General features: G+C 51.9%; 5 protein-coding genes and 1 long non-coding RNA gene across 13 annotated transcripts; 5 read left to right on the forward strand and 1 right to left on the reverse strand.

Moving 5' to 3' along the window:
• Positions 1-851: 851 nt before the first annotated feature.
• On the forward strand, positions 852-21014 carry RGS8 (regulator of G protein signaling 8). Its single transcript, XM_056497494.1, has 5 exons — positions 852-1371; positions 3105-3206; positions 4107-4171; positions 12460-12626; positions 14938-21014. The coding sequence occupies exons 1-5, from the start codon at positions 1346-1348 to the stop codon at positions 15118-15120; spliced, it is 543 nt and encodes a 180-aa protein (XP_056353469.1). The 5' UTR covers positions 852-1345; the 3' UTR covers positions 15121-21014.
• A 6113-nt stretch (positions 21015-27127) lies between these two features.
• On the forward strand, positions 27128-33430 carry LOC130256127 (regulator of G-protein signaling 16-like). 3 transcript variants are annotated; one of them, XM_056497469.1, is made up of 5 exons: positions 27128-27365; positions 28529-28630; positions 29318-29379; positions 30641-30807; positions 31088-32896. In XM_056497469.1, exons 1-5 carry the CDS (start codon positions 27286-27288, stop codon positions 31286-31288), a joined length of 612 nt encoding a protein of 203 aa, XP_056353444.1. In that variant the 5' UTR covers positions 27128-27285; the 3' UTR covers positions 31289-32896. The 3 variants fall into 3 exon arrangements, with proteins under 3 accessions (XP_056353444.1, XP_056353445.1, XP_056353446.1); XM_056497470.1 differs by lacking the exon at positions 27128-27365 and adding an exon at positions 28014-28218; XM_056497471.1 differs by lacking the exons at positions 27128-27365; positions 28529-28630 and adding an exon at positions 28813-29185 and having other exon boundaries at positions 31088-33430.
• A 6421-nt stretch (positions 33431-39851) lies between these two features.
• RNASEL (ribonuclease L) lies at positions 39852-43685 on the forward strand. Of its 4 annotated transcripts, none has more exons than XM_056498228.1 (6): positions 39852-41267; positions 41602-41690; positions 41991-42172; positions 42263-42398; positions 42713-42834; positions 43198-43685. In XM_056498228.1, the coding sequence occupies exons 1-6, from the start codon at positions 39881-39883 to the stop codon at positions 43331-43333; spliced, it is 2052 nt and encodes a 683-aa protein (XP_056354203.1). In that variant the 5' UTR covers positions 39852-39880; the 3' UTR covers positions 43334-43685. The 4 variants fall into 4 exon arrangements, with proteins under 4 accessions (XP_056354203.1, XP_056354204.1, XP_056354205.1 ...); XM_056498229.1 differs by having other exon boundaries at positions 42278-42398; XM_056498230.1 differs by having other exon boundaries at positions 42281-42398.
• RGSL1 (regulator of G protein signaling like 1) lies at positions 43387-61687 on the reverse strand. Its single transcript, XM_056496976.1, has 20 exons — positions 61653-61687; positions 60908-60990; positions 60566-60640; positions 59766-59895; positions 58878-58982; positions 58457-58618; positions 57540-58297; positions 56931-56993; positions 55095-55326; positions 54371-54457; positions 53936-54008; positions 52721-53083; positions 52428-52690; positions 51548-51710; positions 50735-50873; positions 50050-50174; positions 49644-49897; positions 46960-47055; positions 46472-46848; positions 43387-45096 (listed from the first exon to the last, which is right to left on the reverse strand). Exons 1-20 carry the CDS (start codon positions 61660-61662, stop codon positions 45067-45069), a joined length of 3588 nt encoding a protein of 1195 aa, XP_056352951.1. The 5' UTR covers positions 61663-61687; the 3' UTR covers positions 43387-45066.
• Positions 59687-75470, forward strand: GLUL (glutamate-ammonia ligase). 3 transcript variants are annotated; one of them, XM_056498232.1, is made up of 10 exons: positions 59687-59957; positions 62366-62485; positions 64793-64873; positions 65164-65389; positions 70140-70330; positions 71491-71652; positions 71915-72061; positions 72450-72577; positions 72742-72941; positions 73791-75470. In XM_056498232.1, the coding sequence occupies exons 4-10, from the start codon at positions 65256-65258 to the stop codon at positions 74107-74109; spliced, it is 1281 nt and encodes a 426-aa protein (XP_056354207.1). In that variant the 5' UTR covers positions 59687-59957; positions 62366-62485; positions 64793-64873; positions 65164-65255; the 3' UTR covers positions 74110-75470. The 3 variants fall into 3 exon arrangements, with proteins under 3 accessions (XP_056354207.1, XP_056354208.1, XP_056354209.1); XM_056498233.1 differs by lacking the exon at positions 59687-59957 and adding an exon at positions 61674-61926; XM_056498234.1 differs by lacking the exons at positions 59687-59957; positions 62366-62485; positions 64793-64873; positions 65164-65389 and adding an exon at positions 68959-69076.
• A 9148-nt stretch (positions 75471-84618) lies between these two features.
• On the forward strand, positions 84619-103738 carry LOC130256443 (uncharacterized). Its single transcript, XR_008841115.1, has 2 exons — positions 84619-84731; positions 103100-103738. It is a non-coding gene; the product is annotated as an uncharacterized LOC130256443 (long non-coding RNA).
• Positions 103739-138099: the final 34361 nt, after the last annotated feature.

Here is a 138099-nt window from a genome sequence, read left to right on the forward strand (position 1 = left end):
GAAGGCTCTTTCATAACAGCACCCCAAAATTCAGGCTGCTGGAGGAGGCTGCAGGGGAGAGGGCAGATGGCTCCACTTCCAGCTCGGAGCAGCAGTGGGAAAGAGAAGCAGGAGCTGCTGGACTCTAGGAAGTCATGTGCTGCAGCCCCACATGCGAGTGAGGCTGTTAATGAGGAAATTTAAAGGGGCTTAAGGCATTACAAGGATTGATTTCAGTCAGGAGCAGCCGGTCGGGGTGAGGATTAAGGAAATGCACTCACTGGCAATGCAGAGCAATCCCAGTTCCATTAATTTAGTGGGGAAGAGGCTTTGTGCGTTTTTGATGTAATCAGCTTTGAAGAGGGAGGTGGCACTGGGCAGCCCAAGATCTGGGGTCTCCCCCAGCCCCAGCAGAGCAGGTCCTGACTCCTGGACACCCTCTCAGCTCTCACCAGCTCCTTGGGCTCCTCCCTGGTTGTTCCCAGCGACAGCACGACATGGAGGGTACCTGAAAACCAGAAACCTTTGCCTTTGCTCCTTGTAGAGTCCTGTTCTCTGTCCCCTGGCTCTCCTGCCTGGTGATCTCACCTTCACTCTCTGCTGATGTGAGAGTTGTCAACCAGTTGCTCCCCAGTGTGCCAAGGCTCACGAGGACCCCTCCACCTCCAATCTCCCTCTTTTCCTCCTTCTCTCCTTCCCTCCTTCCCCCCTTTTTGCAGGCTGTTCCTCTCCTTGGTGGCTCCCTGCAGGCTCCCACCAGCCCAGCCAGGCCCTGCTTGCTGTGAGTTATTTTTGTGTGAGTGCTGGAGCCTGTGGTGGTGGAGGAGCAGCACCTGCAGATGTGTGAAGTCCTCCTGTTGTTCTGTTTGCAGCGCCAGCCTTGCCATGATGCCTGGCCAGTAACACCAGCCATGACCTGCAGGGACAGGCACAAGAGGTAGTTTGGTCTTAGCGAGGTCAGCCCCGAGCTCTGCCCGTTGAGGAGAGACCTTCTGGAGGGATAATGCCAACTCCTGCTGCTCCCTGCTGAGCTGGGACACCAAACTCAGACTGCCTTAGGCCTGAAGCTGGACTTTACCTGCAGTCCTGGTCTTAGAAGGAAATGCTGTCTCTCCTCTGTGACCATCCCTCAGCTCTCCACGTCTTCCATTGAACAATTGACTGTCCACGCTAGGAGGCAAGGATCAAATGGGTTGAGGACAACTGGCCTTTCTTGGCTTTGGCAAAGAGGATCCTTTGGTGTGATTTTTAAGTGCCAGGACATGAAACAGTAAATCCTTTCTTCCTGCACTCCTGCCTCCTGCAAGCAGCCCCGACTGCGGTCCAAGCCAGCCAGTTAAAGGGTTAACCATAGCTGGATGCCTGAATGGCTGCCTTACTGATCCCACGGAGGTAACTGGAAAGACACAGTGCATCCCTCACCCCTGCCCATCCTGTCACTGCCCACCTTGTCCAGCAAGCCCTTCAGCTCCCTGCAGTGTCCCCTCTTCCCTCCCGCCCTTCCCTTGCCTCCTCACCTCCTCCAGACCCAATTTCTTTCCCTCTCTCTCTCTCCCTCTCTCTCCTGTGTCCTGTCTTGGAAGTCCTCACCAAGAGAAGTGTGTTCCATGAGGAACCAGCTCCCTGCTCTGCCCCACCCTCTCTGATTCCCTGCTGCAGCCCCTTGATCTCAGGGAATCTGAGCAGTAGTGACGCCTGTCACACCTCTGGCTGGGAAATTCAGGAGCAAACAGAGGCACAGGGCACAGAAAGGTGGGAGAGGCACCAGAAGGATCCTGCAGCAGGCTCTGTGTCCAGCTGGGAGCTCCCATCTGGAGTTTGTGGAGTGCAGCATCCCGGGCCCACTGCCCTGAGGCCGTGCAACAATTCCTGGGACTGAGGAGTTCCCGGGTTTTGTGCCTGTTAAACGCTGCGAGCTGCCTGTGCTGCACCAGGGAGACACTTGGTGCATTTAATTAACATTTAATTTGCTTCAGGATTACATTAAAATGTGCAATAATAGAAGCTCTCCGAGGGGCGGGGGGAGAAGGGGGAAACGGGAGCGCTACAGATTGGCTCAGGCACTGGTGCTGAAGTGCTCTGCAAGAATTACAGATGGAAGGGGGAAAATGCTTGTGCAGCCACAGAAAGTATTCAGCATCTGTTTGGCAGCAGGGCTTGGAGAAGGGCTTTCAGCAGCTCCAAGAAGGTCCAGCAGCTGAGAAGTGGAGATGGGGTCCCTAAATGCTCCTCCTGTGGTCTGGAGGAGAGGGTGGCCGGGTTTGATATCCAGGGAATCCCAGAGGAGATGCTCTAGGGCTGGAGAGGCAGCTCACAGATCCACAGAGCAGCCTCTAGGTGTTTTTGGGGAGAGGGTGATGCCAGTCCCGTGCAGTGCATGTGTGTGTCCCTTTCCTGTCCCTCTGTCCCTGTCCATCCCGGGTTATGTAATGAAGGATGCTGCGGCTGCTGTCCCGGGAAGGGGCTGGGCAAGGACACCAGGGGCTGGCACGGGGTTGAAGGCTCTGGGGCTGGGCTGAAATTTAGAGGAAAAAAGCAATAAAGCCATTTTCTGCCTGGGTAAGCGTGTCAGGAAGCAGGCAGTTTGATCCTGCTTATGTAATCCTGAGCCTAAAGAAGCCGCTTGGGATCGATCCTGGCTGGGATCTCACGGTGCTGCAGCACAGGCTCACCTTGCAGGTGCCTCACCACCCCTCTCCTTCCTCCTGCCCTCTCCTGCCCTCCACCTCTGGTATTTGTGCTGTTGCTGGTGCTGCTGGAGTGGTGACTGATTTATTGTGCTGCTGCCCACTGCTCTCCTCCCACACCTGACCAGAGCAGGACTTTCCAAGAAACCATCCCAAAGCGCAGCCTTTCAAAGCCTTTTTGCCAGCCAAGGCAGCTGAATGCCTGGTGTGAGTGAGCCTCCAGCTGCTCTGGGGCTGTGCTCACCCTTAGCATCTGCCTGGAGATGTCTCAGGGTCCCTCTCACACACGAGGGAACTGAGGACACAGATCTGGCACGGAGCCGCTGAGGGTTTTTTTGGGTTTGTTCTTTTTTCTTTCGCCAAGCTGGCTAGACTTATAATCATCCTCTTCTTTGGTTTTCCCCTGCTAACACCCCTGCTTCCCCACCTCGACCACAGGAGCAGAGGGATGAGGACTCGCCTGGGCTGCCTGTCTCACAAATCAGACTCATATAATGATTTCACAGCTATTCTTCCGGACAAGCCCAACCGGGCTTTGAAGTGAGTATAGCTGCAGCATCCCACCCCAGCCCCACTCCTGCCCTTCCCCTCCCCAGCCGCCACCCTCCCCTCCAGTACTGTCTTCCTTTTGTTGTGCTTTGTGTGAGCTGTGACTGCTTCCACCAGGAAAACAAACCAGCACTGATCCAGCAGGAGCAGCCTCAGGAAATACCTGGATCTTTGACACGAGGCAGGACGTGCTCACAGTGCCCACTGCTGAGTGTGGGACGTGTCTGCACCTATTTGGGGACGTAATCTGCACCTCTGTCATCACAAATCAAAGCCTGAGCAGTTGGCTTGGTGTAAGAGGTGACCAGAAATTTCAGGTCATCTTCAGCTCAGCCTTGTGTTTAACACTGCTGAAATTCGGGTGGTGGTTTGCACAATGCTTGAGGGAGATGCTCCAAACCCTCCAGAAGTCCTGATTTGAGACATGTGGGATGGGACCCATCTCATCACAGGTCCCTGCTTCCACCTGAGCTAAGATCTGTCCTTCCCCTGAAAGGCAAGCCAGAGGAACAAACACTTCTGCAGGGCTGAGTTTCATTTTGCCTGACTTTTGGCTTTTCCAATGTAAATGTCTGCATCTGAGCTGGTTCCCTGGGCCTCTGCTTAGAGTCAATGAGGAAAAATGGGTCCCTTTGTGGGGATGATTCATCTGGCCTATCTTACCTGTCTGCCTGGGGATGTGAGGTGAGCAGAGATGAGTCCCTGCAGCTCCCTTGCTATCTCCTCACTGGTTCTAAAGGAAGCCCAGGGCTGCTTGGCTCAGTTCTGCACTCTAGAGCTCCAAAATCAGGTGAGAAGAATTCCAGCCTCCCTCGGTGTCCTCCTCACACAGCTCCAGAGGGGATGAGCAGCTGAGGGCTGTCCCTAACTTGCCCCTTCCTTTCCTTACAGAAGACTGTCTACAGAAGAAGCAACAAGATGGGCAGACTCTTTTGATGTCCTTCTGTCCCATAAATGTGAGTAGAGATCAAATTCCACCTTTTTTTCCCCCTCCTCTGCCCTTAACCCCTGTCCAGGGTCATGGTCCCTCAGAGCTGCTCGCTCCCCAGCAGTCACCATCCTTCACAGGCAGGAAAAAAAAAAAAACAGTTTTGGGTGTTCCCTTCACCTCTTTGTTCCTGACCACGAGGAAAACCACAACTGCTAAAGCCACCAGCCCAAGGTGCTGCCTTTTCCAGCTCAGTACCCTTGACCAGCTTGCCCTGCTGCAGAGGAATCATCTGAGCAGTTATCATCTGCAGTTATCACAGCAAACCCGAAAATTTCACATCCACAGACCTTATGCCAACCTGTAATCAGCACTCCCTGCTCTGCTCAATCCTATGAGCTCTGTTCAGCAAATATTGCTCTGCTCCACCAGCATTTTCACACTGAGAAATTATAACCAAAGCAAAGTTCCCAGCAGGGGCTCATTCTATTGGAGAATAAAACCCAAATGAGTCGAGGTTGGTGAGAAGTCAACGTGGGTGCTGAACTGTTTTATGGCAATAAGGAGCTGTCTGGCTTGCTCAGGGACTCAGGTTTTCCTCACATTTTAAAAGGCAAGTGTAGAATTATATTATTAAGTGAGGGGTAATTTTGCTAGGTTTCTACTGAGATGACAACAGTTTTGGCAGGGAATTAAGTGACAACTTTAAACAGGCTGGCTGACCAAGGCAGGAAAAGCAGGATGTAATTTTAGCAGCAGTATCTAGTTGAGATCATTGCTCTTGCAGCCAATAGGGGAAAAAATATATGGTGTAGCTGGGTATGGCTAAAAAGGAATATTTCTTTTGTGAGAATTCAGAACAAGAAGGGGAAAATGTATCAAGGAGATTACAGGGTAATCACCTGGGGGGTGGAGAGAGGCGAGGGCAGGGTATTCACATCCCTGTTATCATCCAGAGCTCAAACCCACTTCTTCTTCACCAGTGTAAAAGTAGAAATTTTCTTTATTAAGCTGCAGAAGTGCTTGGATTACAAACCCCAGTGAATTTACCCACCTGTGTCCTGGTGTTATACAGATTCTTCCTTCTTCAGCTAACTACTGCAAAAACCTATGCTAAATCAAACCTTAGTTCAATTATTTTGTCCAGCAGCCTCCACAAGGGTGTCTGGTTTTATTAATAAATTAGCCCTATAGACTGATAAATGAATTATCAAGATCACTCCCATCTCTTAGAATGGAAAGTAATTCTGATAACTCTCTGGCACTAATGAAAAATATTCAGTTTCTAATGAAAAATATTCAGTTCCTAATAGCAACAGAAGGTGATCTTTAAAATTTAAATTAATCTTTTTTTATCAGCAGTCACGGTGACATTGCCTGGTGATTGGTGGCAAAAAAAAAATTGTTGTTTAATAAACTACATTCTAAAGGATTATTTTATAACTGCTCTGCACCTGAAGTTTCTGGAATTGTCAGCCTGGCAGTCAAGGGGTATAATGATGCAAATACAAAAAGTTCTGTTGAAACAGAAGTGTTATTTTAGTTACACTGGTTTAAAGGAGAGAAGAGCATGTACTCACAGAATTAATTATATTGTACAAGTTGCATTTTTGCTATTAGGATGTGCTGATGTTAGACAGCTAAGGGAGCCTTATGCCTTAACTGGCCAAAATCTGGGAGTAAATAAAGCTGTGCCTGGCCTGCTGGCATCTGTCTGTAGGGAAGCTGCCAGCAAAAATTCTGCTTTTAGTGCCAAGAGGAGGACAGAACTGTCCCAGTCTTATTTCCCTGTGTCTGCTCAGGTGAACAGCATTATCCAGGGAAAATGGGAATTCATGCTTGGGGCCATGGGCTAAGCACCAGCTGGGCTGGAGGAGAATTCCCCCCAGGGCTCACAGCATCAGCAGGTGGAGCATTTCTGCCTGACACATCTGTCAGACACTGTCTTCACTGGATGGACAGTTCATTTATTTTGGAAAGGGGGGTGTGATTTCAGGGGTTGTGTGGTGCTTTCTGCTGTGCCCCTTCCAGCCCAACTGTTCTCCAGGGAAAATAAACCCCAAAGTGCTCAAGAGGGACTCAGGAACTGGATGGAGCAGCTGAAAACGGGGCAGACCTTGTGGGCAATATTGCAAGGGGTTGGACAAGTGGCAAAATTTCTGCAAGGAGCAGGAGTGTGGATCAGAGCAGCCTAAGAGCTCCCAGCTGAGCAGGCTGTGATCATACATGGAGGAGGCTCCCAGGGCTGCGGGGAGATGGGGAAAAACACTTCTTCCCTTTCCTATTTTCCTGAATTTCCAAGAGGTTTCTAGCTGGAAGTGACCTGAGGAGATGCCATGCATCACACAGATTTTATGGAGAGTCTCATCATGCCAGGCTGGCAGGGATTTGAGCTGCCTGGTCTATAGGAGGTGTCTCTGCCCATGGCAGGGGGGCTGGAACGAGATGGTTTTTAAGGTCACTTCCAGCCCAAAGCACTCTGTGATTCCGTGATGACCTTTGCCAGACATCCCTTGAAGTGTGATAGCCCTGGGGAGCTGCCCCTGATCCCCCCTCACCCTCCTAGGGAATGAATGACTCTGCAGGTAATGTTTGATCCGTGCGAGGAGGATTGAAATCCCTCGGGGTTTGAAGCAATTGTTTTGTCTTGGGAGACTCCCAGGCTGGGTAATGCCCCTCTGCACTGAGTGGTCTGATTTGGATTAATTCCCCGAGCCACTCAAAGGATAATTTGAGTTGACGTTAACAGGAGATTGTGAGCAGGAAATGCGGGAGGGCTCTCCCCACCTCTTTTTGTGCTGGCCCTGGGACTCAGTTCCCTCATCCCTCCTGGAGTGAGCAGTGCTGAGCAGCAGGATGCAGACAGATAGGGCAGTGCAACGATATCCTAATTGTTTTTGCTAATGGGTGAAGCAAATCAACTCAGAAAGGCCGGGGTCAGGCAGACAATCCCTGTTTTCCATCAGGAGCCTGTCCGAGCTCACTGCCGCGCTCCCTGGGGTCAGCAGCAGGAGAGGGGAGCCTGATGCTGCTCTAGTCGGGGAATTAAGAAAGAGGCAGACCGTGTGCAGCCTTTCCTTGGGTGCCCAGGGAGAAGAGCAGTGTTTGTAGCACTCTGGATTTCGGCTCTTTTCCCATTTTGTGGGGAAGCGAGCTCGGAGTGGTGCCCAGAGAGTGAGTGCCTGCGTGTGAGTAACTGAGGAGTAATCCCCTGGCTGTGCCCGTGCCCGGGAGGCACAGGCTGGCCAGCCAGATGAGGATTTCTTTTGACAGGCTGCTGGAGGGAAATACAAGCAATAGCATGTCTCATTCTGCATCCCTCACGGGGCTGGACACATGGTTTATCCTTGGTCCAGCATCCATCCAGCAGGACACTCTGTCCTCAGCCCTTGGTCACTTCTCAGCAAAGCACCTGACACCAAAAACCTGCATGCTGAATTCCCACTTTTATCTCAAGGGTGATTTTCCCCCAGGTTTTTTGAAAACTGGAGGAAAGAGTGATTTTTCTCCAGATTTTTTGTGATCTCCGTGCTCTTCCGCCCAAACTTTATTGTTGTTCTCCTCCTTCTGTTGTCTACACATTCCTTCACTTCCTACACAGCACAGGAATATCCCAACCTACTCCCAGCTCTTTCTAAGCCAGAACAGCATTAGCATTGTGCTGGTGACAGGCAGCTGAGATCAAGGGAAGCACTGCTCAGCAGCACTGAGAGCACGTTCGTGTGCTGTGCAGGGCACTTGTGACCTTGCCCCTCCAGCCCTGGACCCAACACATTCCACAGAGCAAATCCATCCATCCATCCATCCATCCATCCTGGGGATTCTACCCTTACTCCCTGCATAAAGTCTGGTTGCTGAGGGGGTGAAACACATGCATTAAATAAATTATTTTTGATTGCTGTCTTGCTCTGACAGTGGCAGGTGCTTGGTTATTAGACTGCCTGAATGATTTAGGCCACTCAGCTGGGCTCTTCCTTATGCTGATGAAGTTTAGTTAAGACCTGTCTTGTGCTTTCTGTTCCCCATTTCAGTCCCTTCTTGCTGGAAAGGATTCACTCTCCATCTGAACAGGATTTCAGGAGTCCCTATCCTCACATGGCCATTGAACTGCCTGGCACTGCTCATTCACAAAACACAAATTCCTGTCATTGCCTAGCTCACACGTGACCTGCAGGATCCTGAGCAACACCTGAGCACTTGCACAGTCCCTGCACATTTCTCAGCCAGTCTGAACAGAGAGCAGGGCATTTTGAAGTTTATATTTATATTTACACTGCAGAAATAAAATAGAAAATGTGTGCTGCTTCTCCCTCAGACTCTGAGCATCCAGTAAAGAGCTCTGCTTCTTTGCCTTCAGCTTATCTGCTCCATCAGGATCGATTTTTCTCCTTTGGCTTCAAACAAAGGACTCCTGAGTCAAATTCCTGAATAATTGTCCAATAGTTGTCTTGAAGGGCTGTGCACCTACACCAGCCCACCCTGTCCTCCTGAGTGCCTTTGGGCCTCAGGTTAGGGATTATTTTGTCTGCCTCTGCAGACTTCTAATCCTGCTTTTAATTTCTCTGTAAAGCATCCCAGTGGAATTGCACACTGGGATATTTCAGGAGGTGAAATCTCTCTCCTGCTCGTATCACACTGCACTCCAGTGTCCTGGGAAAAGAGATGTCCAGTTGGGTGGGGTGAGCTCTGAAATGCTGGTCGTTCCTGAGTGATCATTCCTTGAAAGCCTTCATGTGCTAGGAAGGAGAGGAGGAGATTGAGTCGATATCCAGTCAAATTCCAGCTCAGGTGACGGCAGTTCCCATTGCCTGATTGTCCTCCTGCCTTTTTGATCACACTTGTCATTGCTCCATGACAAACTTCTGGCAGTGATTCCCCACACCTGGCTGTGAGACACAGCTGGGAAGCCTGGCAAGCAGTCAAGGGCTAAAGATGAAATCTATGGAAAGCCTGGCAGTCAGGGATGACCTCTTCTGCATCCAAAGGTGCAGCCTCACCCCTTGCAGCTCCTCGAAGCTGTGAGGACTGCCTGACAGGAGTGTATATAAAAAGCAGAGAACAGCCAGACACTATTATTTATCCATTCACTGTCTAAACTTATTTCAGCATAAAAAGGAGCTGATTGACATTAGAGCAGGAGGCAGAGCTCATGGAAACCTCCTGGTCCCAGGGGAACCTGCTGCAGCTGCTCTCTGGGGCAGGGATGTAGCAAATGTCTTTCTCTCCTTGTCACTCACAGCATTCCCTTCTTTTAGCAGATATTACATTTTTCAGATACTATATCTTTCAGGTATTGTATTTCTCAGGTATTTTTTTTCTCAGGCATTATATTTTTCAGGTATTATATTTTCCAGATATTATATATTTCAGGTATTTGATTTCTCAGGTATTTGATTTCTCAGGTATCATATTTTTCAGATATGATATTCTGCATCAATGACCTTTGGCAGAGGTGGTATTTTCATGCAATGCTGCTGCTCCTGCAAGTGATCATCTGTCAATGCTGCAGCTCTGGGGCTGTTGTAGAGGAAATGGGGGGAAAAAGAAGGGACCAGGGCAGAGACAGGGGAGCAAGACCTCAGCACAGACACACAGAGACTGCAGAGACACAGCAGTGTGCTTGGGTGCTGGAATATTTAATGCCAAGCATCCTAGGAGCTGATGATTTATAAAGTGACATAGATCTTGAGGAACTGGAATTTTCTGCCTGTTTTATTTCCTTCTTTCTGAAAGCTGTCAGCCTGCAAAGACTCCTTGCCCTGTTCTCCAGTCCTTCCCTTGCTCTCACACAAGCCCTGTGAATTTTAGAGGCACTAAGGGGGACACAGGTTCTGGAAAATGTTTGTGTCCCAGGTTTCAGGAAGGGGAGCAGCTCTACAACACCCCTCACCTTCACCACATTTATCTACCCACGGAGATGCTCAGAGCAGCCACGGGCAGGGTGATCTGCTCCTTTGGCATTCTGCTCTGCAAGCTTCTCTGGGGCTGATGTCACAGTATTGCCCCAGGCTTGGACCCACAATTTGCAGCGCTGCTTGGACAAGAGGTTTTGTCTCCCCTAGCAGTGCAAAGCCCTGATCTCCTCCTAAAATTGCTTGAGTGAAGAAGTGTCAGGACAAGCTGGAATAATGCAGCTATTTCAGAGGCTGACAGCAGGAGGGAGCACGGCTGAGATGGGATGGATCCGTTTTTATTGCTGATAGCAGACTGCTGATGGAGCAGCCAGTGCAAAAAAAAAAAAAAACCCTAATGAAGGAGCTTTGAGGAATGCAGATCAGAGAGGTTTAGCCTCTAATTTGGGCTTGTCTGGCCTAATATCTCTTCTGCCTTTCCCTCTGAGGATCTGGGCAGACAGACATCTCCTCTGACTGACACTCAGACAGAAATAGGATTGTTTGCTGCTGTTCAATACCCAGGGCCACTGCTTAGGGCTTGAGGCTTCAGCAGGAGCTGGAAAATATCTCCATGTCCTAAGTTATTACCAGAACCAAGGGAAGGAGGAAGAAGTTGAGGTCATGCAAAGGAGATGCAGAGAATTGTCACATTGCTATAGAACTGCAGCACACAGAGCATATAGATATCTACAACATATACATGGCATTTAAATAGCAATATATGTATTATATATAGTATATAGATAGCATATAGAAGGAACTGTCTGACTAGTCTGTCTGAGAAAATGTCAGGATTATCCACAGGGATCTGGACAAGCTTGAGGAATAATCCTATGGAAATCTCATGAGGTTTAATAAGACCAAGTGCAAGGTGCTGCACCTGGATTCCCCCCAGTATCAATCCAGGCTGGGGGAAGAACAGATCAAGAGCAGCTCTGCCCAGAAGGACTTGAGGATGCTGGTGGATGAGAGGCTGGACATGCCCTGTCCTTGCTCCCTTCATCCTTTCAAGGAGTCTGACCTCACCTCCCCAATCCCATCATTATTTTTAGACACTTGATTGGAACTAGCCAGCGCTGACTCAAGAGCTTTCCAGTCATGAACTACAAAAACCTGGACCCAGTTGCAAAAGACCAGGAAGAGTTAGAAACATGTTACTGGGAGGGGAAATAAATAAAAAAAAGAGAAGCTAAATTTATCCTGAGGAGAAAGGGTATGTGTGAAGCCTTCAGCTACTTCAAGTGCGCTGGTGCCGTTCAGGGAAAGGAAATAAAAAACAATGGCTGTGTCCATAAATAGGCCAGGCAGGGGTTTAAGAGGACACAGATTGCCTAATAAATCTTTCCATATTTCTAATCTGCCCTGGCTGACTCAGATTGCATTGCTGAAATGTCACAATTGCTGAGCATTAGCAAGTGATAAGCACACTTTTACCACCGACTAGACAAGCCGTAATTAGGCCGAGTCCTTTCCCTCTCCCCTTTATTGGAGCTGTAACAGACTCTCAGAGAGCTTTCCTCTGTTTAAATAAGGACTAAAAATGGCACAAGGCAATAAAGCAAAATGACAGAAAACATAGGAGACAAATCCACAGCAGCCATGTTTTATTAAAGGTTTTTCTTAGTGACGGACAGGGCGTTACAAAGTGTTGCACTAACACGAGTTGAAGCTGGATAATTCTGTGAGTAACTTTCCAAAGGGTGGTGTCCCAGTCCTGAGGAAAGCCACATTAGCTGGGAAAGGCTTTTCCAGAGTTACACTGGGTGATGTTTGGATTTGGCAGCTCATGGGCACCCAGCTGATCAGTGGTGTAGGTTATGGATGCACCCTGAGGCTGTGGAACTTGGGATAAAAAACTGATGGTCTTTGTTAGGAGTGGATGGAAGGATTTCTGTGGGATGCCTAGAGGAGCTGGAACAGAGGCCAGACAGAGTGAAGAGGAATAAAATGGATATTCAAAGGCCACACCCTGGCAGTACCAGTGCCACAGGCCCTGCCTGGATGGCTCCAAGATGGAAGCAAGAGGGCTTGGTCATGAGATCTCACATTTTTATACATTTTAGTCCATTTGCATACAGAAGTCAGCTGTCCAATTAACAGCCTCAAATCATGAAGTTTCATCCTCCTTGCTTGCCCACCCTCCTCTTTTCACATTGTTTACACTAAGGGCCTGAAGTTTAAAGAGATTGTCCTTGAGTCCCCAGCTGGAATAGGACTTGTGAAAAGATCCTTGTAACCCTTAATATAAAGCTAAAAGCTGCACACCCGAGCAGAACAGAAAAACTTAAAACTTAAGGAATAATTTTCTTCTCTTCAGAGGCTCGATGAAGCCTCTACCTTGTCGAGCCTCCATTCTAAACATAAATATTTAGAGCCTGCCTGCTCCCTCCTCCCTGTGTAACTCCCTGTGTGTCTCTGGCAGATGGGCTGGCAGCTTTCCGTGCTTTCCTGAAGACGGAGTTCAGCGAGGAGAACCTGGAATTCTGGCTGGCCTGCGAGGACTTCAAGAAGACGCGCTCAGCGGCCAAGCTGGCATCCAAAGCCCAGCGCATCTTCGACGAGTTCATCGACGTGCAGGCTCCTCGGGAGGTGGGTGAGGAGCAGCCAGGGTGGCACAGCATCCCCAGGGGGCACAGCATCCCCAGGGCACCCAGCAGGGCCATCAGCCCCGGGCTGGCTCAGTGTCCTGGTTTGGAGGACAGGTGTCTGCCAATAAAGGCAGGAGCTTCTCTCTGAAATGGAGAATGTAAACCCCCTCCCTCCTAGGAAAATTCAAATAGAAATGCAGTATTACAAAGAACAATCCCAAAGCACTGCCAGAGTCAGAATCCAAGCTGACACCCGTCAGTCAGTCAGGGTGTTGGCACAGTCCCATTCAATGGTGGCTGCATCCTCCTGCAGGGGCAGATGTGGTTCAGCTGGAGCAGTGCTCCTGGAGAAGGTGCAGTTTCCTCTGAAGGTGCAGGGATGATGTGGAAAGGTCTGGCTTTCCTCTGGAATCCAGTGGAAAGAAGGTCCCTTGGTGTCCAAAATGTCAGTTTTTATCTGGGTAGGAGAGGCTTGGCTGCTCCCCTGGCTGGAGCATCTCCCAGTGGGATGATGGAATTTTATCAGCCATGCAGTGGGACTGAATGGGCCAGCAGCAGATGATATCTTCCTGGAGGGAGGATGGGCTGTGGGAAAGATAAAGATGATTGCCCAGCTGGTTTAAAGCTGGCCCATGAGCAGATAATATGTGCCAGGAGATCAGGGTCACTGCCCCACCCGGCTCAACAGATGGGACAGAATGCACATTTCTGGCCACATCAACCCAACACACACATAATCCCCAGGGTGGCACAGCATTCCCAGCAGGGCTGTCTCCCTCTCTCCCTTCTCTCAGAGTGGCTGAGGGTGGCAATGCCCTCCTGCCTGCTCCAGCTGCCTTTGCTCACTGTGACTCATCCCTGATGAGGGCAACTGCTTTGATGAGACCAAATTAGTCACAGCCAGGGAGTTCAGTGGCAGCCTCAACCTACATTCCCTGACCTCCCCAGGAGCATTTCACCGTGCTCCTCTCATTTACTGTCAGCCCTGGAGCAGGCTGCTGGGCTCCTTCCTCACAGGCTTTTGGCACAGGACCATCCCACCCATGAGTAATTCCCAGTGGAGGAGAGTTTCTCCTCTAACTCTCCTCTCACTCAGACCTCCCAAGAGATGCAAACAATAAATCTGAGCTGAACAAGAAATGCAGCCTGGGGTTGTTAAATCCTCTTTCAAGCCCTGGACAGGCTGATGGCACTGTCAGACCCGTGCTGGATTGTGTCACTGCAGCCACAGCCCAGCCAGGGGGCCCTTACTGCACCCATCCACACATGGCTGCCTGTCAGGCACCCCAGAAAAACCTCATTTTACCCCCTCTCCCAGCTAGGAAGGCCACTGGGAAGGACCCAGGTTCACACTGAAGAGTGTGGGTGTCTCAATGCCCACTGCTCTCCTTGAGCATTTTCCCACTGTTATTCAGAAAGCTGGATGAGATTTTAAGGACTGAAAGGCTGATTTTTGATTACAAAAGGGAATGCAGGTAGGATGGGGTCTTTCCTACAGTTTGGTCCTGTGGTGGAGTTTCCTTAGCACTGTTACATAGTTTTGGCATGCTTAGAATATGAAATTATTAAGCAAATGCAGAGAGCCAATCCATACTGCTGACATCCACACTGAGGCAGACAGCTTTAATTTCCAGGCTCCTTCAAGTTTGGACACTGAGTTAATAACAACAAATAACATTTTTTCTGTCATTCTTTCTTCCAGATAATAACCCCAAAAAATGCTGGTTACCCTGCTAGGGAAAGAAAGCAGGAAAACTCCATTGGCTTGCTTTGCAAACAAATGGCAGTCATAACATTATAGGCTGGTTTATTTTTTCAAGCCTCTCCTCCAGATATTGTAAAGTGAAGCTGCTATGGGAAAAATCAAACTATTTATTTTAGATCAACAGAGTTTAGAAACATTTAATAAGGATGTACTGATGGTTTAAACCCAGTTAAAAGTTCATTCACCCACCTCTTGGGTGTGTGGTGAAGAATAGAGGGGGCAGGAGAGAGGTTAGGCTGAGTCAGCAGTTTTAGGTGATGTGCAGCCTAAGAGTCTGAATAAAAGTAATTTGATTTCAGAAGTGCTCAGATCCGTATAAAATATATGGATAAAATCCATATATATATATATGGATCTATAAATCCAGCTCTTCCAGGCTTGGGGCAGGATTCACAGCCTGGATCCCTGCACCCCCCAGAGCTGTGGGGGCTGCTCAGGCAGGGACAAGGGCAGCACCTTGGTCCTGCTGCTGTTCCACAGCCAAGGCTGAGAGGGGCTGTGCCAGCTGGACACTCAGTGCCAAACTCTCTTCTGCTGCTTTCCCCAGGTGAACATAGACTTCCAGACACGGGAGCTGACGAGAAGAAATGTGCAGGAGCCCTCCCTGTCTTGCTTTGACCAGGCTCAGGGGAAGGTGCACAGCCTGATGGAGAAAGACTCGTACCCCAGGTTCCTGAGATCCAAAATTTACACAGACCTGCTGTCTCAGACCCAGAGGAGGCTCAGCTAGAGCAGCGATGGGGCCCTCAGAAACCTCGTGCTTCCCACAGCAGCCACAACCCATGTTAAATGTGAAACTTGCTTGGTGTTAAAAGCACTGGGAATGGGAAAACGGGGAGAAGGGGCAGAGGAAACTTCCAGAGGGTGATCCAGGTGTTGTATTAAGACTCTTTGACTTTCTGTGCTTTTATTTTTGTTTTTTTGGTTAGCAGTAGCACCTTGCAGTCGTTGCCTCTCTCTAGAACAAACCCAAAACCCTCCCGAGTCACGGGCTGGTGTGTGGGGCAGGGCAGGTTTCCTGTAAAGTCACTGGGCTGTTTTGTGTGTAAATAACACCTTTCCATCCTCCCACACATCTCCCTGTCTCTCACCTCTCCCTAGTGCCCGGAAGGGCCCCGAGGGCAGCTCTGACACTTGTGAAGCCACATCCAGCCCACGTCTCACACTTTGGCTGCTCTGGACCCAGAGAGCAAGAGGAGGGAGAGAGGGGACAAAGGCACAGGATTCATTAATTCCCTTTCCTGGAGTGCAAACCATCAGCAAACTCAGCTCACCTCCCCTTTTGTTTGCACACCTCATGCCATGGCTGCTACCCTGCCACTGCCCCTTTCCCTTCAGACTCAGAGTATTCTCCCCAGCACTGTGGAGGAGCTGAGCTTTCCCTGTGAGGAAGGTAATCCCAGAAGCTCTCCCTGAGCCTGGGCAGGCCATGGGGAGGATTGTTTTTCATGGCTGTTATTTATTTGTGGGTAGCTCAGCCTCAGGGCCCCAGCCGTCATCCAGGCTCTGTTGTGCTGGGCACTGGACCAAAACCTTGCACAAAGGGGCTGCCACAGGCTTGGTGGCTCCTCAGGAGCCTGTTAGGAGAGAGTGGAGAGCAGGAATGTCCCCTCTGCCCCTTGCTGAGGTGTAGCAAAAGCACAAGACCTGCCGCAGCGTTTTCCATGTGGTACCTGGCCAGCACGCGGCAAGGTGAAAAAATCACATTTCTGTTTTTGTTCTTTCCTGATTACTGACTGCTCCTTCTTCCCAGCTGTCCACTGTGGGTTCAGTGCCCTGCAAAGGGCTCCCCAAGACACAGACCTGCTGCAGGGTGCTGCCTGGGAGCATGGGGTGAGCAGAGGGTGTCTGGTGTGCAGTGCTGCTCTCTGCCCTATTCCCATAGCCTGGGTGGCCACTGCAGGAGGAGATTCTGCACAGACATCAGGGGTGTAGCACCTCCCCTGCACTGGGCAATAATTCCTGCCATCTGATGGCCCCATGTCCATGGCATTGCTGTTCCAGCTTGGCAGATTCCTGCAATATTTTTGAGGGAGAAGCAGACAGCCTGTCTGTGGGTTTGAGCTGACAGACCAGAGGTCTGTTTTCTTAATTTCATGAAGGCCTGGAAAGCGACCCCATGGATCTTTTCCTCCTCTCAGTCATCCCCAGAGCAAACCTCTGCTCCAGCCAAGGGTGGTGGGTGGGTTTGATCACATCAGAAAGCTGCTGATAAAGACTTTGTGCAATGTGGTGCAAATGAGGTAGAATGTATTCTAAAGCCAAGCATAACGTGCTTGGAACAAGATTAAAAAAAGTCTGGCTGGATATTAAAAATTACTGTCCATCAATTAAGTAGGGAACAGCTTTTTCAGGCTTTTTGCAAGGATGATGTGCAGGACAGTAGGACAAATATGTTCAGGATCAAGACAGAGATGGTAACTATGCTGGGTTTATTCTGGAGGTGTATTCCTGTGGTCTCCAAGACACTGAAGTTCAAATACAGTGCAAGTGCAAACTTTATGTTCAGTAAAAATTCTGCTCAGGAAACCCTCAGTAGGGTGCCTGCTTGGTCAGATCCTTGGAAGGCAAATCCCAGCTCCAGTTAAATTTCCATGAGGAATGGTGAGAAAGATCTGGAAAATGCTCCAGATCTGCCATGACTTCTCCAAGGGCACCAGGAGCTCAGTGTCCCAGAGATTTATGGCAAGCAAGGCACAGTGAGACAGGTCTGGGGAACCTGTGCAATGCATGGAAGATTTTCAGACAATGATAAGTTTGGTCCATTTACATATCAGGGGTTAATCCTCCAATTACAGCTTCAGGTAAGGAAGTCATTTACCCCCAGTTTGCTCCCCCATAATTCACTTTTCTTGATACTTTTTGGGGCCTGAGGCTGAAGGGTGTCCTTTGTCTGACCAAAATGTGAAGACAGTACTTAACACTCTATATGGAGTTTAGAGTTATGCACTAAAGCAGTACAAGATTTGAAAAATATCAAGGCTAAAATAAAAGCATCAGCCTGTGGTCCCAGTTTTACCCAGTGATCCCTCAGCTTCCCAGCACTGTGGCACCAAACAAGTGCTGCAGGTGGTGAAGGGAGGCCCCCTTGTCTGGCCCTGCCTTCCTCCTTTCCACCTTCCTCTTGTGCAAAAAGCAGCCCAGAGGGTGTGAGAGCCAGCAGCAGGGGGATTAGGCAGCCAGGGCTTTTAAAGAGAAGGCAGAAGGTCACTGCAGCAGGCCTGGCTGGTGCTGACCTCTAGTGCCAGCTGAGCACCCCAGACCAGGCTGGGGGCACCCTGGGCAGGGTCACAGCCAGCCAGGCCAGGGGACACAGCAGGAGGGAGAGCTCGTGGCAGGAATGTGAGTGGGGACAACCCCCAGGCTGCAGAGCCTGGTGCTGCTCAGAGTGTGGCTGCATCTCTCCACGAGATCCTCCAGCAGCCTTGGTGCTGCTGGCCTTTCATTCCACGTCAGAACTCATGGGAAAACTTCAAAGGGGCCAACACCCTGTAAATCCAAGCTCCCTTCTCTGCCCCATCCCCCTGGGGAATTGCTTGGAGCAGGGCACACCTGGAGATGCCATTGCTGTGACAGGAGCTGGAAGCAGGCTGGATGATGCAGAAGTGTTTTCCCCATTAAATTGGTGCCAGATATCCACTGGGAACAGCACCCTAGAGCACAGAGTGGAGCAAAAGTGTTGTCTGAGGCATGTGAGTCTACTACAGTTATTTTTGTTGCTGCTCTTGCAGTTTGTCTCTCTGGAAGGAAAGTAGACTAGTTATTTAAAGTAAAATTCTGTTTTTTCTTAAACAAGAAAATGGCACCAGCTGCTTCTTTTATGGCAAATGCTGTTCTGAAGTGAATCAAAATAAGCAGCTTGTAGCTCTACCCCTAAAACCAGGGGCTGATCAAGGAAATAATGACTGAGCCAAAGCTTTGGAAAGAGCTGAGTGGTGACTAATCCCCACTGAGGACAAATATCCTACCCTTGATTCATCTCTTCCTGGTGTGAAAGGGATATTCACAACCTACAAACCCACTTCCCCTCTCCACAAGCACACACCTCCAAAATTTCCCTCCTGTTTGGAGCAGTGTTAAAGTGTGCCATCACATGAAGAGAAGGGAAAAAAAATTGGTTCACTCAGTTCTTTTTATTCAGTTTGCTGGCACATACCTAGTCAGCTCCCAGGCAGTTTGATGGCAGAAGGGAAAAAAAGAGTTCACAGATTTCCTTTCCCTTTTCTACAAGCTTCAGGTGGTGCTGACTCCAGGATCAGAGGCAGAACTCTAATCCACCTAAAGCTTCTCCTGCTTTGGTGCATCAGCCAGGCTTGGGGTGATTTCCATCACTTTTAGTGGACTCAGAAATGCACCAAGGTGTCCCTGTTGTCCATGCTGGGGAGGTGGGAAGGGCAAAGTCACCCCAGTCTAAGCAGGGGAGGGGGAAATTGCTGTGTGTGTCTGGGGGCCTGGGTGATGAGAGTGCATGTGACTTCATCTGTAATCTTATTTAGTGTCCTCTACTAGAGAAGCTTTTCTGAGACATAGATGTGCATGTTAAAATAGAAGAACTAGGCATAAATGACATAAACTGAGATCTTTAGCCAGTGTTGTGTTTGCCTCGTGTATAAGTCCGAGTAGTAGTAAGAGACATAAAACTCTGCTAGGCTTCCAGTTACCCCTAAGAGCACATGTATCAAACTGAACTGAATGTTCACTGATAGACACAAAACCAAAATGTTTACAGCATTCAGAGCAATAGCAAAGCATACCTCATGCCAGTCCTGGAGTGCCTCTCACCCATCAGTGCAAGCTCTCCCCTCCCTGGGGCCTCTGGCTTCTCCCTCCAAAGTCCTCTCTCTGTCCTGTCCTGGTTGTCTTCCCTCCTTGAAGCACTCCAAACCTTCCTGTCCACCAGCACTATTTGTCCTCATCTATCTGAGCCTGGGACTCCCCTAACCTGCCCCTGTTTGCCTCTCCTCCATCCCCATGCATCCCTCCTCTCTTCTTTGCCTTTCCCTTCCCCAGACACTCATCTCTGGCCATGCCATCTCCCTCCTACATGCCTCCTACTGCCACTAAAGTAAAGCTCCTAGGAGCTTTTCCTTGCCTGTTATATAAGAACAAATGTTTCACATCACTTCTGCATTGTCTTTCATCCCTGGGGCAGCTGCAGCTGTCTCCTTCCTTGGTGCTGTGCTCTCTCTGGCATCGTAGCATTATATCCCAGAACTGGAATTAAAGTTCATTTTGCTGCTAGACCAGAATGCTTCTCTCTACCACGCACCCCTTGGGCTTTGCAGAGGCTCATCTTGTCCCCAGGTCTTTTGTCTTCCTCCTTTTTCCCCTTCCTCCATGCACGCTGCACACACAGTGCTTGTGGCAGGGGCTGGCTGGGGCAGAGGGCAGCCCTGCTGGGGTCACTCACAGCTGGGCACCCCCGTGGCTCTCTGGTTTATAAAAATAGTCTCAATAAAGGTGTGTGGGTTGTATTTGCTCGGCAAAGTCAGTCATTGTGCTCTGTGCCTCCTCTTGGCTTCCCAGGAGAACGTGCCTCTAATCTGGGACTGTGTGAACTCAGCTGAGTTCAGGGAGTGAGGCCGTGGGAGGGAGGTGGCAGAGGGGGATGAGCTTGTTACCAAAAACATCCAACATTCCTGGCAAAAAGGCACGGGAGAAAAGGCAGTGCCTGCTCCTGGGGGGACCAGGGAGCTCTGGGGACCAGCTGTGCTGTGAATTGTTTGTCTCCAGTAGCCCCACACCTCCCAGTTTGCCCAGTGTGCTGCATGCCCCAGGCTGGCTCTAAAACGTGATGGATGAGGAGCTGCTCAGCCCTGCATTTCAGCATAGATAACAGCGTTATCCTGGGAGAAATGTCTTCATGGTGCTCTGTCAGTGCCTGCAGCTGAAAAGCAGAGAGGGGAAGGAGGCACCTGCTGCTGTGTTTGCTCCTCAGACCTCTGTGGGACTCCTGGCAGCCAAGAGAGCAGGGGACAGCACACCCTGGGATAGATCCCCCTTCCTTAAGAACCATGACTGAAGATCTCATCTTCTTATAACCTCTCTTCCCAGCTCCTCTATGAGTTACCCAAACCACATTTGTCCTTAAGCTCCTTGGCACCTCCACCCTGGTGGGATGGCAGTGTCCCCTTGAGGACCTGATACAAGCACAAGTGCTCACTAAGGCTGCTTGGAATAACAAAGGTGTCTCATTCCACTGGAAATGAACCCGTGGGTGGCTCAGAAGAGACTGGTGATGGCTCAGCTGCATGCAGTGAACTCAGGAGTGAGCCACCAGGTAGAAAGAACAGCCCAAAAGTGCTTCCCCCTGCCAGGTTTTTATTTCTGTGAGATCCTGCTGCTGCAGCTGCCACCTCTGCAGTGTCCAGGTGCTGCTGGTGTGGGGAGGTATCAGCAGGAGCAGCTCGGGCAGGCCACACAGGCTGTTCAGTCTGATCCCTTCCTGCTGGGAAAGGCATGGGCTTGGCTCCCTGGGCTCCCCCTGCTTGTTTGCCAGGCTCCCCTTCCCTGCAGAAGCTCCTCAGCCACTCCACAAACCCCACTGGTGACAATTCGTGTCACCACGCTGTGCAGTGTTGCACCCCTTCTGTATAGACACCCTGAGTGTGTAATAAACAGCCTGAGACTACTTGTTCTCTGCCTGAGTGTCTGAAAACTGCAATCCCGGGGATGGAGGGGGTCTCCCAGCCAAATTGCAGAGGAGGAAATGGGAGAAGCTGATTCTTGATCCTCCTCAGCCCCTGGTTTCAGTGGTGCAGACGTGCTGGATGGGGCAGCAGAGTGGGGATGTGTTGGCTCCATGGCTCAGTTGGAGCAATTTGGAACCAAGCTCCCCAGAGGTTCAGTTTGGGGAGATGAGTCAGAAATGTGGCAGTAGGACCTGCAAGGAAGGAAAATCCCAAAAGCCTCCAGCAGCACACTGCTGTCCTTCTCTGAGGACACCCCACTGCTGCCCACAAGGGATCCCCTGCCCCAAATCCCAAACCCATCATGGCCAGAGGTGGAAACAAGTGCTGAGCCTGCTCCCTGCACCAGGAGCAGCAGTGGGGGATGCACAAGCTCCTGGGAAAGGGAGCAGTGTGGATGGTCAGCATGATCAGGTCACAAAGAGCAAACAACAAATGAAGAGCTTTCTCCAGACTCTGAAAAGCTCCAGCAGGCAGCTCACACCTGGGTCTCAGCTTGCTTCATCCTAATGGGATAAACCAGGGAGGGATGAGCAGGGTGAGAGCCACCAGCCAGTCCTGGGCCAGTTTGGGGGTCTGGAGGAGCCTGGGGTTGCTGGGGAAGGGGCAGGCAGCAGCTGAGGGCAGTCCTGGCTAGCAAGGGGGCAGAGGAGGCATCAGCACTTGAGTCAAGGTTAGATTTTAGTGGGAAATTACATGGTGAGAGATTTACTGCAGAAAGCATGTGGGGCTTCAATGAGGGGGGGATGAGCATCTCCTGAGCAGGTCTGGCCAGCAGGAGAAGCAGTGACCTGGATCTCATCTGGCCCTGGGCACACTGAGGGCTCTCTCCCTGCCTGCTGCACAGCCCCCTCTCCCTGCAAAGGTGAGTGCTTGCTCTGCCTGGGGTTGCACTTAAAAGCAAAAATTAAATGGGCTTGTTTTCCTCTGGAAATGGGTGTAGTGGAATTTACCAGTCCCTCTGGCTTCCCTCTATCCCCCTTGTTTTTTCCCCTAAATCCCTTCTTCTACTGTTTTTCCTTTTCATTTGCTGCTTCTTCCCTCAGCCTGTCTCCGAGCCAAACCAATTTGAATGCATCCAAGGAAGGATCTGCCATTAGTGCTGCTCTGTCTCTCCTCTTAGTTAGGATATATTTAGCCATCATCTTTTAGCTTTTTTTCTTTTTTTTTTTTTTTCCCTGGCTGTTCAGTGGCTTTAAAAAGCAGGTGCCGGGAACGGAAAGGGAAGATTAAAAGTACCTGCTGTCAGCTACCTCTCCCTGTGCAGCTGTGCAAAGCCAGCACGTGAGCAGAGTGGATAACAGCTGCCCCTTGAAAACCTCATTTGTAATTCTAATTATTACTTCTCTTTTTTTTTTTTAATATTATTTCAATAATCTCTTTCCGCACTGCTACAAATTTCCAGAGCAGCTATTTCCTCCCGTGCTGCATGTGAGTGTGGCAGATTGGGAACCCATCAAATGTCCTGGAGTGGGCTGGGCAGGCACAGATGGAGCCAGCCTGCCCCTGTCCCATAAGCTGTGCCCAAGGCTTAGACCCAGCTGCAGTGTGGCTACTCAGGGACCACTTGCAAATGTGCTGTCTCAGCCTTGGCAGCTTCCCTGCCCCTCCCTGGCACCATCATAGAATTTCTCAGGTTGGAAAAGACCTCTAAGAGGTCTAACCACTAACACAGCACTGCCACCACTAAACCCTGTCCCCATCTCTGCACTCCTGCCTGCACAGCACCAGCCTCCATCCCATTCCCTCCCTGAAGACATCCAGGGCTTATCCACAGCTTGCAGGTGGAGGAAGGGGCTATGCAACCTGAGCAGGGCCTTTAAACCTCCCTTGCATTCAGCACTTCCCTGATTTCTTGGCAGGCTCTGCTGGAGTGCCTTCAGGTTTGACCATTCCTGATTGCCACCTCTGTGGTGCCCCACTGGTTTAGGAGAAATCAGGGACAGACTGCCACAACAGAGACCCCAACACAGCACAGCTCACCCTGTGCTTCCCCTTCCTTCTCCCTGCCTCCCTTTCCCAATCTGTTTCATGTATCTTCTCCTTATTCCAGTCAAACAGTGTAAAAATACAAAAATACTGCTGCCAGAAACTCAGAGCTTGACTGTGCATTGGGGCACTTTGCACCCTGTCACCAAACCCTTGTTTTCTTATAGTTTTCTTGTAGTTTGGGGCTGAAACCTTCGTTTTTGTGTTTTCCAAAGCTGCTGGCATTTTGCACTCACTCACCCAGAACCACCAGCAGCAATCCCTGGGGTGTGTTTTGCTGTGGTGAAGCCAGCCAGTGGCTGTACCCCCCAAATTCTGGCTCAGGGTGGCTGTGGGTGCCTTCACCTGCCTGGGCTGCCAGGACCTCGCTGCTGGGAATGGGATGCAGTGGATGGGAGCTGGATTGGTGCTGGCAAGGCTGTGGCACACTTCTGGGAAGGCAGCCTGGCCCCAGGCGTTGCGACACTGATGAGATTTTTGTATTCCAAAACAAGGGCTGATAATGGAGGCAACGGAGCCGGAGCCACGGGAGGCTGCTGAGCTGAAAGAGACAGGAAGCACCTAATTAAATTAGATACAGAGCAGCATGAAGACATCTGAGTACATGTAGGGGCTGGGCTGAGAGGCTCTTGCATAACCCTGGGCAGAGCTCTGCAGTATGAAATGTCTCACCTAGTGCAGCCCGTGCTGGCCAGACCTCCAACAGCCCCGTTGTTGGAGCGAGCAGAGGGCTCAGGGGGTGGCACAGTGGGCAGAGGGTCTGTCCCAGCCTTGCTGAGGAGGACTTTGCTGGAACAGCCCCATCCCACTCCTGTGCAGAGGTTCACATGGATCTGGCACTGCCCTGTGCCCCAGAGCCAGGCTCTGGTTTAAACCCTACTGTGAGAGTGGCATTCCCTGTGGCTTTGTGCCTCTTCTGGCTGAGCTGCTGTGCTGCCCAGGAAGACACAGCCTGTGGCTGACTCCTTCCCTTCCCTGGGGTTGTACAGGGCTCTCTCTCCTCACCTCTGCCTGGCTGCCAGCTTGGCCTCCCCTGAGCCCAGAGCTTCCAACCTGCCACAGGGGACAAGGAAAAAACCACACACACACTTGTCCAATGCACTTTCTTTCTCTGGGTAAAACAACCTGAAGCAAAAGGAGGGGGTCAGCAGGCTGTAACCTCAGAGATGTGCAGAGTTTCTCTGCTCTGGCTCTCATCCCCCGTGCTCCTCACCAGTTGCTGCTGCTGCCATCCCAGCTGTGTTTTTGCCATAGTTACATTTGCCTGGCTGCTTCAAGCAGCACGTGGTTCCCAGCACAGTGGCTGTGCCAGGCACCATGGAGTTGCAGCCAGAAATCATCTGTCCCGTGTGCCTGCAACACGTGTCCAGGCTCCTGGAGGTTTTCCTCCTGGCATGACCTGCTCAGAGCATGCCTCAAACACCAGGGAGAGCCACCAGAGCATCCTGTGACTTTGCAGATCCGTGGGTGGGAGGATTGGCTGCAGTTCTAGAGGGGAAAGGGATGGAGGTGAACATTTCCACAGCATTTGTGTGGAAAACCAGGGAGCAGATGGAGATGTAGGTGGTGAGGAGAAGGGGCATTGCCACCCTAAACCCTCTGGTCACCTGCTGCCAACCTACTTTAACATCTCCTTGCCAACCCTGACCATTCAGTGACTCTGGCACAGCTGAGTGTGGCCTCCCCTGTGGGTACCAGGAGCCTGTGCCCACATCCACGTGGCTCTGCTGCTGTGACACCAGTGCTCCCAGGCTGGTGTGGCCAAGCACCTCCAAAACTGCTACCACGTGTCCTGGTTTGGAGGACAGGTGCCTGCCAATAGAGGCAGGAGCTTCTCTTTGAAATGGAGAATGTAAACCCCTCCCTCCAAATTATTATAGTTTTGAAATTAAGGGGTTCTCAGGCAAAGATATGGGAATTAGGAATAACAGTTCTTTACTAGGAAAACTAAAATAGAAATGCAGTATTACAAAGAACAATCCCCAAACACTGCCAGAGTCAGAATCCAAGCTGACACCCGTCAGTCAGTCAGGGTGTTGGCACAGTCCCATTCAATGGTGGCTGCATCCTCCTGCAGTGGCAGATGTGGTTCAGCTGGAGCAGTGCTCCTGGAGAAGGTGCAGTTTTCCTCTGAAGGTGCAGGGATAATGTGGAAAGGTCTGGCTTTCCTCTGGAATGCAGTGGAAAGAAGGTCCCTTGGTGTCCAAAATCTCAGTTTTTATCTGGGTAGGAAAGGCTTGGCTGCTCCCCTGGCTGGAGCATCTCCCAGTGGGATGATGGAATTTTATCAGTCATGCAGTGGGACTGACTGGGCCAGCAGCAGATGATATCTTCCTGGAGGGAGGATGGGCTGTGGGAAAGATAAAGATGATTGCCCAGCTGGTTTAAAGCTGGCCCATGAGCAGATAATATGTGCCAGGAGATCAGGGTCACTGCCCCACCTGGCTCAACAGATGGGGACAGAGTACACATTTCTGGCCACATCCTGTATTGCAATCCAACACCCCACACTGTGGGTGTGCACAGACCTCAGCAGCTGTACAGGCAAAGGCAACCTTACAGCTCTCTCTCTTTATTCTTCTATTTCTTCCCTTGAATCCACAGCTCTAATCATGGTTTTAAGGCACAGAGAAGACATGAATAAGAGCTTTGTGTAGCTCCAGCCATTTATCTGTAGCAGAGTATCTGCTAACCAAAAAGGCTTAAACTGGATTATTTGAGTGAAAAACCCCAGAGCCATCAGGAAAGAGGCTGCTCTTACATTAGAGCTGAGACAGGAGCTAAAAGTGTATGTTCAATCATTAGTCCTGATGCATCTTTCCTGTCAGTCCATGAGCAAGACCATTCTGTGGTGTTTTCTAAGTGATGAGAGAAAGACAGGACTCTACTGCTCAGTGGGGCTGAGGTGCCTCATGCTCCTCCCAAAGCCTCCCATCCAGATGTGCTCCTGCTCCCAAAGGCAGCTTGAGAGGAGCCTTTCTCCCTGGCCCAGGGCCGAGATGGCTTCGTGCTGCCACTCTCCTGGCACAGTTATCTCTCCTGGGAAAGATGCTCTGGCAGAGGGAAAGATGCTCTGGCAGTATGCTGTGTGTGATGAATGCAGGCAGCAAGGGTAGGAGACAACTGGAGCTCTGGAAAAATGTCTGAGCTGGGAATAGCAGGGAGGAAGGGAGAGGATGAGGAGTGGAAGTGGCAGCTGTGGCCTTGTGCTTGGCTGGCCATGAGCAGGGGGTTTAAGGTCACTCCCTTCTGGAACCACTGAGCTGGGAATTGCAGGGAGGGCAGCTCAGGGATCCTGTGTGAGCCTGACCTCAGCACAGAGCACCTGTTGGTTCTCATGGGCCTCTGGCTTTTGTAGCACCAGATCCTGGGGTTTGCTGGTGTGCACTGGTTTAACCTCTTCTCTTCATCCTTCTCCTTTGCTGCCTCAGTCCTTCCCCTCCAGTTTCCAGCCTCTCCCTGGCTTTTAATCTCCTTTCAGTTTTCAGGTCTCAGCAGGATCCTCTGTTATCAGATACTTTCCCAGGTTTTGGCTCTCTTTGATGTGCATCCCTTCCCTTCAGTTCTCCCACCACACACCTAGCAGGGAATTTTTGATGAAGAAGTGCAACTCCAGCCAGCACACAGAGCTAGATATTGTCCCTTATATATTCCAGCTGTGAGCTGGCAGTGCCATTAGGAGGGAAGTGCAAACATCACACCCTTCTGCTCCATCTGGATGGCACCACCCCAGGAAGCACAGACCCTCCTGGCCCTTCTGGGCTGCTCAAACAGCTCGGGCAGAGCCTGCTGGAGGAACGGGGAGGTTTGGGAGCCCTGGGGCAGCGGGATGGAGCTGCAGCGTCTGTCCTGTCCCTTCTCTCCCACCCGCCGCTGGTTACTCAGCAGGCTCCACACGTCGATGGAAACGAGCCTGTTTTTTCCTGTTCTCGAGGAAGCGCCGATGACTGTGATGCTCAAGGACGAGCCTGGGCCTCCCACTCCCCCTCCCTCAGCAGCACACACAAACTTACCTAAGCTCTTATCTTCACGGGCGCTGCCTGAGCAGCTTTTGGTTGGCTGGAGGCTGGAGCGATGCTGGTCCCCCTCCCGCTCTCCCGCCTCCCGCCCGATATAAAGCGCGGCTCCGCTCGGCTGCTGCAGCCGCCAGCCCATCACCGCGGGGCAGGAGGTGCCGCAGCCGCCTGTTGCACCCCGTGCCGCCCCCGGAGGAGCCGATGAGTTGCTGGATGCCCGGGTGCCCAGCTCTCAGCATGTGCCGGGGCTTAGCCGCGCTCCCCATCGCTTGCCTGGAAAGGTAAGGCGCTCCTGGGAGGCAGAGGGTTCTCTGGAAAAGATGCGCCTGGACCAGCCCCCGCTGCTGCGGATGTGATGTTAGGGTAGAAACTGGGGTGCACACCTCGAGGCAAACCCGCAGAGAAGTGAATTGGTGCGGCTGCATCCCTTCTGCTCCCCACGAGGGGAGCACGGGGGTGAAACGAGCGGAGGGAGAGGAGGCTGGACAGGGCTGTACAAACACACTAGGGCTTCTCCGGCTCTGCCTCCGAGCCGACAGCAGCAGGAGCATTTTTACCAACACGGCTGAACTGTTAAGTGACATGTTGCTCCTCCTGCAACGCCCCACGCTGCCGGCTTGACATTTAAACCCTCGTTTTTGTACGGGCGCCTTGGGACGCGCACACAGCGGCCGGGCCACACGCCGCCTGTCCCCTCGGGGGCACCCCGGGGACAGACAGACAGACAGACAGACAGACAGGAGCCGCTTCTCCTCCCCGCTAGGGAGGTGCCCTTTCCGTGCCCTCGCCGCTGGGACAGGCAGGAGCATCCCAGCCTATGATACAGCAGCATCCCAGCCTGTAGCACAGGAGCATCCCAGCCTCTGGCACAGGAGCATCCCAGCCTCTGGCACAGCAGCATCGGTGCCGCCGCTGCCTCCTAAAGGCATGGGGTAGGTGGATGGCGCTGCTGAGGAGCGCTGCCCTCCCCACGGCCTGGTGACAAGCTCCTGGGGACCCAGGGGCACCCCAAAAAAGAGAGCAGGGGAACAGCAGCCTGGCAGCAGGAGGATGCTCCCGCCTTGCCGAGCGAGAACAAATCGCTGTTTTTCCAGCGGAGCGCTGCCGGGAGAGTGGGATGGGAAGAGGAAGCAGGTTAGCTCCGAGGAGCTGGGGGGGCTCCAGCTGGGCGCTCAGCAGCTGCTCTGTTACCTGCCCCAGAGGAAAGAGCTCGTCGTGCTGTATATTCCATGTGTCTCTGCCTTGGAGGCGAGCAGGAGACAAGAGTCCCCCAGGCTTAACGCGCTGCCGAGCGCGGTTGCCAGGGAGCAGGAAAAGCAAGTGGGGAGCGCTTATTTCACACACCAGAGAGCAAAGAAGTGGCTGAAGCTGGGGAGCAGCGCAGGGGATGTTGGCAGCACTTTGGTGGTCGAGCGATCCCACCTGTCCCCTTCCTCTCTTCCAGAGCCAAGGATTTGAAGACCCGCTTGAGCATCCTGCTTCACAAACCCGAGCTGGGACACAAGACTGGGAGCTCCAGCAAGCTGCAGCTGGGCTCTAGGCGCAGGTAAGCCAAGCACTGCTCTGCCCCAGGTTCAGCCCGGGCCAGGTCCCCATGGAGCAGCTTTCTTTCCCGAGGGATGCTGCTGCCCATCTGCGCAGCACAGAGCACAGCTCCCCCTCCCGTAGTCCCACCCAGGCGGGCCGGGAAGGCGGATCACTTCCCAGCTCCAGCGGTTATAAAATCCGACGGGGGAACGGATGCTCTGGCATTAGGCACAGCGAGCAGGGCCCTGGCAAGAGGCAAGGAACCCGCAGGGCTCCTGCACTTCTCCCTGGTGGCTGGGATCCCTGGGGAATGCAGGCAGCATTAAACACAGAACACTAAATACTGCTGCTCAGGGCAGGGGGTCTTCCTGCAGAGGAGGCTCTGCTGGACCAGCACCAGCAGAAAAGGGCTCAGATTCTGAGCATTCCCTAGAGAACCTGCTGGACTTGTATCGGCAGAAAAGTGTTTTTCTGAGCATCCCCTAGAGAACCTGACCAGCAGCATGGAGCTGAGGTCGGGTGAGGCATCAGGGAAGGTAAAAGAAAAGGAGGAGAGAGGAAAGAGAGCCCACAGGTAATGGACATTGGCCTCTGGCTTTGGTTTCCTGCTGAATGCCACTGTCTCCCATCGATGGAGCTGCACAACTGAAGTGCTCCCATCCCTCACTGCCGGACAGCGAGCCTCACATCCTTTTGTCTTTTCCAGAGACTCCTCCCGAGACGTGCTGGAGTGGAGGGAGTCCTTTGACCAGCTCCTCAAGAGCAAAAGTGAGTAGCATCTTGTTTTCTTCTCTTGGTGAGAGCAGGTAGGACAAATGTACTCAGCTGTATGACTGAGGTCAGTGTATGATGAAATCTTGCCTCCTCCTCAAATTAGGTGTTTTAGGTGTTTTTCCTACCCAGATCTGAGGTACAGGGCTCATTGCCTGCCCTGTGAAGCTGTCCCCTTTCCTCCTGGCTGGGTGTTTTTGAGGGGCAGAAGTGTTGTCTCACTGCTGCCTTGGGACAGGAGTGTTGTCACGGGCATCCCATGAGGACCAGCCCGCCAGGGGAATGTCATGGTATTCCCAAACCACCCCTTTCTCCACTCTGGAGAGAAGGCAGTGTCTGCTCTCCGTGTCTGGTGGAAACAGCAATGCAGTCAGCTCCCCTCAGGCTTGTCCAGACAACTGCATTGCTGCCCTCTGTCTGTCTGTCCTGTGCCTCTGGGGATGGCTCCTCCACAGGGAGAAGGAATTCAGCTGTTTCACTGAATAACCGTGGCCTTTCTCCCCTCTGATATCACCTGTGTGTCTGTGATGCACAGGGCTCCTGTGAGATGCTGTCTGCCTCTCCCCTATGCAGGCAGCTCCTCCAGACCCAGAGGTGGGACCTTTTTTCCAGTCCCATGCATCATCCCCTCCCTACACTGGGCTCTGCACAATGCAGAAGTGACAAATTTTAATCCAAAACTAGTTGTCTAACATAAAAGCTCTTCCCCAGCCAGACAAAGTCCTTCCACAGTGTTAGACTGGGGCCAAGTGGGTTTTTCCCCCAGCCTTCCTCACATGCTGTGGTGGCTAATGAGCATCTCCAGCTTTGTAACTTAATCCACCCTCCCAGTGCAGCTTTGAAATCCTTGCTGCAATTACTCTCCCGTCCTCAGCACCTCGTTCCCCCCAGATCTCAGCTGAGAAATCAAAATCAAGGCACTGCTGCTCGGCTCCTGCAGCGTTCCGATGCGTCAGCGCGCTCCTCCTTAGGTAGAACTGGCTCTTTCCTGAAGCTGTAAAGAAAATACTCTGAAGCCCCATTACAGAAAGGTCAGATAAATAAAACCAGAGGATTACTTGTCTGTGGGAAAGGATTTTATTGGAGTCTAGAGGCCAATTAGCAGAGTCTCAGAGGGTGGAATTTGCCCGGAGGGAAAGGAAATCTGCAGATGTCACGGTCTGAGCTCCCAGGGCTGAGCTCGCCAGGCAGTGTCTGCTGCTGGTCCTCTTCATCCTTGCCTTCTGTCCCATTAACTGCTCTTCTCTCCCCTCCCCAGGTGGGGTAAATGCCTTCCACACCTTCCTGAAGACTGAATTCAGCGAGGAGAACCTCGACTTCTGGCTGGCATGCGAGGACTTCAAAAAGACCCGGTCGAAAACCAAGCTGGCCTCCAAAGCCAACAGGATCTTTGAGGAGTTTGTCCAAAGTGAGGCGCCCAGGGAGGTGAGACCATTTCCTGTGGCATCAAATAGGGTGGGAAAGGAATAAAATATCCTGCTGGGTTTTATTAAAGTGGGAAGATGTGCTCTTGCTCATGAGAGCTTTAATTTCTAACATCGCGTGGCCCATCACAATTGGCTCGTTAACGTTGGAACACAAATTGAGCCTGACCGTGAAGGGAGAGAAAGGTGCGTCTTCACCTTCATCTGAAGATGGATTAAAAGCAGCTTTTTGTCCTGACATAGGAGAGGAGTTAACGTTTGTGGGCGCTGCTGCCTTGCAGGTGAACATCGACCACGAAACCAGGGAGATCACCCGCAAGAACCTCTCGGGGGCCACCTCGGCCTGCTTCAACGAGGCGCAGGCCAAGACGCGCACGCTGATGGAGAAGGACTCCTACCCCCGCTTCCTGAAATCCGCCTCCTACCAGGACATGAGCCGGCAGGCCGCCAGCCGCGGCTCCAGCAAGCGCTCGCACACCTGACCCGGCCCGCGGCCAGGCGCGGGCGGGATGCGCTGCGTGCGCCCGAGCGCCGGGCTGCTGGCTGAACTGCTGGGATCTGAGCGGGATCCCCGGCGCCTCCCGCTAGCGTGGAGCCGGCACTGCGGAGCACGGAGCCTCCCCTCGCACACGCGCTCGGGAAGAGCTCGGGTTTGAGCTGCAGGTCCGGGGAAGGACATGGCATTCGTTCCCCCGAGCATCCACAAGCCACGAGCATCCTGCTCACGGGAGCCTGCCACTCCCACTCGCTGGGAATGGCCAGGATGAAAACCCCGAGGCTTGGTGGCGTTTTCAGCTGCACCTGCCTTCTCCTGATCCCAAGATCCTCCAGCTGTGTCCTGTGCATGCTCTGCATCGAAGCTTTCCACCTCCTTCCAGTGCAGTGACGTTCCTATCCCTCGCTTGAGCTCCACGACCTTCAGATTAGGCACGTGCCTGATGTTTTATTCCTATTATTGTTATTTATTTCATCATTGTTGCTGTTATTATATCTATATTTATCAGAGGAGCACTGCTGAAAGCACACACGCATGTCCCTTGCTCCGAGGAGCTTGTAAATTAAATTATTTTAGCTGTTGTAGCACTTAGCATGGCTCCCACCTTTCCTGTGTAATAATTTGAGAGGACCAGGCAGATTTGTAGCACAACTGTGGAGTGAGGTATGCCAGTAGCAGCAGGGAGAGCTGCTAGAAGCTTTGGAGGACCATGGATGGCAGTGCAAGGATGCTTTGCAGCCCATGTTGTTCCCTCTCTCCCTTTAAAGTTGTGGAAGGCATCTCAGCACACAGCAGCTTATCCTAGGCTGGGAACAGAGAGGTCAAACAGGCAACTCTATGGAAACCTTGATTTTCACACATGGGAGAGAAAACCCGGGGCTTTGCCTGCGTTTATAATTGGGCTTGGTGCTCCCTGGGATGGTGAAACCATTCTGCAGCCACAGCACTTTTCCAGAAACCCGTGGAGTGAGCCAAACTGGTGCTGTGAATCCAGTGACTGGGAGGGGTGGCAGGACACATCATCAGCCCAGAGCTGGAGGCAGCTCTTCACAAAGTCCCTCTCAGCAGGAATTCTGGACTCCTGGAGAGGTGTGGAGCCCACCTGGCAGCAGCTGCCTGGGTGGGAGATGTGGAGCCTGTGCTGGGCCCTGGGGAATGTGCCAGCAGCACTGCTCCCTGCTGCTTTCCAGGGCTCTGCTTATCCCTGAAGACCAAACCTGGAGATCCTTGTCCCACTGGTACTCACTCCTTGCCACAGGAACTCTCTTTTGCCCCCCTGTCCCAGCCACAGCCAGAGCACAGCATCCTTGGGGCTTTTCACAGCTGCTTGAGCAGAGCAAGGGACCAAGGACCAGTCTGGGGATGTTACTCTGAGTGCTCCTCCACCATCCCCATCCTGGTCCCACCTCTGAGCCTCTGGCTGTTGTCCTGGCTGTGTTTACAGGGAGATATCAGCTGCTTCCTTATTTATTATTTATTTTTACAACTGGAACCACCTTTGCTGTGTTACTGAAGCGGGTGATGCACAATGGTCTGTTCTCATTACTGACGTCAAGTTGTCCTTACAAAATAAAATATATAGCGAAAAATAGCCTGACAGCATGGGCTGGGTCTGCTTTTTTTTTTTTTTTCTAGTTGTGAACTTTCAGTTAAATTTTACATTCTAATTCTGGATGCTTTGCAAAGCTGCTTGGGTTGGCTGACTCAGGGAGCATTTCCAGTCACTTTAAAAGTGACAGTGTCAAGAGCAGGAAAGAAAGAGGGAAGAATTTTGAAGCATAAATCTTTGTGGTATTTGGTTTATCGAAGAAAACCAACCAGATGATACAAAGAATAAAAGTAGAAGGGAAGTTTTCAATGTATGAGCTGCCAAGGTATTCAGTACTGCTTGTGTTGCTCATAATTTCTGAGCCCATTACAGCACTGCAGTTCCCAATATCTGCTCAGTATTAGTAAAACACAAATGTCTTACAATTGAGAGGGTGCAATTTTTTATGCAGAAGAAACCCTGCTTTTGGGTCACTGACATAAATAATACCTGATTTTTGTCAGCAACAAAATCATCAGTGGGACCTGATGATTGAATTCATTGACAATGGGGAAACTCTCTGGTATCAGAGGGGTTATTAAAAAAAAAAAAAAATCAAATTTATTCCTGTGCAGAGTGTGTTGAGGCCTGAGCAGTTCCCTGGAATGCTCTGGGAGGGAAGGGGAGGGCTGCATGGAAAGAGCTTTCCATGGAAGCACCCTGGGCTGCTCAAAGAAGTGCTTGGAATAAAAACTCAATCAAAAAGTATTTTTATTTCAGTTGCCTTCCTTCTATTTATTGTGTGTTCTGGAAGCCAAAATTAACTGGCCTGCGTCAGCGTAGGAGAGCGTGAGGGGAGTGCCGAGGAGGAGCTGGAATCCTGGGGGAATAACTCAGGAATATGCATGTTCCAAGGTGCTACTATGAGCACAAGCCACCCCCTGCCATTCAAATGCATTTTACAAGCACCTGCAGCTGCAGCAGGACCTCCAGTCCCCTCTGGCACAGCCAGGCAGGGTCCAAGGATCACCAGGCACTGTAAAGCACATCAGCTCTGCTCCATCCCCACCTATCCAGAGGAAAGCAGGTCGAGCTTCCCCTCACCTTTCATTTCCTTTTAAATCAAGTATGGCCTTGTCTTACAAGCCAGGTTATTTAGGATCACCTTGTCAGAGGGAAGAAGTGAGCTGAAAAGTATCCAGGAAATATTTAAATTACTTTTCAGGAAAGAAAGCAGTAAAGAAGATTAGAAGCAGCCAGAATCAAAAATAATGTCGTTGTTGTTCCCTTTTTTTTTTTCTTTTCTGCAGCTTCTGAATGAAAAATTATGAATTTTCTTTGTCTTGCACACCTTGAAATTAATTTAAAACTCATTCTCCATTAAAAAAAAAAAAAAAAGCAAGCCAACAACACCAAAATAAAGAAGTAAAAAAATATAGAAGTAAAACCTTTTTGAGCTTTCTTTAGAAGACAATGTGAGGCTGTTTCCATCCTTGCTGCATCATGCATGGCCCAAGCTGAGCCTCAGCCTTGGTGGCAGCTCTCAGACCCCACAGCTGATCCTGGACAATCCCAATTGCAGCCCAGTTTCCTCTGAGATGCTTCCCAAAGAGAGAACCCAGTCACTAAAAGCCAGCCTTGCATCCAGCTGTGGCTGCTGCCAAAACCCAGTGGTAATACAACAAAACCTTCAAGCCTCAGGGGGGATAAAAATAACCCCAACCCACAAAACCACGTTTGAGAAAGAGGAGCCAAAGCTTCCCTCGGCTGGTTATGGTCACTCCCAATAAACCCTGGCTGAAGTTTCCCAGGGTTTGCAAATTTGGAAGGTTTGAGCTCCGGGGAGCCACTGTGCGGGCTGGCACTGCTCTGCCCCCCCAGGCTGTGAACACAAACTTGCTCCAGGGCCAGGTTTCCATGAGCCAGGAGGAGGGGGTGGTGGATTTATTTGGTGGAAAAAAAAGCCATTTCCCTGTGCCCTGGGAGCCAGAAGGTCCCTGCTCCAGTGGGACCAAGCAGCTTTGGGGTGGCCTTAGGACACGGCCATGGATGCAGGAGTGCACTAAGACAAGGATTTGGGCAGGTGGATGTGCAGATATTTAAGTGCAGGAATTCTGAGCTTTCATTTTCCATGGGTACACACGAGTGACAACAAGCTGCATGCACGTACATCCATGATTTATTTCTCTCTTTAAAGAATTCCATGAAGGAACGCTGTAAAACACTATCTGGATATGTTTTTGGAGGAAGCTCAGCAGCAGAGAGGTTGCACTGAGCCATTTCCAGCACTCCAAACCTCTTGCCCTGAGCTCTGCATGCCCTGCCAGCCCCCAGGCCAGGCAGCAGGGAGGGAGCAGCTGGATGGCATTGCTCTGCAGCTTCCACTCCAAGCCTTTGCCTGAACCACATGCCAGAACCCACAGCTGATGTGCTCCCACTCTGAGTGCCAAAGCTGTCAATACAAGGATTGGTACCCCTGGGCTGCCTCAGGAGCTGGGAAAGGATGAGAGAGAATTTTCCTGCTTTCTGCTGCTGCTGGGGCACTGAGGGCAGTGCTGGGGGCTGCAGCCTCCCCAGGGCTGGGCTGTCTGTGCTGGAGGGGAGCTCAGGAATGGTGCAGCCACAGCCTGGGCCAAGGATGGGTGTCTTGGGCTGTAATACAGGGTATGACCAAAAATGTGTATTCTGGGGCAGTGACCCTGATCTCCTGGCACATATTATCTGCTCATGGGCCAGCTTTAAACCAGCTGGGGCAATCATCTTTATCTTTCCCACAGCCCATCCTCCCTCCAGGAAGATATCATCTGCTGCTGGCCCATTCAGTCCCACTGCATGGCTGATAAAATTCCATCATCCCACTGGGAGATGCTCCAGCCAGGGGAGCAGCCAAGCCTTTCCTACCCAGATAAAAACTGACATTTTGGACACCACGGGACCTTCTTTCCACTGCATTCCAGAGGAAAGCCAGACCTTTCCACATCATCCCTGCACCTTCAGAGGAAAACTGCACCTTCTCCAGGAGCACTGCTCCAGCTGAACCACATCTGCCCCTGCAGGAGGATGCAGCCACCATTGAATGGGACTGTGCCAACACCCTGACTGACTGACGGGTGTCAGCTTGGATTCTGACTCTGGCAGTGTTTGGGGATTGTTCTTTGTAATACTGTATTTCTATTTTAATATTCCTAGTGAAGAACTGTTATTCCTAATTCCCATATCTTTGCCTGAGATCCCCTCAATTTCAAAACTATAATAATCTGGAGGGAGGGGGTTTCCATTCTCCATTTCAAAGAGAAGCTCCTGCCTTTATTGGCAGACACCTGTCCTTCAAACCAGGACAAAGGGGATGGGATGAGAAACAGATCATGAGATGAGAAATCCTGCTGGAGATCCACCTGCTCTCCTTGGGAAAGGCATCCAAGCTCAGATGCTCATCCTGACTCCTTGTCTGACTTGTTTTGGCTGTTTTACATGGATCTGCCCTGCTCTGCTTGCCCAGGCACTGGGATGTGCTGCCCTGCTTGGTGAGTGAGCTGCCTGCCTCGCTGTTGCCCTCACTTCTCCTTGCCTGTAGGCAAAAACTTCCTTTTTGGTGGTGATGATGATTGAGCAGCAGTCTAAAAAAATAGAAAACGAAGTTTAAAAAATGTGAAAATACTCCATAAAAGGCACAGATATGGGGGAATATAGTTCAGTGGTGGACTTGGAGGTGATGGATGATGGTTGGACTCGATGGTCTTGGAAGTTGGGCTCGATGATTTTGGAGGTCCTTTCAAACATAAATGGTTCTGTGAGAAGTGGTTGATGCTCTTTCATGGGCAGCATCACCTGCCATCCTTCTGTGGACTATTTTCCAGGGTTGTGTTCCAGCACTGAAAGTCACATCAGCACGGCCAAGCACATAAACCCTGGGATATTCCCACTTGGAAATATAATAAGAAAGCACGTGAACTGAACATGAAGAAAAAAACCTCATCCTACTATTCATTGCTCCTTTAAAAATTATTTTGCCCTTGGCAGGCAGTTTTTGTTGCCACATTTTGCCTCGTGTTTATTTGTGGCTGCTGGGAGGACAAGGATTCTCGGGAGATGTCATCTCAGGAGAGGGGAGGCAAAAATGGGTGTAACTCCATCAGAAACCAGGAAAAGGCAGATTTTCTTAGCTGTGCCCTTGATTTCCCTGCTGTCTGTGTTTCAGCAGCTCATCTCCTGAGTCCCTGGGTGCGTGGGGGGCAAATAATGATTCTGCAGATGTACAAATACAGCAGGAACTCCATAACCCAGAGGCAACAGAATGCTGGTGGAGAGGAGCTCTGTTACTCCCACACTTTAGAAAACCTTTGAAACCCTTTCATTCCCTGGAAACTGTCTACTGCAGGGACTCACAGATTAAACTTATGGCTCTGTAAAAAACAATTTGGATCAGGAAAGCACCACCAGCAAACCCTTTTTTGCTGGGATGCAGGCACAGGACACCCCTGCCACAGTCCTGCTGGTTGCAAACACCTCGTTCCCACCTCCATGGGGTTTGGGTTCCTATCATCCTAGGGATTTTCATCTTTCCACCATAAGATAATAAATTACTTTAATTAAAGCAGCAAGCCAAAGAAGGCTCTTGTACTGGGGTGGGTGGGTGATGTGATGCTGTTATCTTGGCTTTTTTTTTTTTTTAATGTCTTTTGGCTTTTTTTGTTTTTATGTCTTTACTGGTTTTGAAGCTGAGCTGTGCCCTTGCTCTGGTTGTTTGTCTGTTTTGCAGCCTGCAAACGAGTACTTGAACACCAGCAGCTGCAGCACACAGCCCTGGTCAAACCAGGAGAGATTCTTCCTGTGAGTTAAAATGAGAACCTGACAGCTGTGAGGCAGATTGGAGATTGCTCCCTGAGTTTTCACAGTCTCTGTCTCCTTAGGGCTGTGTCAAGCTCTCCTGTGGCAGCACAAACCCTGCAGAATTCCATGCAGAGACCGTGGGATGTTCCCAGCCCCTGTGGATGCTGTGGGAAGCAGGATGCCCAGCACCACAAGGAGGTACAGGGATGTGACTGCTGCACAGGCAGAGTTTAGTGAAAGCTTTCGTGGAGATGTGAGCCAGCAGTGCAGCATCCATGAGGACTGGGATATCCATGGAAAACACCTGCAGGGCTGCATCCACCCAGCCTTGTGCCTGTATCCACCCAGCCTTGTGCCTGTATCAGGCCGTGTCTCTGTGTCCACATGCAGATTCCCAGTCTGTGCAGGTGCCAGGGCACCATGGAAAGCCAGGAATTATTTGAGTGACGCAATTCCAGCCCTGTGAGCTGAATCTGCTGCTGGCACAGTCCAGTGGAGGTGGCTGGGGGAACTGCACAGGCTCTGCTGAGCTCATCCCACGTCACAGTGCAGCGAAGGAAACTGGGTGGGACTTCCAGCCTGGGCTCCTTTGTGTATTTCCTGCACAGGCTTTTCAGGCAGATAAGGAGGAGCAGGCTGGGTGTTTACACAAGGAGCAGGGTGCCAGGGTGATGCCAGGACCTGCCTGCCCAAGCCGTGAGGAACCCACAGATCTGCAGCTCAGCCATTCCCTGGGTGAAATCCAGCAGTATTTAGTCCCCTCACATGGATGGACTTACCAAAAGGTGAGGAAAAGATTGAAATTAAACCCCAAATGCCCCCCAGTCCACAGCCCTGGTGTATTTAATGCCTCCATTGCTGAGCAGATGTTTCTGAACAGGCTCTGGGTGTATTTTGCTCATGACTTCTCTGCTGCCTGCTAAAAAAAGGCTGAAACACCTCCCCCAGAACCCCAGCATCCTCCTGCAAGCAGATAAAACTTTCCTTCCTGGCAGGAGCCAGCGCATGTTTGGGGACCCTTGCCAGCTGTGTCATTGTGGATGGCAGTAGGCAGGGCTGGGTGACACATCGGGATACAGTGGTCAAAAGTCAGCGGGGCGGGGATAGAAATACTTAAACACTTCCTGGAGTGCAGATCTCTCGGCTCTGCTGCTCCGAGGAGGAGCAGGGAAGTGCTCAGCCTCTCTCTTCCCCCTCCCAGGGTTCTGCTGTCCTGACAGGGGTGAGGAACCTGAGCCCCACCGTGCCTAGAGGATTCTGTGCTGCTTTTCTGGCCAGGAAAGTAACTTTTTTTTTTTTTTTTTTTTTTTTTTTCTGAGTGGCAAAAGATATAGAAATTAATACAAGGGGATGAAATGCATCTAAATCAATGAAATACTGTGTTTATTTCCTGCTGGGCAGGGAAATAAACCATCCAAAACCCCAATCTTTGGCTTTTCTGAGGTAATTTCATGTAAATTTATACTTTGCTTTTATACCTTAAGACTTCTCTATCCCTTTCCTGATTTGTTTAGGTAACTTATTTCCAGTTCAGCTTGTCAGGCAGTAACTCCTGAAAGTGCTGATCGCTTGAAAATGGGTATTGGAGCCCCACTTCTTCAAGATACCAGATAGATAAAGGTAAATTAAGTCCTACATGATAGTGGTGAAAAGCTTAGGAGAGGCTTCCTGCCAGGTAGGGTCTCCTCCTGGCCTGTAGAAGCAGGAAAGGTTAAGGTTGGCTTTCTGTCTCACTCCAGGAGTTGGATCAGGGCCAGTCAGTACTGTGTGTGGGTGCCATCCCAGGCTGAAGGGGAATGCCCATCTCTACCTGGGGAATGGCTTATCAGGTAGCCTGTGAGGAGTCTGAGATGGCATTCACAGCAAAAGCAGCAGGGACACGTCCCTGGGCTGTGGGAGGGGCTGGGGCCAGGCAAGGGGACAAGGAGTCCATGAGTGCTGAAGCTGTGCTTCTCTCCAGGCTTGGCTCTCCCGGCTGGCACTGGCACTGCTGTCCTCAGCTGTCCCTCACACAGCACATGGTGAGGTTTCACAGGCTAATAAAACACTATTTTCTGTTCATTATTCAGGTGAAGACCACAGAGCCCTTAAAACTGCACCTAATGGGTTTCATTGGCCACGCCTGGAGCATCCCCCACAACGAAGGCACTGAGCACTCTCCCATCCTCCTGTGCATCCCTGGGCTCTGGTGGTGAACCCAGAGCCCTCCCTGTGACCACCATGGAGCTTAACACCCTCAGCTCCAAGTTAAATGCTGCCTTGAGGAACGGGGATAAAGAAGCTGTGCTGGAGCTGCTGGAGCAAGGGGCAGATGTGAATTCCAAGGCAGGCAGTGGCTGGACACCCCTGCAGACTGCAGTGCAAAACGAGCAGAAGGACCTGGTCCAGCTTCTGCTGGACAGGGGAGCTTCTCTGCACGCCAGGAAGGACAATGGTGGCACTGCATTTATTCAGGCAGGGATAGCAGGAAACGTGGAGATCCTGGAGCTCCTCCTGGAGCGTGGCTCGGACATTAACGACCAGGACATCAATGGCTTCACAGCTTTCATGGAGGCTGCGTGGCACGGGAGGGAGGAAGCCTTGAGGTTCCTGTACAGCAGAGGAGCAGAGGTGAATTTGAGGAGGAAGACCAGCGAGGACAAAGCCAAGCTGCTCAAGGGAGGCGGCACGGCGCTGATGGATGCCTGCAGGGAGCGCCACCTCTCGCTTGTGAAAATCCTGGTGCAGGAGATGGGGGCTGATGTGAACATCCGTGACAACAAAGACAGGAATGCCTTGATCCACGCCCTGAAGAAGGGCTCGAGCAAAAAGAGGTACAACTCAGCTGTGTCCATAGTTCACTTCCTGCTGGAGCAGGGCGTGGATATGAAGAGCAAAGATGAATGTGGGAAAACTGCCCTCATCCTGGCTGTTGAAATGGAGAGCCCAGAGCTGGTGACAGCTTTGCTGGAGAAGGGTGAGATAGACATTGATGATGCAGATGAGGAGGGCAACACAGCCCTGATGGTGGCTGTGAAGAACGATGATTGCAACATAGCAGAGTTGCTGTGTGAAAAGGGAGCGAGGACTGATATTGGGAACCTGATTGAAGTTGCAATGAGACATTATTATCACAGCATGGAAAAACTCCTTCGTGAGCACAATGCCAGGTTTGTTCCAGAAACCCCCAGAGAGTGGGAGCCAAACAGCAAACGCTGGAGGGCCCAGCTGAAAAATCTCCATCAAATATATCGCCCCATGATTGGCAAACTGAAGACATTTCCATACATCCAGCAGAAAATTCAGGATGACATCTACCTCGGGCTCCACGGAGGGACAGAGGTAGCAGTGAGAATAACCCGCAGTGCAGAAGGTAACAAAGAGAAAGAGTTCTTTGAGAAGTGCTCTCACTGCAATCATCTGCTGAAGCTCTTCCAGTCTGAGAAGGAAAAAGGCTACATGTACTTCTGCTTCCCACTCTGGGAGAAAAACCTCCAGGAACACCTGCAGGACCCTGAAGGCCAAAAGGATTACAAAGCTGCTCTGAAGATGATCTTCCAGGCACTGAGAGAGCTGCACTCCCTCGGATTTGTTCACCAGGATCTACAGCCTGAGAACTTTGTAATAGGTTGTGTTTTGCTTCCTTAATGTTTTCATTTTGCTTCCCCTGGAGTTTAGAGAAGAAGGTGCCAAACAGCTGTCTGTAAAAGTAGAGCTGTCTTTGTGCTGAATGGGGTGGCTTTAGATCTCCTCTTTAAATAAGTGCAGATACATTCACAAAAAGAACAACCTTGCACATCTCATCAGCTCTGCCCCACCCTCCAGGGCCCTGCAGGCAGATGAACCCATCCCAGATGCCTTCAGAGAACTGTTTTTTAAAGAAGGGGCCATCCAGAAGTCAGTGATGGACCATATGAGGGTTTGCCATCTTTATTTGTTAACAATTTCTCTTATTTCCTCAGATTTAGGTGGCAAAATTTACTTGGCGGACTTTGGCAATAAAAGAAAGTCGATTGAAGGCCAAGAAGAACTTGTGAAGTCAGATTTAGAGGCAAGTACTCTGCAAAACAGCCTCTGGTTTCAAATTTTGGATGCTCTGTAGCTGTGGGTCCTAGGGAAAGGCTTTTGCCTCCCCAACTAGAAAATGCCTTGATTTGTGGGAAAAAAAATCAGTGTAGTGACAGATGTTGCACAAGATTTGGATGCCCATCTCCTCTGTCCTTGTGCACAGAACTCTGGGGTTTGTGTTGGGTGTGTATTTCACACCTCTGGGCACCTGCAGGGTTTGGGGATACGAGCCCTCTTCCACTGGGTTGGAAGCTGGCACAGGAGCACTGATGTCTCTTTGCAGGCCCTGGGCAGGCTCGTGCTCTGTGTTTTAACAGGGGGTAGAAAACAAGTTGGAATGGAGGATTTGGCTCCCAATTCCCCAGATCGCTCAGAAGCTCTGGACCTTGTACAAAGCCTGTGCTCTCATGATGAACGAGGCTTGGAAGGGTTGAGCAAACATCCCTATTTCTGGAGCAATCAGAGGTGAGTCCTGGGAGTACAAAGGAGGTGGAATTTTGGCGTGGGAATTGCCTGTAGTGCTGGAACAGTGACATCTCATTGCAGCTAATGAAGCTTCTCATCCCACAGCAGATTCAACTTCCTGAAGACTATATGGAATAATATCAAAGACCTCCCAAATAAAAAAAGTATTTTTCAACATCCTAATGTCACTAAGAAAACTTTTCCTTATCCAGAGTGGACCAAAATGGTAAGTAATCCTTTTCAATTTGGATTGGTATCAATCAGGTTTGGGCTAGACATTCAGGCAGAAGATTTTCCAAGTGTTTCATGGGCTCTGTTTAAAAATGGAACTGGAAAAAGTAGCCCCACACAAAATACAGACAACTGGGAAGAACAATTCAATCAAAGGCACGTGTCAGAAGATGTTGATGCTAAAGGGAGCTCTGCTAACTGGGGTGATAAAAGGGGTTGACCATTCTTGAATTGGCTGGCAAACCTTCAAAGTCTGTTGGTTTTTGTGGGGTGTGAAAAGCAGGGAATAATCTGTGTGCTTTCTTTCAGATTGACAAAGATATTTTACATGTCATGGAAAACCCTAGGAATGCAAAACGTACCAAATACAGCAATGATGTCATCCAGCTCCTGAGGCTCATGAGAAACATGGATGAACACAAAGATGCAGGGTACGTGTTCTCATCCTTGCCCCTGCCATGGGTGCATAGAAGCAGAGAATATCCTGAGCTGGAGAGGACCCACAAGGACCACCAAGTCCTGTCTTTGTCCAGGACAAGCCCAGGAATCCCCACCATGTACCTGAGAGAGCTGTCCAAGATGAAAGGCAGATGGAGGTGCTGTAAAAATAGCCCAAAAAAAACAAAAAAAAAAAAGGATTGAGGAGTAGAAAAGTTGCAGCTCTGGGGTTTCTAGGATACCTCTCCATGTTACCAGAAAGCCTCTGGAATGGCTTTTACTATGCAAGGGCATCCTAGAATATTGACTCCCTTGGACAAGATTTAAAAATCCTGTTTGCTTTTGTTCTCTTTCAGGATCAGCAACAAAATAGGAGACTATGCTGAGTATTTCCTGAAGGTTTTTCCAAAACTGACCATCTATGTGTACAACAGTCTACGCCAGAACCCCACCTGCAGTCACCTTGCAGACTTCCAGGACCCTCCTCTCTAGGATGTCACTGCCTCCTGTCCCATGTCTGATCCCACCATCACTCCTTTTATTTCTTATTTATTCACCTGCAAAAGAGCTGAAGATGTGGGTAAGGAGATGGGATAAAGCACATGCAGGGACAGATTATGGAGGACTTAAATTAGGAAAGATTCCAAAGAGTTTGGTGTAACAACCACGAGCTTTGGATGCTCTGATTTGCACTGTGATTATATGTTGCTTATGGAAATGTTTTTCAGCTGTGAAAAGGTTGGTTTGTGTGTTGTTTTTTTAATTTTTCCCCAAACTGGGATTGTAATTCTTTCAATGACCCCATGGAGAAACAAACTTGAAATAAACTTGACTGGAAAACTGACTCTGCACTCCTTTAGGAATGAGGTTTCCCCATTCCCTCTGCACAGGAAGAGAGGTTCTGCAGCACTGTCAAACCACCACCTGCATCAGTGGTCCTGCCTCGAAGCAAAGATCCTTCTGAGGGACCTGGGAACCTTTTAAATACATTATGAAAGTTTGACTACACAACTGTTGATGAGAAAACGCAACCAGGAGAACACTGGCTCCTCTTGCACCAACATTTTTGGTTTTTTTTACCTTTCCTCCTTGCTCTTTTTGTTTTTTTTTTTCTTGCTCACTGTGCCTTTCTCATGCCCAGAAGGCAGGAGGACACCCAGAGATGCAGTGGGGGCAGCAGGGGGCTGTGGGGTGCCCTGTGCCACATTTCTGCTCTTGCATGAAGAGAAGTGAGGCCATGGGCTGGGCTCCTCCAGCCTCCTGTAAAATGCCACATTTCCACCTTTCTCTGACCTTTGCCACTTCTTCCATCACTCTGCTTCAACTTCCAGCACAGGAGCAGTGCTGAGAGTTGGTCACATTTCATGTTGTAGGAATGGTATCAGCTTCCCAAGCCCTTCAGTTAAATAAATGTTCTTGGGTTTGGGTATTTTTGATCCTCCAGAGGCAAAGTGTTGATAATCATAACTGATAAATATGAAACATGTTGTCATCTGCCTCAAAATGTACCTGGTGTTATTCCCAGGATGCATTCTTCTAGGATCTGGGATTAAAAAGTTGTTAAAAAAAGCTCAAAATGACAAAGCTGAGAGCTTGCCTCTGACAAACTGATAAAGATTATGGTCTTTTCTTCACAGGGTCCAAGGAATATTTGTGATTTCTGCAGCTTCCTGGTGACTTGGCACTTTGACTCAGTTCCACCTGGGGAAAATTAAAGCCCTTGCTAAGATTTGGTTAGTGCTTTGTAAACACCACTGACTCAAAAAAATACAATAAAAATCCCAAACCTCACCAAAAAAAAAGCATGCTGAAGCCCCAGTCAGGTATGAGCTGATTTCTGCTGGAAAATCAGAAGGGCTTTGGCAAAACAGGCACCACCTCAGCACCCAGCTGAGTAAGTGAAGCCACCAGGCTCTCTCAGCCTTGCTACCCCCAGCAAGTATCTAATTTGTGTGGAAAGGTGAGGAGCTGAGGTGCATTTGACAGATCCATGTGAGGAAGGAGCTTTGTATGGTGTTCCAGCTGGAAACATGTGTCACAGCACATCCCTGCCAGCTGGGAGCTGGGAGCTGCTGGGCTGTCACCAGGTAAGCTGCAGGATGCTGTGAGGTGCTTTATTTTTAGGTCTCATTGCTGAGTGCAAATGATTCCCTGTGTCCAGGCTGCTCAGCTTCACTTGGATCACTTCCTTGGATTCCTGTGTCAGTGGTGTTTTGGGAGAGCTGCTAAGGGGAGGGTTGAGCTTCCTTTAGTTCCTGCAGGGAAGGGAGAGATGCTTCATCAGTGGCTGCTGCTGCTGCTGAAGGCAGGGTGAGGGTGATCAGGGACCTGCACAGGGCTGTGTGCTCCCAGGGAGGAGTTCTGGACGTGGAAAGGGATCAGGGGTGCTCCCAGGGAGGAGTTTTGGGTGTGGAGAGGATCAGGGATGCTCCCAGGGAGGAGTTGTGGGTGTGGAAAGCGATCAGGGATGCTCCCAGGGAGGAGTTCTGGACATGGAGAGGGATCAGGAATGCTCCCAAGGAGGAGTTCTGGGCATGAAGAGGGATCAGGGATGCTCCATGGAGGAATTCTGGACAGGGAGAGGAATCAGGGATGCTCCCAGAGAGGAGTTGTGGGCATGGAAAGGGATCAGGGATGCTCCGAGGGAGGAGTTCTGGGTGTGGAAAGGGATCAGGGATGCTCCGAGGGAGGAGTTCTGGGTGTGGAAAGGGATCAGGGATGCTCCCAGGGAGGAATTCTGGATGTGGAAAGGGTGAGCACATGGCTGTATTCACCCAAGGAGGAGTTCTGGATATGGAGAAGCATCAGGGATGGTCCAGGGAGGAATTCTGGGCATATAGAGGAATCAGGGATGCTCCCAGGGAGGAATTCTGGGCATGGAAAGGGTGAGCAGGGGTGAGGACATGGCTGTATTCAGTCAGGGAGGAATTCTGGACATGGAGAAGGATCAGGGATGCTCCCAGACAGGAGTCGTGGGCATGGAGAGGGATCAGGGATGCTCCCAGGGAGAATTTCTGGGCATGGAGAGGGATCAGGGATGCTCCCAGAGAGGAGTTGTGGGCATGGAAAGCGATCAGGGATGCTCTGAGGGAGGAGTTCTGGGCATGGAGAGGGATCAGGGATGCTCCAGGGAGGAGTTCCAGGCATATAGAAGGATCTGAGATTCTCCCAGGGAGGAGTTGTGGGCATGAAGAAGAATCAGGGATGCTCCCAAGGGAGGAGTTCTGGGCATGGAGAGGGATCAGGAATGCTCTCAGGGAGGTTTTCTGGGCATTGAGAGGGATCAGGGATACTCCCAGCCAGGAATTCTGGGCATGGAAAGGGTGAGCAGGGGTGAGGACATGGCTGTATTCAGCCAGGGAGGATTGCTGGGCATGGAGAGGCATCAGGGAAGCTCCAGGGAGTAGCTCTGGGCATGGAGAGGCATCAGGGAAGCTCCAGGGAGGAGTTCTGGGCATGGAGAAGGATGAGGGATCCTCCCAGGGAGGATTTCTGGGTGTGGAGATGTGCACCAGCACAGTTTTCAGCGACTGTGCCTGGAGTTGGCAGGGCTGAGCAGCCTCCTGCAGAAACCCCTGGGATTTTAGGGAAGCCCCAGGCTGTGCTGTGGGGTTTGGAGGGGGTGATCACCTGTGGGACCCTCTCCCCATCCTGAGGAGCAGGCTTGCTGAGTGAGGGTCTCTTCTCTCTGGGATCCCCATCCTGAGGGGCAGGCTTGCTGAGTGAGGGTCTCTTCTCTCTGGGATCCCCATCCTGAGGAGCAGGCTCGCTGAGTGAGGGTCTCTTCTCTCTGGGATCCCCATCCTGAGGGGCAGGCTCGCTGAGTGAGGGTCTCTTCTCTCTGGGATCTCCATGAGGGGCAGGCTTGCTGAGTGAGGGTCTCTTCTCTCTGGGATCCCCATCCTGAGGGGCAGGCTCGCTGAGTGAGGGTCTCTTCTCTCTGGGATCCCCATCCTGAGGGGCAGGCTCACTGACTGAGGGCCTCTTCTCCTCACTGGGATCCAGATCTGAGGGAAACAAAGCACAAAGCCCTCAGCATGGGCGCTGCAGGGAGGCCTGGGCCCAGCTCCTGTCCCAGCTCCCCTCAGGGCAGCAGGGCCCTGCCAGCCCTGCCTCACCCTTCAGCTCCTCTGAAGGCTTGGATTTCCTCCGGGACCATGGCTCCAGCAGCTCCACGCCCTCTGACAGCTTGAAGGTGAGGACAGGCCTTTTACCTGGGGAGGGAAACCATGGAGTGCTCTGCAAACGAGGGAGAACAGCAGCAGTGTCCCCCTCAAACCATCTGTGAGCATGAGGAAGGATTTGAGGTGTCCCTGATGGCAAACAGGGCTGCAGGGTGGGGGTGATGTGTCCCAAAGCCGGGTGGCAGAAATGGGAGATGGGGAGGTGTGCCAGCCTTTGGGCCTCCTATCCCACTCCATGCTGGTGGCCATTGATGCCTTAAGTTTTAGCTTTACATCTTCCAGACTCTGTACTGCATTAGTGTGTAACTCTGAACTTCATATAAAATGTTAGCAAGTTCTCCTCACAGCTCAGTCACACAAAACAATCCTTTTCCAGCCCAAGGACACAACTTCAGGCCCAAAAAGTGCAAACAGCAGTGAACTGAGGAGAGAATCTGGGAGGATGGGACTGCAGAACCTGGAGCTGGAATTGCACAATTAACCTCAATATGGAAATGGACCAAAACTTATAAAAGTGTAAAAATTTGTGACCAGGATCCATCTTGGGTGGAGCCATGGCCAGGCTCTTGTACTGCCCAAGGTGTTCCCTTTTAATAAATCCCTGCTTTACTCTAACATTGCCCAGACTGTTCCAGCCTCCCCAGGCATCACCCTGGGGCTGGGCAGTGCAGTGACAGTGCCACGGTGACACCTGGTGATGGCAGAGGGGTCCCTGTCCCTGCCACCCCCCAGCACCTGCACATCCTCAAAACAAGGGCAGAGCACAGCGTAGGCAAGAGCAGGTTTTCTCTGCAATTACAGGAATTTCCCCCAGCAATTTCTGTGCTTTTTAAAAGACAACAAACCAATTTTCCTTTTTCCCCCCCACCCCCCAGCTCAAAAGCAAGTTTTTATCTAAAGGTTAGAAAAGCAAGACCCTTAGAGGAAGGTCATTGGTGAGAGCATAAGGTGCAGAAAAGTGTCTCAGGAGCTGGTGTGGGCATCAGCACAGTCACAAACAGCAGCTATTTTGGGTCACACATCTTGTCCCCTACGTGCCAGGCAAGCTGAAGGATCTTTTTCTGCCTGGCTCCTGTTACTCATCCCTGTGAGACACAGCAAGGAGTGGTCAAGGCTTGGGGACAGTTGTCCCAGGGACAGTCCCTGTGGGATTAATGCCCATGATGGAGAGATCACAGCGTTTTCTACATGTCCAGAGCAGCTCCCAGTGCAGTCACTCTCTGTGGCTGTGCTGCTTGGGATGGTCCCAACCCTTGCAGCAGTTTGCACTGATCTAAACACACAATAATTCGTGTTGGAAGGGACCTTTCAAGGCCATCTAGTGCAGCCTCCAACACTTTCCACTAGACCAGGTTGCTCACAGCCCCATCCAACCTGATCCTGAATATTTCCAGCCACAGGGCTGCCACAGCTTCTCTGGGCAGCCTGTGCTGGTGTTTTACCACCCTCTAGTGTAAAAAACAACTTCCTATCTCTAATCTGAATTGGTTTAAATGTCACTCTCCCTGCTATCTGAAGATCCTAGCAAACACTGTCCTTGTCCTGGATAACACAGCCAGGTGTAACACAAGGCTTCTGGCTCATCAGTAGCTTGGAATACATGAGTTTTTTCTGGGGTTTTTCTGGGGTTTTTTTGTGACTTTTGCATTAAAACAACTACGTTTGAGAAGGTCTTGGAAGAGCAGTGAGACTCTGGGAAACCCAAGAGTGGAAGAGTGGAAACCCAAGCTGAAGACTGGATGCTGTCCATGGGAATAGCCAAGGAGTGAGGTGGTTTGAGCTATGGTATTGGTATTCCTGGAGCACAGGGCTCTGTCACCTCAGCCCTGCTGTGGAGCAGGAGCTCAAGCACCTGCCTGGAGGCATCCAAATCCTTGAACTCTGCTGCTTTTTAGCCGGAACTTGACAGTGATAAATGACAGGGAGCAGAACAGCAGCTTGCTGACGCCCACTCATCCGTCAAAGCAAGATTAGTATGTGCCTATTTTGGTTTCCCCTTTAATCAAAAATCAATTAGACAATTTCCAAATGAATATTCAGCCAAGGAGCGGGCTGTCAGGCAGACTGACAGCGCTCAGCATCACTTTGTGTTTTTCAGTTTAGAGTTTTATTCAGTGTATCTAAACTAAACAAGGGGATGAGGAAGAGAAAACATCTCATTCCCTGCAGCTGTCACCTCAAATCCTGATGGAGCTTATTCTCGATTCCAGATATTCAAAGCACCCTCCATGGAATGCAAGGGTGCCTGGTGTTTGGCTGCACAGTTGTTCTCCTTTTCCTGCTGCCATTTGACTTGCAGCCCAAAAGATTGGGGGTTTTTATTTCTGTTTCAGGGGGTGTGCCTGAGTATTTTTAACTTGGTTATTGCAATAAATAGGAATTATGCAACAGCTCTTTGCTTGGGAAGTCTCTGTGCTCACTTTCCTATTCACCAAAGAAAATTTCTAAAAATCGTGCTGGACAGTTTTGACTGATTTCGACAGAAAAAAAAATACTCCATTCCATTTTCCCAGCATGCCTGCACCACATACACCCTCAAAGCTGCGTGAAGGAGGGGGTCTTTTCAGGAGAACAGAAGAGATGTCAGGTCTGGGTGTTCCTGCACTAGAAGAACAAACCTGGAGCGTAACGTTCAGCAAGGACAATAGCCAGCACTGTCGTGAGATCCAGGATCTCAGGTGCTTTGGAGGGGGTTTTTTCAGGACGTGAAGAGGCTGAAACCTTTCCCTCCTTGTGGCCCTTGCCCCGTTTGGGCTCTTGAGAGCTCCTCTCTCCCTTTTGGAGCCGGGATTTCTTGTCCCCCTTAGTGAGCCCAAAGCTCTTGTCCTCACGGGTCTTTTGGTAGCTTCTCATCACCTTCCAGATGCAGAACCTGCATGAGAAACACCTGGGACAGCAAAACTCCAAGGAGACAATTCCAGCCGAGCTCCTGGAGGAGCTCAGGCAGGAGAACAAGTGGCTGGAGATGAAGGGTGGCATCCCCAGAGCCTCTTCCACCTTGGGAGGGAGGGCATGGACAGGTACCTTCTCCAGAAGTACATCAGGATGGGGAAGAGGGTGACCTTGGCACTGTGGTATACAGCCCGGGTCAGCGGCTTCTTGGAAGGTAAACGACAGATTGAATCCCTCTCTTTCTCAGAGATGTTGACCTGGGCACAGAAGAGACCAAAGCACTTTGCAGCACTCCTGATAGGGCCAGGTTTCTCTCCCTGACCCCACCTCAGAAGTCTCCAAGAAGAGACCCAAATTCCATCCTGGCTGCTTGGCCCAGGCACAAGGGCAGGATCCCACCTGGATTTCTGTGGGAAGCTTTGTGCCCTCCAAAGGGGGGATGGCAGAGCTACTGGGAGGAGTTGGGGTGGGGGCAATGGGGAGGGGATAAGGGTGTCACAGGCCTCTGAAGAGGGAAAGGGCTGGATTGGTGGTGTGCAGCACCATCCTGGTGCTTCAGCCCTGGCATTTCTCCAGCAGGTAATGCTGGAAAATCATCCCCATCTCTCCCATCCTTATCCACATGTTTGTTCTTAATTTATCAGGGTCCGGTGGGGGGTTGCTTCCCACTCCTCCCAGCCCATGTGGAAGCCCCAAGCTCCAGAGCACACCCCAAAGATCCCTCAGCAGATCCAGACCCCCGCCTGTCCCTCTTTCTCCACCACTGCAATGAGCAGGCAGCAGCCTCCAGCCCTCCTGGTCAGGTCCAGGGTCTCACCCGCAGCTTGGGGGGGATATCAGAGTCCAGGAAAAGTTTGCTGATCATGTCATGTTTCTTTCTGAGGAAGGCAACTTTCTTTTCTGATGGTGCGTTGCGGGGTGCCACAGCGTCCTTGCACTCAGCCAGCTTGGAAAACCTGCAAAGGCATGTGGGGTCTTGCTCTGAGACAAGTGCTGGTAATTCCTAGGCTAGACAGTCATATTCTGACTTAATTTGGTATTTGCTTGGCCAGGAAAGGCAATTCTCAAGGTGTGGAATGGTGACATGGGAGATATGAAAAGCCACCTCCCTCTTCTGCCACCTTCGTGGTCTCAGGATTCACCTGGGGCAGGTGATGTTCCCCCTTTTTGGGAAAAGAGGAGGACAGAAAGCTGGGGATTTTCCTGTTGTGGAGCTGCTGGCTGCAGGGCTGGTGCCCATTGGCCATGGATTGGTTTTACAGGTTTGCTGGGAATGTGGGCAAAGCCAAGGGAGAAATGCCACCACAACAGGGACATACAGAATGGTGCGGGCAAAATGCTGGATGGCTTAGGACTACCAAATCAAAAGGATTTCAAACAGGAACCCCTGAGCCAGGGGATGACTACAGGCTGAAATGGAGCTTTGGAGGACTCCATCAGAGATGGGTTCAGGACAGAGCCAAGGCAGGCCGGTGCCAAGTTGGACGGAGCTCTCAGCAACCTGGTCCAGTATAACACATCCCTGCCCATGGCAGGGAGCTGGAATGAGATGACCTTTGAGGCCCCTTCCAACACAAGCCATTCTGGGATTCTGCAGTGGCAGCTGAGCAGCTGGTGAAGAAGAACTCACTTGTCCATCTCCAGGTAAAAGCGGAGGTCATTGACGAGGAAGTTGACAACGATGAGCTGTTTGTCCAAGATGCGGCGCTTTACCAGCGTCACCTTCTCCTGCTGCGCTTTGCCCTTGGCGGGGCTCTTCGCAGGACTCTTCTTCTTCTCCTTCACAGGCAAGTCTGAGGCAGGGGAAGAGATGCTGTGTCCTGCTGCCCACTACTGGCTTTTCTCCTTCACCTCACCTGTGCTGCCCTTACCTGCATGCAATTTGCTGGGGGTCTTTCTACCTCTGTGGACTGCACCCTCCCTCTAGCTTGTGATCTCCTCCATCCCTCCCCCTCTTTGCCCCCACAGAGTGTTTATGTTCACTGTTTCCATAGGGAATGGCCTGTTGCTGCTCTGTCTAGCTGTTGTCCTGGTTCTGACAGAGCCCACAAGCAGATCATGAGTGAGGATGAAAGGGAAAAAATCTCTTGTTTCCCCCATATACAAAATTCTCTTGATCTAGACAGAGTTTCTGTGTGTTTAGTAGATTACTTCTCTGACTGTTTTTCCAGCCTCCTCTCAAACCTATGTGTAAACTTTGTGTTTAGGTCAGCTCCCTGTTGCCCAGAAAACAATTTCCTTTTGTTTATTTTTCTGGCCTGTCTCACCTTAGCTCTATTTAGTGTTTCCTGTTTTGGATTGGATTTTTGGTTTTGTTTTGTTTTTTTTTTTTCCAGGCAGGGATGCAAATTTGCATATATGACATTGTTTGAGAAAGATGCAACAGCATAACAGGGCACTAAATCATGGTGGTAGGAGGTAAGGGACAGGTTTTCTCCATTTTCTTCTCTACCTAAATCCAGGGGTGTCCTGGGGAGGGAGGAGAAGGGGTGGCAGGACACTGGACATACTTTCCCGCTCGTTTATTCGCTCCTGACGGAGAAACTCCTCAAATTCTGCACGGCATTTCTGATTTTTCATCTCCCTCCGGAACTTGCAGAAGCTCCTGACAAGCTCCCGGATGGCATCCCAGGCCCATTCCTGCAGAAACACAGCACAGCTGGCATCAGCCAGGGAGCTGCAGCACTGGGGCTCAGCCCTGCTGTCTGACCCCACCCTGAGAGCTGGAGCAGCCTTGGCAGTGGGATTTGGGACCCAGTATTTCTCAGTTTCTCTGTGGGAATCGGTAGGTCAGTCCTGAGCAGATGTGGTGGAGTCTGTGTGGAGCAGGACTCCAGAGCCTGTAGGAGGGAGCCTTTCCCTGCTGCCTTCCTGCAGCTCCCCAGGTGTGACCCCCTCACTCCATTTATGTGACATCCCTTGTCTCACAGCACCTCCTCTCTTTCTTGCCTGGCAAATACCCTCAGCCTGCCAGCACACAGGCTCTTTCCTTACCATCCTCTGTGCCTGTGTCTCTTTGCCCTCTCTCCCTTCCTGCCCATGCTGACGACGCCTGGACTTGGACTTTTTGCTCCAGAGCAACAAATCCTCCTGCTGCTGTGTCTGCTTCTCTGCCTTCTTCTGCTTCTTCTTTGGAGGTCCTTCCTCCTCGTCATCCTCCTCAAAACTGCCAGATGGGAGAGCAGAGAGGGCATCAAGAGCAGCCAGAGGCATGAGGAGGGCACTGGTTTGATGGAAGAGGGGCTCAGGTGGGGAGTAGCTGATAGGGGATAGCCCTAGGGTTGGGGTCCCACTGGATTTCTGTTCCTGGAGGAGGTTGGACAATGGTGGAGGGCACTAGATACCCTCCCCTGGGCTCTCTTCTTGCATGTGGTAGCCTTGGGAGTGTCTGTCCTGCTTATCTGCAGTGTTTCCTCCTCCAGTCCAGCAGCCTGCAGGCCCAGAAGTGGTTTGGTAGGTTTGGGGTGAGGGGCTGGATGGAATATCAATGTACTGGCTGATGGGTCATAGAAAAATGCATTTATTGCAGTTGCTGTCTTGGCCCCTTGGAGTGGGATTTTGGGCAAGGTGCATTTGCTTAACTGGGCTTAAGAAATCAGCTCAGTGCTGACCATTGTTTTTCCATTTGCTTTACATCCCAGTGTGAAGCTGCAAGGACTCGTGGCTGGAGCATTCCCAAAAGGTGAGACATAAGTCCAGAGATTTAAGTATGGCTACAGTGTGATTTTAAGTGATTTTTCTGGGAATCTGAGTGTTGCCCAGGTGGCATTACAGGGTTTGATTGAGGATGAAGTGCACCAAATGTGCACAAGGTGTGAAGAGTAAAACTGAACTGGGGGTGGGGAGTGTTAATATTTCTCCTTTCCCTGTTAATTCTGCAGTTTAGACCCACAGGCCACCTATGCCTACAGCTGAGGGGGCCAAATGACCAAACAGGGAGCAGTGGCACTACAGAGGAGCACTGGGGAAAATCTGAAAGGGTGGAAGGAGCAAAGCTATGTGCTGCCAGGTGCCAGACCTGCGTTTTCTAGATGCCCTCTTCCTTGCAGCAGCAGCAGCATTCTCTCTAGCAATCCTCTCAGATGCAACAGCTGTGGGGACAGGAACAGGGCTGGTCTCTTCCTCAGGCCAGAGCCTGCACACAGCTGGACCCTGGAGCCTCCCGTGGTGTCTCTGGCTCAGGAGTCACTGTGGGAGTGCTTCACCTCTCATGGTTTGACTCCTCAGCATCTGCTCCAGAGAAATCCCCCACTCCCACCCTCCCTGCCTGGATTAGTGCCCCAGAGCACAGCCTGCTGTGGCTGGACAGGCCTTTCCTTCTGGAGAAGTTCCCCCAGATGATGCCATGCCTGCAGGGAAGCCTCCTGCTCGCCCAGTCCCTGCAGCACCCCCAGGGGTGATCCCTAGGTTTTTGGGAGCCCACCCTGCCTCTTGCTGCCCAGCCTGGACTCACCAAGTGCTGCATTCATGAGCTGCAGGAGCTCCTCTTCTTTGCCTGGGCTATCCACAGCCAGCTCACCTGCCATCATCCTTTGCAATTCTGCATCAGAGAGAGGAGAGGGGACAGATCCCATGTGCATCACCTTTGGTTATGACAGCCCTTCAGCACTGCCTCTGAGGGCTGGGTTTTGTTACCTTTCCTGCTCTCTTGTGTGTCCTGTTCCATGATCTACTCAGGACACTGCATTTCTTGGGTAAAACTGAGGGCCCACAAGCTGCAGGGGTGCTACAGGGGATTGCTGTCACCCTCAGTGCACCACAGGTGCCTGGAAAATCTGTGTCACTCCCAAAAGATTGAATGATAGAACAAAGCTGAGGGGTTACACCAGCAGCACCAGCATGGCCAGTACCAGCATCCTCAGGAGAGGCCAAAATGTGGAACTGGGGTGGCAGGAGCCACTGCTGGCTTTGGGCTTCAGTCCCTTTGCTGCAGCCTTCATTTGATCCGGGGATCCAGGCCAGTGCAGGGATGTGGCATTTGGTGTCCCTGCTACTGGCAGGAGGGAATTTGGTGCTTAAGTCACTGCCAAAGCTTTGGTTACAAATGAAGGCTCCCAGACTCACTGTACCAACCCACTCTATGATGTCCATCACCTGTTTGGGGCCATTGGTCACCACCAGAGTATAAAACATGCTTTACTGGCCTCAGCCAAGGTGAATTGAGAGCCTCCTCTTACCAGCACTGCCCAGGAGCAGTTCCAGCTCTGCCTGGATGGAACCCCCTTTCTGGAGGTCCCGAACAGCAAGCAATTGCCAGAGCTTGGAGGAGACCCCCTCCAAGCTGCTGGTGCTAAGCAAGGCCTGGCTCAGCTTCAGGGACTGGTTCATCCTCTGGAACAGGTGGAAATACTGTCCTCTGCCAGCAGCATAACCCAGCATCTCGAGTATGGAGACATCTATCCCTGGAGCCTGCAGAGAAGAGGGCAGGGTGGTGGCACAGAGCACCTTTCCCACCTCCAGCACTGTGCCACCTGTTCTACTGTGCCTCAGACTACAGACCTGCCCTCTTCAGATCTCTGCTTGAGCTTTCAGCAGTCTGGAAGGAATCTATGTGAGCACAAAGCTCAGCTCAGCTGGCTGGGATGCTTCCACTGGCAGCCAGTGGAAGACCAGACATGGCCTTGCAGCTTTCCTGAAGAGTCCAGCATTCCCCCAGGAGGGCTGGAAACAGCCCTGAAGATGTCCCCAGCAGCCTGATGCAGTTTTCTTGGCTGCTGTCACTGGGGCTGGCTCCAGTGGGTGCCTAGGCAGTGCTTCCCTCACTCCCCCCAAAACCCTCCTGCAGGTTTTGCCTCTCCCCACACACAGACAGTTTGCACAGCTCACCAAGCAGCAGGGGCAGAGTGGCCAGGTTCTGGCTGAGAGCTGAGAGCAAGCACCAAAAATAACCCTGCTAGGTCCCAGCAGTTCCCCTGACAGCAGAGCAGGAGAGCCAGGAGGAGTTTGGCTCAGGGGATGGTGCCCAGAGAAAGCTCAGCCCTGACGCCTGCTGAAGTGATAATTGCACTCCCAGACCAGCTCTGGCCTCAGAGGGGAGATTTCCTTGACAAGAGATGCTAAAAAACCTGGGCAGCTAATTAACTTCCAACCAAGAGCAGTTAATGAGTCAGGGACAGGAGCTGCCACTTGAGTTTTCCAAAATGCTCCCACTGGCTGGGACTCTGGGAGCCAGGTGTCTGAGGATTCCAAGCCCTGACAGCCTCTCCTCAGCATTTCCAGGATCAGCTGCTGATTTTACATTTTGTTTTAGGGGAAACACTTGGTTTGTAGAATGCCATCTGCAGTGAGAAAAGTTGCCTGCATTAATTGTGCAGGTACCAGTGCAGGTGGGCTGCTCAGGGGGTTCTGTCTGCATACACCCTGGGTGTAATGCTGGAATTTGGGGTAGGTATTATGGGATTTCTGATGCCAGGAGGAATAATGGTCTGGGAAGAGTGCTTGTGTGACTTTGACTTCTTGTATCACCCTTTTTGGTGGAAAAAAGTATGTGGAAAATTTGAGGGTGGTTGAGTCATGGGCTAAAAGGCTGCATGGCCTTTTCCCCCCCTGTACTGGCCAGGCACTGGTGCTGGAGCAGGGTCATCCCATGTGTGTCATGCACATGAGTCACATTAATAGCAGGAATAATTACACATTAATAGCATAGGCAAGGAAAAAAGCAGATCAATTCCCACAAGTGCTGGGCTTACCTTAAAAACCTGCAATTACATTTCTCCCTGCTTTTAGGCAGGGTCACAGCTTGTCTCAGGGGAGATCTTGCAGGTTGTGCCTGCAGTGCTGCCAACTTAATGGGATGCTGTGCTGGAAGAGCTAAGGAGCATTGCTCCAGGCAGCTGGAGCAGGGCAGGATCTGCTGTGTCACCCTGTGAGAGCACTGGCTGGGGATATCGTGGGATGTGAGACCACTCAGCTAATGCTGGGCTTTTCCTCCCTCCCTCTCTCTCTCTCCAACTTTTCACATCCCCCCTGGAGCCTGCACACCCTCTGAGGATGCCCCTGTGCATCTCCCTCACCATGAACTGGAGGAACGTCCTGTCGTCGTCGGCCAGGAATTCCTCATAGACGCTGCAGAGCACCTGAGGAGGAGCAGAGGGGGGTTGTCCTCAGGCAGGATCACAGTGCTGGTGCCATGGGTGCCTCACAACTTGCTGACATGCCCAGGACACACCTGCACATCCAGCTTTATCCACTGGGCTGCCCAGAAGGGCTGGGGCTCTAAATGGGTTTTACTGGGGTTGTGCTGCCCAGAAGGGCTGGGGCTCTAAATGGGTTTTACTGGGGTTGTACTGGAACCAGTGATGGATGCAAAAGGATGGCCACTGCCCTGTCATCCCCTGTCATTCCCCTTGGAATGTGCATCTAGCCAGGCTCACCAGAGATATTCAGGGACTGCTCAGCCCTGCTCTGCTGCTCAGCAAACCAGTGAGGATGCTCCCTCCTCTCCACTGGCCTGGGGCATCTCGGTCACTGGTCCAGTGCAAGTTTTTTCCTTCCTAATTTCTTTTCCTCTTAATTTTCCAAATGCTTCACTTCCTAAACATTCCCACAGCCCTCACACCACCACAGGGGTGCCAATGCCAGCTGTACCTCCCAGCCTGACCGCTGCCAGCACCCCTGTGTACCTTGCAAATCTCCATCTGGGCTCTGAATATCCAGGGGGAGAATTCTCCACATATCAGATGGTTCCACAAACTCACGAGAGTCCTGGTCTCCACGGGAAGCTTCTCAATGCTGCCCTCCTCCAGGTATGTCTTGCAGATCTTTTCCCCAATCAAATGGCGCAGGAAGAAGCTGTTTTCCCTGTTGGAGTCCAGCACCACGGGCAGAAACTCCTCCAGGTCGTGCCACAGGTCCAGGAGATGAGTCTCCATGGGCCGGTTCCGGCGCTGCAGGAATTCTCTGAAGGGTCGTCCTGCACAGGCATCAGCACTCAGCGCCCAGGGAAGGAAATCCAGGGTCTTGACTCGCTTTTTCAGGGATCGCAGCCGGCCAAGGGATGCAGAGGGAAGCCGGTCAGAGAGGATTTTCTCCTTACAGAGGTTTTCTAGATCCTGCTCTGCACTGGGTTGAGCCCAGACCTCTGCTTTGGCCCTCCAGCTGCAGTAGGGCCCTGACACACCCTGACTCCTTTGGATGTGCATCCTGGGGAGGGGCTCTGAAAGGCCTGGGGGCTCCTGCCAGCTGGCCCGTGATAAACGTTCCTGATATTCCTGGAGCAAAGGCTGGCACGATTCCTCTTCCTCCACTCCTGTTTTGCAGTGCACGAAGAATTTAGGGAGCCAGTAACTCTGAATGATAAAGAGGGCCTGTTCCTGCATCTTGCTCAGGATGTCCCTCCTGGTGCTGATGGACTGGATGTGCCTGGCTTTCGGCAGAGATCCTGAGACAGATGCAGGGAATTATGGTGGGGAGATGGCTCTGTGCAGGCTGTTCCCCAGCCAAACCAAGCAGGTGATGGCATCCCATCCCCCTGGGAGCATCCAGGAACAACTCCCTCTCTGGAAGAGCAGTGCTCATCCCCAGCTCCCGTGCTCCTTACCAGCGATGGTGGTGCAGAGGGTGACCACGCTGGAGCCTTCACGCAGGTGAGTGGCTCTCAGCCTGTGGATCAGGGACAAGAACAGGTCCCTCTGACTCCCATCTGACTCATCCAGGCCCAGGAGCCTTTCAGTGATGAGCCAGAAGTCGATCAGTTCTTCCCCTATGGATCAGACAAGGGATGGGAGTTGGGAAGAGCCCCTGAAAGCCCCAAGGATGGATGAAGCAGAGGAAAGATCACCAGCATGAACTGAGGGAACAGAGCAGAGAAAAGCCACAGCAATGCATCTCCCTCCCAGCTCTGCTGCTGGCTCACCTTCCAAAGCTTTCTCTGGGATCTTACCCATGCCCCCAGCTCTGTGCCAGTGTCCTGCAGGCAGGTGGCCTGGCTGGGAGGGGGCTGTGGAGCATCCCGTGCCCACCTGCTGTTCCGCGGATGAAGGCGCAGAAGTGCCGCATGCCGTGGCTCCCACTGATGCACCTCTCCAGCAGCCACTGGTCAGCGCTCTGCCAGTTCAGGAGCTCTGCTGTGGGACACATGGCATCAGGGGCTGCCTGCCAGATCCCAAGGAAACCCTCCAGCTTCCACCCTGAAAGAGGCTGCTGGAGGGAAAGCAGCAAATCACCCCGAACTGGGGGTTTGGGACAGGCACACGTGGTGTTTGCAAGGATAACTGGCTCATGTCAGCGACAGCCTGTCCAGATGTTGTTCCTCTGTTCCTGGCAAATGTCCATCTTTTCTTGCCTGAGTTTGGGGCTCGCCCTCTACTTCCTCCAGCTTCGAGTTTCAACCCGACTGGAGAAGCAGCAGCAATATACTGAGGAAAAGCCTTGGCAAATTGCTTATTTTTCTGAAATGAGGATGTGCATTTCTGCTGCCACAGCTTTCTTTCCAGTAGCAGCTGACACACAGGCTGAGGAAGTACCTGGCTGAGCTGAGAAGGCACAGTGAGCACAATCCAGACTTGTTGCCAGTAAGAGAGACCACAGCCTGTTTTCCACAGCAGCAAACCCAAACCATCAGCACTCGGTTTCGGTGCCCCGGGATGCTCTCCAGCTCTGCCCCACCTCGGTAAACCCCTCTAGGCAGGTACTTAGCGAGCCTGTATTAGCAGCGCGGTGGAGTAAATCCCTGCACATCCCATCGGGACCGGCTGCATCCCTAAAAATGGGATGTGCAACGCCTTCTTAGCCCGGAGCGGAGGCACGACCCACTGGGCAGGCACCAGGCAGTGACAGCCCCGGGGAGAGAGGAAGCCCAGGCGCAGAGGAGAAGCCGATCCGATTTCCTCCGTGCCGCGATGACTCACCTGCTTCCCCCGAGCGAATGAAACCCAGCAGCTTCTGGCAGAGGACGAGGTGGAGGCACAGGCTGGATTTGCAGAAGTGAGGCAGCCGGTGCTTTTCCAACCAAGCCAGTAAAGCCGCGGGGCTGGGATCCTGCGGTGCCCGAGGAGAGGATTAGCTGCGAGCAAGAAGCGGGCTGCTGCCTGGCCATTAGGGTGAGTAACAGGTCCCTGCTCCAGGGGAAGGAGGTGGGGAGGGCGCCCTGTTGCCTTACGGCGGTGAAAGCCACCCCGGTGCTGAGGCACAAGGGGGGTACTCAAGTCGCAGCCCCAAAAGCTCTGCCTGCGAACGGGGGAGCTGCACGCTGCTGCAGGGCTCCCTTCCCCTGCCTCTCCTCCAGGCGTGGCAGCTTCCCGAGAGCTTCCAGAGGAGCAGGATCCTTTTTGCTTTGGGATCCGAGCGCTGCAAGCGGCGCTGGCGGCAGTGGGGAGGATGGGCTGAGCCAGCCTGGCGAGCAACAGGGCTTGGCTCCTGCTGGATTCAGGAGGAATCCGGGACAAGGGGCTGATGCCTGTGCCCTTCTCTGCCACCACACATGCTCTCCTTCCGTGTTTATAGATAGACCCCATAAACTGCAAGCAAGACTTTAAATGGCTTGTGCTCCGCCCAGGGCATAAAAGCGAAGTGACGCCTGGGTTTGAAATGATCGCCCAGCTGCACAACAGGAGAGCCAGAGAGGGGCCTTGGCAGTGAGAAACCAGCTCCTTCCCTCCCCTGCCCTGTGCCCTTCCTCCCTCCCTTCTAACAAGGGGCATGTTCTCACCAGGAATCTCGGCAGCTCCGGCCACAGATACCACTGGCCCATGCCACTGATGTAAAGGGGTGTCTGGCCAAAAACCTGGATCAAAACAGAAAGGGAGAGCTGAAAGAGATTGAGGGTGGCAGAGGAGTCCAGAGCCCAGCTGTTCTTGTTAGCTCCCACTACATAGAAGGGTATTGAATTCCCCTTTAAACATCTATCTCCAAGTTGAGATTCTAAGTTGCCCTCATTTTCCAGCCTGAATGTGGTGTCCTCCCAGTTTTCCTGGGGCCTCTAATGCCACAGAAAGTTCACCTGAGAAGAGCTCTGAAAGGCCCCAGGTTTTATGGTGCGGAGTGGACTTACAGGAAGGTTCAGAAAGGTGTTGAAGAAGTCAGCAAAAACATCATCTTGCAGCAGAAGCCTCATGTCTGTGGAGGCTATGGATGCTACAGGGGGAGAAGAGAAAGTTACCTGGGCTTTGTGTTACCAGCTGTGACACCAATGTGAGTCAAAGGAGTTTTGGGGGGAAATCAGCTTTAGGGGATACGTGGTACAAGCTTGTCCTGTGCACGTGTGGGAGGATTTGGAGCTGGGACAGTCTGAGAAATGTGTTTTGGGCTGGGTGGCACAGGCTGTTTGGGAGGCACCAGGCTGAGAAGCATGCAGGAGCTGGGAAGTTTGAATGGCAGCCTCCTAAACAGCCGAGGTACGTGGTTCATAGAGGCTGGGCACAAGTGTGGTGGCACACACAGGGCAGGAGAAGGGAGGTGCTGTGGCTTCAGGGCATGAGCTGCACTCCTCTGCCTTACCCAGACACTGGGCATAACACAGCTCATCCACACAACGCTCAGTGCAAGTGTCAGGGCCCAACACCTCCCACTACCCTGTGAAGTTTTATTCATGTCTGAAAGATCTGGATGCAAGAAGGTGGGCTGGCATCAGCCTGCTGCTGGGTGGATGCCCTTGGAAATGTCCTCTTCCACAAAGGCACAGCTGTGTTACAGGGAGGACCCATCTTTCAAAGCTTGATACTCCCTTTTTCCTCCCCTTTTTCCACCTTTTGGGGTGTGTTTAGAGGGGCTGAAGCCCCCAGCAAGGGGTAACTCACCAGCAGTCATCGTGATGGTGCAGTGTTCCGGTGCTGTGTTCCGAAGTGCCACTGTGATTGTGACACACGTGTTTTGGTGACCCCTGGGGGGCTGCAGGGCACCACAGGGCTCTCAGCAGCTCCCTCCAGGCCTGCTTAGCCTACAGAGGAGAATTTGATCAGGGTCTGTATGTGCCTGAAGAGGAGATGCCCAGAGGGTGGAAGCTAGGCTCTTCTCAGTGGTGCCAAGCAATGGAATGAACAGAAATTGGAACAGAGGAATTCCCACCTGAACGTGAGGAAAAACTTCTTTACTGTGATGGTGACTGAGCACTGGAACTGTCCTGAGAGGTTGTGGAGCCTCTCTTACTGGAGATATTCAAGAACCATCTGGGCACAATCCTTAGTACTGAGCACAGGGAACCCTGCTTGAGCTGAGATGTTGGACCAGGTGGTCCCTTCTGACCTTACCCATCCTGTGATTCTGTGAAACGTCACTTTTTAGATCACCAGCCCTGCAGAAATACTTTGGGCAGTCCTGAAATGAAACCTTTCCCCTCTCCCTGCTGGGGCAAACTTCTTGCCTTCAAAGCAGGGTTCTGGTGGCCCCTCAGGGCTGGGTGTGGTCGCTGTCAGTCCATCTGCTCAGCCTGGGATGGGAATTTCACAGGAGACCCTCCTGTGTCTGCCCCAAAGACCAAGCCCATTTCTTATCATCCATCTTTCTTCATCAGGTCCGGGGCTGAGACCCTCCAGTTGCAAGAGGAGAAGGAGACAGAGGAGCAAAAGAAGGAACTCGTCCTGCCGCAGGAGTGACCTGTGTTGCCTGGCAGGAGGAGGAATCTGCTCCCCAGGTGGGTGTTTGATCCTGCTCTTTGTAATGCCGTGGTGCCAGACCTGGCAGCACAGGGGCAGGACAGTGTCCCACAGTGTCCCCAGGAGCGGGGCCACCTCACGAGGTGGCGCTGTCAAATCAGGAATGTGAAGCTGTTCCCAGCAGCAGCTCTGCATCTCAGCGAGCGGCTTGTGACAGCGCCAGTGACACAGGGACAGCTCCGAACTGATGGTGGGGCTGCTGCCCCAGGGGGACAGCGCTGGGCGACCGGCACAGCCTCTCGGGGGTGTGCACTCACCTTCCCTCGGCCACAGCCCAGCCACATGGGCTGGCCACCGTGCCCAAAGCCAAACTGATGTGGGGAAGGGGCAGCTGGGAGCCACAGAACACCACGTCCCAGTGGTGCCAGCAGAGCTGGGGGAGGGAGTTATGGAAAACCCTGGGGAGGAGTAGCTCTGGTCATGGACCCAAAGAGATTTATGCTGCTGAGCCCAAGAGATGAGAGGGGAGTTAGGAATGAACTGGAGTGGTGGTTGTCTCACATCTAAAAGACTCAAAAGTCCTCAGAGAAAGGTCAAAACTTTAAAAAAAATCCCACATTTTGGGATTGGCAGCTGAGCAGATGCTCTGTAGGATGCTCAGAGGCTGGCGTGGCTCCTTGGGTGCTCATTCAGCTCTGGACTGACCTCAGTGGGACTCTGATGGGTTCTGCCAGGAAAAAACTAAGGTTGGGAGCAGGAGCTGGCCAACATGGTCACTGTGGGAGGGCACAGGGCCATTTCCACCGAGTTTCTCCCCAGGAGGTCTGGCAGAATGGAGCTCTCCTCAGCCCAGCTGCAGCTTCCCAGGTTTTTCCTGTCTCCTCCTCACAAGAGGAGCTCACGTGAGCTGGGTGGCTATTCAGGAAAAACCAAAAAAGGTTTGAAAAAAAAAGGTGGGCACATGAGCACAGCCCAGATTTAGAAGGAAGCTCGGAGTGGCTGGACTCCATAAAAAGATAAGGGCAGGGTTGCAACATCAGGAGGGCTCTGCTCCCCCTCTGCCCCAGCCTGAATCACCCACGTCCCCTGTCCCTGGCACGGGGAGCAGCCCTCCCTTGGCAGCCCTGAGGTGACGAGTGGCAGAGCCTCACGTTCCCAGAGGGGATGGGGCTGGGATTTTTCTCCTTGCCCAACATCAGCTGGCACTGCTCCCCACGGTGCCAAAGTCCAAGGCTGCCCAAACACGTCAGCCTCACTGCCTGTGGTCACTGGCCACTCACAGCCTCCCCCAGCAGCCCAGCCTGTCCCTTTTGGTGCCATCAGGAGGGTGGGAGGTGTTTCCCATCTCAGCATTGCTTCTGGTTCTGGGGAATGGTCGGGAGATCCAGAAATCTGGGAAGCTCCATCCTGAGTGCACAAACCTGCTCTCCCCTCTAGCATAAGTACTATATTCCCACCATGAGCTTTTGTGGGATGATTTGGGATTTTTTCCCCTTGTTACAATCTCATCCTTTCACAGAAATAGTTTATAGGACATTAGTGCCTTAAAACTGGAGTTGCCCAAGGCCCGAGGAATTCCAGTTCAGCCTTAAATATTAACTCCTTTCTTGAACACATTACAATCATTTTTCACATGTGATTTCCACGCTCAGTCTCCTGAGTGCACAAGATCTGTTTGCTCAGCAAGGACACCACTGGTGTTTCATTCAGGAGTATTTTTGAGCCTGTTGCCATCTGTTTGGTTTCCTTGCTTGGGACTGTCTGTGCAGGCTGGGCTCTGTCCCTTACACCTGGCAGCCCCTGTGGCAGGCTGTGCCTCCACTTGTCTCCACTCCAGCTGAAGCAGAACCACTGGTGTAACCTTATCCAAGCCTCTGGGGCTGTTGACTTCAGCAGCCCGGGTTAAGTATGTGTTGTGGCAGGACAGACACCTAATTCAGCCACAAGGGAGGGACATGGGCAGCAGCACTTTGCTGTTACCTTTGATAATTTACAATGTCAGGCCCGGATTCACCCCTTAATCCACTTAGGCAGCAGTTTGAGGATTTCTGTACTCTCACTTACAGAGCTGTGAGGTGTGTCGGGCTGAAATTAATGTGCCAGCCACAGCTAACACAGCCCCAAACCTGGCTGGGAGTGCTTTTAACAGCGTGAACAATAAAAAAAAGGGAAAATAATCCCAACAGAACAACCCTGCCAACGCACAGTGTGACCGATTTCCAACTGCGGGGAAAGGCATGTGCCGAGCGCTCCCTGGGATATTCTCCACCCTTGTACAGAACAAACTGAGCCAAGCAATTTCTAGGTCTCAAATCCCGCCTGCCCCTGACGCTCTCATCTTCCAGCTTCCCCCCGGGCCGCTGTTGAAGGCGAGCACGTGCTCGGGGAAGGCGCTGCGCCCCCGGGCAAGGTCTGCGGAGCAGCAGGTAGGGACTGCCTGCCGGGAATGCCGCTGGCCCTGGGCGAGGGGCTGCTGGGGCACGGAGCAATGCTGGGAGGGGCAGCACGATGGGCAGTGGGCACGGGGACAGGCACCCAGGTGGCTCAGAAAGGGGTGGGGAGGGAGGTGGCAGCACCTGGGCTGCCCTGGGGGCCGTGCCCCAAGGTCCCTCTTCCCTCTGTGCGTCCTGGGGAGCTGAATGGGGAGGGAGGTGGTTTTTTTTTTTCACTCTGCATGTTTGTACTTATGAATTTGCTTTCCTAAACCGCCCTTTAGCGCGGCGCAGGTGATCTGCTCTGGAAAGCTGAAAGCCCTCTGGCCACCAGCCCGCGGCCACCCTTGACCCTGGCAGCATCTTCAAAGGGAGCATGGGCCTGCTGCGCAGCGTGCAATGTTTGCTCACAGCCAGGGCCAGCAGCTACTGCCTGCCTGCCTCGGGGGGTTTCGTCAGCCTCCTGCAGCGCTCCGGGGGAGACCGCTCGGCCACTGCTGCTTGCACAAGGTCAGTCCCCCCAGGGCACTCATCCCCACCCCAAGGCCAGCTCCCTGTCCTCGCTCACTGCGCTGCCCAGGTGTTAGGGGGATGTTTCCAGCCCTCCTGTTGCAGTTGTGGGTGAAACACGCTGCATCTCCAGGTGTGGGAGCACCTCGAGCCCACCAGGAGCTGCTGTCATGGCACAGAGCAGCTGTGCCCAGGAGTGGGCAGAGATGGAGGTGATGCAACATCAGCACAGCCAGCCCGTGGCTGATGTCACTTGGGTGCAGTTCAGTTCCTTGGACTTCCCAGCCCAAAGCACCTCCCTGGATGCATCTGAAAGTGGTATAGCTCAGTTTAGGAATGTCTTGACTGTTGAGAGATGCTGAAGGTGTTCCTGCTCATTGCAGGGGGTTGGACTTTATGACCTTCAGGGCCCTTCCAAACCAAACCAAAGCATTCTGTGATTCCATGATGTTATGCCCATCCCTCTTCCCTCCCAGCTGTGCCACTGCTGGAGGCTGGGGCATTTTGGGTGTGTCCAGCCTCCTCTTGGGACCTAACCATCACAACAAAATGAGCAATTCCTCCTCCCTGTGTGACATCTCAGTTGGAAAAAAAAAGCAAAACCAACATTCCTTTCTACTTCAGAATTTTTCTTTAGTGCTGGTGAAAAAACAGTGGGTGCTTGGGCTTAGCAGTCTGCAATTTGTTGGGCTCGAGATCCCAGGATCTGTGGTGAGGGGCCACCCTTGGAGATGGCTCCCAGCATGGCAGGAGCAAAGCCATCAGCCACCTGCCCCAGGGCCTGAGCCACAGGGAAATTTCATATCCTGTCTATTTAACCCTCAAGTTGCCACCCTCCTCTTCCCACCCACCCCCCTACCCCCACAATGCTGTGACATTTCTGTATTTTAAGGCATTCCCGAATGGAGAACAGGGATGGAGGGGGACACATGGACAAGGGATGGGTCACAGCAGCCCCAGCAAGGCACAGTGGAGAGGGAAGCCTTGATGCTTTACTGGCTGGAGCTGGAAAAGGGCAGGCATGCCTCATGCTACCTGAGAGAAACTCATCCTGGTACCCAAACCTTCCCTGGAGAGCACATGGACCAGGCTGTGCCCTGTCCCTGAGGGTTTGCCCAGCTGCCTTGGAGGCAGGAGGCTGCAAAGTCCAGCCTGCCCAACCCTCATAACTCAGCAGCCACTTCCCAGCCTTGGCACTTCTCTCAGGATATCAAACTGTGCCGGCGGGAAGTGCCGGGCTCGGCCAATAAAGGTGTTCCCACGAATTAATAGGAGGAAGAAGGAAAAACCTGTGCCAGTTGGGACTCGCCCCTGGAAGGGGACATTGTCTGACCCTCTGGCTGGGCGTGTGGCCCTGTGATTTCAATCCACCCGTGGATCGTGTCACCTGTTGGCACCGAGCCCTCCCCAGCTCCCCAAGGATGGTTTTGTTGGCGACACCGAGGGTCACTGGAGCACGCAGCTGGGCCAGAGCACAGCCGGAGCAGGCTTCCCCCCCACGCTCCAAAAAAAAAAGCCATGTTGGAAGGGGAGGAGGGGAAGGAAGGCAGGCAGTAAACAAGCTGGGTGAGCCCAGCGAGGAGGCAAACCCGAGATCGCTTCCCGGGAGAGGGCGCTGGGTCCGCGGCTGCGGCTTCTCCGCTGGCTCGTAAACAACTTGTGCAGGGCGAGCACAGGGGCTTGGGCATGAGCCAGCCACCAAACCCTCCCGCGGCTGGCAGCTCCATCCTCCCACCCCCGCCATCACAGCCTTGCCCACCCTGGGGGTCCCTACCAGGCTGGGCTTTGCTGCCCGGCGTGGATTTTTGGGATGGAGAGATGATGTTTACATTGCCAAGCTGCCTTTGCTCCCCGCTTGCCTTCAGGGTTGGAGCTGCCCGGTCCCGAGGCTTGCACGGCACAGGCGTTACCCCATTACTCAGGGCTTCCACTTGCAAAAATCTGGGCTTGTACGCAGCCGAAGGTGGACGAAGTTAGTGGGAAATTAGCAGGTAGCAGGGGTAATTCCAAGAATTTGGAGCTATCAGTGTCCCGATTACAGAAACACTCAACAAACCTAGGGAAGAGGGCTGGACACTGCTTTACGTTGCCTGTTGCTTGACAGCTCCCCTTTATGGGAGCTATTTTGGGCACCAGCTCCTGCTCTGCTTCCCTTTGCTCCAGCTGAGCTGTTAGATTTGGGTGACCACAGCTGAACTTGGGCTGAACGTGAGTTCCTGAGCTCATTTCCGTGGGTAAAACACCACGTTTCTTTGTGTGCAGGAACCATTTCTCTGTGCATAGGGTGCAGGAGCTGGGGTGCTGGCAGAAGGCACTTCCTGGGGCTGTTGCAATGTTCCGTGGCTCTGCCTTGCCCAAGCAATTCCAGGAGGAGAGAAGCACCTGAATTTCACTTTGTTCTGGACAGCCTCGGGGGATTGCCACACACCGATGGCTGCTCCAAGGTGGCAGTGAGGATTGAGCCAAGCTGTCCCCGCAGGGAGGGTGGGGATCTGGCTCTTTGAAATGGGCGATAAATCAAAGCGTGGTTTTGGCCAGGGCTTCCACCTCCTCCCGCTTGAGGATCCGGCTCTCCCTGGCCATTTTCCCTCTGGATTCTGGCTGTACAGTGGCCGTGTCCGCGGCGGGGTGGCTGTGATGGCCAGGAGGCTCCAGCTTCCCGAGGAATGGCAGTTTCGGTGCCACCTCCCCGAGGCTGGCACGGGGCAGAGCGGGATCCTGCGGCTCCGTGGCAGGCGTGTGGCTGGCGTGTGCTCGCCCCGGGACCTGCGTGTGCCCTCAGCGTGTGCACACACACACACACACACACACACACACCACACACACACACACACACACACACACACGGATGGCAGCTCCGTCTGCTCCTGCTGGCGCGGCTCTCCTGCCCCTTGGATCCGGGCTGGGAGTCGCACGGAGTTGCAGGAGATAGGACAAGCGACCCGCTGGGGTGGAAAAACACTGGGCACTGCCTGCAGTTTGCTGGGTGCTGAGTGGGTGCTCCCGTGGTGGGGCTGGGGGATTCCTCCTCCCTCGAGTGACAGACAGTGAGCGATCCTGCGCCTGGCAGCGGGGCTCTGCAAATCCAGGTGCTGCAGGCTGTGAGCTGCTCCAAGGAGGAGGAGCGGGGCACCGAGGCTCTTGTCCCCCACCAAGAGTGGCACCCTGTGCCCGGGGCTCCGTGGAGCTCCCTCCTCCCGGTCTCCCCCCGTTCTCCCCGGCCGGCCGCTTTCCATCCCTGCGAGCCGTGCCAAGGCAGCCGCTAATGTAAACGCTGCGCAAAGCGCTGGATCCGCTCCCGCCTGCTGCCCAGCGACCAGGGCTTGTTTTTCCGGTCGGGAACGTTGTTAAAAAGACCCAAAACCCACCCAAACCCTCCGCTTTCTGCCCCCTCTTCCCTCAGGTTTCCGTACCCACCCACTCCCTCCAACCCAGCGCGGGGCAAGCGCGGCGCTCCCCCCTTTGCCGGGGGCAGCCGGGAGCGGACGGAGGAGGAGGAGAAGCAGGAGGAGGAGGAGGAGGGAGGCGGGGTGGTGGCCCTGTCCCCCCTCCCGGGTCCCCCCCGTCCCGCCCCGCTGCCCAATCCGTGCGGCGGGGCCGGCGCTGCTCCGCCATAAAGGGGCGGCGGGCGCGGCCCCGGGAGCCGAGCGTGGGAGCCCCGCTCGCCCGCAGCGCCGCCGAGCCCAGGTACCGGCCCGGGGGGACACGGGGACAGGGGGGTGCCGCTGGCCGCCACCCGCCGCAGCCCCCCGGGGACCGCACGGCAGACCTTCCAAGGGAGGATTCCTCCTTTGGGGGAAGGGGAGGATGAGGAGGAGGGGAGGAAGTGGCAGCTTGAGTTTTCTGCTGAAAACATTCCCTTCGCAGTTTTTGTGGTTGGCTTGTTGTTTTTTTCCCCCCACGAGGATCTTCAGCTGCTGCCTGCAGCGCGGGGACTCCCTGGCTGCCGGGAGATGCTCGCGTTGGGGGATGCTTGTGACAGGGCAGTGGGGTGGGCTGGGGACGCCTCATCCTGAGCCCCCCCGCAGGCGAACGGCGTGTTGGAGCGACTTCCCAAGTCAGCCCGTATTTCCAGACTGCTGGCATTTCCAGGCTCCCTGGAAAACACGCGTGGAGCCCGTGCTGTGGGTCGGACACGAGTGGGCTGGCTGGCGCTGGGAGCCCGGCTCGCAGGGCTCTGGGGATGCTGCAGCTCCCCTGCACTGGTTCTAGAGCCGCTCCGGCCCATCCCGGCTCCCCTTCGCTGCCTGGGGTGCTCAGAGTGCTCAGTGTGCTGCCTGTTGCTTTTCCTGCTGCCCTGGGACCGGGCTTGGATAACCTCAGCCGGGCTGAGAAGGCAGCTGGGGCAGAAAAGCCCTCCTCGGTGATGCAGATTTATTAAGAAAGCCCCAGCTAAGCTCTCCTTGCATTAGCCTTGCTCTGGAGCAGAGTGTGGAGGTGAAAAGTTCACGTGGGGCTAAGGAGCCCTTTGGAAGTCTGTTGCTCTGGTTTATTAGCAGGAGTTTGGGTATTAATGGGACTCTTTTGAAGGGTTTCTGGAGCAGGGCTTTCCTGGCTGCCGGCATCTGCCTGAGCTGCTGTGTGTTCTCCCTGAGGAATGACAGGGAACCGCTGGAGATGGCAGCCAGCCCTGTGGCCGAGCTGTCTCGTGCTCCTCCCTGGCCTTTGGGGGGGTGTAGGGAATGGCTGAAAAATGTGGGAACGCAGGAAAAGGCTCACAGTTGGGGCCGTTTGTGCTTCCCCCCTGCAGGAACCCCCTCGTCAGGACTGCAGCCATGGCCACCTCAGCGAGCTCCCACCTGAGCAAAGCCATCAAGCACATGTACATGAAGCTGCCGCAGGGGGAGAAGGTGCAGGCCATGTACATCTGGATCGACGGCACGGGGGAGCACCTGCGCTGCAAAACCCGCACGCTGGACCACGAGCCCAAGAGCCTGGAAGGTGAGAGGGCAGGTGCAGCGCTCGAGGCCCCTCACTGGGTGGAGGAAGGATGCCATTGCTCTCTTCCCGTGGCAGAAGGATGGTTTTTAGGGAAGACATTCCTCCTCACGCCCTTCCAGTTACCTCCTTCCCCCGACACCGCAGGGGAACGTTCCCACCCTGATGTGGAGCCTGTCCCTGGTGCTGTCCCTGCCGTGGAGGGGCTGTTGGCAGGGGCTGGGGGCTGTTGGCAGGGGCTCGGCTGCCCATTGACTCTCGAGTACTCGTTTTGGCCGGAAGTAGTTTGGCAGAAGAAAGTGCAGGGGAAAGAATGGAGCTATCCGGTGTAATTAAGAGCTTGTGTCCCTCAGAACAAACAGTCCCAGCTTACACAATAATAGCATTAGGATTTTCCCCAGGTTGCCATGGAGCTGGCTGGAGACAGTTATGAAATGAAAATACTGTGTGTGACTGAGCAGAATTATCTTTTTTCTTTCCTTTTTTTATTTTTTTTTCTTTTTTTTTTCTTTTCCCTTCTCTCCTTTCCTCTTTTCCCTCTGAGGGAGTGGTTGGCACAGCTCCTTTGAAATCTTTGTGCTTCCCATCCTCCCTCTTTCCTCCTGGGACATGGAGGAGATACCATTGCCCGGGTGGAGCTCTGGGCTTTGACCTGGAGGGCAGTGCTCAGGATGGAGGGGTGGGCGAGGGGCCACACTCCCCTTCCATGTGACATTCCACCTCTCTGTGATTTGCCTTCCCACCTTCCTCAGGCCTTGTAGCATGATGGAGGGTATTCCATGGCTCCCCTTATTTCCACAGCTGGAAGATGGCTCATGGTCTGCCCTCTCCCAGCCGAGGGGACCGGGTGCTTTGCTCTTCCCGGTGGTTGTTGTGACATGGGAAATGCCCTCAGTGCTACTCTGTTCACTCAGGCTTGGCCAGCAGCCCAGCAACTTGTTATTTCCCAGGGTGGCCGGGGAGTTGCACTCCTGTGGTTTTTTGCTTGTTTTGGGTGTTTGGTTTTTTTGTGCTTCCCCCACTTGGAACAAAATCAGCTGAGCTGGGACTAAACCTATTCTCTATGAGCATCTTCGCCTCTGTCTTACTGGAGGGTGACAGGAAGCCCATCCTGGGGACCAGAGACCCTGGGTCACTGTGGCTGGTTCCTCTCTTTGCTCCAGATCTCCCTGAGTGGAATTTCGATGGCTCCAGCACCTACCAGTCCGAAGGCTCCAACAGTGACATGTACCTGCGACCTGCTGCCATGTTCCGGGACCCTTTCCGCAAGGACCCCAACAAACTCGTTCTCTGTGAGGTCTTCAAATACAACCGCCAGTCTGCAGGTGAATGAAAGGACCTTCCCCCTTCTCCTGGTGCTGTTCCTGGGAAGGGGAATGGGAGACCTGCCCAAGTGCTCTCTGTGCCCTTAGCACAACACAGAAATAACCCCTGCCTTGAAAGCAGAGGGCAAACAAAGTGCTGGTGATGGACAAAGGGCTGGGCTTGGGATTCTTCAACGCTGCTGGGACTCAGTGTGTAAAATGAGTGGAAATGGGGAGTGGAGGTGGAGGTGCTCATGAGCCTCGTGCCGCTTTTCCATTCCAGAGTCAAATCTCCGGCACACCTGCAGGAGGATTATGGACATGGTGTCCAACCAGCACCCCTGGTTTGGGATGGAGCAGGAGTACACCCTCCTGGGGACAGATGGACATCCGTTTGGCTGGCCTTCCAATGGCTTCCCTGGACCCCAAGGTAATCTTCCAAGAGCCTGGACCGAGTCAGGAGTGTTGGAACTGAAATCTGTGTGGCACAGCTTCAGGCGAGCTGAGGGATCCAAGGTGTTCCTAGAACTGAAGGTGGATGGTAGAAAGCAAGATATTGGCAAAAACTAACCACGAGATTAAATTTGCCACAGAAAGGCTGAGGTGGGGATTGGCCATGTCTAAATTTGCTGCTTGGTTAGTTGGTCTGCAGGGAACTTAAACTCAGGGGGAGCTTGCTCTTGTCAGTGTTCTACCCTGCTAGTTCTTCCATGAGAAACAGACCTTGGGGCTTCTGAAGAGTTCTCTGTACGTGCTGGGTCTTCACTGAAGGTCAGAGTTTTCCCTGTGGAGGCTGATGTTCCCCTGTGCTGTTGCAGGTCCATATTACTGCGGTGTGGGGGCAGACAAAGCCTATGGCAGGGACATTGTGGAGGCCCACTACCGAGCGTGCCTTTATGCCGGCGTGAAAATCGGAGGAACCAACGCAGAGGTGATGCCAGCCCAGGTAAATCATTCTAGAGGCGCCTCATGGAGCGAGAGAGCAGCATGGAAAAACCCCAAGTGATGGGAGCTGTGTCTGCCTGCTCTGAGCTGGGTGGCTGTGCCCAATCAGGGGGTGGGAGGTGCCTGTCTCCACCCCTCTGAGCCCCTGACGCCTCCTCCTTGCAGTGGGAGTTCCAGGTGGGACCGTGTGAAGGGATTGAGATGGGGGATCACCTCTGGATCGCGCGCTTCATCCTGCACCGCGTGTGCGAGGACTTCGGGGTCGTGGTGTCCTTCGATCCCAAACCCATCCCTGGCAACTGGAACGGTGCTGGCTGCCACACCAACTTCAGCACCAAGAGCATGAGGGAAGAAGGAGGTCTCAAGTAAGTGTTCAGGTTGTTTACTGGGCAGCAGGATTTTGCAACGCTTTGGATGACACAGGAGTTTGGTGCTTGGCGTGACATCCGAGTCTTCTGGATGGGGTTTTCTTGGTCGTTTTGTTTTTGTGGTTTCTTTCTTTCTTAATATGGTTTTTTTATAATGACACATTCTCGTCTTGGTACTTGGTGGGCAATTCAGCCAGCTCTACCAGTGCTGGTGGAAGTACAGGACGCAGCTATCCCTAACAGCCTGTCCAGCTCCTGACCTCTCAGTGCTGGGAACAAACAAACAAACTCAGCACAGGGCTTTTTGAATTACATTTTTATAGCCATGATGAAAGAGAAAGGCCATTTGCTTCATCTGGGCAAGGCTGCCATGTTTTTTTAAAGAGGAACATCTTACTAAAAATGCAAGCTATGAGTGACTGCTGTGCTGAGTGCAGTCAGGGGCCCTGTGGGGTCCATCCTGGCAGCTCTGTTTTCTTGCCTTAATCTTAGTGCTGCCCTGAGATAATGGGACAGCCCATGACTGTGAGCCTCATGAATAGAAACTCCAGTGCTGAGAGCTCTCCTCTCCGAGAGCAGGTGGAAGTGGGAAGTTTACCTGGTGGTGTCTCTCAGACAGCACTCCTTAGGGAGCCTGTGGCATTTGGCAGTGAGAACGTTTATCCTGGGTCAGCAGCAGGAGTGGAGAGAAGCCCTGTGTTGGGATGAGCAGCCAAGTGGGTCGTGGGGCACAAGGCATCATCATAATCATCGACTGATCTCGTTGTTGCTTTGACGTGACACTCCAGAGGGGTTCAGCTCGTCCTGTCCCTCACTGTGCCACCGCCTGTCCCCCTCCCTCTGCAGGCACATCGAGGAGGCCATCGAGAAGCTGAGCAAGCGCCACCAGTACCACATCCGCGCCTACGACCCCAAGGGGGGGCTGGACAATGCCCGGCGCCTGACAGGCTTCCACGAGACGTCCAACATCAACGAGTTCTCGGCCGGCGTGGCCAACCGCGGCGCCAGCATCCGCATCCCGCGCAACGTGGGCCACGAGAAGAAGGGCTACTTCGAGGACCGCCGGCCCTCGGCCAACTGCGACCCCTACGCCGTGACAGAGGCGCTGGTGCGCACGTGTCTGCTCAACGAAACCGGCGACGAGCCTTTCGAGTACAAGAACTGAGCCACAGCCCCGCGGACACCACCTCCCCCCGCCCCCGAGCTCCCCTTCTAGATGTAATCCCCAGGGTACAAGATAACATGTTTCGTGTCTCAGTAACTCTTGTTGTCTTGAGGTGGGGAGGAGGGCAGGTTTAGTTTTACCCGTGTCTGTTTGTCGTTGACTCTTCAGAAGACAGGAGGAGGACGAGGTGTTAGAGAACTTTTAACCACTGTTTTATTTTTTTGTCTAATTCATGTGTACATCCGACGGGATCCAGTGGCTTCCAGGGACAGACTGCACACGCAGAAAGCCTGTAGGAGAGGAGAAGGCTTAAAGCAGAGCCAGATTTTGGGGGGGCAGCCCTGCTGCTGGCTCTCTGCAGACTGATGCCTCTCTAAGGTTGGTGCCTCTCTGTGGAGAAGGGAAGATGGGAGCTGTGCATGTATGGGGACGTGACAGGGACATCGTCGCCCTCCGGCCACTCTGAGGTTTCTGGGAATATTCTGGCACTGAGTTCAGCATAGGAGCATTGAGGAGAACTCTTGGTTCTGTCACTGGAAGTCAACCGATCTCTGGCTCATAACACAGAGTGAAGTAGTATTTTTCTATTTAAATATAAAAACAGCAAAAAAAAAAAAATTATATATGAAAGTGTTTTTTTCTTGAAGAGATGAAGTTCCAACGCCTCATCCGGCCGGAGCGGGCAGAGCTCTTGCTGTCGGAGGTCTCCAGGTGGGACTGAGGGTGAGCTTGGAGGGAGACTCGGATGAGATTTGTTCCAGCATGGAGTGGAGCTTGCAGGAGGGGGTTCCCAGAGCGGGAAGCCTGCAGAAGCATTTGTCACTGTAACTCGGGTGGCCGTGACACGCTCAGGGTGGGAGGAAGGTGTCCTGAACCAAGAGTTGACTGGTCAACAGCGTTCCGGACAGAGCTGTGGCTGTGTCACCTGTCCAGCAGGGCTAGCATGTCACTAAAGCAGGGCTTTTGATAAAGGTTTAAAAAAAAAAAAACAAAAGAAAAAAAAAAAAAAAGAGAAGTTTTAGATTTTTTTTTTTTTTTTCATGATGTTCTTAGTTTCTCCAACTGAATGGATTTACAGAGACCGTTGATGCCACTGTTGTGTCCTGGCTCTCTCGGCTGCCTGCCATCCAGCCAGGATGGGGGCTAGCAGAAGGGAGGGGAGAGGCCACCTGTCCCTCCCAGCCAGCCCTGGCACTCCCAGCTCCTGCTGGGGGGTTCAAACGTTCCGGGATTTTACACTTGGGTATCTTAGATGGTGCCAGTTATATTCCGTTGCATTTGGACTTCTTCTGAATAGGTTTTCTGTTTTTGTTTTTTTTTCTTTTTGTAATAAAAAAAGAAAAGAAGAACAAAACCTTCAATCTGACCTCTGCAGCCTCTTTTTGTATGTGTGTATGTGTTGTTCACCCTTCCTTCATTTGAAAGGATTCTGGCTCTGATAGTGGGTAGATTGGCTTTTAATTTATGGGGGGGTTTTTTTGGGGGTCTGGCATCTTTCTATCCATTTGTAGCAGTGGTTGGTTCTGTGGTGAGGGATAGTCCAGCTCCAGCTTGAATGGAATTCTTTTGGGATGGGAAAGGGCCTGGGCTTGTGAGTGCCCATAGGGAGGATTATGAGGCTGGTACAGGTGTTTGTGCATTTCCCAACCTCCTCCTCACAAGTTCTAGAGGATTTAGAAATCCTACAGAAAACAAAACTCCAGCAAGCTTAATTTAGAAGGGAGCTTTGTGGAAGAAGAACCTTTCCTTCTCTCCCTAAGAAAGGAAAGGAGAGAGAAATGACAAAATGCTGCTTATCCATCTTTGGCATAACCCCAGTCATTCAGAAAAATAACCAAGGCAGTAGGAATGTGTCACTTTATTCCTGGGATCCTTTATTTAGCTTGTGGTGCCACTCCCCAGCTCCCCAGGAGGTGCTTTCACCTTTAAATCTGGATTAACTACACCTGAGCCTCCCACTGGGCTGCTGAGGCCATTCCTGCTAGCAGGGTTTTTGTGGACCAACTGTTTCCTGCATCTCCCTTCTGGGCAACACTGAAGGCAGCACCTTCCTCAGCACAGTCCCAAAATTACCCTGTCCCTGTGCCCTGGTGGGGTGGGTGTGACTGGAACAGAGGCAAAGGGAACACCTTTCCTCCCACCCTGACACAGCCACAAGGACTTGGGAGCTGCAGCCAAAACAAATCCAGGCTGCTCTGGGGTAACTCAGGAGCCCAGAAGTTCTTGAACTTTTGTTCTGATTCGGGCAGCTGCTGTTTCTTGTCTTGTCTTTGTCTTGCCTTCCAAGAAAAGTTAGAGAGGAAAGAATCAGGTTACACCTAAAGTAAGGGAACTTTTCTAAAGGCATTGGCACAGGAGGAGGGAAAAGACACAGTTTGGTTTTCTGCTTGTTTTTGTTAAAGATCCTGTACTTCCAAACACTGTGAATCATTGAAGCTCAATCTCTCTCCAGAGACCATTTCCCCTTGGGAAATAAAAAAATTGGGAAAAGTGGACATGGCTCAGTTTTGGCCACTAAGCATCACCAAGGCAGGAGGAGCTGATGGGCAGCAGGGTTTGTGTTTTGCCATAGAATCATGGAATGGTTTGGAAGGGACCCTAAATATAATTTAATTCCAATTGTCCTGCCATGGGCAGGGACACCTTCCTTGGGTTGCTTTGGGATAAACAGCATCTCACCTGTGCCATTGGGGTGTCCCTCAGGCTGATGAGGGGAGCAGGCATCAGTCCTTTGCTCCTCCAGCTGCCCTGAACATAAATTTAGGTCAGGAGCTTGATGCTTAATGGTTCCTCTTGTTCTCAGCTGAGAAAGCATTTATCCACTCACTGCGCAATTACCCGGCTGAAAACAAGGTCAGAACAACACTGTGCTGGGAAATGGCTTTTCAGATCATTATTAAAAGTATAAGGGGGAAAAAAATATTATAATGAATTAGAAGAGGGAGGGGGGCATGATTTATTCCCTCTAGACATTGTTTTGTGACTTTTTGCCTAAAGTCTGCTTGCTGCATCTGCTTTGTAGTTACCTAAACACCATTTCCCAGCTCTGTAGGGTAGGGAGGCCTCATCTTAAGACCATGAGGCTCTTACAAATGAGCCTGAAACCCTCAGAAGCTGAATTTACGTCTTATGCATTCATAGAAAACATTTTGACTTTTGATCTGAGCCTCTCAGGAGGAAGTGAATCCCTTTTCCCTGTACTTACACATCCTTAAAATGTGAATAATGATATAGCAAGGATTGGTCCCCAAGGGTTTGCTGGGCACATTCAAGCATCATGAACTGCTCCAGATGAAGCAGACAAAAATAGCAGCAGCTTTTTGAAGTGCCTGTTGGTTCTGCTCTCTTTTAATCCAACACCAACTTGGGAGACAAGGCTGCCCCTTACCCATTAATATATCTGCTCACATGCCAGGCTTTCCCCCACAGCTGGATTTCAAGGCAATCAAAAGGAGATTAGCCACAGGTCCTTTCATATGCAGCCTGGAGCACATGAGCTAATCAAGATCACACTTGAGGCATCTTTTTGTGCCAGGCTGTGCCAGCCCAGTTATTGCCTGCACACGAGGGGTTTTCCCTTTCTGCAGAGCCTGGTGCATCAGGTGTGGCTGCTTGGATTTCTCCCACCCTTTCCCACTCCCAGAGTGCCCTGATGCTGCTCCAGTATCCACATCTACTCCCCTTACTATTTTGTGGCAGTTTTTCAGTGCTATTTCCTCTTCCTTGATTACCTTTTTTTGGTAGCTCAGCCTTCAGCCCCTGGGTGAACATATCTCTCTCCCTGAGCACATCTGGAGGAGGAATCAGCCAGGCTTAGCTGGGTCAGGATTTTCTGAGCTGTCTTTGGGATGCCCTTACCTGGGGGAGAAGAGAAGCACTCCTTGTTGCTGGGTGAAACAGTTTTTATTTCTCCAAGTGTGTGTTTCCCCCTTTTCCTGGGGTGTTGAGTGTCCTGCCTGCAGATGATGGGAAGGGATGGCCCCAGGGAGGGAGCCAGGCACACACTGCTCAGGGGGTGATTTGCAGAGCTCTGCAAGAGCCTCTGTTTGGGCTTGAGGCTGCTGTTATCAGAGCAGCTTTGTTCTCTTGAAATGCCACTTGGAGCTCCAGCAGCTCCTCTGGTGTGGGGCCTGGAGGAGTCCTGGCTGAGAGCTACATCAATCAGCAGATAAAAGAGAGATGGTTTCCACCTTAGGAAAAGAGGCTGGAGGTTCTTTGTCCCCTGGAAGGAGGCCAGGGCATGCTCCAGGAGGGTGCTGGAGGAAGGTCAGCTGTGGTAATTCCTTGTGTGCCCCCTTGGAGGCAGGTGGCAGAGCTGGGAGGGAACTCCTGCCATCACACACATCCCTAACTCAGCTCCAGCTGAGCCGGGATCTCATCCCACTTGTCCAGTTCCTGATTAACCTGAGGGCAGCTGCTTAGGGAACAAGTGGGAGCTCTTGAAAGGGGAGATCTCCTTCGGTCTGCCTGGCTTCCCCAGCCAGCTGGATGCAGAGTCAGACCTGGCTGGCTCCTGAGTGGGTCCTCCATCCACGAGTGGCTCTCCAGGCTCTCCAGCTGGGACTGATGATCTATTTGGAGTTTCAGCACATCCCTGGAAATTGAACCCTGACTCTTTGCTTGCTGATAAAGAGGCCAGTCCATCTGTAGGATCAGCTTTTCCTGAGGCCACACAGTCACTGAGGGATGACTGAAGATGTCACTTGTGAATTGCCTGGTTTGTGAGTGGTGATCTCAGCCTGATCCTCGTGACTCCACCCTGAGCCAGTGCTGGGTGTTTGGGGACTGTTCCTCCTTTTTGTGCAATGATCTCTGGTGGGAACATGGAGAAGGGTTCTGGGCAGACACTACCCTGAAGCATCTCCAGGGGCTCCATTCCCTGTGGGAGATGATGTGGGTCAGAGCATCTCCAAGCTGCCCCTGGAGATGTCTGTGTTCAGGAGGAATGGAATTTGGGGCTGGGTGCTTCTTGCATGTCAGCCCCCCAAAACCTGCTGTGGTTTTTCAATGTGAACTTGCCTGTCTGAGGAGAAACCCAGGGTTGGAGAGGTAAACTGGGGAGGAAAATCCACTCCAGCCTGAACCCAGGTCTTGTAGGATCTCCCTTCCCTTCCTTCCCTGGTGACACGGGGCAGCAATGCAAGGAGGGGGGCAGCGAGGCTTCACCTCAGCCAAAGAAACGTCCTCCTTTCCCTTTCTTTCTTGCCATCCTGGCCTGCCCACAGGCTGGCATGGCCGTGCTATTTTGCTTTCATAAGCTGCATTATGTAAGCCGAGTCTTGAGTGGGGCTGCGGTGCCAACTTGGAGCCGGCAGCGGGAAGGAGCCGCATTCCTCAGCGCCGGCTTTAATCCCTGCCTGCAGCCACAGTTGGTTTGCTGGGAGGAATCCGAGCTTTCTAATCCCTTGCCCCAGGTGCAGCCAGCTTGTTTGCGTGGGAGCCCTGCTCTCCTTTGCCAGGTTGTGCCCGGTCTCCTCCCAGCCAGCCCTTTGGAGGAGGGGTGGCCAGGCAGGCACAGCTCACCTGGGGACCCTCCTCTCCTGCCCTCCTTGGCTTCACTTCCACTTGCCCAAAAATGCTGCTAAGGCAGGGAAATAATGGAAGCTTCCTCAAAACAGACTGGCATGGAAGACACAGCCTGGGGGAGACCACGGTGGTGCCAAGAAACTTCTCCACCTGTCCCAGCACTGGCTGTCCCATCTGTGACTCCTGTCCCACCTGGAGACCCTGCACCCAGGGCTGCTGTTGGCACCTGGCTGGGTGGAGGCTGCAGGGCAGCAGTGGGTGCTTGGCAGGGAGCTTGGTGGCTCCCAGCAGCCTGACCCCCTGCAGTTGGGGTTGATGCTCTCCAGGACCCCGTTTGGCCAGGAGGGGTCAGAAGGAAAGGTCCTCACCCTCCTTGCAGGTTTGAGATGAGGCTGACAGCAGCCTTGTTTCCATGACCTGTGGGTGGGGGAGGCACCAGACTCCACAGCTTTTGCTGCCAGCTTCCCCCAGTGCCAAACATGCTGTTAAAACGAGAAATATTAATCAGACCCAAGGTTAAGCTGTTATTTCTCATCATCTCAGAGCTGTGTGGCTCAAACCCATCCATGGCTTGAGGAGATGCTGAGCAGCTGCTGAGTTGCCCAGCTGCCTCTGTCCTGAGCCACAGCCTGGCCAAAATTCCTAAAACACTGGGAAAGCAAGGGAATGGGAGCCTCCTGCCCTACTGAGCTGGATTCTAGCAAGCATGGTGGCCAGCAGAATTTGGAAAAATTCTGGGACCATTTGCTTCAACACAAACCCCAATCCAATGCCTCTCCATGTCATCCATTGCAGTGTTCAGGATGGTTTCTTTCCTTTTCACTCTAATCTTTTATCACCTGTAAATATCTTGTTTCTGCTCTGCTTAAATACTGTTTGTAACATTATAGACTAATCTGGGGTTGGTTCATAAGCACAATTATATTGAAAGTGGACTGAAAAGTTGCTTAATGTGTTAAAAGGTCCTGTCAGAGTGTCTGGACTCTGGATTTGATGCAAAGAGGAAAAGATTGGTTCAGTTAAGGCACCACTTCAGCCCTCAAATGATCCTTTGCATTGCTCTAAAGTCTGATTTAAATGTTAGAATGTAATTTTCTGATGAACTTTGGAGTAAGAAGCTTAAAAGTGAAACAAGCTTCAGGTAGTGTTGTTTTTAGGGGATTTGGAGCAAGTTTGAGGTGGGAATAACTGTGTCCATCTGTTGTCCAGATGCCATTTCCATTTCCATTATTTCCATTATTTCCATTTCAGAAGTTACCTGGGAACAGCTGGAAGTTGGAGGCCAAGGCTTCAGATGGCTGAACCACCAAAAACCATGCACTTGCTGTGAAATATAAGATATTTTCAGGTAATTTTCCACCCAGACAGATAAAACATGCTGGATAATTAACTGGCTCCCTCTTTTCCACCTCTCCTTGTGGCTGCCTCTGCTGGCAAGTTCTCCCTCAGCTTGCCCAAGGTGATGTTGGGCTAGAGAAAGTAATGGAATTTGTAATGGAATTTGCACTGAACACCCCAAACCTGCCAAAATGCCAAGGATTTCTGGGGAAAACATCGGGAAAAACTTGGAAAAAGTTCAGCCTAAAAACCGCAAAAATCCCTAAAAATTCACACTAAGAAATGCAAAAGTCCCATAAAAATCGCATTAAAAAAGGCCAAAAAAGTCCTAAAATCTGCACTAAAACACCCAAAATCTGCCAAAATTCCAAGGATTTCTGGGGAAAACATCGGGAAAAACTTGGAAAAAGTTCAGCCTAAAAGCCACAAAAAATCCCTGAAATTTCACACTAAGAAACGCAAAAATTCCCTCAAAATCACATTTAAAATGGCCAAAAAACTCCTCAAATCTACACTAAAAAAACCCATAAATGGCCCCAAAATCCTGTGAGATTCCAGGGATTTCTGAGGGGAAAAAAGAGCAAAATGGGTTGGCAAAAAATCTGGGAGAAATCCAGCTTAAAATGGCCAAAAAACTCCAAAAATCACAATAAAAATGGCCTAAAAAGTCCTAAGATCTGCACTAAAACACCCAAAATCTGCCAAAATTCCAACATTTTTCTGGGAAAACATCGAGAAAAATTCAGCCTAAAAAAAACCCAGAAAAATCCGTAAAACCACACAAGAATCCCCCAAAAATCACAAAAACAATGGCCAAAAAATCCTAAAATCTGCACTAAAATACCTAAAATCTGCCAGAATTCCAAAGATTTGTGGGGAAAAAATCAGGAAAAATTCAGCCTAAAAAGCCCAGAAAAATCCCTAAAAACACATAAGAATCCATCAAAAATCACAATAAAAATGGCCAAAAAAGATCCTAAAATCTGCACTAAAATACCTAAAATCTGCCAGAATCCCAAAGATTTGTGGGGAAAAGATCAGGAAAAATTCAGCCTAATAAAAACCAGAAAAATCCCTAAAAACACTCAAGAATCCCCCAAAAATCTCACTAAAAATGGCCAAAAAAGTCCTAAATCTTCACTAAAACACCCCAAACCTGCCAAAATTCCAAGGATTTCTGTGAAAAACATCGAGAAAAATTCAGCCTCAAAACCAGAAAAATCCCTAAAAACACACAAGAATCCCCCAAAAATCTCACTAAAAATGGCCAAAAAAGTCCCAAAATCTGCACTAAAACACCCAAAATCTGCCAAAATTACAAAGATTTCTGGGAAAAACATCAGGAAAAAATCAGCCTAATAAAAACCAGAAAAATCCCTAAAACCACGTAAGAATCCCCCAAAAATCTCACTAAAAATGGCCAAAAAATCCTAAAATCTGCAGTAAAACACCCCAAATCTGCCAGAATCCCAAAGTGTTGTCACCTAGGGCTGGGGGAAAGGGGTGCAGCCCCCAGCTGGGCTCCCAGACGGAGATTTTGGGGATTTTGGGGATTTAGGGGATGAGATGAGGTAGTTCTGTGTGCTCAGGGGTCAGTGGGAGCAGGATGAGGAGCTGGGCTGCTGCTGGGCGGGATTCCAGTCGTGTTGTTGGACCCAGGGGCACCTGGAGCTGTGTGTGTGTGTTCCTGCACTCTGCCCGAGCTCCTGCCAACACACCCCTGATTTTGGGGATGTGCTGTGCCTGCCTCTGCCAGGTACCCCTGGGCAGTGCCAGCCCTTCCCTGGCCTTGGGAGCAGCTTTTTGGAACGTCAGTGCCACGGGAAGCAGAGCAAGCAGGAGCAGATGTGCCCATGGGTGCTGCTGGCCCATCTCCCTGGCCAGGGCAGGACTCATTCCTCTGCCCCTGGCCAGCCCCTGTCCCCTTTTCTTGGGAAGAAAAGCTGGATTAATTAGAGTGGCATCTCCTCTGCATCCTCAGGTCAAGCCTGCTGTCCCTCTGCTGTGTTTGCCCACTAATGAGTAACTCAGAGAAGGATGCTGGGGACAGGAGAAGGCTGGAAGGCAAGGAATATGCTCAGATAAGAGGGGTTTGGGTTGTTTGTTTGTTTGGAATATTTCTTTGGGCCATTCATTATATTCCAGTCATGAGGAAACATGTGACTTCTCTCTGTAAGAAAAAACTGATTTTATTATTTGGGGGGTTTTTTGGTTTGGTTGTTTTTTTGGGTTTTTTTAAATTTGTTTTCTCTCCCTCCAAAGATCTGGTTCTTAGTCCTGAGGGGACCTTTGCTGTCAGAGCTCCATCCTCCCCCTGCCTATCAGTGATTTCCCCTGGCTTTGCACCTCCCTCCACCCTTCAGAGAATAAACAAGAGCCTCTGTCCTGGCCATGCTGCTCCCAGTACCTGTGCTGGCTGTTTCCAGCTTGCCCAATCCGCAGGGATCGAGGTGGCTCCTCCAGAAACACGTGGATGTGCCCTCAGCACGTGGATGTGGACACAGCAGCAAGCAGGAGCAGTGGGAGGGAGACCAGAGCAATAATTACATTCCTGGATGGCTTTTGCTGCCTGACTTGGTTGCTCTCACCCAGGGTTTATTGTCCTGCACGTTTCTGCTCCATCCCTGGGTTCATTTGGGGGTGCTGGGCTCATGGCTCTCTGCATGGATCTGCTGATCACTTTCCAACCATTAAACCCAAGACAGAATGGGAGGAGGGGAAGACACCTCATGCATTTTTACCCCACCCTGCATCCTTCCCAGCTCTTTCCCCTGGCAGAGACTGGGAGGAACATTATTTTGCCCACCCCCTGCTCCCCACTGCCATCCCAGAAATCTGGGAATCACAGTTGCCACAGCAAGGTTGGGCCCCTCAGGTCTGGATTTTTTGGGGGTTGTTTTCTGGCATTTTTGTTTAGTCTGGTGCTGTGTTGCAGGTGGTGAGGCAGAACATTGTGCTGCAAAGCAGCTCTGTATTTAGAAGCAGAAGCAGGGATGCACGTTTTTAGCATCCCTAATAGACTGGGATCCATAACAGTTCGCAGGGAAACTGGTTATTGCTATTCCCAGACTAGCCTGGGATCTAACAGTGACACAGAGGATGAGCCTGGTGGATCCTGGCTTGGCTCCTGCTGCTCTCCTGGGACAGGGATGGGGATGGGCAGGAGCTGGGCTGCCCTGGGATCCCGTTCTGGTGGGCAGGCTTCAGCTTCCACCCCAGCCCAAACCACCCAACAGTGCTGGGAGCAGCCAAACAAGGCTCAGGCAGCAAATTCCTCATCAAAAAGGCTCTCAAAAACTTTCCTCAGTCCCAGCTGATGTTTTATAGGAGCTGCAGGTGCTTAATATCCAAGGGTGTTTTTTTTTTTTTTTCCTTCCCCAGGTGGGCTTTTTTTAAGCAGAGATTTGAGAGCATGAACAAAGAACAGGATGATATTCTAAAAGTGCTCATATCTTGCTGTCCCTAAATGCAGCTGCTGTGCCAAATGGAGATTCATTTGTTCGTGAGATTGCCTGCAGGAAGAGGGATTGAGCAGTGCTGCCCAGTGCCTGCTGGGCTAGTTTTGGGTGCTGGGCAAGGCAGTGTTTGTCAGGAGAGGTAAAACTTTGTCAGACACTGGGATCACTGGGATACAAACAGTTCACCTGCTGGCACAAGGGAAAGAAAACAAGAAATGTGTGAGCAGAGACGTGGCCAGCCTCAAACCAGCAATGTCAGCTGGCTCTGCTGGAGACTTCTTGCTCCTTCTCAAACCTGAGGTGGGTTTGGGCCAGCATCTCTTTTTTTTCCCCTTAAAAACAGCTGGGTTTTCCCCAGCTGTTCTGCTAGAGAATAATTCATTTCCCTACACACTTCAAGGACTTCACACCTGTAGTTTATCCAGCTTAGATTTCTTGAGCAAACAGGGCTGGAAGATTCAGTGATTCTGAAAATGTGCAAGGTGCTTTTGACAGCCGGGTGGGAGGCGAGTTCCAGGGAGACAGGCAGAAATGGGGATGGGAATCTGCTCCAAGAGGGATTAATGCAAACACCTGGTCCAGCACACCGTGGCCAAACCCTGCCTGCATCATTCCTGGCTTGGAATTTTCCTGGGGAGAGACGGGAGGGGGATGAGTCCACCCTGCTGTGGTGACGCCGCATCTGGGAATCGCTGCTGGAGATTTTCAGTGGCGAGGCCACTCCACCTCGTGGGTGTCACAGCGAGCAGGCAGGAGGAACAAAGCCACCTTTGTGGCCGCTGCCCTGCCCTGCAGAGCTGGCCCCAGGCCAGAGAGGTGCCTGGCTCCCTCCCCAGGGCTGCCTGAGCAGCCAAGAACTTCCCGGAGCTGGAATTCGGGGCACGGCTCCCTCACCTGGAAAAGCAGCTCAGAGGGGGCTCGGATGGGGTAACTCCTGAAAGTGCTGCCAGCCCACCTGGGTGTGCTGGAGATGCTCCTGTGGTCCTGGGAAAGCTCAGGGATCCATCCGTGTGTGCTGTGTCCTCTGGGATGGGATGGGAGGAGAAGGGAAAGCTCAGGGATCCATCCGTGTGTGCTGTGTCCTCTGGGATGGGAGGAGAAGGGAAAGCTCAGGGATCCATCCGTGTGTGTGCTGTGTCCTCTCCTCTGGGATGGGAGGAGAAGGGAAAGCTCAGGGATCCATCCGTGTGTGCTGTGTTCTCTGGGATGGGAGGAGATGGATCCCTCTGAGTCTAACACCCTTAAAAACGTCAAATTCTACCCAGGGAATGGAAAAACCCCATCCTTTGGGATCAGCATGAAACCCACTTTAGCTCCACGCCCTTGGAGGAGGAGAGGATGAACCCCTCCACATGTTTCATCACCTCAGGGCAGGTGGGAATCACAACCTGCTGGCACACTCCCCCTCCCTGGGATCTCACATCGCTGCTCCCGACTGGAAAACCCCTGGGACTGCGAGAGTTAATCCTCCATCCCAGCTGCTTTCCTCCTCGGGCTCAGCAGGAAGAGGGATTGTGCTAGGCAAGGGGCACCACTGCGGAGAGGGAGGAGGCAAAAAAAAAAAAAAAAAAAAAAAAAAAAAAAAAAAAAAGTAGTAAAAAAAAGTTTTGTGTTTAGACCTTTTACCTAATTTCCAAAGTTTCAGACCTGAGGGCCATAGCAACGGGAGCTGCCAGCGGTGTGATTGGAGGCAGCAGCAGGGCTGGACTGCCCTCCCAGCTCCCCAGGCAGCATCCCCACACATGGGACACGCTCAGAGCTGGCTTTCTGCCTCCCCTTCCCCACGGGAAGAGCTCGAGGCATGTGGCTCTGTGTGTGTGATTTCATTTTTTTTTTTTTTTTTTTTCCAGCTGATTGCCTTTGCTCGTTTCAATTACATTTTCCCTGGTTTCTGTGAGTTGTTTAGAAAGTTCTTGGGCACTTGTGAAAGCAGAGGGCTGCTCTCATGAAGACCTGCCTAGAAATCAACAGGGTGGTGCAAAGCCAGCGAGGTGCTGTGTGTGTTTGTACAAACACAGAGAATTCAGAGGGGGTGGCACTGTGCAGCTGCAGGACAGAGCTGGAGTCCTGCAACCCTTCCCTTCTCTTATCAAATAAGTCTCTGCAAAAATACCAGGGGTTCCGGCAAAACAAAAGCAAATATGTGATTTGGGGCAGTAAAAACTACAAATTGTTCTTTTTATGCTTACAGTTTGCTAATTCTCCTTTTAGGTTTATCAGAGGGGTTCAACCATCAAGTTCCTCTCCAAGCACAGCCCATCCTGGGGAAACACAGAATCACAGAATATCCTGAGCAGGATCATGGAGTCCAATCCTGCCCAAAAATCCCACCCTGTGCCTGAGTGTTGTCCAAGATAACTTGGCAGGCTTGGTGCAGTCTCTACAGGGAAAAATCCTAATGAAATTTGGATGTGCTTCCCACCTGAGCTTCCACCTTTGGTGGCAGCATTCCCAATTTTCCCTCAGTAGCACTGCAGAGCTGACACAGCCGTGGGCTCAGTTCCTGCAGGTCATGGAGATCAAACCCCCCAGCTCCTCCAGAGCTGCTTTTTTGGAGCAGAATCTCTTTTCACTCTGCAGGTGTGAGCGTTTCTGGCAGCACTGAGTGGTCAGGGAGAAGAGGGAATGAAAGTGGCTAAAAGGAAAAGCATTTGCAAAGGAGGAGCTGGGGATTGCAGGAGCCACTGAGTTGATGCAAATTGAGCTGACCTGTATCCCCAGATCTTCAGGATTATCATGTCTGTGCCATGGTTCTCTTGTGCAGCAGACAGGGTCTTCCTCCCACTCCTCCTCCTCCTCAATGAGCCACAGGCTTTGCAAACCCTGTGCTTAAGACACTGAATCCACTCAATCCTCTTTCCACCAGGTTGTCTGGTGAAAACCTTCCCAGCACAAAACATTTCTGCCATTCCCAGCTTGTGCATGGCTGTGTGGGCTTGCAGCTCCCTTTCCTGTTCCCGTGAGTGTTAGGCATTTATCTTCCAATCTGAATTAGTATTTAGGGAAAATGAAGGGTGGGATACCCCAGCCAAAGCTGCCTTTGTGTCCACTGCTGTGCCCAAAGCTTTCTGTGCATCCCTGTAGCATTTGAGCCCTCCCAAGAGCAGTGAAATAAGGTTCATCCCTAGGGAGCTGTGTGCAGAGAGAGGATCATCTTCCCCAGGATTTCAGTAAGGTGTGAAATTGGGTATTCAGCTGTTTTCACTATTCTATTACTCCCTGTATAAAAGAATCACCAATTTTTTGCCATTTATCCTGAAGATCCAGTGTGATATTCCCATCCTTTGGTGCCCTTTGAATGTCCCTTCAGCCAGTGATTCCCCACCACCTTATTTTTAGGGTACTTTTCACAGAGCACAGGATTTGTGCAGAAAAGCCTTGGAAGCTTGGAGCACCTCTCTTTTCCCAGGGGTCTGAGCCAGCAGACACATTTCCCTCGCAGACAACAGCAGGATGGCTCACTTGCACTCAACTTTCTGTTCTTCAGGAATCACTGGGATATGAATAGGATCCTTATCAAACCAGGTTCATCCAGAGGACAAGGCCACATGAATTGTTTGCAGAGCTCCAGCAAACAAACAGCATTGCTCCTGATTCCTCATTTGCCCATTTGGATCCAGTGGCCAGCTCAGAGGCCACAGAGCTCAGCTGCAGGGGGGTGACAGCTTTGGGCAAGCTCTGGACCATTCCCCATCCTCCCAGGTGGTGTGAATGAGCACCATGGAAAGAACTTCTGTCTGGAACCTTTCAATTATGGATCTGGGAGGTAAAAACTTAGTGCCTCTCCCATCTGGGGGTATAAATGTAGAGGGAGGACCTTCTAGGAGCACAGCTTTTCCTCCTTGGGGTCTGCAGTGAGGTGGGGGATGAAGGATGCTGGTGATGAAATGGAAGGGAGGGCTTGGCTCCCTTCCCAGGACTGGCATCCCAGAGCAGGAGAGGCCACAAGCCATAAGGAAAGAGGCAGGTGACACAGGGCATGGCCAGAGCTCTCAGCATCTGAATCTCCCACTGCTGGAAAATTCTCTTTGTCATCTGCTTAACGAGGAGAGAAAATCTTGCAGGCATCTTCCTTTGTCTTGCTGCACTTTGGATGGCCAGAAGAGCTGCTATTCCATGCAGGCTGACTTGCCCAGCCAGCCCTGCTCTCCAGAGCAGTCTGGGGTGTTTTGGAGCACATCTGGGCTGTTTTGGAGCACATCTGGGGGCGGGAGGCTCGGGGGCTGCAGCGAAGGAAGGGCACACATGAAGTTCATGTTGATGCTGGCCAGGCTGCTGGCTCTCCAGAAGGGCTCATGTCTGCACAACTTCAATCCAGGGCTAAATTTAAACACCAAAATGTAGAGTTTAGGAGCCCAGGGAATAGCCCAGCCCTCGTCTCCTGTGGCTGCCTCCAGCCAGCCCTCCCTTTGGCAAGGAAGAAGCTTTTGTTTCCCTTGGACTCTGGGCCAGCTTGGAATAATAACAGCAGCAAAAGCCTCCCTGCCCCAGCACAATGAAGCAGCGCTCTCAATTCCCAGATGTGCAGGGGGGAAGTGCCCAGTGTGTCCCTTCCTGATGCTTCCCTTCCAGATGTGGAGTGGAGGGAGCTGGAGACAGCTGGTTGCCAGCCAGGAGAGGAGTGGACAGTGGATTTTTGCCCTGGAGAGCACTGGATTCTCACTGCCTGTGGTCGAGGGAAGCAGTTTGGGTGTTTGGAACAGCTTGAGGGTGCTGTGTGCTGCAGGGAGGGGATGACCCACCAGGAAAGGTGAGGATGTGTCTGCATCCTCAAGGAACCCTCAGTCCCCCTCAGGCACCTCTTGCTCCTCATCTTCTCCTCCTGAGCATCACCAGCAGGGCTGGGCTCTGCTCAAATCCCTGCAGGCAGCTCGATGGGACAGAGTCACATTCCTGGCCAGGGACAGGGGTCAGCATGGAGCCACCAAGGTCCTGCTGAGTGAGTCCCAAGGGAGCTGCTGTGGGATGAGTCTGGAGATTGAAGCCTGTCCCCCTCGGAATGAGGTGGGAGTGCTTCAGGTTCAGCCTCTTTTGGGCAATCCCCAGGATTTGGGCAGCACAGCTGCTTCCCAGGGTGGCACTGCATCCCATGACCCAGGCTGGCTGGACCCACCCCGTGGAAAATTCCTCCTGCCCATGGACAACGTCCTTGTGCCTTTATTTTGGAGCAGCTCTGAGGACATGGCCAGCACAGGAGATAACAGGTGCTGACAGGAGCCTGGCTGCTCACTGGGGTTTCCAGGGCTTCCATGATGTTTGCAAGTAAAGGAAGGTGGGAGGGAGATGGAGGAGGGTGACAGCACAGGGGTGTGACAGAGGAGCCCATGGAGGAGTTGGGATGTCTGAGGAGGTCACAGGGAGGGATGCTCATCCCAAAGCCCGTGCTGGCATTACTCACAGCCATGACCTCAGCCTGGGGCCCCTCCCAAGCTGTGCCTGAAGGGAAGGCTGGGACAGGGCATTCCCGTGGGTGGGATGGGGGTCAAGGCTGATCCACCCCTGTGGCAGCAGTGCTCAGCACCTGAGATTTGGGGGTGCTCATGGCATTTCCCTGCAGTCCTGCACACTGTCTGCTCCTCCTGCTCACATCCTTCCTCATTTTCATGCAGCACTACTGGCCACCCATACTCCACAGCCCACCCAATGGACTCTTTGCAAAACCAACTATTTATTTACAAAGCTTTTTTTTTTTTTTTTTTTTTTTCCCTTTGCCCAGATTGAATTTTCCACTGGGCAGCAAAGGTGCTTTGCCTGGCTCTTTGTTTACAGGGGGAAAATGCACACCAGAAAAAAAAGCCCAGGGGGTTTAAGTTAACCTGAAGCTTGAAGCTGTTTCATTTTCCATGAAGGAATTGTGCAGGTGTCTCGACAAAATGCTTCAGGGGTTTTTGCAGTATCAGATCTTATAGTTTGTCTTCCTGAATGTGTAAAAATATCCCAGGGAGACCTTTGCCCTAATGGCAACTCAGGATAGCTTCCAGTCTATCTCAAAAAGAAATATGGAATAAAAATTAGAATAGATACAAAAGACCCTCTGGAAGCAATGTAAGCAATCTGTCTTGGGCTGAATTGCAGAGAAAATAGCTGAGGAGTGCTGAGGAGGTGCTGGGCATGATGCTGGAGGTCATGGGGGTAATTCAGGTGGGGTACCAGGTACAGCCCAGCTGTGAGTGGTGCTGTTCCCAAAAGGGAGGGACATCCCATGGTTCACACCAGGCTGCAAAGACAGGCTGGGCTGGCCTGGCTGTGGGGTGGTTCATTGCTTGATGCCAGCTGTGGGACCTGCCAACAGGGCACAGGAGGGAGGAGAGCTCTGGAGCAGCCCCTGGAAGGACTCACTGCCCTCCAGCCTGCCCTGCTGGGATCAGAGGGGTGGAGGGGCTTGGAAAAGGGATCATGAGCAAGCAAGGGGCTTGCTATCCTAATGACTGGGTGTGCAAGTGGTGGTCAGACTCTCACCCTGGTTCCCTGCACAGGTTCCCAAAACCATTTAGACAGTCTGGGCTCCAGGACTTCATTCCTTGATTGCATCCCAGAGTGGCTGCAGCTCTGGGGCCACCTGAGCAGCCTCACAGCACAGGACTGGAGGAAACCCAGGATTTACACATCCCCTTGGAATCCTCCAGCATCTCTGCCATGCCTTTCAGTTAAAAGATGGGAAAAAAAAGCAGAGCCAAGAGGAGGGGAAGGAGAATTTTAAAAAGGGAAAGGATCAGCAAGGAGGGAGGAGAGCAAGGGAGGGGTGGCTGCTTGGGAAATCTGGGCAGCAGCCACGTGAGGAGCTGTGCTTTTGGCACAAGCTGCGTGTTCTGTGCACAGGGAGGGTGTGAAATCCCCTCCTGCTTCCAGGAATCCTCTTGGCACGGGACGTGGGGCTGCTGAACATGAGACAACCTCTGTAACCCAAGCAGGTCCCTGCTGGCTGGCCTGGTGGCTTTCCTGGGGTGGCAGCACAGGGGACAGCATGTCCCAGGGCAGGGGGTGCACTGGGGGGACAGGAACAATGGGAATGCACTGGGAGCTTGCACAGGGAACCTGGGGGCAGGGAAGCTTCTCCATGTCAGGGTGCACGGCTGTTCCTGGGGAGCAGCCTGGCTCCAAACCCTCTCCCAAAGTCAGGAATAGCCCCTGGCTGAGGGACAAACCTGTCCCCATCTCCCCTTCCCCCCCTGGGCGGGGACAGGAGCTGTGGTGACATCCTGCCCCCAGTCACAGATAGCACAGCTCCCTGTGCTGCTGCCAGCACACCTGCCCCAAAGGAATGGGGGTGAAAACTGTTGCTGTGGAGCATAAAGCCAAGCAGGTGAGTGAGGATGGGGAAGAAAAGCTCCTGCTCACTTGGGGCTTGTCTGAAGTGGCTGAGGATGCCATGAGGGAGGGATGATCCTGGTGGGGGAGGAGGTGATCCCATGGCTGTGTCCCTGCTGTGTCCCCTGCTCCCAGCCTGGCCTGGCTGCAGGGTGAGAGGGGCACTGGGCTGCTCTGGCTTAGCAAAGCAGGGAGGGTGAGGGGCACACAGAACCTTCCTGCTCCTCACCTTGCATTCAAGTCTCTGAAAATGTGCCCTAATTAATCCTTCAGCTTCAATTCTTTCAGCCAGGGAGGCAGGGCCTGGCTGAGCAGCCCTCTGCAGGACATGGGGTGGGTTTGGGCTGCCCACTGCTTTATTTGTGTTGTTAGCGCACGCCACAGGCACTGGAGTGAGTGAAATTCCACCCTGGAGCAAGTCCTCATCCCCATCCCTCTTCTCAGGGATGGACTGGAGCCAACAGTGGTTGGTTTCCCCAGTGCCCAGCTGGGGAGAGGGGCAAGGGCTGGGAGGGTGCCAGGGTCTGGGAAGGGCAGGGGACAGGGGACAGCCCTCCTGCTGCTGTCACTCCTGGAAGAGTCCCAGGAGAGTCAGGGTCTGGTGGTGCCCAGCTGGAGACCCCACTGGAGGCACAGGGGCTCCTGGTGTCAGTGATCTCACAACAGGCACCAGTGCCAAGGGAGCTGAGGGTGCTGGGATGCTGAGAACAGACTGGGACAAACTGGGGGAGGCTGGGGAGAAGGGCAGCCCCACCCTGCTTGCTCAACGGAGGGATGAGCTGGCAACACGGTGAGTCAAAAGCTGAAAACGAGGGGAAAACCTTGAAAAGGAGAATGTGTGGGGGCTTATTGAAAACATAGCTTGGGTTCCTTTATCACCTCCAGAGTGACTGATGCAAGGGAAGCATCTCACCAGGGCTCCCAGGGAGTGAGTCAGGAGGGCTGGGAGCTCCCCCTGCCCCTTCCCAGTGTGAGTGGTGATGGTGATGAAAATCACCAATGCATCATCGAAGCCTGAAATGAAAAGAGAAATTCTCCCCTGGGATGCTGACCCAACCAGCAATCGTGGCAAGAGACATTTCCTGGAAAGGCAGAACTTAAAATTCCCTGCTTTAAGGCATGAGGTTTGCCTGGAAATCAGGCCAAGCAAAATGTGCTGGGACTCACTGTTTGGGAGCTCTGCCTCATGAGGTGTGAATACCTGGTTTTTGTGGAGGTCTTCTAGGTGAGATGATTATCTCTGCTTGAGACACCTGGTTCAGGTGGCCTGGGCAGCCAGCAGTGATCAATCACACACCCAGAGGTGCTCACACTGATGGGGTTTAGCAGGACCAACACTCCAACCTCGCCTTGAACACGAAAGGTGGTGACCAGGGAGCTGAACCCCCGCGGCAGAGGATGCCAAGCACTGTTTTTATTGCTGCAAACAGCCAGGCATGAGCACTGGGGTCTATTTTTCTGAGCCATCACACAATTTTGGGAGGATTTTTCCCCTCTATACACAACCCAGAGCATGCCTGCACTCCCCTGTGTCCTGCTGCCAGCTCATGGCTCTGCTCTGTGCCATCCCCTCTGGTGTTTTTCCCCCCCAGGCGTTTTTCTCAGAGATCCACCCCTTTATTTTTTTTTTAATTTTTTTTTTCCAAAACAGGCAGTTTCCCCTAACAGCAAGCACCCAGCAGCCGGCAGCTGATGGCACAAAACTTTCCACTTGTGCTTTTCATCTGCCCAGAGGAGGGAAGTGCCTGCTCTGTGTCCTGCAGAAGGGAAACGTCTGCCCTCCTGTGTTCAAAGTCCCCTCCAGAGTGCAGCCCAGGGTGCACTGACCTCATGGAGCAAATATTTTCCATGACATCTCCTTCTGCCATCCCCTCTCGGGCTCTGTACCTGTAGCTCTGGGTTTGCAGCCAGCTCCTTGTTCCCCACGTGTCCCCAGGCAGTGTCACCTCCTGTCACCTCTCTGGACACCCCCAGGGACTCTGCTGGCCAACGAGGTGGCCTCTGGGCCACTGCTGCTCCCCAGGGACACCAAATCCTTCTGGCTTGCTGTGATGGCATCTCCATCTCTGGGTCAGGGGGACACTCCCTGCCTCCATCCCTCTGCTCACCCAGTTAAAGGGAAAGGGGGATGATCCAAGAGGTGTTTTGCACCTCCAGCCTGTGTTTGGCTGCACAGAGTCCTTGCCCAGGCTGTCCCTCTCAAGGGGACACTCATATCTGCTGCCTGGTTTCCTGCACAGCTGCTGCAGAGCCCAGAGCTCCTCATGGCCAAGGTGTTTTATTTCCAACCATGGAAAGTCCTCCACCACAGGGATTCTAAGACAAGGTGCTGTGGTCACTCTGCTGCACTGGCCTGAGGGGGGACAGAGTATTCCATGAGTTGGATTCCTGAGGATTAAATCCCTCCCACCCACCTCTTGTGCAATAGGGAGAAAACACAGAAATATTACCAAGAGTGTGGCACACACCAGGAGGCATCAAAAGATGTGGTGATTTTTCCTCTGAGGGGAAAATCACCCAAATCATTTGCTGTGGGCATTTCAGAGCCCTTTATTTCTTTCTGGGGCTTCATTTCTCACCTACAGAAGGTTCTCCTCCTCAGGTGAGGCAAGGAGAATACCCACACCTGCCCTTCTGGTAGCTCCTCCACAGTTTGTAAGAGTTTCACAGTTCTTCTACACAGGAGAAGTTTTGTTCTTCCCTAGAGGATTGTTAGTGCCAGAGTGAAAATCAACATTCAACATCTGTTAACCTGGGTAGGTTTAGGGCTCCTTTTTTGGCTGCTCAGTAAGGTTTTTCATTTTGAATATCTCTCTTTTTGGCTGGCAGGGAGGGTTTTTCCACCTGCTCCACAGCTTGCCTGGTGGCAGCTTCACAGGAATGCTTCAGGATGCAGTGGAGAGCTCAGCCTGTGATTCCAGGCTGTGTCCTGCACCTGCTGCAGAGCAAGTCATGGACCTCCTCCCTCCATCCTGTGCTGCTGGAGCAATGTGTGCATCCCTGGGACATTCCCAGCAGGGCTCTGAGTGCAGCACTCCCACCTGGATCGCCCAAGGGTGCTGTCCATGAGCTCCTCCAAAAGAGCTCTGAAAATACACATTTTTTTGCATCTGTTTTTGGCTTCTCCTAGGAGGAGAGGTGTGTCTTTGCTCTTGAGCATGTGCTGTGCTCCTCTGTGGAAAACCCAGGTGGATCCCTGCTCCTGGGAGGATGCAAGGGCTGTGCATCCCACCTGAAGGTGACAGCTCACCGTTGAGGAAATTATTCTCCTGTGGAAGCTGGACAGGGCAGAATTCTGGAGGTGGGGATATAGAATCAAATACTGGATGTATAAACCTTGGCTTCCCAGAGGTCTGGATCTTCCCTGGGACTGCTCCTCATATTTATGGGGAGAGGAAACCACGGCTAACCTCACCACAAACACAAAATAGTCGGGTTTTGTTGCCTTTTTTTTTTTGTTAATTTTTTGGGTTCCGTGTGTTCAGCTGGAACAATAAAACATCTGTTCCCGAGCCCAGCAGCTGGACTGAAATGAAATGACGTTAGCATCAATTATCCTCCGGGATGGGGAGCGCTGATTTCCTCAACGCTGAATAACAAATGAGAACAACAGCTTGGCTCGGTGGCTGTGTGTTCCCAGAGAGCTTCCAAACCCCACCTGCTCCAGCCCTTGGGTTTGGGGTGCCAACTGCTGTGTGTCACTGCTCTGGGTACCACCGTGAGGCAGCGAGGGAGATGCTCTTGGGGGATAAATCTCATTTCTGGAGTCTTGGTTGATGGCTGGGGGAGGTTTTCTTGAGTGCACCAAGTGATTTTTGGGGGGGATGGGGTGGGGCTCGTCGCTTTTTGCAGAGCCAGCACAGAGAGCCCCAGCTGGGACGTGGCCAGGGATGGGTGCAGGCAGCAGCCCGGAGCAGAGCTGGGGTTCACAGGGGGATGGGATGACGCAGAATCACGTTCCCCGGGCACAGAAAGGGGCCATTAACGGGGAGAAAGGGGGGAGCGGTGGAGCACAATGCCTGTGATTTGTTGGCAGGAGCGACCTCCAGTCCCTGGCAGCACCTCAAAGCAGCTGCGAAGTGCCAGTCGGTGGCGATGCTCCGCGCGTGATGTGGGCGCCTGACCCTGGAGCAAGGCGGGGACACGGACACGGGCTGGGACGGGGACACGGGCTGGGACACGGACACGGGCTGGGACAGGGACTGGGACTGGGACACGGGCTGGGACACGGACACGGGCTGGGACTGGGACACGGGCTGGGACAGGGACTGGGACAGGGACTGGGACTGGGACACGGGCTGGGACACGGGCTGGGACACGGGCTGGGACACGGACACGGGCTGGGACACGGGCTGGGACAGGGACTGGGACAGGGACTGGGACTGGGACACGGGCTGGGACAGGGACTGGGACAGGGACTGGGACAGGGACTGGGACTGGGACACGGGCTGGGACACGGGCTGGGACACGGGCTGGGACACGGACACGGGCTGGGACACGGGCTGGGACAGGGACTGGGACAGGGACTGGGACTGGGACACGGGCTGGGACAGGGACTGGGACAGGGACTGGGACAGGGACTGGGACTGGGACACGGGCTGGGACACGGGCTGGGACACGGGCTGGGACACGGACACGGGCTGGGACTGGGACGGGGACTGGGAAACGGGATGGGACACGGACACGGGCTGGGACACGGACACGGGCTGGGACCGGGCTGGGACACGGGCTGGGAAACGGGATGGGACACGGACACGGGCTGGGACATGGACAGGGACTGGGACACGGGCTGGGACACGGACACGGACACAGACTGGGACACGGACTGGGACACGGGGTGGGACACGGGCTGGGACGGGGACACGGACAGGGGCTGGAACACGGGCTGGGACACGGACTGGGACAGAGACACGGACACGGGCTGGGACGGGGACACGGGCTGGGACACGGGCTGGGACACGGACTGGGACTGGGACACGGACACGGACACGGACACGGACACGGACACGGACACGGGCTGGGACGGGGACACGGGCTGGGACACGGGCTGGGACATGGACTGGGACATGGACTGGGACATGGACTGGGACATGGACTGGGACACGGACACGGGCTGGGACGGGGACACGAACTGGGACACGGACTGGGACACAGGCTGGGACACGGACTGGGACACGGACTGGGACACGGACTGGGACACGGACTGGGACACGGGATGGGACACAGGCTGGGACACGGGCTGGGACACAGACTGGGACACAGACTGGGACAGGGACTGGGACACGGGATGGGACACAGGCTGGGACACGGGCTGGGACACAGACTGGGACACAGACTGGGACAGGGACTGGGACACGGGATGGGACACAGGCTGGGACACGGGCTGGGACACAGACTGGGACACAGACTGGGACAGGGACTGGGACACGGGATGGGACACAGGCTGGGACACGGGATGGGACATGGACTGGGACACAGACTGGGACACGGACTGGGACACATACTGGGACAGGGACTGGGACACGGGATGGGACACGGGCTGGGACACAGACTGGGACAGGGACATGGACTGGGACACGGGCTGTCCCCTGGGGATCACACCAAGCCGGCTGCTCCTCCCCATGGGTGAATCCTGAGCGCTCCAGGGATGTGGGTGCCATCCTGTCCCATCCCAAACATGCTCACCAAAAGCAGGTTATTCCCAAAATCCCAGCAGCACAGAGAAAACCACGTCTGTGGGAAAACTGGAGGGAGTTAGCAGAGAAAAGCCTTTTTTCTAAGCCAGCTGCTTTTGTACCTGCACAGCCTGATGCTTAAATAACTTAATCTTGGAAATAATTTTGGCTGCTGCAATTTTGAAGCCTCTGAAATAGCTCTGCTGCTCCCTGGGGAGCTGTGAGCATTTTAGGCCAGGCAGCTTCCAGCACCCTGCAGGTGAGGTACAGCTGCTCCTGGCAGCCTGTGGGGCAGGGCTGGGGGGAAATGGGGCTCCTGGGGCTTGTGTGATGCTCTTTGTGATTTTTTTGGAAGGAAAGTGTTTGGGGTGAGCAGCAGGAGAGAAAGAGCTTGTAAAGGGAATAACAGCTTGCTCCAAAATCCTGAGAGCATCGAGCACCCAGGGAGTGCTTTGTCTGGCTTCTTCCTTGGATGTCCCTCTTGTGGGAGTGGAATTGTTTGGGTTGGACAGTAAAGATCATCCAGTTCCACCTCCTGCCATGGCAGGGACACCTTCCACTATCCCAGGTTGCTCCAAGCCCTGTCCAGCCTGGCCTTGGACACTCCTAGGGATTGGGGCAGCCACAGCTTCTCTGAGCACCCTGTGCCAGGGCCTCACCACCCTCCCAGGGAAGGATTTCTTCCCAATATCCCATCCAAACCTGCCCTCTGTCAAGCTGAAACCATTCAACAGCACCCAGCACACACCTGAGAAAACTCCTCTTTTCCTCTAATCACTTATTGCTCTTGGCCTCCAGCCCTGGTTGTGTCCACAAGCCACACTGGGCCAGCACTAGCCCAGGTGTCACATCTGATGTTTGTCACCTCTCTGCTCCCAGACAGGGCACCCTTGGCCTCTCCTACCAGACACAGAGTCCAGCTGGGAAAATCCCCAAAACTTCCCTCAGAAGAGACTTGGCAGATCTAGAAGCAAAAGTAGAGGAAGCTTTGGCTTTATAAAAAATTTGAAAACCAGATCACTTTGTCCCAGAGCAACTGAACTCAGCCCAGTACGTCTATTTTTTGTTACATTATGTACTGTACTCCAGCCTGTTTGCCCAAGCCTTACAAAAGCAAGTGGATCCTCATTTTGTTGGCCTGTCCCAACCCTCAGTAACATGCTGAACTGGCTGGTTTTGGGTAGGTCTGGCAAGAACATTTATTCCTCCCAATATTCTGGTCTCCTGGCTGTATGAAAACAAGTGTCAGTGCTGGAGGCTGGCTTGGTATCAAGTAGTGAGGGAAAGGCTCCTTGGGTTCCTGGTTTCCCAGAAATCCCCATCTGTGGGAATTCATCAGCTGGAGCACTGAGATGGGGCTGCCCCAATTCCAGGCACCTCTTCCCCTCCCAGCCTGCCAGCAAAAACAGCCTGGGAGGATTCCCTGGTGTCTTGGGATCCAGAGGGACAGAGACCAGGGAAGGGCTGAGGTCCCTGCACCCTGCTTGATTCTCCAGTGGTCTTTTTCTTCTTTTCACCCCTCTTGCAGTGGTCTGATTATCCCAGCTTGGCTGGTAATCCAAAGGAATAGGAGGCAGAAGCCTGAAATGTCTCCTGAGGAGCTGGAGTTTTGTCCCTCCCTATGGCTCTGGTGCTCCCTGTAAACTCTCTCATCTCTGCCAGGACTGAGCCTTCTGTGCATCATCCTCCCCTGCCCAGGGCAAAATGTGCCCTGAGGGGCCTGGAGGGGTGGGAAACAGGGATTTGTGCCACTAGCCATGCTGGGATAGCCAGCAGCCACCTCTGCTCATCCCCTGGAGGAGACTTTGGAGAGCTGGACAGGACAGAAAATGCTGAGCAAGGCTCAAGAGGGTCCAGGTGTGTGTAATGCAGCTACAAGGAGGTGGGATGGGCGGAAAAGGGAATAAAGCAAGGCAGGGGCAGCATTCTGAGCACCACAAGGCATCTGAAACAGGGTGGGATGCTCTGTGTGGGAAAAGGATGCTTTGTCCCAGCATCTCTGGGGGACAGCTCTGGAGCTCCTCCTTCTACCAGGGCAGGGCACAGCCTGGGGCTGGGGCTAGAAGTGTTGTAACAACATCTGCATCCCATCTCGGCGGGGGTGAGTGCTCTGGGAGGCTCCCATTCAGCCCTGCTCACCCCAAACCCATCAGCATCACTGCCTGGGGCACCCGGGGACAGGGAATGAGGGGCTGCAGAGGGCTGCAGGGGCTGCAGGGACAGGGTCCTGTCCTCCCCCCAGCCTCCTCACCCCTTCATTTCAACACACTCTCCCAGCTCCAGGCTGTTTGCACAGCTCAGAATGTTCTGAGCATTATCAGTGTTTGCACTTTTGCCGCTGTTTGTGCTGGTTGCACTTTAAAGGCAATAAAGTCAAGCTTTGTTTGCCTACGAGGAAGCTGTGGGGGTTTCCCCCCCCAGCACACCAGAGCTTACCTAAAACACAGCTCCAACCACCCCTGGAAGGCCTGGGATGATGTTCCTGGGGGAAAACAGGAACAAACACAGGGGGTTCACACCGTGCAGCACCCCAAGCTTTGAGCTGAATGGGACAGGCTGAGCCAGCACGCTCCCCCTTTCACCCCAGGGAAAGCCAAGGAATCCCACATCCCACAGCCCCAGCAGCCCCTCTCCCAGGTGAACTCTTCCCTCTGAGCCCCAGGTGCTGCTGATGCCACCAGGCCATGGGGGTGACCTGTGTGTGTGCCCTCTGCTGTCCCCACAGAACACACCTCCCTGCTGGCTGCAACACGCTGTCCTCGTCCAGGGGTTAAACATTAACAGCCTGGGGCCAGTGCAAGGCCAGAGGAGTCTCCAGAGTGTCTGGGGAAGGGTGTTGTTTCTGGAGAAAGCAGTGCTAGCAAAGTGCCCTGCTCTGTGACCCTCTCCCAGCTCCCAGAAAAGCTCCCTCCATCATCCTCCCCAGCTGCTTTCTCCACCTCTCAGCCTGCTCTGGGCTGCCCAGCACAGGGTATTTTCCACACTGCCTAAGTCTGGGGTGTGTGCTGACCCTCTTGGGGTGATGCCAACTCCCCCCACTGCCCCCCTGAGCTCCTGGTACCCCCCAGAACCTCGGGATGGGGCAGAGCTCGTGGCAAACCTCAGCTCAGTGGCTGGACCATGACCACAGCTGCCTGTTTTCCTGGAAGGGCAGCGCTCCTTGCAACTGATCCCTGGATTACCACAGGGCATTCTGTCCGCCCTGCCGAGGCACATGTCACCTCTGTCACCTCTCCAAAGGGCTCAGCACCAGGAGCACCCTGTAAACAAGGGGACACTGGAAGGGACCAGGGGAGGCACAAACCTCAGAGCTTCAGCGGGGCTTAAACTAAGAAAAAAAAAAAAAAAAAAAGGAGGAGGAGGAGGTGGAAAAGGCAAAGCTGTGTCTGGGAATAACTAAAGCCTTGGCACGACCCAAAATCCCAAAATGCAGGTGCTGGCTGTGGTGTGGTGGCTCACCCTGCCCTCTCCTGGACACAGGCTTGCTGGCAGCAGGTCCCTTGGGGAAATATCTGGGATTTTAAATTGCCCTCCCTTGAGAAAACAGGCTGAGTTGTTTGGGGGGTGCAGCTTGCACAGGGCTGTTGGGCCAGGGAAGGACTGTAGCATGGAATCATGGATTTGTGGAATGGTTTGGACTAAAATTCACCCTAAAGATCAACTAGGTCGAGCCCAGGGAAAGTTGTGTCATTTGCTGTGAGCCAGCACTGGTGGTTTCCTGAATTGTCCATTCTATTGGTGGGGAATTTCCCATTTTCTGCCCGGGAAAATTTCCCATTTTCTGGCTGCAATGGGCTGTGCTGTCTCCATCTTCCTCCATCTCACAGGAGGAGGTGGATGGTGCTGTGGCACAGCCTGGCTGCTGCTGGGTGGTTTTTTTGGCAGGCCAGGGTGGCTGTGCCTTGCTCTGGGGAGGAGGCACCCACTCCAGCTGGAAGTGGTCTGGGAAGCAGCCTGGACGTGCCTGGTGCTGCCTGCTCCCCCAGTGTGGGCTGAGCCGTGCAGGGGGGCACAGGGCACATCTGGGCAGCTCAGCCTCACCCAGCAGAGCCTTGGCTGCTGCTCACCCTCTCCTGTTTCCAGACCAATGCTCCTTGGAGCCATCCAGGTGTTGTTTTCCCTAAGGAACTGCGATGCCAGCGTGTTGCAGGAACCCAGCACGGGTCTAATCCTGCCTTAGCCCAAACCCAGGGATTGAGGCGTGGGGTGAGCTTGGGCTGGAGGCACAAAGCAGTGCTGTGCTTTATCCCAGGCCCTGCAGACAGGGAGCACAGGGTGACATGGACATACCCGTGGTGCTAATTGCTGCCTGTAATCCCAGGATTATGTTTTACTGCTTGTTGTATCCCTGTTATGCTCCCAGCTCCATTCTCTACCCCTGGGCAAACCAGAGCACAGCAGGCCTTGGGATCCTCCAAATTAAATATCCTCCAAATTAAATGCTAATATTATTTTTTTTTATATATATCACATTTTCTTGTGCCATTTAAGACACTTGGCATAAAGACACAGCTCAGCCCAGAGACCCACATCCCTCCCAGCCTCCAAACATACCCAGCATATCCCGAGGGATTAGAGGAGGAGCAAAGAGCCTGAGTAAGTCCCCCTGGGATCACAGTGGATCCCAAAGCTCCTTCCCTTTGGCTGGGGATAAAAAAGGGCTCATTTTGAGCTGCTGAGGTCTGTCCTGCAGCAGAGCACTGCTCATCCCAGAGGGAGCAGCTGTCTGAGGCATCCATCAAAATGCAGGCACCCCCTTGGGAATGACTCTGTTTCATCCCTGGACCTGTTTATGGAATTATCCAGGACAGATGAATGGTGATTTTTGTTCCAGCAGACACGCTGCACCCTGGGAACCTTGCAGGAGATAAATCACTGACCCAGTAATTGTATTTCTCCACCTTTCTTCCTCCTTGGCTTCAAATAAATAGGTTTAAACTGGTCCCAGCTCTCTGAAGAGGTGGTGCTGAGGGATAGGAAGAAAGGAGAGGGAAAGGGCAGTGTCTGGAGGGTCCTGAGGGTCTCCTCACCATGAACCCAGGTGCCTCCTTCCTCTGCAAGGAATCACATCTGTTCATGTTCTTCCCTCCCTCCCAGTTCCAAGACAGACCACAAAAACAAGGATCTGCTGGGGCTGGGGAGGTGGGACTGGAGAAAACCTCTCAGCAGCTCTTGCTGCACTTCTGCAGAGCTTTTCTACCTGTAGCTTTTTTACTGTGTTTGGTTTCACCAGGTCTGATTTTATTGAATATTTCTGCCTTTTATGAGGCCCAGTACTCAGTATAGTCCATTTGGGAGGAGGCTTGGTCCATACACACATCTCTATGTATAAAAGCAGGGAATTAGGAGACTCAGGGTACATAAGTGAGAGAAAAGGGGGGGATTTGATTTATACTCCCACAGTGGGGCACCAGGAGTAGGATTTTAAGATCTTCTCAATAGAGGATTCAAGATTTCTAAAAGACAAACAACCCCAGAGCTCTTTCAAGCTTAGCCCCTGAAATAATAACCATTTTGGAAAGCGCTACTCTAAAAGGAAATTAAAAAAAAAATGAAAAAGAAAAATCCATAGATTGATGCATCTTATATGGCAGTCAATGAACACGAGCATCAGTTTTCAGGGTGGGTCTGTGCTGCCTCTTCCTCCACGTGACAGAAATGATTGAAATTCTTCTCCTCTGGCAGGCAGGCAGTGATCCCGCGCCGCGTCGGCCGAGGAGCAGATGCAGCTCTGGCAGGCACTCAGAAAAACACCAAGTGAGCAAGTTTTTCTGCTGCCTCTCACATCCTGGTTCCTGGGAGCGGGGCGTAATCAGCCTCCGTTTGTTCCACGGCTCCAGCTCCAGGAGCGATGGGAACACGAGCTGCAGCAAACTGCTGGGAGCAGCCAGGAAAATGGGGATGGGAAAGGTGCAATTCCTACTCTCTGTCCCCTTGAGCTTTCCCTGTTACGCAGTAAATAACTGAGACACCCCAAAACAAGCCTGGCAGGTGCCAGGTGCCAAAGGTGCCTCTTTGCTGTCAAAAACTGCAGGCACTTGCTGTGATTCAACATCCATGAGCTCAGCCTGCTTCTCTGGCTGATTTACTTCCCTATCCTTCCTGACTTCCCATCAGCTGGAGAAGGGAAAGCAAGCTGCCTGTGCCTTCATACTGCACCCCAACCAGCCAGGGAATATTGGCAAGGTTGTTGGGCACCAACTCTGTTCCCGCAAAACACAGCGTGGGATGTGAGGGATCAAAAAGTGGATTTCTTGCATGGAATGGGAAAAAACATCAACACTTGAACTAGTGATGGGGAAATGCTTGGAGAAAGACCTTGCATTTTTTTATTTTTTGGTGATTTATGCAGCTCCCCTGGTAGCTGTGCAGGGATGGAGAGTGTTGGTGTGAGGGTTGTGGGTTCGAGCCCCACGTTGGGCGCCAATTGCAACGATTCCCTGTGCCTGCCCTCTGGCTCCTAGGCTAGCTCAGTGCCAGGAGGAGGCTTGGAATCCTGCAGCAATGAGATAAAAGACCAAAAGAGGCTCTTCTTCTTGGGGTGATCCAAGTTTTATTCCTGAAGGGGTCCAGGGAAAAAGCATGGGGAACACAGGGAATTTTAAACCTAGAGTGAGGGGTGGAGAAACCCTGGATCACAGCCAGTCAAGGGAAAAAGGGGAAGGGTTAAACCATACAATGGACAATGGGGGAACCACAGGAGAAACCATTTCAGTGCAAAATATAAACCAAAGCAGTGAAATACAACATGACCCAAATATTGCAGGGCAGGACAGGGAGGGTTCCTCCACTCTCACCTTTGCTGTTCACACCCTTCCCCCTCTTCCCTGGGTGCTGCTGGGGTCTGGCTCCTTGGGATAACTCTCTACCCCATTCCCATGAGGCCAAGGACAGCAGAGGGTGTTTGTTCATCCTCCCACCTTGGCCATGCAACCTGCCCAGCACAGCTGCCCTGGCATGCTGGGAGTGACTTGTTGGCAAAAAATCACAGCAAATTCCCTCATCTCCAAGTGATTTATCTGCAGAGGGAAAAGCTAAGTTCAGCTTTGGCATCCTGCTTTTTATTCTCCTTGGTTTTCCAGCCAGGGGCCTGAGGAGTTCAGTGAGTGTGGCCGAGGTCAGGCTACAAATCAGGGCTCCTTCAGGCTGATGGAGCTGATTTATCTGCTGCCTGATGCTCCCTTGCTTTTAGTGCATCTGCTGGAGTTCCTCATTACTCACTAAGAGCTTATTTGGGACTCCCTGTCCCCAGGGATGGTCCCTGCTGGATGCTGTGCAGGATGCTGGAGCAGTGGATGTGAATTTCTTCATCCCACACTCATCTGCAAGCGGGCAGACACAAAGGAAGGACACGGAGTTTCCTTTGCTGGGATTGTGGGTTTGGGGCAGCATGGTGGAGACTGTGTCAGTGGGGGCTTTGTAACTCTCTCCATCCATCCTGGGGCTGCAGTGAGGCAGGAGATGCTCCACAAGCCCTTGTGAGCAGCATTTTTATCTCAAACATTGCACAAAGGTTATTCATTTCACCCACCCTGGCCTTTAGGCCAGTGGCTTTTGAAAAAATTCATTTTTGGGACAAGGGCTGCCCACTCCTATACACTCACACCCAAACCAGCAGCAGCAGCAGCTCCTAAAGCTGTGATGCTCCAAGCAGAGCTCCAGCACAGCCTCTGCATGGGAACACAGCTAATTTTAGCTCCTCAGAACGTGCACTGTGGTTGAGATCAGCTGCAACCAAAGAGACCCTGCTGGAAGGGGCTTGCTTGCTTATTATGCTCCAATATTCATCATCCTGAACCTCAGCTAAGAGTGTGTGTGCCCTCAGGGACATCCTGTGCACTCAGGAAAGGTGGACATGAGGGTGTTCTGACCAGCCAGGCTTGTGCAAAGTGAAAGCCAACATTATCTGGGCTGAATCAGCATCACTGGGGGCTTTATTCTCCAGGTCCACACGAGCACCCTGGACACGGATCAGGGTGAGCAGGGAGGTGCCTTGCTGCCTGCAGGAGCAGGGAGGTTTCCATGCAGGCCCAGCAGGGTGGATCTGGCAGGCAGGACGTGGGGCTGGACTTTGGCCAGCCCAGGAAGGTGTTTACTGCTGCCACAATAACGGCAGCTCCGGGGCTGGCAGCTCCCCAGTGTGCCAGGCTGGGGGGAAACACAGACCCCAAGGCCCCTGAACTGCCTCCTTTCAGGGTTTAGGGCTGTCTCCCCCAAAGCAGAAGATTTCAGTACACTCCACTGTTTGTGGAGTACACTTTCTGTTTGTCTGGAAGTGCTGGCACTGATGGGTGATGCTCCTCCACTTTATCCAGGGTTGCTGTGACCCACAGGGCTGTAGCCCTTAAAGCTGTAACTTGATTCTGCAGCCCTATAAATACGACCAGAGCACCCTATAAATATGGCCAGTGCAAAACAGTAACAGTAACTGCAGAAACAGTCATTTAATCCAGTTAAATATAAAGGACTGTAATCCAGCAGATTAGCTGAGCGTGGATGGGGAGCCACAGGGACCCAGGAGGAGTCTCTGCCCAGTGCTCCATGTTCAGCAGGCAAGGAGGAATGCCAGCAGCCCTTCACTGGTGTGCAAACCCCCTGAGGAAGAGCAGTTCTGCAGTGGTGAAGGTGGAATTTGGCCATGGAGCAGTCCAGTTCCTAGAGAGGAATCTGCCACAGGATTTTTGGGCATGGGATCAGCTCCCATGTTGGGGCTCAGAGGCTGCTCCTGGTGGTCACTGGGGACTGATCTCTCTCTGAAGCCACCATGCCCTCTCATGGCACCTCCCAAAGGGTTGTTGGCTGCCTGGGAGCTGCTCAAAATGCTCAGCTGGTGCCTCCCTGGCACGATCCACACATCCCTTGGGTTCCACACTGGGAAACTCTTTCTTCCCTCTATACCATCTGCTTGAGCAGTGACCAGGTGACACCAGGAGGGCAAAAAAGGGGTTGCAAACAGAGGTTTCAAACCCTCTGCAGCCCAGAGGAGCTGGAGACTCACCTGGAGGTTGTCACTATGCCCTGGTGTTGTCGGTGCTCCCCCATCTCCCCCAGGCCCATGGGCACAACTGGGAAGAAATGGGAACCAGGGTGACTCAGGAGCTTTCCCAGACCTTCCTGCAGGAGAGGGGAGCAGTAGGGCACGGACATTTCTCATTAGCAGCACAAACCACATTTTCCCTCTTTTATTACTGTAGGAAGCTCCATTTGGCAGAAAATATTACAGCACATTGCTCAGCTGGCTCTGCAGCACGGGAAAAACAAGCAGGAGGGATGGGAGCAGCAGGGAGGAGAGGGCAGAGCAGGGGAAAAGCTCACCTCAGGCAGCAGAGTGCCAGGGCTGGGGGGAAACTCACAGCATGCCATTTTCCAGAGTCATCCTTGCAGCCCTGGAAACAGAAGCTGGATCCTGGAAGTGCTGCTGGAAGAGAAGATGTACCATAAATTTCAACTGTAAGGCAACCCCAAAGAGGCAATAAATATGCCTGCATGCACATCCCCATGCCAACCTTCACACCTCTTCCCATTCTGACACCCAGAGGTGGCATCTGACCTCTGGGACCTGTCCTGCCCCGTCACAGAGGCCCCACCTGAGTCTTGTCCAGCATGTCATTCCCTCCTGTTAATTTTACTGCCCTCTTTAATCCTCTGTCCTGTCTGAGTGTCCAGGGCAGAGGGTGGCAAACAGGAGGGCATGGGAATCCCAGGGCTGATGGCAGAGATTTACAGCTGCTGCTGGAGTGGCTCTGAGCTCAGGAGGGTGGCTGGGAGGGCGGCTCAGTGAAGTGCAAAGGAATGGGCAGCATGAGATACCGAAGCTGGAAATTATTCAGCCCACCACTGAATAATTTCCTCCTGACTAGGCATGGCCTGCAGGCTCTAAATCCTCCTTCCAAAGGATTTAATAAATCCCCTGCTTTCCCCATCCCCTCAAAACAGACACTCCTGTGTGCAAGGTGGGTCCACAGCCCACAGCAAATTGGTGGGAGCTCTTCCCAGTGTTACCCCTGTCCATCACACCATCAGGCAAGGAGCAATGTCCTGGGAAGGTCCCTGCAGCATGCCAAGGGGATGGAGAAAGGGAGAGCCTCTTCTCTGCCTTCTGAGTGGCTTTGCAGGAGGACAGGCAGGAAGATGAGGAGCTGGTGTGATGAAGGCACAGTGGATGCCACGCATGCCTCTGATCCCATCTTGCTTCCAGCTCCTGGAGGAAATGGCCTGGCATACACCAGCAGCATCACTCTCTGCTGCTCAGCTTCTCCCAAATCTGCTTAGCCCATACATTAGACTCCACATCATGGCTGTGGCCAGCAGCTTCCAGTGGGGCAGAGCCCACATCCTTATCCCAGCCTTTTATTTTCTTTCTGCCTGCATTGGAAGGGAAGAGATTTGAGTGGCTCCATTCCCCATGTGCACTAAACATGGGTTTGTGGGTGGTAGTCTCAATGATGCACCTTAAAAGCCTGAGCAAACTGGAGGCCCTTTGGGGCACTACCAGCAGCAGGCAGGGCTTAACAGGCAGTGCTGCTTCTGCTGCTCACTCCTTGTTTTATGCCTTGAACAGATTTCAAAGCTTTTGGCATCAAAAAAAGCAACAAAGACCCGGCCCTGGAAGAAGGCTGAAGCTAGAAACACAGATGCCTCTCTTTTCTGGGGGATGGCTGGGAAGAGAGGCCAAGGAAATGAGGGTGTATTTCATGTTGTCTTTGCTATTTGGTGCCATGCCAGAGTATTCAGCACTGAGGGAGGAGGGGAGGATTATCTTTGCTCCAAAGAAAACTTAGTCTTTCTTCCAGGGAAGTCTCCCCTGAGATTTGAAAAGTGAAGAGAAGGTCACCCCCGATGCTCTGGGCTGATCCCTGCCTTGCTCAGATCACAGGCCCAGGGCCATGCCTCAGCAAACACCCTCCTGAAGGTGTTCTCCCTCCCACAGCCCTGGTGTAAGCTGCCTGCCCCCCTTGCCCACTCCCTGCTTGCCCTTTCCCATCATCTTGGCCTCAAAAGGCTGAGCTGGAGCTCTACCTTGATTGCCTCCTGCACCAGGAGGACCCTTATCCTACTCCAAAACCCACCTGGACAGGAAAAACACACCCTGAGACCTTTTTAAGAAACAACATCTCTTACTGGCACAACTCCTGCCAGCACTGCCTGTCCCATCCCTGTGTAGGGAAGAAGCCATGGTGCTGAGCTGGTCCCTCGCCCCTGGGAGCTGGAATTCCTGGAGTTTCCCCCAGGCAGCTGTTGCAGGAGAGCTGCCCCATGCCCCTGGGGCTGGCTCTCCTCAGCTCCACAAACAGTTTGTGCAAGAAGCCCTGGGCTGAGCCTCTCCCTGAGCACAGGGACACGCTGCCCTTGCCACTGTCCCAGCCACCCCCAACGACTGGCACGGCTCAGCCAGCATTCCCAGGACACCTGCAGCCCCACACAAGCTCTAGCCCTCTGCTTTTCCCAGCACAGGACTCAGCCTGACCCCTCTCCAGGCCATCAGCTTACAGCAGGCAGATGTTCTCTCCCCACACCTCTAGGATGCCTATCCTGTCTTTTCTTGTCCTATCTTCCCTTGTCCTATCTTCTCTTCACGACATCCCAAAAAACCAGGGGAATGTGGCACTCCTCTGGAGTCTGCAAAGTGTTGGGATGTCAGGACAATCCCCTCTGGCAGAAATTTCCCTGCAAGGCATAAGCTGCATGGTGACCTGGCCTCCTGCTTTCAACCCTTTGCAACAAGGCCACTGCCTTCAAGTCCTCAGCTTACTGGGATCCCATACGGATTTCTTTGCTTTAAGCCACCACACAACTTCCCTCCTGAGCCTCCAGCAGGATGCAAATTAGAAGAGCAGAGAACCACAGAATCCTTTAGGTAGGAAAAGACCTCTTAAGATTGAGTCCAGTGCCATGTTTACATGTTTTTTTAAATATCCCCAGGGATGATGACTCCTGCACTTCCCTGGGCAGCCTTTTCACTGGCATCAATGCCATGGGCACAGCAGAGCTCCTACAAGAGCAGCTATGGCCTGGCCTGCACCACTCACTGGGCACTGCTGCATCTCAGCAGGAAACATGTGGCACATGATGCTGCCTGCACCACCAATCTTGGGTCCAAACACCCATCCTTTATGTCAGGGATGGGCACTGGATATCCCTGATGCCTCCATGCTCCAGGTGTGGCTGAGTGGTGCCCCAGGAAAGACCAAAATGTGGTTTATTATTCTGCTCCCACCACCATCAGTTGTGCCCTGTGGCTGCAGGGAGGAGGCACAGGGACTGGCAAGGCACCCCGTGAAATCCAGCATGATGAGTGTCTCCATCCCTGCAGCTTCCTGTGGAGCTTTGGAGGGCAGCAGGCAATCCCCATCTCCCAGTGCCCCGGGAGCACGGGAATCACACCCATCCTGCTCCAAAAACACAGCAGCTGCTGCAAGCACCGGCAGAGATGAGGAAAAGCAGCAAAGCAAAGAGGAGGGGTGAAAACAAACCCCTTGGAGCCGGCAGGAAAGCCTGAAAAATGTGGATGAACCCAGGGAGAGCAAAACCCTGCTTCTCTCTGCCCCCCTCTCCTTTCTCCTCCATCCCACCCCTAAAATACCTACAGTACCTAAAATACCTGAATACCTAAAATAGCTCTAGAGATCAGAGACTGCTCTGCCCGTGCTTAGGAACAAGGCTCCCTTGAGCAGCGATGAAACCCCATCCTATGTTTCTGAGGCTATTCTGCTTTGCCGGGGAAGGACGGGAGCTGCCTCCAAGCTCCAGCCCACGCCTCCCCTCCGGCCCCGAGCTGGAAAACAAAAACTGCGCTGCTGGGCTGTGGAGGAAGAAGGGGAGAAGGCAAACACGCATCTCCGCGTGTTGGCAGCGCCGGGATTGGCCGGGGATGGAGGTGGGAGAAGGAGCCCGGCTCGGTGTTACTGGGCAGACTTGGAGATTTTTTGGGGGGGATGGATGGAGGGAGGGGGCCGCGGGCACACGCCGGGAGGGAGCGCGCACAGGGCTGGTTTTGTGGGGCCGGATTCCAGCTCGCCTCCGCCGGGACGCGGCGTCAGCTGCTCCCTTCTCATGCTGCTACTCGGGCGACAGCGATAGGGGACACGGGGGAAGGGGGGCCCGGGGTCGGTGCCCGCCTGAATGTCCCCTTTGTGCCGCCAGGGAGGCAGCAGGAAGCGCTGGCATCGCCTTGGCACCTCCCCGGCACCCTGCCAGCGCGGGGACCCCGCGAAAGGGGCGAGGGCTGGGTGCCCCAGGGGGTGTTTGCGAGGGGAAGGAGAGCTTGGAAAAAAAAAAAAAAAAAAAGGAAGAAAAAGAACAAGGTCTGGAAGTAGAAAGTGTTACCGTGCAGAAAGGGGATTGAAAGGAAAAGGGAAAAGCACAGCCAACCTCTTTGTCTGCTACGCTTGGGCGGTAAAAATGGCGTTTTTCTACGGGGACACGAAAAAAAACAACCCTGCTACTTGCCCCCAAATGCTAATTTCATCCCAGGTGGCTGGCCCAGCACAGAGCTGAACTGATCCCAGCAAGGATGTTTCACCCTCTCTGAGCATTCCCTGCAGCCTCCCCTGTGCTTTACCGCTGGGGATCTCCCCAGTTTCCAGCCCCTGCCCCCCACAGCGCCCCCTCTCCCTCCCTGCCCGCGGGATGGGCGCTGGGCAGGGCACCCTGGGCACCTACACCTGTCCTGGCCATGTGCAGGTGCAGCCTGGGTTCACCTGAGCAAGGTCTTGATCACCAGCAGCAGCAGCTGAGAAATGCCAGGATTGCTCAGCGCTCCCACGCAGCTTCACAGCACAAAACTGAACCTGAAACAGGAGCCAGAAACTGCAGCGGCAGCAGAAAATGATTTTTTATTTCCCCTCTTTCCTTAAAACATGTGAAATCAAATTGATTTCTTTAGGCCAGAGCCCAAGAAAGATTTAGCCCCCTTCCCAGAAGGCTGTGCCAGATGATCTCTCCATCATCCTGCAGGAATGTCTGGGGTACCTCTGGAAAAAATCTGAAGGAAAGGTGCAGGAGTCCAAGGTAGAGGGGATGGGGTGGGAGGAAAACCTCCCAAATTACCTCAACAAGCTTAGGAAAAAATAAAAAATGGGATTTTGGAGTAACATTTTGGAGAGCATCTTCAGGGCCCTGGTGCTTTGTCAAGGGAAAACATGGACCCTCATGCTGGACTTCAGGTGACAAGTTATGGGGCTAACACCCATCAGGTTTTTTTATACTTAATGTTGTCTACTCATTAGTGTGCAAATCAGAAAGTTCATCACCCTGTCCTGAGGAGATGGAATATAAATAGGATCATGAAAGCAAGCAGGACTTGCTCCATGGAAAGGCCACCCTGGTTCCAGTTTCCTGGGGCTTCCTGTGTGAAGTTTGCATTAACTGATTGCGTTAATTGATGCACTTTGTCAAGGGGAGGAGCTGACACTCACTTATTAAAGGGAGCACCTGTGGTTACACTTTTGGGGTGTACACACCAGCAACCTGTGGTTTGTCCAGAGCTCAGCGTGCCACTGGCGAGCACAACTTCCAGTCAGGGGGTGCCACCACCTTGTTTAACCTGTGCCACCACCACAAACACGCTGCAGGCCCACCTTGGCCATCATGAGAGGAGACAGAGCAGGTGGCAGCAGCTTGGGAGATGCAGCCTTGGCACCTCTGAAAGCCAAGCAAAGCCCAAGCCAAAAGGATTTGGAGAGCCATGCTCATTAGAGAAGGAATGGAGGTGTTTTTCCCATGTGGATGTGAGCATCTATTCATGGTTCCTCATTAGGGCTCAAACAACCTGTGGACCTATCCCAACTTTGGGCTGGCAGTGTCTGTGCTCCTATCAGCTTGGAACTGTCCATTGGGCAGGCCAATTGAGGGGAAGAAAAAAAATCAAACCTCCATGCAATTATAAAGCAGGCCCTTCCTTGTGCTCAGTCTCAGCTCAGTGGATGCTCTCCTGGGGTGACCCAAGTCACTGACCTGGCCCTTCTGCCCTCTCCCATTCACTCCACGGGCTGGCCAAAGCCAATCCCAAGGGATTTTAATTAAAACGCCTTTCCACCCACAATGGTGGGCATTTATCTGTTAATTGCAGAGCAGACAGCCTCTCATTGAGCCAGGGACTGTCCAGTTGGCCAGTGTAGCCTTTCCAAGTCAAGAGTTGGGAACATTAGTGCCGAGCACAAGAAGGGTCTTTCACGGCAAGGACACGTACAAAACGAGTGGTCATCGTCATCATCATTAGGAGGCAAAAAAATGGGAAGAACATTTTCTTCTGCTGGGTAAGGGTGGAAACTGGGCTCAGAGCACATCTCTGCCATGTTGAAAAAACACAAAATGGAAGAGGGGCACATCTGACCCTCACAACAAATTCACCCATGGCACAACCAGGACAGTTGATTTCCTTTGTACTCTCTCCACTCTTTCCATTTCCTAGGGAAGGATGATCAGGTTTGTATCTGCTGCTGCACTGCAGGAAGTATTGGAAGCTCTTGCCATGAGGATCTTAAGATAAACAGAGAGGCCTTATCACCCTGAATCATATAAGGATGCATCTCCCTTTTTCCTTACAGTGTTGAGGCAGTGGCTCCAAGCACTGTGAGATCCACAGACAGCCAGAAGCCCTTCTCTGGCACCTCCACACAGTGTAAAGTCCTATCTTATCATGTGCTGGTGCTCCTCAAGCTCAAAGATGTTGTGTTTTATAGTGCTGCTCTTCATATCATTCTTGTTGGTCCTTTATTTCAGGTCACACTCTTCTCTTTTTTTAACACCCAATACTTCCAGGGCTGTTGAAACCCCCTCAGCTCTGCCTCGTGCACACAGCTTAACATTGCTCTTCTGCTTTTTGGGTCATTCACAGAAATATGAAACAAGGCAGGTCCTGAAGCTGATGTTTGGGTGGCTTCAGGGGAAACTTTGCCTGGCAGTTCCCCCTGCAACTCCAGCCATGGCCACCTGATATGCAGCCAGCCCAGACCCATCTTCATCCTGCTCTCCAACCACACACAGGACATTTCACACTTCAAAATCCTTTGGAGATCTTGCAGCCTTTCCTGAAGGAGAACAATTTGGCTCCTTCAGTGCAGTTCAAGCATCCACAGCAAGGACAGGCACCCTCTGCAGCAGAGGATGGGATTTGGTGGGGGTGCTGGAGATGTCAAAGCCAGGTTGGATGGGGCACTGAGGAAGCTGCTCTAGTGGGAGGGGTATGGAATTTCTTCCCAGAAACAACCCAAGGTTTGGGGCTGCAGCACTCAGCTCTTACAGCATGGAGAAATCCCATACCACCCATGTCAGGAAAGAGCATAACATCCCTCCCAGTAACAGCCCACCTGGGCTGGACACCACCCAGCTGCCAAACCCACCTTCCTCGGGCCAGCCACACATTAGGCTGATTATAATTACCTGCCAGCCTAATTGCACCCTGTTCCTAGGAGAAAGGGAGATGCTGAGCATGGCTGGAAGCTACTAGTAATTAGAGGGATATTTTTATAACCTGTACTGAGTGCCTCACATCAAGAGAGCAGAGCCAAGCATGCAAAAAGCCATGGTGTGTATCTAAAGCACCCTGCTCGAGCTCCTCACGACTAAACAGCAGCAGCAGCAGCACAATCCACTTGGCAGACAGGAAAACCCAGCTCTGCCTTCATGGTCTGGGTGACAGGATTTAAAGGACGTTGTGTTGGTTTGCTTGCTCAGAGTTTAAGCCTGGCTTTGCTGGATAGCACAGGAAAATGAAATGCTTTTTAGCAGCAGCACTAGAAAATTCACCTTGAAGATAAAAAGGCCCCTCCTCTCTCCTTTCCAAGCACGGCTTCAGGAAACCATAATTTGGTCTTTCTGCCCTAAAATCATGGCCAGCTTTCCCCTGGAAAAAAATCCCAGAGTATTTGTAATTGAAGGATCTTGACTGGAGGATGAAAACAAGCTGGTAAGGAAAGTTTTTGCTTTCAAATGCTACAGCTTTGCTGTTTGGAAACTTTCTCTTTTCTACGTTCTCCTTCCCAGCCAATTCACATTTTTGTTTCAGTCTTTACAGGGCCAGCCCAGCACTTGTGTGCAGAGCTGTTGTTAGTGTGTCACGGATAGCAACACATACCTAAGGGAAGGAGTCAACATTTGCTGGAAGCGGGCCTGGCTGAACTCCCTTTCCCCCTCCCTCATCCAAATGGCCCCCAGCTTTGGAAAAGTTTTCCTCCAGCTCTGAACTCACTTGGCCCCAACTGCTATAAATAGTCAGAACAAAACCTCCCAGGCCAAATGCCCCGAGTGTTTCGAAAGCTTTGATCCTGCACTGCTTTTTGGGAGCTGGAGCCTTTTCCACTCGTGCAGCTGGAGCCCATATTCCTGCTCAGAGCAGGGCAGGGAGAGCTCTCCATGGGGCTGGGAGGGCTGGGAATCCTGTGTGCAGACCCTCCTCACCCTCCCTAGGTGATCCAGCATCAGAGGAGGAGCAGGAGACAGGGGGCTGAACTGGAGCCATGACACTGGCCTTGAGTCCAGGAACCTTCCAGCATGGAAAAGGGGCTTCCAAGGAGGCTGGGGAGGGAATTTTGACAAGGACATTGAGTAATAGGACAAGGGGCAATGGTTTTAAACTGACAGAGGGCAGGCTTGGATTGGATGTTGGGAAGAAGTTGTTTATTCAGAGAGTGGTGAAGCACTGGCACAGATGGATGTGGATGCCCCATCCCTTGAAGCTTTCAAGGCCAGGCTGGATGGGGCTTGGAAGAACCTGGACTAGTGGAAGGTGTCCCTGCCCATGGCAGAGGGTGGACTAGAAGATCTTCAAGGTCCTTTCTAACACAAACCATTCCATGATTCCATGAATTCCTGTGAGGAGAGCCATCCCCCCGCCAGAGTGGTGAGCAAACCTGCCTCCTCTTGGCTACCACCCCTGGGTTTGTGCTCTGTCCCTGCTGTCCTGCAAGCTGAGGGTGCTTTACTTCCCCATTCCTCCCTCTGGGTGTGCCTGGCCCTTGTGCCTTGGCACTCCTTGCCTTGGCCAGAGACAGAAGTGGAAAGACACAAACATCAGGGAGAAAAAAAAAGAAAAAAAACCAAAACAAAACAGAAAAAGGGCTGCTCTTGCAGTATTTTCAACCCATCAAGCCCAGAGTGGGAATCCTACAAGAAAGCTGGCTCTCACAAAACCCCAGGCCAATAGGTTTGAAAAGGTGGTCCCAGGATTTGCATCCTCCCTGCCACCAAGATCCCAAGAGTTTTGGAGGAGCAGAGCAGAGGCACTTGCAGGGGTGCTCAGGGCAGCAGCTCCTTTCCCACCTCTGCATTTCCACAGGTTTATGAGAGCCCCCACATCCCAGCCAGGAAAGCAGCTTTTGGCCTAGATGGCTCTTCCCCTGCCACAGCCCTTCCTTTTGGGAGCAGAAGCTGGCAACACCAGTGCACAGAGCAGCACAAGGCTTGTGGCAGAGGTGGGGCAGGGCAGCTCAGGATAACTCACCCCCTGGGTGAGGGGGGACCTGGCAGGACAGGAATAAAGCACCAAACCACCCTCCCTTCACGTTCCTTCAGCAGCAATAGCATTTCTGAGGAGTTTTGCTGCATTTTCTCACTAGGCTGATGCTTTCCCCCAGGCAAGTGACTTCAGGGTGGCTACAGGACACTTTGTTCCCAAGAAACCTCATTTGAAAGTGTCCAGAAGGGTTTCAAACCCGGCCAGCAAGTGTGTGCCCCCTGCCTTCTCACCTTGGAGGAGGAGAGCAGTGGTGAAATCCTGGCTCTCTGGAGATTTTGAGGAGCTGGCATGGGCTTGGGCTGTGTCTCTGAGGAGCCAGCTTAGCTAATCCTGTGTTGGGAAAGGGCTGAGGTCAGCCCCATTGCCCTCTGTCACTGGCAGGGATCAGAATGGGGGCAAGAGAGGCTGGAAATTATTCCTCAAGGGAAATGATAAATGAAGTAGCCCAGCTTTAAGGGAGCACTGGGAACCCCAGAGAGAGTCCACTGCAGAGAGGAAAGAGCTGGACCTGCTCCTCACCCTGCTGCACCCCACGGTGGGTCAGACAGGGCTCAGTCCTGGGCAGATGACACCCAGCCCAAGCAGTGGCCACACAGTGTCCAGCCTGATGCCACCTCGGAGAATCCATCCTGGGCTCTTCCAGTTCATGGGACTCATCACCTGTATGCTGCCAGGGAGCTCTGCACCCATTTCCCTGCTCCTCCATGCCACAGCCTACCAAAAGGGCTGCAGCAGCCACACAACCCTGCGTGGGCTCCCATTGCCTCCTGCCTGCGGCCCGTGGCACCCCGGATGGGATGGCTGCTCCCTGGATGGGGTGGCTGCTCCCTGGATATGGGATGGCTGCTCCCTGGATATGGGAGCTGCTTCCATGTTGGAATGGCTGCTCCCTGGATGGGGGAGCTGCTCCCAGGATGGGGAGGCTTCACTCAGGATGGGATGGCTGCTCCCTGGATGGGATGGCTGCTCCCTGGATATGGGAGCTGCTCCCATGTTGGAATGGCTGCTCCCTGGATGGGGGGGCTTCTCTTGGCTGGTCCCAGCATGGGGGGGCTTCTCTCAGGATGGGATGGCTGTTCCCAGGATGGGATGGCTGCTCCCCGGGGGAACACGCTGTCCCGCGGGGGTTTTGGCAGCGCGCTGCCTCCGAGGCCAGCGCTGGCTCGGGGCTTTGTTTTATGTCCTGTTTATCCTGCCGAGAGAAACAGAGGAGTTCAGTGTGCAGGAATCTCGCGTCCTCGCCCTGCTCCCCCGCCGCATGAAAGCTGCTGAGCAAACAGGGGAGAATCAAAGGCGGCTGCGCCCCGCTGGGTTTCCGCACCGCCGGCCCCGCTGCCAGCTCTTACATAAGCTCGGCCCGGGGCTGCGCTCGGGGCTTTTTCCCTCTGAACCAAGCAGCCACCCTGCAGCTGTGCTAAGCCCTCTGCTCGTCAGGGAACACCTCCTGGCCGTGCTCTTTTTGGGGGTTTTCGCCCCCTCCATGCACAGCCATGGTGCATTCAGCTGGTTGATGGCACACGCCAAGCCGGGCTCTCCTCACAGCATCCTGCACTCCTCCCCAGACTCAGCACAGCACCATCACTTCATTCTATGTCCTCTCAATAGTTCTGCTCTCCCCACAGCATCCTGCAATCCCCAGACTCAGCACAGCACCATCACTTTGTTTTTTCTCCTCTCAACAATTCCAGTATCCCCAGCATTAGAATGACATGGAGGCCCACAAAGGTGATAAGAGCATCTCCCCTCTAGAGACAGGCTGAGAAAGTTGGGGTTGTTCAGCCTGCAGAAGAGAAGGTGGCATGGAGACCTCCCAGCACCTTCCAGTGTCTGAAAGCCAAGGAGGGACTGGTCATCAGGAACTGTAGTGACAGGACAAGGGGGAATGGGTACAAATTAAAAGACAGCAGGGTTAGGTGGATATTGGGAGGGAATTTTTCCCTGTGAGGCCCTGGCACAGGTTGCCCAGGGAAGCTGTGGCTGTGCTACCCCTGGAATTGTGCAAGGCCAGGTGAGATGTGGCTCTGGCAGCCAGGTCTAGTGGAGGATGCCCCTAGCCATGGCAGGGTGTTGGAATTAAATTATCTCTGCTGTCCTTACCAACCCAAACCGTTCTGGGATTCTCTGATTCATCTCATCTCACCCTCTCCAAGACTCAGCATTGGAGCATCTCACCTTCCCCTGCTGGAAAAAGAAGGTGCTTTAACCCAAATCTGCTCCCTCTCTCCTCTACTCCCAGAGCATCACAGGTTTGTCACCACTGGCCTGGGAGTGTGACCTTTCCACCAAGCACAGCCTGAAGCACCAGAGCATCTTAATCCTGTCATCTCTGGCTTTCAGGCAGTGCCCAGCTGTGCCCAAAGACGTGTGTGGGTTATGAGGATTCATTTCCCCAGCTCTCCTGGGCATGACCTCTCAGCAGAACAGAAATGAAAACCCTGTGGACATGAAACTACAGAGAATATTAAATCCTCTATGTCTGTGCCCTTCACCACCAGGCATGGCCTCACCTTCCCCTCCAGCACAAGGTCATCCTCTGATTTGGCAGGGTGACAGCTGCCAAAGGAGGACAAGGAAGAATGATGTCACCCTACCTTCTCTTTTCATCCCTACCTCCTTCCCCCCACCCCTCTCTGTGTGCCTTTCACTATGAGAAAAGAAAGAAAGAAGAGCTTAATGCTTGGAGATGTCCCTGGGAGTCAGGGTGTGAGCAGAGCTGGCTCTGAGGGACCCCTTGCCCCCACATCAGTCCTCCAGCCTTGTGGGGTACCCCAAGAACAGTTCCCCAGACCCTCCAACTCTGCTTATATCTGCCATCCATCCATCTCCAGCAACACTCTATCATCCTCTACCATGCAAAAGTATTCCTACTTACTACATTTTTAAACTCTGTTAAATGATTTCTAATTAAAAGCAATTTTAAAAGCCTCACCATGCCATTTTCCTGGGTTCCCCCATCATTTAAACTGAGCAGCACTGTTTACCTGCATGCTCCCTGGGCCCTCAGTAGGGAACTCCTCACTTTCCAGCATGCACAGCAGAGGAATTAAATCAAATTAACTCATACTTGGAGCAGCGGCAGGATCGGGCAAATCCTGGCTTGGCTCTCTCTCTTTAGACTACATCTTGCAAACAGAAGGGCTGGAAACAATTTTGCTTTAATTGCTTTTTAAAATGCAACCAGCAGATGGTTTGGTAACCCGAATTCATACTTTCCACAGCTTCAGGCTGCTGGCTTGGGAACCAAAGCCAAGAAGAAGCCAGGTAGAGAGGGACCCATCCTGCCTGCTGTACCAAAGTGCTGGCCAGCATGCCCAAGGCAGGACTGTCCAGGCTGGCCCAGAAGGACAATTTGCAATTGTCAGGGCCACCTTGGCACAGAAACCACCTGTGAGAACCCAGAGTGTATATCATGGGCCACAGCTTCCTTGGAGAGCACGGCATGGGGGACACAGCCTGGCCACACATCCCTGTGTCACTTTGTCCCTGGGGGCTGCTCCCATTGACCCATGCCCAGGAGCTGCTCCTGAAAGGCTCATGAATTAGACAAGTAGAGTCCTTTTCTGAACTGCTGTGTGACTTCCCACTTGTCCCCTCACTTCTCTGTGCCAGTGTCCATGATGTTTCCATGCCAGACAAACTGGGAATACTGGCTGCCAGGCCAACACACCAGCTGCAGACCTGTGCACCTTTAACACCCCCAGGCTGACCCTGCTGGTTTATCCTTCATGTGAAGTTCTCACCTCTCCACGAATACCCAGGTGTTTAGTGTCCCACAGGCCCCAGCCCCAAGCAGCCCCATCACAGAGCAGAACTAAGTCCACCCAGAAAACCTCACAAACATCTCGTGAAGCCGGCTTGTTTTTCTCTTACCAAGTAATTTGAAATTCTTGGAAGGCAATCAGGAAAGTACAAAGTATTCCAGCTCAGGACAGCCTGGGACTCATTCCTTAGAGGCACAATGGTTGTTTACTCAATCTCTCATACATTAATATCTAAAAATTCATGAGTTCAATTGTAAACAAGAAGTACTGGCTTTACGGTGGTGTCTATTTAACAATAGTGGTTCCAGCCTGAATGCTGATTTCCTTGTTATCCTTCTTCTAATCTGGCTATCAGAGGGTTGAGATCTTGCAAAATTATGGGAAATATTTCAAGCCCATTTATTTCTGGTTTTGAAAAGCATCCCTCTGAAACCCAAGGCCAAAGAGAGACTATTTCAAATCAACATTTGAAGAGCACAGGCAGGGAGAGGAGCTGTTTGTGCCAGCACTGTCCTCTGGCTCAGGAATAAATGAGGGAAAAGCTGGCCATGGATACATCTGTGCTGGAAATCTGGAGAGGATTCCTGAGTGTTGAGAGAGAGTCACCTGAGGGGACCAGCAGTCAGGTGTGCTGGTCAACAGCAGCTGAACATGAGCCCAGGTGTGCCCAGGTGGCCAAGGGCACCTGGACTGCACCAGCCACAGAGTGACCAGCAGGGCCAGGACAGCGATTGTCCCCCTGTGCTGGGCACTGCTGAGGCCACACCTCAAATCCTGTGTCCAGTTCTGGGCCCCTCACTGCAAGAAGGACATTGAGGGGCTGGAACATGTCAGAGAAGGGAACAGAGCTGGGGAAGGGGCTGGAGCACCAGGAGCGGCTGAGGGAGCTGGGAGGGCTCAGCCTGGAGAAAAGGAAGCTCAGGAGGGAACCTTCTGGCTCTGCACAGCTCCATGACAGGAGGATGTAGCCAGGTGGGGATTGGTCTCTTTTTCCAGGTAACAACAATAGAACAAGAGGAAAAGGCCACAAGTCACACCAGGTTTAGATTGTCAGGGATTAAAACAGGCTGCTTAGGGAAGTGATGCAGTCACCATCACTGGAGGTATTTAAATGAGTGTAGACAAGGCACCTGGGGACATGGTTGATGACCTTTTAAAGGTCTTTTCCAACTTAAATGATTCTGTGATTCCATCTGCAGGATGGAGATGGCCCAGAACTCGTGGTAGCTCATCTCCCCTTCCATCTTTACTGACTGGCACTGCCATAGCCTCATCTCATGGGAAGTCTGTGCAGCCTCGACCTCCCCAGCTGGTCCCCTCTCTGCATTTTGGGTCTAACACTTTTTCCTGTGGCCTCCAGGATGTTCACTAGGAGATTCATGGATAGGCTGGCAGCATTTCCCAGCTCTTCTACAGTCCCACATGAACACACTTCTGTTTCAGGCATTAACTGTGGTTTTAGCCCAGCTTTCTCATCTCTCCTGAGCAACACTGACTTGTTTAGGCAGCCTGAACAGGATGTGAGCCACCCCTCTGCTTGCAGAATCAGAAGGGATCAGTCATCTCCACCCTGAGGATTTCTCACACTCGTGCAGAGCTCAGACACCTCCACATAAGCCCCTGCTCCAAGAGAGTGAGGAAAAACAGCACTTCCATGGGTGATTAGGGCAGTGTGTGATTCCCCAGCTGGTTGTTCCAGGGAGAGAGCCCTGGAGCAGCCTAATCTCAAGAACTGCAGGAGGAGGAGGAGGAGGAAGATTCCTTGAACAGGAGGTTTGTATATCTTTATCTTTGCTGCTGTCAAAGGGCAATAGCTGAGATTGCAGTGTCTTGGAAAGCCTCCACGAAAGCTATCTCGAGGACATCAACAAGTCTGGAAACCACCTTCACTCTCTTGATAAAGGTTTCAGTCAACAAATGCACTCCAAGGCAGGTTCCCAGGCAGTGATCACTTCCTACTGGCTGGAAATACATCAGTTTACATTTGAGTGAAGCCTTGGGCTGGCTCAGCCCACAGCTGCCTCGTGGAGATGCACGTGCCTGGTCTCCTGGGGGTTCAGCCCTGCAGGAACCAGCCAGACAGGTGGGGGTTATGGGGCGGTCACCCAAGTGCTGCCAACTCGCCACCCAAGAGCTCTCAGACAAACCCTGATCACAACCAGGGAAGGAACCCAAGGGGAAACACTCCAGAACTCAATCACTCTCCCTTCCTGCCCCGTGAAAGGCAGCAGGACATTCCATCCATGAAGAAAATCCATGAGTCTTTGACCTTCCCTGCTGACTCTGCAGCCAGAGACCTCCACCGAGGTGAAGTCACTACTGCATCAAAACCTGCAGCAATGCAAGAGGTAGCACCTGGCTCCCTGCTCACTCCAGCAAGCAGCTACTTCCACAGCCAGCATGGGAACATCCACTTTGGGACATTATCTCTGTGTTTGCACACAAATACTCTTGTTGGAAGAGCCTAAAGCCTCCAAACAGCTCACACCTCACCAAGGAGGATCTGCACCAACTGTCTGCAACCAAGCCCAGCTGGGACCATGCTGCTGCCACTTCAAGCTGGTAAATACCCTGTTAAATACCCATATAGAAGCTATAAATACAGATATCTGCCTCAGGCCATGGTGAGAAATGCTCCTTCTGCTCCTGCATGGGCTGGAGGCACCATCCTGCTCCTCCCTGACCGCCTGCAGTGACCACAGCAGAGCACAAAGCCAAATTGCTTTTATGGCTTTGCCCAGATCCTGCCAGCCAGTCCATCCCAGAAGGCAGCTCCCTGTTTGTCTTGGATCACCTCCTGCCAGAGCAGAGCTTTCCACAGCACGGCTCTTGTGTGCTGCCCTAGGGAGGATTTCCTGCCGTTTGATCTCAATTTTCCTGCCCTTTCACCAAATGCCTCCAGATTTCCTTCACCAGGTCTGATCTTTCCATCAGGGAGATGGTCCTGCAGCCTGGAGCTCTTTGGCAGGGAGCTGGGGGAAAGGTTTGGTGGTCAATGAGCAAAAACTGCTGGAGCCAGAGCGGTGGAAAAGACATCCTCTTCCTTCCCAGGTGGATTAAGCACGGACATGCAGTGCCCTCTGCTGAGGGAGAGCAGGAAAAGCAGCATCCAGGCAGCTTTGCAAAGCTCTGAACGGGCAGCCGAGCCTCCTGCTTACTCACGAGCTCTCTACTGGCAAGGCAGGAGCAGAAGCCTCCTCTGCTGCTGACCTGGTGTTTGTCACAGCTCGTGGACCTGTTTGAGGAGCCAGGCTGGTACAAGAGGTGCAGGAGGTCCCATTTCCACCCTCACACCTGCTGGTTATAGCTTCACCTAAAGAAGCCAGGATATCCTGGTTGCCCAGAAAGGCTGTCCCATCCCAGGAAGTGTTCCAGGCCAGGTGGGACAGGTTTGGAGAAGCCTGGGGTAGTGAATGGCATCTCTGCCCATGGCAGGGGGATAGAAATGGGAGCCTTCCAGCCTTTCAGGTCCTTCCAACCCAAACCATCCTGTGATTCTCTGAGCTGCACTATGCTCTGCAGTCCCACTCACTAGGCTGAGCACTGCTCCCCTTCCCCAAGCAACGGGGAAAGGGACAGCCTGGAGGGATGGGCACAGCATTAAGGGAGGAGAAGCCAATCTGGGAGACAACATTTCCCTTTCTCCTGGAGAAGAGGCTCCCTTTCTCGAGGGAAATTGGCTGCTTTACCTTGAAATAGTGTAAAGAAGTAGCCTCACAGGGAGGACAGGCTGATGATCCAAACTATCCCAGGGAGCAAAGGATCCTTACTGAGAACTGCATGAATCATGTGTGAAACAGTCACTGTCTATACCAGGACCTCATAAATCACTGCTCCTGCTACAGAAACCTTCCTGGGAGCACCAAGACAGACATTATCTAAAGAAAGGGCCAGAAAGGTCCCTTGCAATGCTTGTGCTTGCAGGACCAGAGGCAGGGGCAGCTGCAGCCCAGCATTGTTACCTGCAAGTCCATTATCAGTGGATTTAGCACTGTAAGGACAGTTTGGTGTGCAGCTGCCTCTGACAAACTCCTAAGCCAGCCAAGGGAACTGCAGAACAAGGGCAACTTCCTGCTCCAAACCTGGGCAAAGAAGGCCCCAGCTGGTATGGCTGGAGTTGGCAGAGCTCCTGGATCCCCACCACTGCACCAAAGCAAACCTGGAGCTGCTCCTGCAGCAGCACCCAGTGAAGCTGGTGGGACACCCACAGCTCAGAGCAGCTCACACTGGAAGAAACCACGTTGTTTTTCTTTTCCTCAAACCCTCCTCAACTCACAAGAGGCAGAAAAGCTCCAAGTGAGGTTTAAAGGGCACAACACCGGCAGCAAAGTCCACTTCTGGTTAATAGGATTCCCTTTAGGAGATAAGGCTTATTTGCACCTGCAGAGTGATAGGGGTTTATAACACTGGCAGCAATCTGACCCCCCAGCAGTGTGGTGTACGTGGCACAAGCAATGTCCAGCCTGATAGGCATCTCCTGGTCTTGGGCTGGGGCTCCTTCCCCTGACTGCAAGGACTGCACATTCCTTATCTCTGAACATCCCTCCCAAGATGCAGTGCATTCAGTTTGGATTGCTCTCCCCTTTCCACTGATTTTTCCAGGACCTCTGGCTCAGTTTGTACTTTATTCCAAGGCAGGGTTTCCTTCCTCCTTGTTTGTAGCCATGGCTTTTCCAGCACTGCCAGTCTCCTTCTCCAGGTGCCCTCTCTGCCTGATTGTTCCATCCCACCCTTGCCATTCTCCCAGACAGAGGAGCCCCTTGCACCTCCACACTGTGCCCTGGTCTCCTGGGAGCTCCTCCAGGTGACACAAGGGACTCAGCTAAGGGCTGATGTGTCAAGTCAAGCTTCTTCTGGAAACCAAATCATAATTCCAGAGGGCAAGAGCACATAAAACCACACACAGCATCAACACAGAGACCAGCACCAAAACTTCTGGTTCAGTCTGACCTCTCTCTCTTGAAATGTTCACCACACTTCATGGATGTGTCAGCCCAGGACTCTTCCTCCCAAAATGCAGCTGCCATTGTGGCAAAGCCTGGCCACCATCTGATGAATGACAACAATGCCATGTGTTAGGTGAAGAAAACAGTCACACAAATTCTTTGGAGAGGAAGAAATTAAGCTCAGAACACACAGACCTGATGTCTCCTGGCATAAAGCCTTAATTTTCTTAAGGAACACCCCAAACCCAGCCCTTTCCAAGGTACTCACACCCTTTAGCAGAGCCAGGGATACACCTGGGAGTGGGTGAGAGGACACCACGAGGTCACCACTGCTATGACCCACAAAGTCTTTTGCCAAAGCCACACCTGGCCCATGCATGCTGAGAGTGCACTGCCAGCACCTCTGTGGCTGTGCCTGCTGGGGAGGTACCCGGCCAGCACAATGGGCTCTGCTCTCTGCATTGCCTTTTCCTGTTATCTCAGACCCACTGTAAAGTGCTGACTGAAGGAATGCTGAGTCAGGAGGGCGCAGATGGAGGAAATTAATTTTTTTTTCAGCACCTGCATGACCCTGTGCCAGTTGGAAGCATTGCAGTTTGGGGAGCAGAAGATGTGTGACCAGTGTCTTGCACTGTTGGGAACCAAGACATGCACACGGAGGAGCAGCCTGGTTCCAAACCACGATGAAATGTGTTGGATCCAGACAATGGGGAGGCCAAGGGGATCTGCAGTGCACCTTTAGGCAACCCAGAATTATTTCTTAGCACCTTCTGGCCTCTTTCCCAGATGCCTTGGCTGCTGGTGGTACTTGCAGTGGCAGCACCCAGAGCTTCCACCTGCACCCAGGGCTGATGCCAGCCCCGTGTTCTGTGCCACTGATGTCACCAGCATGTTGTCAGCTCAGAGAAGTCAACAAAACCCACAGCCATGCCTCAGGAGCGTGCCCCAAGCAGGCACAGAGCTCTGGTTTCCCTGAGCTCAGCAGCCCTGCCTGATAAAAGATGGGATGGAGCTGCTTGGAGAAAAGGAGATGAAAACATTTCCAGTGCTGGCTCTGCTCCCATCAGATAAAGAGTGCACGGCACAAAGTCCTTGAGGGTGACCCTGGGATACCACCAAGCCAGACAGCAACAGGGAACACCCAGCCTCCCATCCCACTGGGGCAATGTGGGGCACAGGGAGGAGATGTGGCCATCCAGATACAGTGGCTGTATCTGAAAAACACCTGCTGGCACCAGGGTGAGTCAGGGGGAAGAGTCAAACATCCTGCCAAAGGTCACATCCCAGCCATGCCAAGGCTCATGCTGGGAGCAGCTTCACCCCACTGTCTAAACAGCAGCTGACCAGCTCCAGTAGCACTCACAGGCAGTGCTCCCTGCCTCAGTCTCCCCAGATGTCAAAATCACTCCAACCAAGGCCTGGCAAGAGCCAGTCTGGGCTCTTTTACATCTGAGCTGCACCAGCTGTGACCAACCCAGGCTGGGGAGGGAGCAGGCAGAAAGGAGTGTCCCTACCTGTTCCCTTGCTCACCTGTCCCCTCTGGGTGGCCATGGGGAGCAGGGACCCACAGTAGCCCGGAGCCAAGGAGCACCTCCATCAAACACCCAGTGCTTCTGGAGACCCTACAACTTCTGCTAAAGGAGCTGGACCCACCACCAGGTGTGAGGTTCTCGGGCCTCCAGTGCTTTATAGGTACCACCTCCAGAGCTCTTGGGCTCCTACTCCAAGCTCTTGGCTCCTACTTTGTTGGGTTATCTTCTAAATAAGCAAAGCAGCTAATAGTTAAAAAGGTTATTTATTACAAAGCACGTTAGTTTCAACAGGCAAGCAGACAATGGCAATGCAGAAATGCAGCAATGGCAAAGCAGCAGCAATGGCAAATGCAGTGGCAATAAGTGAATGGCTAAAAGCCCTGGCAAAAGCCAAAGGCTAAAAGCAACCACTCTCCCCAATACAAACTCTTATATAGGATTTTTCCAACAAGCTAAGATGCAAACTCAGACCACCACTCCTTAACCTATTAGAATTCCATTTTCTTAGCATGCTAGATTACGTATAGACTACACATACGACCTATCTTGTTCTATTTGAAGAATGTAAGCAATATTTTTACTATAGCTCTATTATGTCTAAGTCTTGTGTACCACTGTGGGCCTGGAGCCTCTTGCTGAAGATATATATCAGTATGTTTCAGCCTCCACTAGAACTCGCTCTGTGACTCTGGCATTTGAAATCTTTCACTTACTAAAAGCATTAGAGCTCACCCTAAAACTTACTTTTACTTATATGTCTACTTTATGTGTGAGCGGCTTAATATACTTTAATCCATCCAAAGGCTTTAATTCAATTCCTGCTCTCTGATATCTCTCTGAAGAATTCAGAGAGACCCCTGACTCACTGAGTCCAACATCTCCCCCTCCTCTTAGAACCATAAAGATTCTCTTAATAGACTTATTAATTATTTGTTAAATGCATGGAGAAAACAAGGCACCATGTTTAGCACAAAAAAACCTTTTCATCTATGATGTTAAATTCCAATCCACTAAACAAAGCCTCTAAACTGTACAATTCTCACTGACTCACTGACTGCAACAACCAGGCTTTGACTGCTGTCCCCAAGCTGTCAGCACAGCCAGCATCTCCCTGCATCCCTGCAGCTCCGGCGGGGCGACATTGCCATCTGCTGCCTGCTGCTCGGCAGGACACGCCAGCTTGTCACCCAGCATGGCCCTCCTCCAGCCACTGCCGCGGGGACTGGCCCCTGCCGGGACCCTCCAGTGTCACCAGCCTAGGGACAGCAGCCACGCCACCACCGAGCTGCCAGCCCCAGCCCGGCAGAAGGAGCACAAGCAGTGCTCCATCCCAGCCCATAGCTCCAGGTGTGTCCTGCTGCAGGGAGCATGGCTGGAATGCTTGTTTGAGGAACGTGCCACTGCCCAGCAGCACAGGGACAGAGGGGCCGTGTCCCCTCCCTGCAGCCTGGCTTCCATAGCCGTGCAATGACAGAATGGTGTGGGATGAAAGGGACTTTTTCAATGCCCTCTGGTCCAACACCCTGCAACCAGCAGGGACATCTTCAGCTGGCTCAGACTGTTCAGAGCCCTCAACCTGACCCAGGATGTTTCCAGACATGGGGTATCCACCCCATTTCTGGGCAACCTGTACCAGGTTTCATCCCCCTCCAGTGTTTTACCACACTCATGCTTTGAGCTGCTGTTACACGACCCTGTCCTTGGCTCTGCTGGTGACTCACCCTGCACATAGAACACACCTCCAGCTATTCAGCCTTGGGCTCTTCATCTGGAAGCACAAAGATGGTATTTTTTTAACTCACAGCCACACCGAGAGACGTTAACTTATTTTAAACTTGAAAGCACCTACATATTGTTTCTACAGCTTGAGATAGGAGATGCTAGCAAAGTGAGGAGAAGAGTAGTAATTATCTGCAGTTCAGAAGTTCAGCCTTCAGAGGAGAAATTGGGCTCCCAGCTATACTTGCCACATGTTTTTAAGCTGATCTTTTGAAAGAGGCTCAATTTTATAATTGAGATTGCCCACCTGAGACAAGAGCTTTCCACATCACTCCTGGGTTTATAGGTCATGGACACACACCAAGGCTGATGGTCTCTCAGAGCCATGGAAGCACCACAGGGAAAGCTCTAATGTCAAAGGATGAGATTCTCATATCAATTCCCACTTTATATTTGAACAGTAGCTGGATCCACTGAAGTGGGACCTACTAAAATACAGTGCTTGGGGATCAGCCAAGCCTAGAGGCTGATGGCTCTGCTTTGAAATGCACTAGAGCATTTCCACTTTGAAATCCACTAGTAGGAACTGACACAATCAAGTGCTGAGCAATGGGACACAGCTCTTGGAATGAGTGGTAAACAAATTGAAAGCTAGAAAGGACCTTGAATGGTGCAGCAGTGCCAGTATTAAAATAATCATAAATAAAAAATAAAACTAAATTTAAGGAGTTTCTCCATCTCCAAACAAGAGAAAATGCTTTTCTCTATGGGGATGGATAGGTCTGTCTCCTGCTGTCAGAAGTAACCACAACCTAAAGAGTCCATGCCACCTCCACCTTAGGGCTGCCCTGAGTTTCACAAGACACATGGACACCACTGATTGCTAGACAGGTCAGTTGGCCACACACTTTGGTGCTGGTGTGCACGTGACCATGAGGGACATGAGTGGAATTAGGCTTGTCTGAAAGCAAAATCATCTTTTCCACCCCATCAAGGCTGGCACACAGATTTGCTGTGCAATTCCTAGACACCGGAGTATTTATTTCCTAGATTTTCCTCCCAGGGGGCCTCATATGTGCAGCCTGCTCAGTCTCACCCCTCCAAATCCCAGTCTGTCCTGTTGCTGTACAGATGCCCAGGAGCTGGCCTTGAATATGCTCCAAAAATCTTAGGAAAAATGCTCCAGCTGCCTTCTCCTAGTGACCAGTGGGGCTGGGGGAGTCTCCTGACAGCCCCAGGGAAGTCCAGCGAGGATTTCTCCTGCTCTGAGCCCATCATTTGGTCTCCCACGTGCCTTTGTGTCTCTGATAGCTCCTGCAATGGGCCTGGGAACAACTTGGACAGGGTATGATCTGGATTTCCTCCCACTGTTGCTTCTTTGGGAGCAGGCAACATAGTGTTTATCCCATAACCTAACACTGGTAACCAGGCAAAATACCAGGCGGATCTCACAGCAGACCAGACTTAGATTTTGTAACATCTCCTTCTTCTAAAATCATTGTTTTCTCACAAAAGCCATACAACTTTGTGCTTCCCTTGGCCTTCCTAGAACATGAGGGGGGAAGAAAAAGTCTCTTAATAAAGGTAATTTTCGTTGAGGAATTATGGGTAGAAATTAGTAGCATCCCTGTTAGAAGTAAAGATAACAGGATGAAGGCCATCTCATGCCTTCCATTCCTGTTGAATTCATAAATATCCCATTAGGGCTCATTTTAGGAAGTGACATAAAGAAAGCCAAGTGTTTAACATTAGGAGTTCTACAGGCTTGAACTAGAGATTAGCTTCATATAAAAAGTGCGACAGGAAGTAGTTTCATTGTTTCTGATGGATAATATTATTCAAGGCTATGTCTGGAATACATTTCCCAGGAATAGGTTTATTAGGCTCTTACGGTGCCGCTTTTGCTAAGTTAGAAGTGGTTGGATAGATGCTTTTTTTGAAAGAAAAGGACAGAATGAATACATCAGAAGTGCCTGTTCTTTTCATCACACTGTAGTCATTGATTTGGGGGGAATCCTGAAGCCCAAAGCCTTTGGTTGCTGGGGCAGTGCACTGTGTGCGGTGTGGGGCAGAGGAGAAGGCGCTGCCTGGGCCAGGAGGGATGCGGGGACACCAAGTCCTTGTGCCCTGTGGCTCAAGGCATTTGTTTGATGCTGGACCCCCTTTTTTTGTGTCCATTTTCCTCCTTTTTAACACCTTTATTTCAAGATTGGGGAATGCACAACTTTGGAATCATCTGGCTTCATGTTCTGAAGTGTCACAAATGAGCACATGGAGTTATTTCATGAAAATGATGATGGAAGCATTGGGTTTGCATGACAGAGATTAAATTTTGTGACAGTCCTTTCACTGGGCCAAAAGGGATGAACAACTTCAATTTTGGAACGCCTAAAGGGATTCCAGATGCCCTGAGACTCTTCTGTTTTGGTAAAAAACCTGACATTTTCACTTAAAAACCATTTCTTCTTTCTATATTAAACTTCCCAAGAACTGCAAGGCAGCCCAAGCTATTCAACATTCAAAGTCACAATCCTTCAAGATCATCTGAGCAGAGCAGCCACTTTTTTAGTGTTTGGCCAAAATCCACCAACTTCTTGTGGAGATATACACAACTCTCATATTTGATTTTCCAGCACTGAGAAGAACCAACTACACGTGTCAAATACAGGGCAGATTTGCACTTCTGCCTGTGCTGCCTGATAGATAGTCCCAGCTTTGGTGGCATTTCTGGAGGATCCTGGAAACACTTTCTCCTCAAGCAGGGCTACAAGGACGTGCTGAGGCCTGAGCTTTTAAAATCATGCATCAAGTCCCAAGCTTCGTGATATTTCTTTCTCCTGTGTATAGGGAGCTGTGGGCCCATCCTGGGGAGGTAAACACCTATCCCTTATGTCCTGTTTCTCTCCACCCTTCATTCTGACTTGAAGTCAGAGGAACTGAAGGGAAAACTTCCCTCAGGAAGCAGACACGAGCTGTCCCAGGGCTGTGGATGCTGTGAGCGCCGGCCTGGGCTGAGGGCAGACGGGTGATGATTTTGCCATTCATCTCCTCTGGCAGGAATTGGAACTTTTCACAATCACCTCCCTTTCTGTGTTTTCTCATCAGCTCTATAGATCAGAGAACTCACCGTGTTGCCAAAGAGGGGATAGTGGGTGTGGTAAAAAGTCTTAACTGAAAACCATAATACAAAAAAAAAAAAAAAAAAAAGTTGCTAGAAGAGTTAAAAAGATTGTTGCTCACCTTATCGTTTTATCCACTTGTTCGTTTGTTAGTTCTTTGATCTAGTTGCTATGTTCTTTTCCCCAGTTAAATGTGTGGTCCCTATGTAATTTAAACCCCGGTTTATTGTATTTCTCTATCCTGGATACCTCCCACTTCCACCATTTCCTTACCTCATTTCCGGCCTGCTGCTGCCTGCCTGCCTGTCAAGTCAGCAACACCCCATATGTAAATCTCCAGTAGTTTCCCAGTATTACCAATACCAGAAGTTGCTGCTAAAGGGAAAATTCACGAAAGTAGCCAACCAACACCCAACCCAAGTCCACAGATCATCTCAACTAACAAGCTAAGTCACCTGCAATGTGCCCTTTGTGGCTGTTTAATCACCACAATCTAAGGAGCAGCTGAAAAGAGTAACTCCCCCCAGACCAACGAGCCACTGCAAGTTCTGAATGTGCCCGTGAGGTTGGAACTCCCAGATCTGCTTTTGGACAGAATTGCACAAGAACCTCCTCCCTGCATTGGACTGTCAGCAGCAGGCGTAAGGCCTCCCTGCTACCCCCATTAATAAAAGAGCTGCTATTTAATAAATACCTTGGCCCTGCTTTATTTATAACAATTTGGGGGCTCGACCGGGATAGGCCACGCCAAGAGGATGTTGGAGGGGAAGGCTCCACCCCGAAGAGGCCCTCTGGGTCAGCTGGCCACCCCGGACCCGGAGCAGTGCAAGACCAGGACAACGCCGGGAGGGCCGGTAAGGAGACCGGTGGCGGGCACGGGAGGCGAGCGAGTGTCATGTGAGTGAGACGGGGGTTGGTAGTCCAGACTCCCGAAGCGAGTGCGGGCCCCTGAGTACCGCGGTTCCGGACTCCTGCGAGGGGGCCGGCCGGGAAAAGGGGGAAGCGACTGAGGCCTACCAAGGCCTGGAGTGTGAAAGAGGCGCCTCCTGAAGTAGTAGTTCCCCCTCCTTAAACCTCCAGAGTGTGCAGAGGGCCAGGGTTGTTACTGCGTGTGGCATGTGGCAGTGGTTGGGCTAGGGCGAGCAAAGCGAAACCTAGTAGGCCTAACTGTAAGGGGGGTGTAGGAAGGGGCAGCCGGCGCCCTGCTGGGACTGAGCCCCTCCCAGGGACAAGGGTTTAGGAAGGGGTATCTGGGCCCCACTGGGACCTCACCCAACTCCCACTAACAACTGGGAAGAGTAGAGGGAGGAGGTAACCGGGGCCCCGCTAGAGACCGGCTCTATCCCAGTTCAAAGTTTAGGTGGCTCTGGGCGTGCGGAGGCCTAGACAGGTGTGAGCGGCACGCAAAGTTCAGGCGGCTCTGGGTATGCGGAGGCCTAGACAGGTGTGAGTGGCACGCAAAGTTTAGGTGGCTCCGGACGTGCGGAGGCCTAGACAAGTATGAGTGGCACGCAGAAGGGGGGTATAGGGAGGGGCAGCCAGCGCTCCGTTAGGACCTAACCCTAAATAGGAGTTATAATAGGAAGGAGGTGAACCCCAATAGCGACTGCCTCTTTCCTGTGCCAGGGTTTTTGTTGCCTGTCATTAAATTTTCCTTTCGAGTAGAGGCACCTTACATTCAGTTAGAATAAAAATTTATAGCATAAGTTAAAAAGGGCCAGACTTCCGTTAATAAAAAGTTGTGGTTTTGTTGCCTGTCAGTTTTATCTGTTTGAGTAGAGGCACGGTTGAGCTTTTGTTAGGCCCAAATAATTGAGTGTACCAATGAGTGTAAGCGAACAGTAAAGAATGGGTCTAGCAGTCTTGTGTGTAAGAGAGCCTACTGTTTAAGAATTCCCTGTCTGTGTAAAAGAAAGCAGAGTGTAAGTGTACCAGTGAGTGTAAGTGAGCGAACGGTAAAGAGTGGGTGTAGCAGTCGTGTGTGTAAGTGAGCCTACTGTTTTAGTAATCAATATGGGAGCTTGCATAAGCCAAAAGAGTAGAGCAAAAGAGCACAAGTACTTAAAGAACATCCCTCCCGATAGCCCTTTAGCAATAATGTTAAATGAACGGGATACTTGTGAAGCTACTAAAAAGTTAGATGAAATAAAAATGATCCACTACTGTGTTGAAGTATGGCCAAAGTTAGATCTACCGGGAACATGGCCATGGTTTGGCACCCAGGATCCACGGATGTGTTCGATGCTAAATCAGTATTTAAGAACTTGGGGAGGATCAAATATAGAACAAATAGAATACGCAGCTTGTTGGAAAGGAAGTATAGGCAGAGAAGAACCAGTAAAGATATGTAAAGTAGCAGAGAAAGAAAGACAGAAAAATAAAGAAGAGAAAAAGCAAAATTAATGGGACCCCCTTGATCATCTTCCCCCTCCTCCCCCGCCTGTCAACGCCCTTGATCACCCACTTCCTCCTCCGCCCAATACTTCCTTTGAATCGCCTACTTCTTCTCCACCCACCAACGCCCCCAACTACCTTCCTTCTTTTGCTCTGCTGGTCAATCATCCTCCTTCCTCTGTTTCTTTCATTGAAAACCATCTCTCCTTCGTCCGCCAATGCCCAAGGTCCTCATCTTCTGCCTCCGACCGACCACAACTCCCAACCCTCGCTTCTAAGTCCCACATCTCCTCAAGCATTTCCAGTTTCTTTTCCTCCTCAACCATCTAGTATAGCTCTTCCATCACCACCTTCCCTTAGTACCCCTATTCCAAACCAGCCTCTTTTACCTATGTCCCCACTTACCAACTTGCCTTCACCCCTAGTATCCTCACAAACCCCAATTCCTCCTGCCTTGGTTCAGGCCCCTCCACCAGTAGCCGTTCCTTCACCTCCTCCCAACTGGGAACTGAGTCTATCTCCGTCCAGCAGTAGCGCTTCCTCCAGTAGTCTACAGAAGCCTACACCAGCACAAGATACTAAGTTTGCAGAGGGACCATATTATAATACAAGGTCAAGGGCAGCAAAAGCAGAAAGGATGTTCCCACTTAGGGAAGTTCCTATGGGAGGAATAGAGGGGGACTTGGATTTGTAGACGCACCATTGATGGCCTCAGAAGTGAGAGGATTTAAAAGAGAAATCGGGAATTTAGTGGAAGATCCCATAGGTATTGCAGAGCAGGTAGATCAGTTCTTAGGACCCAGTATTTATACGTGGAAAGAAATGAATTCAGTTATAAATATACTATTCAACCCAGACGAAGTTAGAATGATCAGGGAAGCTGGTCTACGCATATGGGAGAGGGAAAACCGGCAAGGACCACCAGGTGACTATAAACTACCTCTCGCAGACCCCGGATGGAATCCAAACCAAGAGGAGGGGAGGCGGAATATGATTGACTATCGAGCCTTAATAATTAAGGGAATAAGAGAATCAGTTCCTCGCCAAAGTAACACCAAGTTGGCCTTTGGGGCAGTACAAGAAAAAGATGAGACCCCATCCGCGTGGTTAAATCGGTTAAGGAAAAATTTTCAGCTGTACTCTAGTATAGATCCTGATAGTCCAGACGGCCAAGCAGTATTAAGAGTACATTTTGTCACCAAATCTTGGCCTGACATCCGAAGAAAATTAGAAAAGATGGAGGACTGGCAGGAAAAAGGAATAAATGAACTACTTAAAGAGGCTTTAAGAGTGTATCTGAGGAGAGAAGAGGAGAAAGCGAAATCGAAAGCGCATAAATTCCTGTGGCCAAGGAATTTATGAATGCAAATGGAAATAAGCCAGGAAAGCCATGCGAATCTGGAGAAGAAGGACCTAAGATAGCGCTAGACACAGGAGGTCCTAATGCCAACCCCTGGCAGAAGCCCAAGAAGTTTCAGGGCAGATGCTATTACTGTGGAGAAGTGGGTCACCCCAAGAGGTACTGCAAAAAGATTGCCATTGATGAAGCAATAGAAAGGGAAGAGGAAAATTTGGAGAAGATCCCGAGAGGGGAGGATTAGGGGTGTCAGGGGCTCTATCCTTTAGGGGACCCAATGAAACATCTAAATGAGCCCTTGATAAATCTCAATGTTGGTCCCCAAAATTTAAGTTTTGAATTCTTAGTTGACACGGGAGCTGACAAGTCTAGTTTGAAAGATCTTCCAGTAGGAGTCCATATTAGTGATCGGACGTGCGAAGTAATAGAAGCTGAAGGGACACCCTTCAAAGCACCAATAATTGAAGGAGTAGAATTAAAAGGAAACTTCAAACAGTGTGTGGCAGAGATGATTTATTTACCACATTTAGAAAAGAATTTGTTAGGAAGAGACTTACAAGTTGAGTTAGGAATAGCAATTATCCCAGAGAATGGAAAGATGGTTGTACGATTATGAAATTGACTGAAAGAGATATGAGTGAGATCATTCCCCAAGTATGGGCAGAGGAAGGGAAAACTGGCTTTTTGGACATCACGCCAATAAAAGTACAAATGCAAGAGGGAACCACCCCAGTCAAGGTAAAGCAATACCCAATATCAGAGAAGGGTAAAGAAGGACTAGCTCCAATTATAGACCACCTTCTGGCGGAAGGTGTGTTAGAACCATGCATGTACCCCCATAACACCCCAATTTTAGCAGTCAAAAAGGCAGAGGGAAAATATAGATTGGTCCAAGATCTAAGAGAAAATAATAAAAGAATCACACCCTGTGGTGTCTAATCCTTACACCCTTTTGAGTGAAATTCCCAGGGAACATGCATGGTTCACTACCATAGATTTAAAAGATGCCTTTTGGGCGTGTCTGCTAGCAGAAGAATGCCGTGACTGGTTCGCATTTGAGTGGGAGTACCCAGGAGGGAAGAGAAAACAACAATTAAGGTGGACTCGTCTGCCTCAAGGATTTACTGAGTCCCCCAATCTTTTCGGACAGGCTCTAGAAGAACTATTAGAACAGTTCACCCCCAAAAATGAAACACAAATCCTCCAATATGTGGACGATTTATTAATATCTGGAAAAGAACAACAGCTAGTCAGGAAGACTAGTATCAAACTCCTTAACTTTCTGGGAGAAAAGGGTTTAAAGGTATCACAAAACAAATTGTAATTTGTCGAACCAGAAGTAACATACCTTGGTCATATAATTGGAAATGGATACAAAAAATTAAGCCCCGAAAGGATTTCGGGCATACTAGCCATTTCGACCCCAAAAACCAAGCACGACATTAGGAAACTTTTAGGCTTGTTTGGATAGTGTAAATTATGGTTAGACAAATATACTCAAAGTGTAAAATTTCTTTATGAAAAGTTAGTAAACCGTGAACCCATAAATTGGACTGCACAAGATGAAAAACAATTAGAAGAATTAAAAGAGAAATTATCTTCGGCCCCAGTCCTAAATTTACCAGATCTCAAAAAGGAGTTTGAGCTATTTACCAACATTGAAGGGAGAGTAGCTTACGGTGTACTAACTCAAGAATGGGGGGGTTGTCGGAAGCCGATAGCATACCTCTCTAAATTATTAGACCCAGTGGCAAAAGGATGGCCACTATGTCTCCAAGCAATTGCTGCTGCAGTAATTTTAATAGAGGATGCACAAAAACTGACATTGCAAGGAAAACTTAAAGTATATACACTGCATGATATTAAAACTGTCCTCAGTCAAGGGGCCCAGCAATGGCTAACAGAAGCCAGAATACTAAAATATGAAATCATCTTAATGAATACAAGTCATTTAGAATTAGCCATCTCTGAAAGTATAAATCCAGCCCAATTTCTCTCAGGGGAACCCTTGCCAGAACTAGAGCACAATTGCCTAGAGCTCATAAATTTCCAAACCAAAGTAAGAGAGGATCTAGAGAGTACACCATTGCCATATGGAGAAGTATTGTTTACTGACGGTTCATCTAAAGTAGTAGATGGGAAAAGGGCATCTGGGTATGCAGTAGTAAAAGAGGCAGAAGGAAAAACCTAGAAGCAATAGAAAAAGGGAAGTTACCATCGAATTGGTCCGCACAATGTTGCGAAATCTACGCATTAAAAAGAGGGCTAGACTCATTAGAAGGGAAGCCAGGAACCATTTATACTGATTCAAAATATGCATTTGGAATAGTCCACACATTTGGAAAAATCTGGGTGGAATGCGGGTATTTAAACTCAAAAGGGAAAGATTTAGTACATAAAAACTTAATAAAATCAGTATTAGAATCTTTGCTCAAGCCAACAGAAGTTGCAGTTGTGCACATCAGAGGGCACCAGAAGGGAAATACCTTGGAAGAAAGAGGGAACAGGTATGCTGACAAAATAGCAAAAGAAGTCTCATTAAATCCCGAAAGGCCTATAAAAGTCTTTAAATTAAATGAAACACCAGAAGAATCAGAAATTACAAAGCTCATTTTTAGCGAAGAAGAGGTAAAAATAATAAAAAAGTTAGGAATACATCAAGGAGATCAAGGAGAGTGGGTAATGAAGGATGGGCGCAAATTCTTAAATAAAGCTCTAGCCAGAAAATTATTAGCAGAAATTCATGAATTGACCCATTGGGGCGTTCAGGGATTATGTGACCACTTCCTCAGAGAAAAATTTTTGTATTGGAATATATAATCTGGCTAAATCAATAACTAAAGGATGTCTAATTTGCCAAAAAGCAAATCAAAGAGTTATGCGAAAAGTTGAATATGGAGGAAGGGAATTAGCCTTGAGACCATTCCAAAGGGTACAAACTGATTTTACAGAAATGTCCCCAGTTCAAAAATATAAACATTTATTAGTTATTGTGGACCACCTTACCCATTGGGTGGAAGCCTTCCCCACCATTAAAGAAACGTCAGAAGTGGTCATAAAAATAATCCTTGAACAAATTATCCCCAGATATGGATTACTTAACCACATCGACTCCGATAGAGGCCCACATTTTACGTCACACATATTACATAGAGTCATCGAAGCACTGGGGATGAAATGGAGGTTGCATACTCCGTGGCATCCCCAAAGCTCCGGCCGAGTAGAAAGAATGAATAAAACCTTAAAAAACATATTAACAAAATTAATCCAAGAGACTCAGATGAATTGGCTCAAATGTCTCCCTCTTGCTCTATTACGCATTAGGACCAGACCGCGTGCAGATATAGGGGTTTCACCCTATGAAATGATGTTTGGGCTTCCCTTTTTAATTACCCCCTTT

This window comes from Oenanthe melanoleuca, chromosome 8 (genome assembly GCF_029582105.1).
Source record: "Oenanthe melanoleuca isolate GR-GAL-2019-014 chromosome 8, OMel1.0, whole genome shotgun sequence".
NCBI classification, from domain to species: Eukaryota; Metazoa; Chordata; class Aves; order Passeriformes; family Muscicapidae; genus Oenanthe; species Oenanthe melanoleuca.

Coding starts and splice junctions, on each gene's coding strand:
- RGS8 (XM_056497494.1), top strand. CDS start 1,346: ATGGCTGCCTTACTGATCCCACGGAG. Junction 4,172..12,459: donor TGTCCTTCTGTCCCATAAAT/GTGAGTAGAGAT, acceptor TGTCTCTGGCAG/ATGGGCTGGCAGCTTTCCGT. Junction 12,627..14,937: donor ACGTGCAGGCTCCTCGGGAG/GTGGGTGAGGAG, acceptor TGCTTTCCCCAG/GTGAACATAGACTTCCAGAC.
- LOC130256127 (XM_056497469.1), top strand. CDS start 27,286: ATGAGTTGCTGGATGCCCGGGTGCCCAGCTCTCAGCATGTGCCGGGGC. Junction 27,366..28,528: donor CCCATCGCTTGCCTGGAAAG/GTAAGGCGCTCC, acceptor CCTCTCTTCCAG/AGCCAAGGATTTGAAGACCC. Junction 29,380..30,640: donor CCAGCTCCTCAAGAGCAAAA/GTGAGTAGCATC, acceptor TCCCCTCCCCAG/GTGGGGTAAATGCCTTCCAC.
- RNASEL (XM_056498228.1), top strand. CDS start 39,881: ATGGAGCTTAACACCCTCAGCTCCAAGTTAAATGCTGCCTTGAGGAAC. Junction 41,691..41,990: donor TTGTGAAGTCAGATTTAGAG/GCAAGTACTCTG, acceptor GTCTCTTTGCAG/GCCCTGGGCAGGCTCGTGCT. Junction 42,173..42,262: donor TATTTCTGGAGCAATCAGAG/GTGAGTCCTGGG, acceptor CAGCTAATGAAG/CTTCTCATCCCACAGCAGAT.
- RGSL1 (XM_056496976.1), bottom strand. Junction 59,896..60,565: donor CGGAGCTGCCGAGATTCCTG/GTGAGAACATGC, acceptor CGGGCACCGCAG/GATCCCAGCCCCGCGGCTTT. Junction 52,691..52,720: donor CACACAGACTCCACCACATC/TGCTCAGGACTG, acceptor CGATTCCCACAG/AGAAACTGAGAAATACTGGG.
- GLUL (XM_056498232.1), top strand. CDS start 65,256: ATGGGCCTGCTGCGCAGCGTGCAATGTTTGCTCACAGCCAGGGCCAGC. Junction 65,390..70,139: donor GCCACTGCTGCTTGCACAAG/GTCAGTCCCCCC, acceptor TCCCCCCTGCAG/GAACCCCCTCGTCAGGACTG. Junction 70,331..71,490: donor CGAGCCCAAGAGCCTGGAAG/GTGAGAGGGCAG, acceptor TCTTTGCTCCAG/ATCTCCCTGAGTGGAATTTC.